At 42.4% G+C, this 137,565-nt stretch overlaps 2 protein-coding genes, 1 long non-coding RNA gene and 2 other non-coding genes across 7 annotated transcripts; 2 read left to right on the top strand and 3 right to left on the bottom strand.

The window, feature by feature from the left end:
- Positions 1–5,055: 5,055 nt before the first annotated feature.
- On the bottom strand, positions 5,056–5,129 carry trnat-agu. The gene has a single exon. It is a non-coding gene; the product is annotated as a tRNA-Thr (tRNA).
- Positions 5,130–5,853: 724 nt separating this feature from the next.
- On the bottom strand, positions 5,854–5,927 carry trnat-ugu. Its single transcript has one exon. It is a non-coding gene; the product is annotated as a tRNA-Thr (tRNA).
- Positions 5,928–19,284: 13,357 nt separating this feature from the next.
- LOC119499430 (zinc finger protein 660-like) lies at positions 19,285–24,232 on the top strand. 3 transcript variants are annotated; one of them, XM_037788744.1, is made up of 5 exons: positions 19,285–19,414; positions 19,743–20,129; positions 21,279–21,402; positions 23,220–23,652; positions 24,044–24,232. In XM_037788744.1, exons 2-5 carry the CDS (start codon positions 19,840–19,842, stop codon positions 24,103–24,105), a joined length of 909 nt encoding a protein of 302 aa, XP_037644672.1. In that variant the 5' UTR covers positions 19,285–19,414; positions 19,743–19,839; the 3' UTR covers positions 24,106–24,232. The 3 variants fall into 3 exon arrangements, with proteins under 3 accessions (XP_037644672.1, XP_037644670.1, XP_037644671.1); XM_037788742.1 differs by having other exon boundaries at positions 23,220–24,232; XM_037788743.1 differs by having other exon boundaries at positions 19,315–19,419; positions 23,220–24,232.
- Positions 24,233–35,973: 11,741 nt separating this feature from the next.
- LOC119498935 lies at positions 35,974–36,459 on the bottom strand. The gene is made up of 2 exons (XR_005209218.1): positions 36,146–36,459; positions 35,974–36,101 (listed from the first exon to the last, which is right to left on the bottom strand). It is a non-coding gene; the product is annotated as an uncharacterized LOC119498935 (long non-coding RNA).
- Positions 36,460–71,820: 35,361 nt separating this feature from the next.
- Positions 71,821–128,384, top strand: cdh12a (cadherin 12, type 2a (N-cadherin 2)). Its single transcript, XM_037788593.1, has 13 exons — positions 71,821–71,968; positions 75,760–76,486; positions 80,849–80,973; positions 86,945–87,114; positions 98,092–98,211; positions 104,711–104,878; positions 106,740–106,927; positions 114,353–114,606; positions 116,564–116,700; positions 120,205–120,326; positions 120,763–120,877; positions 126,243–126,494; positions 127,508–128,384. Exons 2-13 carry the CDS (start codon positions 76,181–76,183, stop codon positions 128,119–128,121), a joined length of 2,571 nt encoding a protein of 856 aa, XP_037644521.1. The 5' UTR covers positions 71,821–71,968; positions 75,760–76,180; the 3' UTR covers positions 128,122–128,384.
- Positions 128,385–137,565: the final 9,181 nt, after the last annotated feature.

The raw sequence follows: 137,565 nt of genomic DNA, 5'->3' as shown, positions 1-137,565 counted from the left end.
CAGATCGGCAGACTATCACAGGGTGGACACTAGAGACAGACAACCAATCACACTCACATTCACACCTACGGGCTCATTCCATATCTCTGTATATTCCCTGTATACACTGGAACAGCGCCACCTGTCCATTGACGTGCCAAAAACAGGGATGAAGCAGTCCTCGTTAGTATAGTGGACAGTAGCTCTGCTTGTCACGCGGAAGACCGGGGTTCGATTCCCCGACGGGGAGGTTAGCGTCTTCTACCAGCTGCTTATTATTCACCAAGAAAGACAAAAGTTGTAAAGCAACAGCAGTTGTTAATTCACAGCAGAATGGAGAATTCACAATTAGTCCATGAAATGTGATATTCATACCATATGTTGATTTCCACGAGGCTACGGAGAAGGACTTTCCTTTGGCATCGTGGAAGTTCTGGCAAACTGTTAGACGACTCAGGAAGGGAGAGCAGGGTTTGGCTCAGGCTGCGTTCAGCAGGGGAGGAGAACTGCTGACCCTGACTGAGGATATTGTCATGCGGCGGAAAGGGGAGCGGAACATCAGGTAGAAATTTGTGCAGTGCGAACTAGCTATAAGGAGAACTGAAAAGATCAAGCACTGATAGCGCAAAGCAAAGAATGCACCAACTATCACAAAGGCAAGAAAAGCAAGTGGACGTTTAACTGAACAAGTTCAAGTTGTTCTTCTCAGCAATTGGGAAAGTTCAGAACATTTTTGCAAATTGGTATTTACTGTTGTTTTACAGGTTGTCGTGGCCGTACCCTTCAGCGATCGGCCTGCTAACTCAAGTCCTAACAACTCCTAACACTTCCTACCCCACCCACTCCAGCAAGTCCTAAACAAGTCCTAACAAATCCTAACAGGTTCCTAACAATTCCTAACAAGTCCTAACAGGTTCCTAACAATTCCTAACAAGTCCTAACCATAGGTCCTAACATTTAACGACCAAGTCCTAAGAGCCTATGGGGAAAATGGGGCAAAAGGGACTAACAGCCAATAGCACAGCAGTGGTATGTCACGTGACAAGGACAGCGACGACGATGGATACGCCCCCTTCTCCATCTCTGACAGCGGCGAATGGAGCGACAGAAGAAGAACAAGCAGAACGCTAACGTTATTTACAAGGAAATTATTTTATGCTAACAACCTCCACCACCATCACGACAACAACCCGCCATTTCCACCACCACAACCACAACAACCTCCTCCTCCATCTCCATGTTGTCATCCTGAGGCCGCCGGAGGTAAATTGGGTGAGTCTTCTCCACAAACAGTTCATGCGGGTCATCAAACCAGCCGACCGGGAGTGGATTGCCCAGTGTCTTTACGACCCCGCAGGACAGCTGAAGCAACAGCTCCAAAAAAAGTTATCCATCCACCCAATCCACCAAAACCAGCAACAACACTACCTGATCCCATGACATACTTCAGGCAGTGGATGTTTCTGTGGGCACCAATGCGAATGTGGGGTATTCCACTGAAGTGCCATCAGTGCAACACTAAGATGAACCATTCCGGGATCTACACGAAGGTACGGGAAGTCATCGACATTGACTCCAGGTACTACTTGGTCAGCGGAGATTATCCTCGGTGCAGTAAGTGCATGATCCCTGTCTGTCCTTGGAGTACTGAGATGTTGAGTCAGTTGGATCCTGCCCACAGAAACAGGTTCCCTGCTGTTCTCACCACACAGCAGGCTCTGGACAGGAAGTGTGTGACCATGTTGAAACCACGAACTGCAGGGAACAGCTCCAGTTACATGCAGCAAGCACTGGAGGAAGTTCACAGCGAGGAGTGGGCAAGACGCACTATTGAATACCTGTCCGACTGTGAGCTACACAAAAGGAGGAGTGCCATAACTCATTGTGAGGAAGCAGCAGTCTATCTGCAGCCACCACCCTTTCGTCCCCTACCTCTCGCACAGTGGTTTGAGACGGTCCATGCTAACGAGATCCTGGGTCATCTGGATGAGATGAAGGGTGTGATCACCTCAACATATGGCAGAGTTTTAAAGCTGGACTCCACAAAAAAGGTACAAGAAAATATTTTTTAAACCTTTTACAAAATCTTGTTTTCATTGATGGTCATTGATTATACTTGATTATATTGTTTATTTTTGTTATAGATCACAAAGAAACTGGCTGGTGATATTGCAGACACAGCTACATGGATGACCAACGTCAGCAATGAAAGTGGCCAGGTTCTAAACTGCGTGCTGACCACTGGTGAGGGTTCTGGCCTTGATGAATTATGTCAAGGCATCGTCAAGCGCTACAAGGATGCTGGGGAGCCAGAGCCAGAGGTCCTTTATGTTGACAGGGATTGCTGCAGCGACATAGGTGTGTGACCTTCAGAATGTTTACTTAGTAAAGTATTATTTGTTACAGACACAAAAGTTAACTTTTACAAACATGTTTAACTTAATGTATTTTTTTTAAAACAATATCTTTATTGGATTTTACATATAAACATACATACATATATACACACACAGACAGACTAACAATATTAATAATTAAATTATATAATGAAATGTTTAGTCAGAATTTCCACAGTAATCAAAGAGAGACATGACATTTCATGTATTTCACATATCTAACTTAATGTACTTTTAATCATTTTTTGATTTAAAATGTATTTAACCAGGAAAAGCCTCATTGAGATTAAAAATCTCCTTTACAAGGGTGTCCTGGCCAAGACAGGCAGCAGGACATTGAACAATGTTTCAGACATACAACATATAGCAGTTACAGACAGGCAGTTAATGTATTGCACTCTTTATATATGTACTCTTCTCAATGTGTATTGCAACTGCTAGATTTTATTTAATCTTATCTGATGTCCTAGTGAAACAAAATTCATGTTGTTACAACAACATGACTATAGGTCTATAGTTTTTTTTTTCATACCTTGGAGACTTAGATGACATTCCGACTTACTGAAAACTATTAATTGCGATTCCCTACCTGTCCACCAGATGCCCTCATAATCTTTCACTAGACTCCCTCATTCACCTGCTCAACTGTTCTCATTTCCCTCATCAGTCACTCACTACAAATGCCAGCCCAGAGCCTTTGTTCTGCATTTCTGTTGACCAATATCAACACCTGCTTGTAAGCTCTCAATAATGGTGAAAATTGAATTATAACAATATGATTATGACTTATCATTGAGTAACAGGTGCACCCCCAGTTCTTATTTGGTTTCGACCGTGGAAGACCCAGGTGAGACTGGATATCTTTCACTTCATGAGGCAATTCACCTGTGGTCTCATGACAGAGCACCACCCTCTGTATGACATTTTCTGCTCGAAATTGTCCAGTTGCATTTTTGAGTGGGACCAGGACGACATCGGCCGCCTCAAAGAAGCCAAAAGGTCAGAACTGAAAGAAAAGCATGCTGGTCATGCTCCCACAGAAGTGCAAGTTCTGGCCAACATCAGCTCTAGTGAACTGGCCAGGCATTGCAGAAGGAGAACTCTTGGGGTTGAGAAAATTCGTGGTCTGATTGAAGGATTGCTGAAGTCCATGTGGGAGCTGACAGACTCCTCAGGTTTACGCCTGATTAACCCTGAGAGTATGGCACATGTGTGGGAGGTGCAACCGAAACATTTGCCATGCATCCAAGATCCACCCGGTGTTGAACTCTACACCAAACTTATTCATTCTGATAGAAAACAATGCAATCAAACTGATTCTGTCACTGACGCTGGCTCGCGTTAAATAAAGATATTCCACGTCGTCTTTCACCTCCAGAAGCCAGGCTGTTGTTTGTCTTGGACTCTTCTTCTATAGTTTTCTGCCAGCAGCGTTAGACTGTAGTTCCGTCAGCTCATGTGAGGTAATGTCGCCCCCTCCTGGTAGAGCTAGTAAATGCACCTCTAACTTACAGATTGTTTCTACAGATCTGCCGCGGTACCAATTGGACAAAATTCCGTAAACAAACAGGAGGGAAGTTGCAAATGTCATGTGGCCCACAAATGCACAGGAAGCGATCTGCAAATGCGCTAATAGCATTCCATGTGTAGAAATAGATGCACAAATGCGTGTTTATCACTTTACATGTAAACCTTAAAATACGTATTTACAGAGTAAGTTATGTGCATTTGCAAATTGCCCTGTATTTTAGTGGGTGTGACTTTACACAACACAAATAAAAAAAAAAACATGTTTGTGGATAGTGAAATATTTGCAGATCATGGTACACATTTGTGGAATGTCTTTTGTGGGTTACAACTAATAAAGTCCAATAAAAACTTCCATAGACCTGCTGCGTTCTGTTTGTCAGAAAGGAGAGGTACCATTTTAAGGTGAAAAGATTTACACTCATCTCCCTCATCTTTCCCATGAGCAAGTGCGGCTGCACGGTGTTGAAGGCTGAGCTAAAGTCAACAAACAACCCAAGTGCATAAGCATTTGGATCCTCAAGGTGTTTACTTACCAAATGAGTGATACAATTAATAGCATCATCTGTGCTGCGGCCTCGCTTATAGGCAAACTGAAAAGGATCTAAATGCACCTCCACCTCCTTCCTGAGCAGTGTCACCATAATCCTCTCAAAACACTTCATGACAATGGATGTCATAGCCACCGGCCTGAAGTCATTGTTGACCTTTGGGCACGTTTTCTTAGGGACCGGTGTAATTATTGATTTCTTCCAGAGGGTGGGGATGGTGTGAGAGTCCACAGATTTTTGGAAGATGTGGCACCATGCTGTCGTTAGCTCCTCTGCACATGTTTTAAGAAGAAAAGCAGATATCCCATCTGACCCTGTGGCCTTCTTAGTACAGAGTTGTTTAAAAAGTGGTTTTATTTTGTGAGGTTCCATCACCAACCTAGTATCCTGCTCAGAGACAGAGATTGAATCAGAAACCTCTTTACATTCAGGAGAAAACCATAACTTCCAGACTATAGTACTACCACACCTCCTCTTGTTGGTGTTCATTCTGTTCTTTCTTCCATTGTTTCCAAATGAGACAATGTTTTTCCATAAAAATGTCACATTATGTCCTGAATAACTCTTCTACTTTTAAAGTCTACAGACTGCTGTCCTGTGTGAGGTACTGTTGGGATTTGAACCCAGGATCTCCTGTTTACTAGACAGGCACTTTAACCAACTAAGCCACAGCACCTCCTCCAGTTGTTGCTCCCTATTGCACAAACACAACAAACTAGTAACAATGGATGTAAACTATCCTGGATTTTAAACACATAAAAACTCAGCTTTGCAAATGTATTTTTTTTTTTTTGAGGAAGGTAATGGAGCTAAGTAGTGAACAGTTGGCTAGTTAGCTAGCTTGCTAATTCTGCCATGCTTTAATTCTACAACGGTTACAGAAACAGAAAACTGGTGGCCAGTGGCAGCGCTGGGTCGGTCCCTCTGCCTCACTTCCTGCCACTCGGAAAAGATCAAGCTACCTCTACTAAATAGCCAGCCATCGGTGACCGTCTCCGGAGCTGTGTTTGCTCTCTTCCCAGCGATCTGCGACAACACCTTACTGTCCAACTGACGCACTGACGTGTGTTGTCACCATAACAATTAACAAAAATCAACATTTTCTTTTGCACTGGTTGAATGACCACGGAAAACAGTTTGATGTGCATTCTACTCCTATTCTATTTCTATGATGTAAACATGAACTTTGTTTGTTCACAAGAAAACTAAATGGGGCACCTTTAACTTCTCACCATGCTGCAGTGATGTACAGGTGTACTCCGAGACCCTGTGACATCACCGTTGGGTGTGGTTTCAGGTTCATGCGATGCTGACTGTGGTCAGAGGTAAAACAAACTGGTATTGGGTAGTTCATCTGAAATGCATTTAGTCCAAAGACAGAGACAATCTCTGCAACCAAAAGGCACTGCTGGGATTTGAACCCAGGATCTCCTGTTTACAAGACAGGCACTTTAACCAACTAAGCCACAGCGCCTCCTACTGCTGCAGCTCCCAGTTGCAAGAAGACAACAAGCTAGTAAACAGTACTGGATTTAAAACACTTAAAAACTCACTGATAGCTTCTTCCATTCTGTGTTTCTTCACTCCAACAGTCAACATTTAACCAGAATTAAAGTCTTTCTCTAAACTTAACTATGTCGTTTTCCTGCCTAGACTAAACCCTTGATATAGAGCTGGCAGAGATAAACATCCATCCATCCATTATTTGTATCCGCTTATCCTATTCAGGGCCGCGTTGGGGCTGGAGCAGACCCCAGCTGACATTAGATGAAGGCGGGGTACACCCTGGATAGGTCACCAGACTATAGTACTACACCACCTCCTCTTGTTGGTGTTCATTCCGTTCTTTCTTTCATTGTTTCCTTTCATTTCCACACAAATGAGACAATGTTTTTCCAGGACAATGTCAAATCATGTCTTGAATCTCTTCAAGAATGTCCTGTTGCAGTACACATAGGCCCTGTTCAGACCTGGTATTAACATGTGTCCTCAGTGATCGGATCACAAGTGGACAGCTTTAAGTACTTCTGTTCACACCTGGCATTAGAATGCGTCTCCACATGCGTCTTCAGTGACCACTTGTGATCTGATCTCACTTCCCCGCTCTATATGCAAATAAACACGTAGTAAACACACGGCTAATACAGCAGCCGTTGTGACGTAATATTACATGAATGTCAGTAGTAATATCCTACATATTCGTGAAATCTGGTACATTTTATTAATATCAAAATAAAAGGACTGACAGGCGGACCGTCGGGTGTCAGCTCCGCGCAGAGCTGCGGAACAAAATCACCGACACATCTCCGACAGTATGATAATAATGCACTTCCTGTCTGTAGTCTGATAGTCTGTAGATATGTAGCCTATAAACAAGATCTATTTTAATAAAATAAAGTTGTACCGACAGGATACAGTAGAACAGTAGGCCGTTTCCATGCTGAGAAGCGCCTGTGTCCGCCTGTTTATTCACCGGAGGAGCGCGGTGATCCCGCGGATCCCAGCTGGACATCAGATGAATAGGCGGTCTTTAATGTTGCCAGGAAGCATTCACTACACACTGCTAAAAGAATGTGGTCATATGTGGCCCAGACCACCTCTGAATGTGGTCTGAAAGATCTGATCTCTTCAATGTGTTCACATCAGAAGCCTGTACTACGAAGCCAGTTCAACATACCCAGGGTATCTTCTTGTTATCTGGCTTCACTAACCCTAACAACCGAGATCACGCTAAACGATCCTACGATGCTGGTTATCAACTCAGTAAATCAATCCAGGGTTTCTCTATCTGGCTGTGAGCGCGTTCACATGAACGAGGAGGTGTTTGCAGCATGTGACCAATCACAGACATGGACAAGACTTCTGACTGCAGACAGACAGGCAGAGAGACACATTTAACAAAGGAAGAGTAAACTATATTAGACAAATACAACGATGGAAGCAGCTACATCGACAACTTAAATCAAGCACGGCTAGCAAATAAAGAGTAAAATTAATCATTTTGCATTTAATAATTTGCTAGTAAAGCTAATATTAATAGCGGGGAAAATGGCGCCTGCGCCGTCTGACAAGAGTAGTTAGATATAAACAAAAAAACTATGGAAGCAGGTATGTTGACAATTTTAATCAAGCACAGCTAGCAAATAAAGAGTATTTATAAAAATAAAATAAAGAGTAATTCGAAAATTAATCATTTTACACACATTCATTTGCTTGTAAATAACATTACCGTTCTGCTTCTTCTTCGTTCACCGCTGTCAGAGATGGAGAAGGGGGCGTATCCGTTGTCGCCGCTGTCCTTGTCACGTTACATGCCACTGCTGCACTATTGGCTGTTAGTCCCTTTTGCCCCATCTTCCCTATTGGCTGTTAGGACTTGGTCGTAAAATGTTAGGACCTATGTTTAGGACTTGCTGGAGGCGGGGGTAGGAAGTGTTAGGAGTTGTTAGGACTTGAGTTAGCAGGCCGATCGCTGAAGGGTAACCTGTAAAACAACCGGAAACACCAATTTTCAAAAATGTTCTGAACTTTCCCAATTGCTGAGAAGAACAGGGCATATCAAGGTAACGTACTTGTTCAATTAAACGTGCACTTGGTTTTCTTGCCTTTGTGATAGCTGGTGCATTCTTTGCTTTGCGCTATCAGTGCTTGATTTTTTCAGTTCTCCTTATAGCTAGTTCACACTGCACAAATTTCTACCTGATTTTCCGCTCCCCTTTCCGCCGCTCGACAATATCCTCAGTCAGGGTCAGCAGTTCTCCTCCCCTGCTGAACGCAGCCTGAGCCAAACCCTGCTCTCCCTTCCTGAGTCGTCTAACAGTTTGCCAGAACTTCCACGGTGCCAAAGGAAAGTCCTTCTCCGTAGCCTCCCGGAAATCAACATATGGTATGAATATGACATTTCATGGACAAAAATGTTCCTATTATGAGATGCTGCTAATTGTGAATTCTCCATTCTTCTGTGAAATAACAGCTTCTGCTGCTTTACAACTTTTGTCTTTCTGGGTGAATAATAAGGAGCTGGTAGAAAATCCTACCTGTCGGGGAATCGAACCCCTGCCCGCACGGCACCCAGGGATTCTTTAGCTAAAATACATTTCCATAAATTTCCTATGGTAGTGCTGAACCACTATGGATGCAATATATCTTTGGCCACTACTGTTCGTTTGTCGCAGTTTTTCCGAGGAGAGGAGTTGTTGCTTCCGGCGTCTCTGTCAGTGACAGTCTGGATGATTGACAGTTCACATCAACTTGAGCTGCGCTGTGTGGACATTACGCTGAACGGTAAGTTATATTAAGATAAATAAAAGATTAACAACATGTAATTATAATATATCCTGGCGCTGTCTGACGTTTCCTTGTTTGTGTGAACGCTATAAAGTTAACGTTAGTCGTGTTTCTTCGGTTTATTGTGTCACCGCGGTATATTCGGATGAATTACATGCTAACGTAACTTAACATTAAGTCCTTAAACAGTTTATGTGAGTTCCTTAAGTTGAAAGCATCACTTTGTTAGTTAACATTAACATTAACGTTAACTACCGTATATCAGCAGCTTATATCAGCTGTAGGGTTAGATATAACGTTACTCTGGACACACTAACGTTACTTTACATACACGCATTGCCAGAATGATAAATGAACAAGCTTCATATGAATCATAAAGTCGTTGTGTTTGAACTTAACGTTACGTCGACCGCTTTCAGTCTCCGTTGTATAACGTTACTGTTGTCAACACGGCTTGTACTTTTATTTCAGGTTTTGAATGCAGGACTTTTACCTATAGCAGAGTATTTCTACACTGTGGTATCAGTACTTTAACTGAAGTACAAGATCAGAGTACTTCTTCCACCTCTGTTAAGATGAGAGAACACCAGAATATTGTTTATTAATATAGAACCAATGTCTCTGAGGGTTTTTCAAACTTTGTCATGTTGTGTACAACGTACTATGTATTCTGCCTCAACAAACAGAGCTCATTGTTAAGACGTACAGAAAGGCAGGCACTTAATCGAGGTACTATAAAAGGTAGAAGAGGTAATATTAAAGTAAAGGTATTTGGTAGATCAATGTGCGTTTCTTCATTACAGAAAAAAATGCCGAGCTACCGCTGTACCTGCAGAAGAAGCTGCCCTCCCCCTCTGACTCCTCTCTGGTGACACATACCTCACAGGCCCCCGCTGAAGCCATGGCTGGGTCTTGTTTTCCATTTGTTTTGACATAAAAATGTGCATGCTGTCATGGTATCCAGTGTATTTTAGCAATCCAAAGGGAGTAAACTTACATTATTTCAGTCGTGATTTTATTCATACTATCCTAAGACATATTTTTAGGACATTCTAATTCTTGTCTGTTTGCTTCACAGTGATGGATGAAGATGAAGAGCTGGAGAGAGTGACCTACCGCTTCCTGGACATCATCCGACCCATGGCTGTTCCAAACCAATCACATCTCTTTACCATTGACAAAGACAGCTTATAGACAAACATTCAGACAGAATCAGGACTTCAAGCAGTAACATCCCTTTTCCAAAATCACCCCAACAGCAATAGACCGTACAAAGAAATTATTCAATTATTAAATATCTGCTTGAATAACAATGATTTTACCTTCAACAACCGCCACTTCCTCCAGGTCCACGGAACAGCCATGGGTCAGCGATTCGCCCACTCCTATGCCAACATTTACATGAACGAGTGGGAGCGAGAAGCCCTGGCCAAGTGCACCCATAAACCCTCACTATACCTCTGCTACCTTGATGATATTTTCAGCATTTGGACCCACAGTTTAGCACTCCCAGCCTTCATCCACACCCTGAACAACCACCATCCATCCATCACAGTTAAGTACACAATAGACACACAACAGGTCAACTTTCTAGATACAACAGCTTTTTTCCAGCCACATAATTCAACACACAAACACATACGCACCAAAGTCTTCTTCAAAGCCACCGATACCCAGGCACTACTCCATAAATCCAGCTACCACCCCAAGGCATCATTAAATCCCAAATTATCCGTTTCCACCGCATTTCCTCCCTACCCTCAGACTTCAAACACTCCACCACCACACTCTTCAATAGTCTTAGGCAAAGAGGTTCTCCAAACGATTCTTACGTACAGTCAAAAACAGCACCTTGGCATCTCTCGCTCCTACCCGCTCCACCAACCCCCATGCTCCACCCCAGGTCCCGATACAAGCCGACAGTCACTCACCAGACCAACAGGACCCCCACCCCCCGCCCCCCGACCTCCGAACCCCCACATATCACACCCTTCGTTTCCACCTTCTCCCACAGGATTATCACTCTCCACTACACCATCAAACCCAACTTTACTGACTTCCAGACACACCATCCAGCATTTCAACATCACAGTACCATATCAGCATACCGCAAAAATAAAAGCTTACAGGACATCTTAATCCAGCCATTCTCACCGGTGGGCCTCAGAGTGCCATCTAGTGGGCCGCGGAGGCAGTGGTACTAGATTATTTTTTTATTATTATTTAGCAAAGTGAACAGGTAAAACCTAAAGGAGGTGAGATGCCAGCTGCCGTAAAACCAAAGCCTATTGAAGGAGGCTGAGACACGGGCGGACACGGGTCTTGTATTGGGTATAACACATGCGCAGTGTAACTGGAGCTGCGGTCGTGCGTTGCGATCGGCTCAATTTTGGCGAGTGCAGAGCAGATATTACTGCGCATGTGTGACCCAACCTCCTTCAATAGGCCTTGTGTAAAAACACCAAACATCATCAGGTAGAGACAAACGTGTTTGCCACTGTTAGCTAGCTAACGTTCTCGGATGCAGTGAGACAAAATGGATCGGTTTTTAAAGCGAAAAAGTGATGTGGGAGAAAACCCTGCGCCAGTAAAAGCTCCGAAGCGTGTGGTGAGGAAATATGAGAAGTGCACACATTTCTGGAAGAGCAGCACTCCCCTCTTGCTGAGCATTACACTGATGGTAACTTTTGTGCAAAACTGGCCTACTTATCAGATATATTTGACCAGTTAAATCAGCTCAATATATCAATGCAAGGCAGAAACAGCACAGTGTTTTTGGTTTCAGACAAAATTGAGGGCTTCAAGAAAAAACTTATTCTGTGTAACAGAAGAGTCAAGGAGGGACGATTTGACGTGTTTTCACTCCTAAGTGAAACTTTGGAAGCCACTCCTCATGTCAACATATCCAGTGTTATAACCCAGCATTTGACTCAGTTGTCGGGAAAGTTTACAGACTACTTCCCAGAAGATGCACGAGATGGAAACCTTTGGATTTTGGACCCTTTCTCTGTGGATCCTGCTTCAGAAGACATAGCTCTCTCCACTGTGTTGGAAAATGAACTGATGGAACTATCAGCAGACAGCAGCCTGAAGCTTCAGCTCACACAAGTAGACCTTGCTTCATTCTGGATACTGGCTGCCAGTCAATATCCCTCTCTGTCAAAATGGGCAATCAAATTTCTGTTGCCTTTCACCACCATCTATTTATGTGAGTCAGGGTTTTCCATTGTGACTGTCACAAAATCAAAGGCAAGGAACAAACTGAAAGCAACTTTGAATGCTACTCTGCGTGTCAGCCTCTCACCCATCCCACCACGACTTGATCTCATTATTTCCCAGAGGCAAGCCCAAGTGTCTCACTGAGGGTAAGCAGAATATGTATTTTGGTCATTACAGCTGACAGTGGCATAACACATATCTACAGCCCAGTTTATTATTTGTTGTATAAACATGTTAGGTTTTTTACTCATTTATTTGGGAAGGTGGGCCTTCAGTTGCAAAAGGTTGAGAACCCCTGTCTTAATCAGATCCAAATAAAAACAATAGACCCTCACTCCACACACTTTAAACACAGAAAGTACATCCATAACCCCCACAGTGGAGCGGCCTATCCCCCCCTCGGCTCATTTTCCCTCAGTACCACCAATGCCATATACATCATCACATGCACCCTCTACCATAAACTCTATATCGGTGAAACAAAACACACCATACTCACCAGACTGAAACAGCACCTGTACAACATTGGGGAAGGTAAGCTTACCACACCTCTGGTTCAACACTTCCAACACCACCCAATCAATAACCTCATTGTTTCCGGCCTCGAAGCGAACGACCGCTGGACCAGTGGGCAGAGAAAAAGAGCAGAAAAAATCTGGATCGACAAAACTCATCACCACCACACCCAAAGGCCTCAATGCCGAATAACCTCACCCTCTCTCCACAGTTTTATCCCCCCCCCCCTCTTCCCCTGACCCTTACCCCCTCTCCTCTCTTTCACCGGGGGGGAGTGATAAAGGGAGGGGGGGGCCTCCCTTTATCACTAGCCCCTACACCCCCTCCCCCATTTAACCCTGACCCCAACCCTAACCCTAACCCTAACCCTTGTCTCCACTCTCCACCCCCCTCTAACCCTGACCCCAACCCCTTAACCATAACCCTAATCCCAACCCCTTGTCTCTACTCTCCACCCCCTTCTAACCCTGACCCCTGGACCACTACCCCAGGACAATAGATTCCCTGGGACACCTCTGGAGAAAGGACAGTACCACAATAAAAAGTTTCCTTAAAGTTTCCTTATCATACGTGTCTTTTTATTCTCCATTCGCTGCTCCTTTATCCCCAACTTCAGCTGAATCTCAGAATGGGCTCATTCCAATAAAACACAATGTTGCAATACACTGCGCAGGTCCTGCTTTTTAATGTCTTTTAATCTTTTATTCTTTTACTTTTTATTCCTTTTATCTTTTTATTTATATCTGCATATTGTTGCCTGTTATCCTGCACTTGTTTACATTTATTCCTTTCCCATAAATAATTATTTCTAATATACTTCCTTACATTATTTGTTATGTGTATTTATTCTTTCTCATATATATGTGTCTGCATGCAAAACCTTTTAAGCATTTATCTTTTATCTTTTAGCATGTTCTTACCTCGCTAAATTAAATATTTTGTACTTATTTATACTTAAGGTTTGCTACTGTTCCCTATGCATGCAGGAATTTGAATAATTATAAAATATATTGCACGCCTCCTTACAATCTTCTTATACCTATCCCTTTTTATCAATATTATTTTATCCAGAGTTTTTAAATATCTATCCTTATGTCTATTTTATTCATGTTATATATATTTCCTTCTCATTCTATGTCAGTACTTCTTTTCCTTTTAGTCCCTTTTATCCTTGGGGACCTGTGCTTTTGTGCGCACACATTAGATTAGATTAGATTTCCTTTATTGTCATTGTACAGGTACAACGAGATTGAGTTTGCAACTCCCCATCACATACATGATGAACATCGGATTGGGGAGAGCAAAGCCGCTGCGTTTGTACGCGCCGCCATCTTGCCATCTTGTCATACATGAGGGAGCACACACGTGACCATCAATTTTATGCAGGATTACCAACAGTTTTTAGTACTTTTATATGTAGCACTTATGCATGCCTTTTTCATTTTTTGATTGTTATTTTTGTATGACACTCTTTTATATCATGCACAAATTGGATTTTACCTTCTATAGATGTCTGGTGTTGTCACGGTGGTGCTCCCTCCGTGGTGTGCCTAAACACAGGCCCCCTCTTGTCTTGTTTTTATTGGGACTCACTTTTATCAGGACCTGTGCAACACCCTGCCACAAACAAAAAGGCTCCTCCCAGGTAGCAGCTTGCCTGCCCACTGGTCGTCCTTGCTTCGGGACCACATCCTGGTCCTTCTTCATCGCCCTAGGGTCGACCGAGCTGGGATCCGGACCTGGACCTCCTGGGCAGGGAGCTGTCCTCTACCTCTCACCCATCATTCCATACAGAAATAAAACACAACATACAGAAATATCGCTCACACTCATACATTCCTTAACAGATCAGTAGGCCAGTGCAATAAAACCAAAAAACAGGATTACCCAACCCCAATCCAAACCTAAACCTAAACCTCTACCTCCCTCCTAACCCTAACCCCCACCCTCCCTGTCCTAACCCTAACCTCCTTCCCTCCACTAACCCTAACCTTCCACCCCCCCATTTAAACCTCTACCTCTCTCCTAACCCTAACCCCCACCCTCCCTGTCCTAACCCTAACCTCTCTCCCTCCCTTTCCAACCCTAATCCCCATTCTCCCTCCCTAACCACCACCAACCCACATTACCTCCTTCTTGCTCGTTTACCGATGGGGAGCCCGGCCCGACGGCTGCGGTGGATCTCTCCTGGGGATCATCGTCCAACATCCTAAACTTGACCACTTTGTTTCAACCAGATGCTGCCCAGGTGTGCCTGCTGGAGAGGGGACTCACATTTATTCCAAATCCAAATACTTTTGATAAGTGGGAGCTGCGTGGGGACCTATATCAGTATCACAGACAAATTCAATTATTAGACTATTTTCAAAATGATAATTCGGGTGGGGTGCCCTTTACCCTCCCGTCCAACTGGGAGCTCCCTTGGGAGCTGTTGGACGGCAGGGTGAAGCCGTTAATTCTTATGGAACTCTTCCAGAAAGAGTGGATCCTCTCTACCTGGAGGATAAAAAATCCATCCAGAAATTACAAGAAAATCCAAATATAGTCATCAAACCGGCAGATAAGGGGTCAAAAATAGTCATTATGGATAAACAACAATATACCATGGAAGCCAACAGGCAACTTAATAACCCTAAGTATTATAAACCCATCCAGGGGAGTACACAAACACAAACATGTGTACGTGTTATTATACAACAACTTTACCATAAGAAATTTCTGACGGCTAAAAAGCGTGATTTTCTATTTGGACCCAACGACCCACGCGATAGACTGTTTTACCTCCTCCCTAAAATCCATAAAGATCCACATACCTGGAAGGTTCCCCACGTGGATCCCCCTGGTAGACCTATAGTCTCTGATTGTAGCAGCGCCACTTACAATATTGCACTTTACATAGGCTCCTTTCTTGGTGACCTCTCCTGCAGGCACCCCAGCTATCTAAAGGACACGTATAATTTTTTAGATATCATCCGTCCTGTGGTACTGCCGGCCCACGCGCTCCTCTTCACCATAGATATTGATAGTTTGTGGACTAATATCAATACAGAGATGGGACTTCAGGCTGTTAACAATATCTTTCGCAGGTATCCTGACACAACTAGGCCGGACGCCGAGATTCTGCAACTGCTGGAAATATGTCTCATATGCAATGACTTTGATTTTGACAGTAAACACTATTTGCAGATTGAAGGCAAGGCGATGAGACACAGATATGCCCCGTCCTATGCTAATATCTATATGAGTGAGTGGGAGCGGGAGGTGCTAGCAAAGCGCTCATTAAAACCTACCTTTTATCTCCGGTTCCTTGATGACATCATCGGAGTCTGGCCACATGGAGAGAATAGTTTTAGGGATAAAACTAGGATCCATACTTTAAACAACCACTACCCTTCAATTAAAGTTAAACACATTTTAGACCTGAGTGAGGTTAACCTTTTAGACACAACAGTCTTTTTTGAGAACGCCAATGCTGACAATTAGAGACTACTCACCCGGGTCTATTTCAAGCCGACAGATGCCCATGTGCTGCTTCACAAGATTAGTTACCATCCGAAGCATACATTTAAGGGCATAGTCAAGTCGCAAATCATTCATTTCCATAGACTCTCCTCATGTGAAGCCGACTTATATAGCTGTATTTCCACTCTATTCCACAGTCTTAAACAGAGGGGGTATTCCCAGTGATTCCTCAGATCCACTAAACAAAGCAAGCTGGCATCTCTCGCTCCCGCTGGCTCTGTGGTCCCTTCTCCTGTTGAGGCTGTTGGGCAGCGACCCCTTGTGGGGAATAATGGTACAGACCCAGCTGATTTTGTCCCTTTAGGCACAACCTACTCCAGGCCATATCTGCAACTACAGAGTCAGTTTAAGAATGATTTTCAACAAACAATGACTAACCACAAATTCAATAAATTCAGGGTAATTTCAGCATTTAGAAAGAACAAAAAACTCAGAGACATGCTGTTTAAAGCCAAACTCAACAGACAGATCAGTAGTAATGAGAGGGACAGACACTGGGCTTTTACATCCCTGAAGTTTCTGTTTAACCCACATGAGGGAGCTGGAGCTTCAATAATAAATAAATGCAGCCTTCACAGCCACAACCTGGTTTATTGTATTATATGCCAGGTCTGTAAGCTGTTATATGTTGGAGAGACAGGAAATACTTTATTAATAAGGCTAAAACAATATATTTACAGCATTAGGGAGAACAGACTGACCACCCCATTGGTACAGCACTTTCAGATTCATCCCATTCAATATTTTAAGATCCTTGGTCTACAGACATGTGCCACGTGGACCGGAGGACAGCGTAAACAACAGGAAAAGATATGGATAGAGAAACTTAAGACCAAAGCCCCACTCGGGCTCAATGTCTAATAACCTACCAGAATAGTAGAGGGTGACGGGGGAATCTTGAATAAGAGAAATAAAAGGTTTAATCAGAACTGGTGTGTAAATGTGTGCTCTGTAATACCTACTGTAATTATTTTTAATGGTAATTATGCCTACTCTTCCTCACAAAACTTACCTGATCACACTTGTCTTGAAGTACCAAAGCTGCAGAGTGAGGACTAACACGATCCAACTTCTCTTGAATCCACCCTCCCCTGGACAGAAACCAGCTCTTGACCTTTTGACCTCTGCCTTGCTGGAACCCAATTGACTCCATATATATTTAAAGAAAAAAAATTGGGGATGTGAGAAGAGTTATGTTTACCAGCTTTAATAATTACCCAACTCCTTGCTGGCATTTGGTCTTTTTGTGATTATTATTGTCCTTCTGTTGTTCTCTCAGGCCGGTGGCGGTCTGGGCCCGGGAGCTGCCTTTGCACTTATTGTTTATTAAGGTTCAAGCCCCGAAGGGGCAGAACCCTAATAAGTTTGTGCCTATTTGTTATTTAAATTCAAATTCAAATAAGCTTTATTGGCATGAATGTTCAGGTTACATTATTGCCAAAGCAAAATTACATATTAATGAATAATAACATTTCACAAGAAATAAACACGATCACAATATACCAAATACATTTTAAATATACATTTGTTTAAAGATGTAGTTAATCAGAAACATGTTCGGAGCTTGTAGCACCTCTTATTGTATGGCAACAGAGCTTCAGGACTAGCTGGCAGAGAGGACTCTTCTTTGTTCAACTCTTGGCACTGCAGGGCCCTGTACTGGTAGGAGTGGGGGTCGCTAGATCGGAGGTGTTTATAAAATTTGATGGCTCGTTTTTGAATTTTAATTATTAGGGGGTATTGACCAAGTTCTGCCCTGCATGTGTTACTGGCTGTGTGTCTGTGGACTCTAAGTATGTTTTTGCACAATTCTGTATGTAGGGTTTCTAGTGGATGGGGGGTGGTCTCGGTTCGCTTCCAAACGAACTGCGGTACGGTTCGCTTCTGGTGAGAACATGATCCGACCTCGATCCGGCCCACCTGGAGAAAGCATTGCGCCTTTTCGGACTAAACCAGCTCTGGTAGCAGGCTGCGCTGTGCATTATGGGTAGTATTGTAAGCCTTTCGTCTCTACAACATGCACATGCAGCAAGATTAATAATCGTGGACAGACGTGGACTCGTGGGGAGGTGCAGTGCCTCATAGGGATTTGGTCAGATGATTATATAAGCTCACAACTTTCGACAAAACACAAGAACACGGAAACCTACTCACTCTTTAGCAAACGGCTCCGGGAAATGGGGTTTCTGAGGTCGGCTGCACAGTGCCGCATTAAGGCAAAAAAAAAAACTCGCCAGGAGTACATCAAAGTGCGCGATGCGCTTAATAAAACAGGAAGTTCTGGTAAGGAGAAAGACAAATTTCCTTGGTTCGACGAGCTGGACAAAATATTGGGGACAAAACCGGTCGTTGATCCAGCGGATGTTGTGGAGTCCCATGAGAGTTCAACACTATTGCCTGCTTCCAATGATGCTAGTACAGCTGATCTGGCTCCCGCATCCGACACGGATGTTGATGGTGAGTTTATTCAACTTTTCGCAGTTGCCAATACCAACCACTTAAAGTTACAGAAGTTATCCCGTACAGCTGTGTCTGTAGTGGAGACCGTAGAGCCAGTCGCTAGGGCAACCAGGGTCAGAGATGCCAGAGGAACGGAGTAAGTCAAAACATGATAAGGGGTAAGACACTGAGCACCAGGGAGGAAGGGCAGAGTTGTGAGGCCTTCACGCAGAGAGCACCTCAATGTGGAGACCTGACAATTGCTCCTTGATCAAGCTTCAATAAACCTTCTTTGTAAGACATCATCAGCTCCGGGACCTCTTCCTTCCTTAAGTTAACTTGTGTATCAAATATTCCATCACAAATACTAACAGGAGAATACACTGTTTACCATTGGCAGAGCATTTTGGCAAATTTTTCTTGGGCGCTACCCACATAATCAGCTGTGCTGCTCATCCCACAAATGCATGATCCTTACAAGTTGGACATCATTGTGAGGGTAAATAAATAGGCTTTCCAACCATGTCAAATACAATGACAATTAGCATTGTAACAACAGAGAAATAATACACCAAACACAAGTTTCCAAACTTTTTTTCCCCAGTTTATATACATATCTTTAGGAGCACCGGAGGACACAGAGGAACATGATTTCATTCAGATTACCTGTCTCATGAACTACTGTCAGGATATAGTGACCGTTTTATAAAAATAACTGTTTTAATCATATTTGCTCCATTTCTACCCACTACAGCTTTAACCACCATCAGTTTCTACTACAGGATATGTACCTGTTGTTTCCCTCCTGACCTCCAGGTGGCGACTTTCTTTCCCTTTAAAGTAAAAAAAAAAACAGACCGGAAGTACTTTGAACCGGAAGTGTGGTTGTCTGGTTGTGATCTCGGGCCGGCGGCGGGATAGTTGTTCCGTAAAAGCTGACGAACAGATTAGATCCGTTTCGAGGCGGAAGAGCTGCAGGTGAAGTAAACACTTTAATAACGTTTCTTTGAGCCGGAAGTCAAAGTGAATATAGCGTTAGCACGCTGGGCTAGCTCTATGCTAACAGCTAGTTAGCTTCGGCCTGCTGCTGTGTGGGTAACTGCTAGGGTTAGCCTTAGCGTTAGCTCACTTTAATGTGTGCTCCTGTTCTCTGGTTGTGTTTTAGTCCAGTTTGAGAGGAGTTTCTCAGTTTGTCTCAGTTGCTTTGCTTCGTTTCTACAATCATCCTCAACATGTGTCAAACAGGAAGTGCGTTTCTCCAAACAGCTGGTCCAAACCTGTCTCTGTGAACTGTCTCTTTAACCAGATCACACGCATTCAGGCTGCAGCTGTGTGACCTTTGATAGTTTCCATGGAAACCAGAGCATCCCTCAGAGAAGAGCTGCAGGTGTTTCCAGGCTAACATGGACCATGTTATCAGCACTACGTGGATGGGAGTCAAACCGGAGGAGACAGCAGGACCTGAACATCTCTGTGTGACTCCAGGACAACAGAGTCCAGCAGTCAGAGTGGAGACCTGCTGGATCTCAGAGACCAGGACCAGGAGCCCGTTTCAGAAAGCAGCTTTAACAAACTCTGAGATGGAAAAGTTTTCGGTTCCAGAACAGCTGATCAGAGTTTGTTCGATCAAATGTGAAGATGAAAACAGCCATCATCAATGGAGCTCCGATACTACGATTCACCATGGCAACAGGTAAATAAGAGGCAGAGCCTCCATCTGAATCCAGTCCACCTAGAGATATTAATGAATGGATACGCTGACTGTGCACATGTCTCTTTAAAAAGTGTCAATAAGACAATAAAGTTGAATTCAGTGTTGTCCATGAACTCATACTGACATTTCCTTAATGGATGATGAAGTGGTGAATGTGACTGTGTTACACTGTAGTCTACATTACATTAAATAGAGTTATTCAGCTTTAATGTGACTGTATTAGACTGTAGTCTACATTACATTAAATAGAGTTATTCAGCTTTAATGTGACTGTATTAGACTGTAGTCTACATTACATTAAATAGAGTTATTCAGCTTTAATGTGACTGTATTAGACTGTAGTCTACATTACATTAAATAGATTTATTCAGCTTTAATGTGACGGGACAAAACACAGGAGCAGCAACTGAAGATGAAAAACATCAAATTTATCCATCAGAGACAGAGAGACTTGACTGTGAGCTCCCAGTCGGATCCAGTTATAATGGGTTTGGTGATTTAAAGGTTCAATAGAGTAGATGTTAAATAGTAGAAAATCTATTTGGATCTCGGCTCAACAGCATTCAGTGACTTTATTTCAGCTACTTCAACAGATGGAGTCAATTTAAACACAGTCAGTGAAATGCTGTTAAAACCCGCTCAGACTATACGCAGACTATTTAAAGAACTCTCTAACTCCATTCTGCAGCTGCACCACCATCCTGCTCACTCACAAATATTAACAGATCATCTACAATATTAGAGGAATTCTGTTCCATCAGTGGGACCAGATAGAGATCATATTCATTGATCCTATGTGTCTGAGCTTCATGCTGATCTTTACTGTTTAAACTGAGATTACACATTATGAGCAATAAACATGTTAGTGGAGCTGCTCTAACAGACTGACAGCTGTCTGTGTTCAGAGTCACAGTGTTATAAAGAAGAAGGACATGCAGAGGTTTGATTCTGAGCTGAGGGAGACTTGATGCCGTGTGATATTTGAATGTTCAAAGAAATGACTGACAACACATAAAAGAGTCACTTTAGACAGTCCAGAGTAACAAACTAATGTCTGACACACAGTAAACCTTCGATACGGACTGAATGACTGAGGAACTATAACACTAATCACACTTTCTGAAACAGAGACCAGGACCAGGAGCACTACAAGAGCGAAACGGAGGAGGACCAGCAGAACCCGGACCAGCGGAGCAACATGGTCCCCAGAAGACCAGCAGCAGGCTCGTCCTCTGATCCCACCGATGTTCAGGTCAGTGTTCATGACTTCATGGCTTCATAACGACACTAAGGACAAGAGGAAGAGTCAATAACTGAATAACTGTTTAAATTACTGTTTAAACGACACAAAACTGATGTTTTTACCCACAAAACTGAAAACTGTGATGAAAAATGACACATGCGTAGGTAGGAGGAAGTTACCACTTTTATTGTGTAGTCTGAGTAACTTGACGTCATAGAAAGCAGAAAGCGGTGGAGGGTCCGCGGGGATACGACCTGCAGCTGAATGTTTTATATGAGAGGAGAAGGCTCCGTCTTATCTCTTTAGAAACTAACATTATATTATTTTGCGCTGCAGACGCTTCATATCCAGGTCAATTCACACACCTGTGAGTAAGGCATATAAACAAGAATCTTTGCACTTACCTGATGTCAGCACAACGATTATAAAAACAAGCACCGGGTAGATGTCTATGTACAATGAAGCAAGCAATGCTGATCACGGATTCAGGATTATCATTCGCTGAAGGGAAAAAAAGTCCTGCAACTTCACCTGAGTGTCGCACAGTAACATTACAGACAGCAAACTGTAGGGCTATTAATCAACAGGGAATAGTTTGAGTTTGGGCAGCGAGCGTGACCGCCGTAACTGGAGCAGCACTTAAACTCTGGGTTAGTAGGTTGCACGGACTCGTGTCATTAAAGCTGCACATTTCCTCTGTCATCAGAGGCTTCCCCCACTAGGGGTAGGCGATATGGCAAAAATATCATCATATCATGATTTTTTTCAGGCAGGATCACGATCCACGATGATTTCACAATTCTTTTTTCATGCTGGTTTTAAAGACACTTTTGCAAATTACTGAACATTACAACCAAACTAATTTCCCCATTTTAAAAAATCCAGCCCTATAAGCTAATAAAACATAAGGAAAAAGAATAACAGATCATTAAGGCCTAACAGATTTTAATCAAGTGTGCATTTCTGCGAAGTATGAACATTCAACAAGAACTTTGACTTGGTTTAGACTTTTGCATTGATCCCATCCCAAATTGAACATTGGTTTCAGAAGGTAAACAACAACACTCAAGTAAAGTGCACTCTTGCTACATAACATTAAAGAAACTGAATTTGGAATTGTAAATCAGGTAGCTGATTAGACACAGATCCACAGGTGGAATATAGGCAGCCGTAATAATTACTACTGTCAGCTCTCTGGGCAGATAGAAGGGTCGACACATCACTGACAGAACCTCTAAATCGGGAACAGTGACTGTCAGTGATTCGGCTGTTTGTACACCAGCCATTATAGCCATAGTTGAGTATTTAGCAGCTACAGAGAGATATTTCCCTTTTTAGTTGGTAGGGACCAAAAACAGAGCTAAAAGAGAGAGAATAGCAATAACAATAAACATAGTAGGAGAAATAAAAAAAAAAGGAGAGCAAAAGTCAATACACATAAAATAGAAAAAAACAATAAGGACATACAAAAAACGTCGGTTTTAAAATGAAAGAACTTAACAGTTTGTGTATGAATGTGCAATCTGCAGAGTTAACAACAACACTCCATCTTACATTCCCCATCATCAACTAGATAATGGGGGTGTTGACCGATAATTAAGAAATGTCAAAGGGGGGTATATGGTGATCAATCAAATGTCTACAGAGGGACACGGCCCTGCAGTTGGTTGTCACAGGTGGTAGTGCATTAGTCAAACAGGAACATTGTGGGTTGTGTTCCACTGACATGCTCTAAATGTTCTTTATGGTTCTAGATAGGTCGCTCCACCATGGCATCTCACTGACTCTCTCTCTCTCTCACTCTGTCTGTATGTCTGTTGCTATAGAAACGGAGAGGAAGAAAGGGACTGATTCATCAGAGAGTTCATACTGGAGAGAAACTACACAGCTGTGACCAGTGTGGGAAAACTTTCACTTTGGGGGGTAACCTCAAAGTCCACCAGCGCATTCACACTGGCGACAAACCCTACAGCTGTGATGAATGTGGGGTAGCATTCACTCAATCAGGTTACCTAAAATCACATCAACGCATTCACACTGAAGAGAAACCCTACAGCTGTGATGACTGTGGGGCAGCTTTCACTCAATCAGGCCCCCTAAAAACACATCAACGCATTCACACTGGAGAGAAACCCTACAGCTGTGATGAATGTGGGGCAGCGTTCACTACATCAGGTGCCCTAAAAACACATCAACGCATTCACACTGGAGAGAAACCCTACAGCTGTGGTGACTGTGGGGCAGCTTTCACTACATCAGGTAACCTAAAAACACATCAACGCATTCACACCGGAGAGAAACCATACTGGTGTGACCAATGTGGGAAAACATTTTCTCGGGCTAGTACCCTTAAAGACCACCAACGCATTCACAGTGGAGAGAAACCGTACTGGTGTGACCAGTGTGGTAAATCTTTTACTGATGGTAGTTCCCTTAAAACCCACCAACGCATTCACACAGGATTGAAACCGTACTGGTGCGACCAATGTGGTAAAACTTTTTCACGGTCTGGTCAACTTAAATCCCACCATCGCATTCACACTGGAGAGAAACCTTATAGGTGTGACCAATGTGGTAAAACTTTTTCTCAGAGTAGTAGCCTTAAATTCCACCAACGCATTCACACTGCATCGTTTTGAACGTTTCTCAGAGCCCAGCTTGGTGTTTCCTCCTGCCTCGTCCCCATGCCCTGATAGCTGTGTTATATTCTGAGCACGCTGGCTGACCTGCAACGAATCCTGGTTGAGGAATGGAACGCCATCCCACAGCAACGTGTGACCAGGTTGGGGACCAGCATGAGGAGGAGTTGCCAGGCTGTTGTGGCTGCGTATGGATCTTCCACCCGCTACTGAGGCTCCTGACGGTGTATTAAATGAATAAAGTGTAAAATAGCCAATATGTCTTGTTTGTTCCTTGTTACTGATAGAGAGTTCAATCATCCAATCCACCAAACAACTCAAAACAAGAGTCAATACCAACAGGAGAATACACTGTTTAGCATCTGCAGAGAATTTTGGCAAATTTTACAAGGGCGCTACCCAAATAATGAGCTGTGCTCCTCATCCAATGCATGATCCTTACAAGTTGGACATCATTGTGAAGGTAAATAAACAGGCTTTCCAACGATGTAAAATACAATGCCAATTAGCATTGTAACAACAGAGAAATAATCCATCAAACACAAGTTTCCAAACTTTTTTTTCTGAGTTTATATATGCATATTGTAGGTTGAAGAAATGGCAAAGGGCCCCGCTGCCCCAGAGAGAGAGAGATGGAGACGGAGGGAAACTATTCATGCCAAGTCGCACCGAGGGAACGTGTCCGCCGACAACATCCAGCAATGTCAGAGAAATGGAGACGGACAGAAACGACTCAAGCCGAGTTCACCCCGTGGGATCCAACAGACCCAGAATGCAGAGGTCCAGACAGAACCTGTTACCACTCCTGGGGCCTCAAGTGCAAACGTTGCGCACGTACTAAAATGTTGCGTACGCTGTGTTTCACGCTCACGCCGGGATGTATAAAAATCAACGTGACGTGAGAATGTGCGGTCTGTGCCGCAAACTCTAGACCAGTCATGAGAATGTGCGGGCCGTCCTCCAATCTCTGTCATTTGGCAGTGTCAAACTATAAAGTACTGAAACTCACCAAATGTGTAAAGATAATTTGTCCACTCAAATTACTGAGCTTTGTTTATGAAGTGGGGGAAAAAAAACATATTTCTTCACTAGTTTGCGCATAATGTTTAACATCAGAAAGGCACAACAAAAACACATTTAAACTTATTTCCCAGAGACGACAAGCCTTAACCACTGTGCCAAAACCAAGATCGTGTGCTGCACAATGTGGCAGACCAACATGGTGTGCCTGTGCTCCAGGAGCTACAGATGGATGAACCGGACCCTGGCCCACCTAACAATGAGCCAAATGCAGCAGCTATACAGCGCCGTTTGGATGTGATACACAGAATGTAAAGCAACGAGGTAAGTTGAGACAAATATTTATTTTTTAACAAGGTTTTTTAATATGTGACTTATCTCACCAAGAACGTCATTCATTATTTTTAATTCGTTGCATATATCCTTCATTGTATTAGTCTCTCTCTGTGACTCCAGCACAGCGTTAGTGAGGCGCCGCAGACCGGTTTCCCTCAGCAGTCGATGCCCGAAGGCGTAGCTGACCGTGCGCTCCCGAGGCGCGTGAGACGCGCGTCTCATGCGGGCAGTGTGTCCACTCTAACCTGTTAACATGGACGCCGAAATAAAAAACAACACGCCACGCAGCCGGCACGCGAGCCTCATGCGGGCAGTGTGTCCACCACTTAAGAGTTCCTGTAACACTGACCCCGACGGGAAAGCAAAGATTTTACCTCTGATGCCGTATTATTTGACTTCATTAACCACTATCAGTCCAAGAATTCAAGTTTATAGAAAATCAACTACATATATATTCTTTAGTAGTCTGGGTTATGACAAATTGGTAATTATATAATAAATATATGTATAAATTGGTCATAATATATCATTGGGTGAACCTGGGACGTCGGGAAACACTGTTGAACCCTCTGGAGGTCACGGGCCTATCAGCGAAACAGCGAGGAAAGAGGGCACGCACTTGATAACCCAGAAGATGCCATCACTCACTTGACCACTGTTACGGCCTCTCAAACAATAACAACAACATTTCCTATGAGAATAAATGTAACTTTGTGCAGTTTGTATCTGATAGAATGTTCAGAACTTTGCATTGGATTCAGTTATTGGGGCCGTTTTAAATAACTTTCTAAGCAGCAGAAACACAAAATAATACAAAAACTCAAAAAACTTTCCTGAGAAATTAATTCTCTATCCATTATTTTACGTTTTCCCACTCTTACCTCATTGTCCATATAAACATGTTCCAACTGATGAGGCCCCTACTCAGTATAAACATGTTCTAACTGATGAGGCCCCTACTCAGTATAAACATGTTCCAACTGATGAGGCCCCTACTCAGTAGCAGCGGGTTATCTTCCGGCTGATATGTGAAAATGATGTTACCTTTTTTATAAAGGCATGAAACTTGTTACACTTGAACAGTTTGGAGCCCTGAACATTTTCAGATATGGAGCCATCGCAAAAACACCTCGTGGCAGCCCTGGCGCCCATTTTACTTTCCACCATAACCAAATTATGTATTTTGCATTATATCTCCTGAACCAAACATGATAACACAGAAAAGATGATGTCTACCCCTATGTTTTGATGGCCAACGTTTCCAATGATACCATTCACAACATCATAAACTGTTCAGGTGAATAGAAAGTTGCGTTTATTCTGATAAGAAATGTTGTTATTGTTGTTATTCATATAATATATCATTTTAAAGCTCTTTTTGTGCTCTTTATGTTGGAACTATCCATGGGCACCTCAGTGTCATGAAAATGTGACTGATGGATAGAATATAGTCTAATCTTTACAACGATGTATGACTTCATCATATTGTGTTGGTTACCCTCTTTTATACTGGATCTATGTGTAAAATGGCAAAAAAAGATGGAAACACGTGTCCGCGTGCAAGCGGCGCCGCGCTCCTAGTAGTTTCAGCAGGTAGATCAGCTGTTCCAGCAGCAGAAACAAAATAAAACTCCCCAAAACCGTCTTGGTTTGTCTTTCCACAGGCCTCTTCCACTGTTCCAACAATATGGTTGAAAAAAACCTCTTAATCCACAGCGTTAGATGGGAAAATGTGCCGATGCTTCATGTCGTTTCCCCCCGTGTCTGTCTCTCCCCGCAGAGCAGCTGCTGCGGGAAAGGGGGGGTGGTATTATTCGAATAATAATTGAATAATTCCCACTGATTTTCGAATCGTATTTTTGCTTGGAATGCACATCCCTACCGTGTATTGTGAGAAGGCATCAGGAGCCACGAATGCATAGATCTCTTTTGCACGAGGAGTTAGCGGCACCTGCCAGTATCCTTTCAACAGGTCAAGTTTTGTTACACACTCTGCACCACCAACATGATTGACACAGTCCTCAACTCGGGAGAAGAGGAAAACAGTCTGGTTTTGTGACCACATTCACCTTACAACAAATAGTAGAACAAAACGAAAGAGCCATAACTCAACTACATGTTGGCAGCTCGGAGATAAAGGTTAAATGAACAGTTTGTAATATGCCTATGAGGTTGCAGTTAAGTCTATCAGTGTGTTCCCATCCGTGTACATCCGTACTTACACTTACAAATTTGAGTGCATAAGTGAGTTCACACTGAAGTATGGTAAAATGCAGTGCACTCGAAGTACCCGGATGTTGTACTCAAAAAGATCAAATCGTTGAGTGCGGAACGCTGGACCCTTTTCACACTCAATAGTCACCATCTTGGCTACGTAGCAGAAGGGGCGGGACCGGGACCACTATTCAAACGTGAAAATGGCGGCAGATGATGCAGGAGCTTTTGCGGTGCTGAACAACGTACCTTATGGATGTCAATGGGCTACGTAGATAACAGAATAAAACAATAAGTAAACATACCGGTGCATTTTCAGCCAACAGGAGGACACATCGCAGGCGACGACGTTGGAAACGTAATTTCCACTTTGCTTTCGTTTTCTGTGTATTCTTGATCAACAAAGCAGGCAGATATTTTGGTGGGTAGTGGACGGGTAAAACCTGAAGGAGGCAGCAATGCAACACAAAGCATGCCAGCTGCCGTAAAACCCCGAAGAAGAAGAAGATATTTTGGCGGGTAGCGAGCCGCGGTGAAATGCTGTGATCGTCATTTCCGGTAAGTGCGCCACAGAGTATTCGATTTGAGACGACCCTACCCCGTTGAAATTCACGCACTACCCAAGTAAGTACAGAGTGCACTACATTAGAGTGTACTTCAGGAAGTAGGTGAATTGGAACACACTGTATGTGTCAAATAGCTGCAAAAGGCCTTCTTGTCATGTGAATAGCGAGGGCAAGCGTAGGCTCTTTTGTAGTAATGTTCTCTGGTGTCTGGTGTTGATGTGCACAACGCTACTCGCTACCGGAGCTGGTTTAATCCAAAAAGGTGCAATGCTTTCACCAGTTGGGCTGAATCGAGGTCGGATCATGTTCTCACCACAAACGAAGCGTACCGAACCGTACCGCAGTTCGTTTGGAAGCGAACCGAGACCTCCTTGAAGGGCTGGTCTCGGTTTGCTTGTTTTGGTGCCTACCCGAGTGTGATTGCTGTGTTCACACCTGCCCAAACAACCCGCACCAAGAGGGTAAACGCTCCAGGGTTCCATTTAACCCAACTAAACAAGGCAGGTGTGAATACGCCCTAATATTAGTAAACGGTTGATAAAGATGTTAATTAACAGGTATGTCATGAAGTTCACAGCTAAGCCATAAAACTGTTTGTTTTTGTAATAGTTTATTTAAGGTTTATGATTGTCCACTTACTTGTCCATGCTCCAATTCATGACAAATTATGGCACAGGTTGAGATCAGTGGACACACTCCACGGTCTTCATGTAGAGGTTTGCTTGTTCCTTTCTCTTCATGTAGACGTTCCTTAACATATAGTCTAACCTTCAAATTATTGTGCACGTTATGTAAGCATTACTTAACCATATATGTGAAAACATGGGTCCCTTATCATAACAGGGTGCAGTCCAATGATCGAGATTTTGCCCTTAAAGTTAGAATCATTTATAAAATCATTAAAGCTGCACACCACTCCAAAAGCACCTCCACTAGAGAGGCACCTCCTACCATCAATAAAATGATGGTGAACCTATCCTTCTTCATTAAATCTGCCAGCCCATCCTCCACCACACAGCTCTTGATTGAGGGAAATGCAAAGAATTGAGCTTATAGCATGCTCCTGATATTTAAGCTGAAGTAGGCGAGATTGGAGAAAATATGATTTAAAAAAAGTTATTTTTATAAAACGTGTCCTCCGGTGCTCCTAACGAAATCTACAAGATTTCACAGACCGGAGGAAAACAAGCAGTCAGAGCTGATCTGAGGTCTGCTGTCCATCTGCCGTCTATGAGAGCCGGCTGTCAATCACTCGCAAACTCCGACCAAACGGTCAAACTAGACAGCGCTGATCAAATATGAATCAATATTCTGTTACTGTAATGTTTATTTCTCTCCTCACATGTTTTCAGAATCATCTTGTAGTGCACGGTTTAGCTGTAAAATGAGAAAGCTTGTGACGCCGCCGCCGCCATTGTGAAATCTGTTGAAGGAACGCCAAGGTCCGGTCACATGACCGGAGCACAGCCAATAGGAACACTCTCTCTCTGAAATGACCTGTGATTGGCCAAAGTCTCCCGTCACGGGCTAGATGTTCTAAAGCCTGAAAACAGAGCCATGAGGAGGAGCAGAAGTCTAGTTATCTCTCAGAACACTTGAATTACAATATGCTGAAAGGTTATTATGGGGTTTTTGCCCAATGATGCCAAAAATATACTGCCTACTGTAGCTTTAAGAGAACATTATCAGAACATCATTGATAACGAAGTGGAGAGGCTGCTTTCTTTCTCTGTCCAGGACTGGAAGGGACCATTTGAGGTGGCATCAATCTGTGCCAAAAGGAACCAGGGACGCAGACTGCTCTCAGACACAGTGGAGCACACGGAGGCCATGATTGTGGCAATACTCGCCGATCTGAGGCCACAGACGCCAGTCCCACTGGCGACAGCGACCACAGGGGCCCCACCTGCACCAGTTCCTGCAGGCCCGCAGACCACGTGGCTCAGGTCCACACTACCCAGGCCGGGGGAACCGGACAGGTAGGGGGACCCCCTCCACCCCAGCCCAAGTCCTGCCTCCTCCACAACCAGAGGTGGCGGTAACACAGCCGGCCACTACAACCCCCACAACCACTGAAGATGCCACTGCAGGCGACTGGTTACCACAATTGGACCTAGAGGAGAGGGATGATGACCCTCCCACTCCACTTCCACCTTCACCTCCACCTCTTCTACCACAACAACCCCCCAGACCTCAAAGACTTCGGTGGAGCTCCACTAGAAGACCAGACAACACTTCCTCTGCTGCTGCTCCACCTCAACCCGCTCCTCCACCCACTAATGGGGCGGTGTCTTCAGGAGGTGATGAAATAGTGGACTTGACAGAGAACAATCTGGACACACTGTTGAGCCTGGCCAGAGAGGGGACTCAAAGAAGAATTCGTCCCACCCTACTGACTGACCGGTGGCCCACCCTACTGACTGACTTGTTAACCCCAATCAGATCCACGGGCATACAGAGGGCTGTCCAGACCCGAGTCCCCCTGTCCCAAACAGCCACAACCCCTGTGCCACCACCCACATCAACTGAGTGCAGACCCACCAGGCACCTTAACACAAGCCATAAGCTGCAGAACTGGACCCTCACCATGCTGAAAAAATGGCTCATTATCGGTGACTCTAATGTGGCCAGGTTCCCACCCTGTGATGTGCCAGACCTTCAGATAGATGCCTACCCAGGTGCCACCTTTAGGCACGCTGAGGCCATTTTGAACAATGCCATGGTCACTACCACTGTGGAAAAGGTTATCCTGTCGTTTGGCATCAACAACTGAAGTCAAAAGGCCAAACCGACTGCTGCCAAACAGCTACAGAGGGCACTCAGAGTGGCCACTGCCAAATTCCCTCAGGCTTTGGTCGTCGTTCCTGAGATCGACTTCTCTCCCTATCTGCCACTGTGGGAACGAAGCAACCTCAAGGCCCTAAACACACAGATCACAGGTCACTGTGAGTGTCACGGGTGAGCCCGTGCCCTATGAAGTAACAGGCACGCACACACACTGCAACGCCACCTCCATCACATATTAAATCAAGCCAGCTTGGAGGTGTTTAGTGTTACTGTAGCAGGATTTCACATCGGCATCAGTACTTCTTAAACGCGGGAGGCCCGCCGACAAAGTAATACTTTTCTTAACGTGGGTCTTAGTGTAACAAATCATAAATGTATTTCTGAATTACACACAGGTACAAGTATTGTTACTGAATATTTCCATTTATTGTAAAATGTATAGTCAGTAAATTGTTTGTCACCCGTTTGTCCTCTGCTGTAGATGCTCTCCTTGGTTTAGACCAGGGGTTCTCAACCTTTTGCAACTGAAGGCCCACTTGTGATTGTCAAAACATTTCCGAGGACCACCTTCCCAAATAAATGAGTAAAAAACTTAACATGTTTATACAACAAATAATAAACTGGGCTGTAGATATGTGTTATGCCACTGTCAGCTGTAATGACCAAAATACATATTCTGCTTACCCTCAGTGAGACACTTAGGCTTGCCTCTGGGAAATAATGAGATCAAGTCGTGGTGGGATGGGTGAGAGGCTGACACGCAGAGTAGCATTCAAAGTTGCTTTCAGTTTGTTCCTTGCCTTTGATTTTGTGACAGTCACAATGGAAAACCCTGACTCACATAAATAGGTGGTGGTGAAAGGCAACAGAAATTTGATTGCCCGTTTTGACAGAGAGGGATATTGACTGGCAGCCAGTATCCAGAATGAAGCAAGGTCTACTTGTGTGAGCTGAAGCTTCAGGCTGCTGTCTGCTGATAGTTCCATCAGTTCATTTTCCAACACAGTGGAGAGAGCTATGTCTTCTGAAGCAGGATCCACAGAGAAAGGGTCCAAAATCCAAAGGTTTCCATCTCGTGCATCTTCTGGGAAGTAGTCTGTAAACTTTCCCGACAACTGAGTCAAATGCTGGGTTATAACACTGGATATGTTGACATGAGGAGTGGCTTCCAAAGTTTCACTTAGGAGTGAAAACACGTCAAATCGTCCCTCCTTGACTCCTCTGTTACACAGAATAAGTTTTTTCTTGAAGCCCTCAATTTTGTCTGAAACCAAAAACACTGCTGTTTCTGCCTTGCATTGATATATTGAGCTGATTTAACTGGTCAGATATATCTGATAAGTAGGCCAGTTTTGCACAAAAGTTACCATCAGTGTAATGCTCAGCAAGAGGGGAGTGCTGCTCTTCCAGAAATGTGTGCACTTCTTCTCTCAGTTCAAAAAGGCGATTAAGCACACGTCCCCTTGAAAGCCACCTTACTTCACTGTGGTACAACAGCTGCAAATGATCTGCATCAAGTCTTCCACACAAAGCAGCAAAACACCTTGAGTTGAGTGCATTTTTCTTAATATAGTTAACAGTTCATGACTTCATGCAGTTCTGGTGACATCTGCTTTGTAGCTAGACTTTCCCGATGTAAGAAACAGTGCGTCCACTTGGCGTCTGGCGCCCTCTCCTGGATCTGTTTTACAACACCACGATGTCTTCCCGTCATTGATGCAGCGCTGTCTGTGCAAACACCTGTACAGTATTTCCAATCAAGACCTTTTTCGGTGAAGTAATCATCAAGGCAGCGCATTACATTATCTGCCGTTGTTCTTGTTGGAAGCTCCTTGCAAAACAATAGATCCTCGTGAAGATTACTGTCCTTGCAGTATCTTACAAAAACTAACAATAAAGCGGCATTGCTAACGTCAGTCGACTCGTCCAGCTGTATGGCAAAGTATGGGCTTGCCTTTATTCCTTACAGAAGTTGGCATTCGATGTCATCACTCATGTCAATAATTCTTCTGCTCACGGTGTCATTGGAGAGTGGTATTGACTGAATTTTGGTTGCAGCGGCTTCCCCCAGTAACTCTCGGCACATATCCACAGCGCTTGGCAAAATAAGCTCCTCTGCAATCGTAAAGGGTTTCTTGCTACGAGCTACACGAGCAGCAACCATGTAGCTAGCTTTCAAAGTGGCTTTTGACTGAGTTGTTAATGTTGTGATGACTTTCTGTTGTGCCTGGAGCCCGTCCCTTTTCCTTAGGAAATATTCTTTTGGCTTCTCGACACATCCTGGGTGCTTTGTGTTTAAGTGTCTCTGGAGCTTCGATGGTTTTAGCGCCTCATTTGACAAGATTTCTCCACATTCAACACATTGTGCCTTGGGCTCAGCATCACCGCCTGCTATTACGAATCCAAATTTAATGTATTCAGGGTCATATTTCCTCACCACACGCTTCGGAGCTTTTACTGGCGCAGGGTTGTCTCCCACATCACTTTTTCGCTTTAAAAACGGTCCATTTTGTCTCACTGCATCCGAGAACGTTAACTAGCTAACAGTGGCAAACACGTTTGTCTCTACCTGATGATGTTTGGTGTTTTTACACAAGGCCTATTGAAGGAGGTTGGGTCACACTTAATCAACGCGCCTTCGGGGTACCGCACATGCGCAGTAATATCTGCTCTGCACTCGCCGAAATTGAGCCGATCGCAACGCACGACCGCAGCTCCAGTTACACTGCGCATGTGTTATACCCAATACAAGACCCGTGTCCGCCCGTGTCTCAGCCTCCTTCAATAGGCTTTGGTTTTACGGCAGCTGGCATCTTACCTCCTTTGGGTTTTACCTGTTCACTTTGCTAAATAATAATAAAAAAATAATCTAGTCTTTATAATTTAACTGTAAATGTCGTCCTATTTTTTGGACCAGATATTATTCTCCTGTTCGGTGATTGATCACTAATTATTATCAATGTGCCTTAGTAGGATCCAGTTTAATAAAGGAGGAGGCTGGAATACCTGGAGGTAGTTCAATGGAGATCGGACCTCAATGAGAGACAAGCCAGACTGGAGAGCTGCAAGGGCCCAACATTAAAGGGGCATTGCCTATGCTGCATCTTTGTAGAGTTTTGTCATTTTGCTAATTATTTTTCATTATTTTTGAAAAACCTGTTTTCTTAAATGCCAGGCCATGCTCAAATGATGGATCTCACCAAAGGAAAGAAGCATCTCGCTCAAAAGCTCTCAAAAGTGGGAGCAGAGGCTTTTCAAATACGCCAACAATGAGAACGAGAACCTCTATCAGAACCTCAGTGAGACCATCCTTGAGCTGAAAAACAAAGAGGCTGAACTCCTGCAGTGCGACAGTTCTTGGCAAGAAAGATACACGGCTCTGGAGTACAAGCGGGCGGCTGTGGCTCAGAGGGTAGCGCAGGTTGTCCACCAATCGCAAGGTTGGTGGTTCGATCCCTGGCTACTCCTTGAGCAAGACACTTAAAATTTGCACCTTAGCAGCCTCTGCCATGAATGGGTGAATGCTGACATGTAGTGTACAGCACTTTGAGTGGTTGGAAGACTAGAAAAGCGTCCATTTATTTACCCTTTACCAAGTACACCCAGGCCGTGAACGAACAGGGATCGAAGACTGAAGTCACACCGGGACACACTACCGCAAGGCATGTCGAGGATGAGAAACAGCAACTTGTTAACTACTACAGCAAGTGCGTGCCGAGCAAGAATATAGAGCACTGCAGATGTACAAATACATGGGCAGGGACGTAGTGAGATTCAGTCAGATGCTCTCTGAGGCCAACAACCAGCTGAACAAAGCTGAACTGCCGTAGAGTGACACTCTTTGCCATGAAAAGTACAACGCTCAAATTCAACTGATGGAGACAAAACTAACACAAATGGAGGGTGAGAAGAAGGAGCTCGAGGACAAGTTTGCTCAAGACCTGGCAGCAAATAACCAGAGCTGGGAGTTAAAAACTTGAACTCATGGAGACAAAAGTCAAACAAGCTGAGGGTGAAAAGATGGCACTTGATAACAGGTTTGCTAAAGAACTTGCAGCAAATGACCAAACCTGGGAGAAGCTGCTGACAAAATACCAGCAGGATTTGTTTCAGTTGGAGGAACAGGTCGACCAGAAGAAAACCGAGGTCCTGAATCTCAGCAAAGAAAAGGAGAGTCTCTGCCAGGAACTCAAAGAGACCACGGGCCAGCTGACCAGCATGGAGGTGACCTGCTACTGACTGAGGCAGCTTGGCAGCTTTCTTTCTTTCATTTATTTTTCTCTCCATTTTGTTTTATCCATATTTCATTTTGTTTTATTTTGTTATGAGGAAAAGGCAGAAGAAGAAGAAAAAAAAAAAATCCTCATCTGGCCGGGCCATGATGCCTCAACATCAACTGGGCTCCTCCTCCATCTCCTCTCTCCTCCCTCCAATGATTCTATGGGTAGAAAAGGGCAGAAGCCCTGAGCTACCAAACCAGGCTCACGAATTTATGAGTTACGAGCTTGACAGAAAAGATTCAACGAGCTGAAGGACAACGAAGAACAACAGCAGATGGAATCCCACAAGCAGGTCAATCGGCTGAAGCAGGAGATCCATCTCAGAGTCTCTGAGATCCTGGATCTCAACAAGAAGAATGACAGCCTTTCTCTTATGCTGACGGAGACAACAAGTCAGCTACGGAGCAAAGAAGCCCAACTGTCACAGTCGGATCGAGCCTGGCAGGACAATAACAACGCTCTTCAGGACAGGGTGACAAGAGCCCTGGCTGAAAGAGACCAGAGCTTGTATTCGCTGACGCTTAAAAACCAGAAGACAATGTCAATGGTGCAGGAGCTCCTGCAGCTCTGCAAAGACAAGGACATGATCTCTCAGAAACTCAGAGAGACTACTGTCCAGATGAGCAGCAGAGGCGACGAACTCCTGGAAAGATACAACGTGCTGGCCGACCAATTAACACTGATGGCGTCGACAAAACAGGAAGAGCAGATGGAAATAAGGAAAAGAAGAACAAGAAGGGTTTCTTTAGCTGGTTTCACAAGAAGAAGATGTGTGCCGGCGACACAAGAGTGGTTGAGGAGGCTGCTTGTTGTTCAGCTCAGGCTGGACAACAGTAGCTCCCTCTTCCTCCACTTCTTCACCCTCCCTCCATGCCCTCCCTGTTTCCACCCCTCCACCATCTCCCTCCACTCCCACCATCTTTTCACCCCTCATCCATCTCCATCACCCCTCCTCCTATCCTCCCTCCCTCCATCCCCCTCTCCACCCTCTCACCCCATTAGTCCCATCCCTTTGTGGGTTTTCTCCTGGTAGTCAGGTTCCCACAATCTCAAATATATGAACTTGAGGCTTATGTGAAATACATTCAAAAGTTCGATCATATAGGGTGTCTCCTGGTGATCAGGTTTCTCCCAAATATATAAATATATATACAGTATATACTTGATTGAAAATTTGGATAGGGTGTCTCCTGGTGATCAGGTTTGTCCCTTAATCCAAGTATGCACATACATACAGTATATACATTATATATATATATGTCATCAATATATATATATATATGTATCAAATAAACAATACATTTTTTTATAATATATGGTTTTCTCCTGATGTTTAGGTTTCTGACACAATCCAAATATATAAATAGAAAATCATTAAAAATCAAATAAACAATCAAATATATGTTGAATGTGTTTGCCTCTCTGAATAAACATATACAGTATGTATACATTATTGTATGATATTTTGGTCACTATAAAGTAAAAGTACTGGTATCTGTTTAAGTAATGATTTAATACTGAAGCTGATCAATAAAACGATCAATGTTATGTAATGAAAGAGGTTCCAAATGGTATTTCAGGCGCTAGTTAACAACAAGAGCTCAATAGAGAGGTTCTATGGATACCCAAGAGTCTCCCCTTTACAGACATGCCCACTTTATAATAATCCCATACAGTTTTATGCATGCATTATAAAATGGGTTATTTTTGCCTGTTGTAAAATGATGTATTTGAATATATCTGACCATTTTTCGTAATTTGACCTCATTGTATAAAATGACCTGTGGTGACCTCTAGGATAATCACAGCCTCATGAAACTTTACAGCCACAAACTAGAGACCTAGAGCATTCAGAGGATGGATGGATCAGACTAGAGACCTAGAGCATTCAGAGGATGGATGGATCAAACTAGAGACCTAGAGCATTCAGAGGATGGATGGATCAGACTAGAGACCTAGAGAATTAAGAGGATGGATGGATCAGACTAGAGACCTAGAGCATTCAGAGGATGGATGGATCAGACTAGAGACCTAGAGCATTCAGAGGATGGATGGATCAAACTAGAGACCTAGAGCATTCAGAGGATGGCGGGCTTTCCTAGCTAGAGTGACAATAAGGGTGTTTCTGAGCAGTTTCCAGAACACAAGTGCTCACCATCCAATCACTGAAAAATGCAATTCTTGCAGAAATCTCCAAATGTCAAAAGTTTTTGATACCAAATCACAGCATGGCTTTTTCTATGGTGTTCCTCAAGGTCTTGGTGTCTTAATGTGGTATTTTGGAGGGATTATTGGTCATTTTGATCAATTCTAGAGTGGTAAAAAATGGTTAAATTTAGCACCAAATCTGTGTAACAAATGGTATCGACCCAAAAACTGCAGCAACAACAGACATAGTAGAGCATGGGAACGACCATCATATACTTCAATCATAATGTTCTAAACCCTTATACACTTTCAAAATTAATTTTAGATAATTAATTAATTAATTCATGCTTATTTCTGATTTATGAAGAACTTGACACACAGTGCTGAGCAGCATCTCAAATCAATCTTCAGGTTCCAGCTTTCAGATGATGTACACCACTTCTATGTGACATCTACTGTTGACCTGCTATCTGCCCCTAAAGACCCCCTGTAGCCCCCTAAAAAAGACTAAAACAGGTCTATTGTGGGTCTCAGAGGGTTAACAGACAGTTGTTAACTACTCAAACATCTTTTCTTTCTGAATGTGAATCACTGGTATATGTGTTGAATACACGAGGTGGACCATCAGAGAGTTTTTCCTTCATTGTCTGAGTTGATCTACTGTATCAGGTCAGCACAATCAGTTTCTGCTGCTTCAGACGTCTTGACGTGAGCTGAGCTGATGAAACTCAGTGACAGTAAACACATCTATGTATAAAAATACTTTTGTGTGATGTGAAACACTGCAGGTTGTTGGGGCTGTAATTCTTACTGTGGTGGAGGGTGAAACATTACAGGTTAGTGCAGGTAACACTGAAATGACTGCACCTCCCTAAGAGAAATACATCCTGTGTGAGTGAGCTCAACGCTGAATACAAATGTCCAGACTTCCTCTTTATGCACACACCTCACAAGTCATACGTTTTATTACACAATTTCTGACCCTTAGGTCAAGTTAAGGACCATTCTTAAGACCGTTATGTTTTTACACATAATGGACCATAATTAACTGTAAGTAAGTGAATCATGTAAAGTCATGCAGCACATATCCTGCATAAATTACCTGAATGTCAATACTATTAAGAACCTTTCAGAGAAATACTTCCAGATGGATCACAGGGTCAGAGGTCACCTCTATAGCTCTGTGAGGAAGCACCAACTCCCTCACTAACTGTTTGGTTAAGCCAAGTTGGGTTGATCACAGTTTTTCTTTGTTTTCTTATGTGTGTAGTTAACCCTTGTGTGGTGTTCATGTTTTTGTTATTCAGCCAATGTTCGTGGGTCTGGTGGACCCACCCCATTATTGGGTTTTTAAATCAATACAGCCATGACAATTTATGTAAATACACTTAACAGATGTTTACTTTATCCCAATTACAAGCAATATAGACAGCATAGATGGTTAATATTTGCCACATGAACAAAAGTGATATTTGTTTTTTGTGATAAAATGTAATAAAAAAGAAAAATCAATTATAATGAAGATATGGGTGGCCATTTTTTTTTATCTTGAACAAATATATGAAACAAGGTTTTTATTGATGTTTATTTCTTTGAACTGAATTAGAAATTCACGTCAGTCTACACAACACCAACCCCATTGAACAGATGCAGTATCCATATCAGTCTACACAACACATCAGCCCCATTGAGCACATAGCCTATTCATGCCAGCTTATACAACACATAAAGGGCAGAGTTTTACTGGGTGTGTGTTGCAGTTTTTGACATCCATATTTCTCCACTTGCTGGCTGCTGAGGGGCTGGTCCTGTGGCTGTCTGCTGAGGGGCTGGTCCTGTGGCTGGCTGCTGAGGGGCTGGTCCTGTGGCTGTCTGCTGACAGGCTCGTTTTTGAGCTGCCTGATGGTCAGTCTCATCCTCTTCTTCATACTCACTGTCAGACTCTGAATTGACAGAAGTGTGATCATCATATTCTGAAAACTCTTCCTCTTCATCTTCCAAAGGTTCTCTCTTCTAAAATCATTTCTAAAGCCCTCTGAGCAGAGAATCTTTTCGCCAATCTTGATCGATTGTGATAAGGAGCCACACAGCCAATTTGCAGCTGGGATATAGTGTGAGAAAATATAGAATAGTTCCCGCAAGACAGAGGGCAAAATGTGCGGGAATGTGGGAGCAGACAGGTGTCGGTGCTTGAAATGTAACAACCTCATGCGGGAACAGCAGGAGCAGAAAGACAAAACTCACACACATAGAAACAAACACAAACAAACAAACCTACACACACACACACACACACGCGCGCACACACAATTGCACACACACACACACACACACACACACACACACGCGCACACACACACACACACACACACACACACACACACACACACACGCACGCACACACACAGACAGACACACACAAACACACTTACAGCAGGCCTAGGTAAGAGGAGGACAGAGTGAAGGTACACAGAACCTACAATTTCCACACATTTATCTCCGTCAGGTCCAGTACCCGAACACCACATATGTAATATAATTGTGTAGGGGGGTGTACAGTGGGCAGTCATTGAAAAATGTGTTCTTTTATATGTTCTTCACAGAAAATGAGCCTAGGCCAATGAGTCTGAGGTTGAAAAAAGAATTAATCGCATCATTTTTCTTGGTTAATAGAAGGATTGTGATTGTTCAGAGTGGCTAGGAATACGTAAAAATCCTCTCTCGAGTGAGTCCACACACCCCAGATGTCGTCCAGAAACCATTCCCAGCTTTGACCACTAGAGGGTACTCCAGGTCTTTCCTTAGAAAGGTCCTTAAAGGTCTCATATTATGCTCATTTCCAGGTTCATAGATGTATTTTAATGTTGTACTAGAACATGTTTACATGCTGTAATGTTCAAAAAACCCTTATTCTTCTCATACTGTCTGCCTCGGTCTGCCTGCATGAAGCCTCATTCACCCTCTGTCTGAAAAACTCTGAATCAGAGCCTGTCTCCTCCCACTCTGCTCTGATTGGTCAGCGTTTCCTGCTGTCTGCTGTCAATCAAACTCCCTCAACACAGCGTCACTTTCTCCCCCTCCGTCCAGCTCGCCCTGAGCTAGAGAGAGAGAGAGAGCAGGCAGCTGCTTATAGTTACGAGGCGGAAGCGAGAGAGCCACTCTGTGGGCGGGGTCACCTAGCTGGAGGTTCTCTAACGTTCCACCAGGAAACCCTTATGTGGCATGAAATTTGTTACCGACGTCACCAAAGTAAGGAAGTGCTGCTCAGCGTTCTTTCAGACCCATTTTCACCCAAAAGAGAGAGGATGGTCTTTTATGATACTAGGGGGGCCTGTAGACACACTGGGGACAGATATTGATGTTTAAAAGACATGGAAAAGTGCATTTTGCATAATAGGTGACCTTTACGATCTTCAAACAAACTAAACCTATTCTTAACACCTCTCAGCTCCCACTGGTTACAACCTTTTCTCCAGCTACTGTTAAACTTGTCAGAGTGGTTAGGAATCATTTCCAAAACTTTATCACAGAACCTGAAGTACTGCAGGATTACAACATATTGCAGCCTTTAAGAAAAACAAAAATGTACTCTTAATCTTCTAGTTAAGGCTAAAATGAAGCCACTTAATGACCCTAAACCCAGAGGTCATACTGAAGTTTTTAGACACAAAGATTGGATATATAACCAACACAACAAAAAGTTATACAAAACTAGAACATAAGGTAATCCATATTCCAGGAACTGTTTACATCTGATCACGTGCAAGAAATGTGGATTACAGTATGTGGGGGAAACCGGCAATTCTATTTTGACCAGATTTACTCAACACAGGTATAATATCCTGAAAAAGAAAAAAACACATCCCCCCTTTGGTCCAGCATTTCTTGGCACATGCATCAGTCCAGGTTACAGTCATTCATAGTAACCCCATGTGGTCTGTATCACAAAGAAAACAAATAGAGAAAAGTTGGATAAGAAAACTAGACAGCGTACATCCTGGGGGTCTTAATGAGAAGTAGGGGTTTCCAACAGTTGATGGACAATGCATTCAAACTCTCTCTCTTCCTAAAGCCTGGAGCACACAGCCCGCTTCATGCTCGCGTGACGGCAACGTCGCGTGTTGTTTCCCGGCGTCCCAGGTTCACCCAATGATATATTATGACCAATTTATACATATATTTATTATATAATTACCAATTTGTCATAACCCAGACTACTAAAGAATATATATGTAGTTGATTTTCTATAAACTTGAATTCTTGGACTGATAGTGGTTAATGAAGTCAAATAATACGGCATCAGAGGTAAAATCTTTGCTTTCCCGTCGGGGTCAGTGTTACAGGAACTCTTAAGTGGTGGACACACTGCCCGCATGAGGCTTGCGTGCCGGCTGCGTGGCGTGTTGTTTTTTATTTCGGCGTCCATGTTAACAGGTTAGAGTGGACACACTGCCCGCATGAGACGCACGTCAGACGCGCGTCTATTTTATAGAATAGAAGGCTCGCGACGCGACGCGACCTCTCGGCTGCGTCTCCCAGCAGCAACAGACAGTGAAGGTGATCTATTGACAGTATATGAACATCATACCAGCAAGATTACTACAGTTTCCATGTCTAGACATCTGTAGAATATGTCACTGACCATCAATATTTTACACTTCCTATCTAGATTTCAAAATAAAAGGCCTCTAGCGTTTTTAGTGCACAGAATCATGCATTCGTTAACACAATGCTTTTATTCTGAAATACTCTAAATAAAGCAGTGGTGTACTTGCAGGTTTCCATCAAGTTAATATAGTACAGGCTTTTAATTTTGTAAACACTAGTAGTCATAGCAGAAACCCTACATATGCTATAAATATAATAGACTGGGTTAATAGGTTATAAGAACATCAGGTGATGGGCAGTATTTTTCCGATGCGCTCTCCCTCTCTCTCTCTCTCTCTCTCTCTCTCTCTCTCAACAAACACCACGTAACTTTATTGTTCTTTCTTTTAGAGGTATTATTTAATTTTTTTTAAGATATTTAATAATAATTTTCGTTTTCTAAAGGTTAACAAATAACGAAACTGTTTATTTTGCTTTGTTTTATAATAATAAAAAAACTCCACTTTACTTATATTTACTGTGGTCTTTATTAATGCAGGTCCATAAATTGAAATAGTTATAATTACCTCAGTGTGACGGCAAGCCGCTGTTTTGGTTCAATGGCAGCCCTGTAAGTTGTTGTCTGCCTGGTCAGGTCAGCTCCAATCAATGAAAGTAAATTGTCCATTTGTTCAGCGCTCATTCTGAAATACTTCAGGTGTTTTTCTCCATCAAGGCGCAGTTTTTTGTATTAATATATAGCCCACAGAAATCCCTCTTCACTGTCAATGAAGAGGGATTTATATATATATATATGTATATATATAGCCCATAGAAATCCCTCTTCACTGTCAATGAAGAGGGATTTATATATATATATATATATATATATATATATATATACAGACGTAGGCAAAGTTGTTGGTAACGTTCCGTTAAAGAGAGAAAAACCCACAATGGTCACTGAAATAACTTGAAACTGACAAAAGTAATAATAAATAAAAATTTACTGAAAATTAACTAATGAAAATCAGCTGTTGCTTTTGAATTGTGGTTCAACAGAATCATTTTAAAAAACAAACTGATGAAACTGGCCTAGACAAAAATGATGGTAGCCCTAGAAAAGATGTAAAATAATTTGACCATAGGGACATATTAAACTAAGGTGTGTCCTGTAAATAGCATCACAGGTGTCTTCAAACGTGTAATCAGTCAGTCTGCCTATTTAAAGGGTGAAAAGTAGTCACTGTGCTGTTTGGTGTCATGGTGTGTACCACACTGAACATGGACCACAGAAAGCTAAGGAGAGAGTTGTCTCAGGAGATCAGAAAGAACATTATAGACCTTCATGTTAAAGGTAAAGGCTATAAGACCATCTCCAAGCAGCTTGACGTTCCTGTGACTACAGCTGCACATATTATTCAGAAGTTTAAGGTCCATAGGACTGTAGCCAACCTCCCTGGACGTGGCCGCAAGAGGAAAATTGATGACATATTGAAGAGACGGATAATACGAATGGTAACCAAAGATCCCAGAACAACTTCCAAAGAGATTAGAGGTGAACTCCAAGGTCAAGGTACATCAGTGTCAGATCGCACCATCCGTCACTGTTTGAGCCAAAGTGGACTTAATGGAAGACGACCGAGGAGGACACCAAATCATAAAAAAGCGAGACTGGAATTTTCCAAAATGCATATTGACAAGCCACAAAGCTTCTGGGAGAATGTCCTTTGGACAGATGAGACAAAACTGGAGCTTTTTGGCAAGTCACATCAGCTCTATGTTCACAGACGAAGAGATGAAGCATCCAAAGAAAAGAACACTGTACCTAATGTGAAACATGGAGGAGGCTCGGTTATGTTATGGGGCTGCTTTGTTGCATCTGGCACAGGGTGTCTTGAATCTGTGCAGGGTGCAATGAAATCTCAAGACTATCAAGGCATTCTGGAGCGAAATGTGCTGCCCAGTGTCAGAAAGCTTGGTCTCAGTTGCAGGTCATGGGTCCTCAAACAGGATAATGACCCAAAACACAGCTAAAAACACCCAAGAATGGCTAAGAACAAAACATTGGACTATTCTGAAGTGGCCTTCTATGAGCCCGGATCTAAATCCTATTGAACATCTGTGGAAGGAGCTGAAACATGCTGTCTGGAGAAGGCACCCTTCAAACCTGAGACAGCTGGAGCAGTTTGCTCACGAGGAGTGGGCCAACATACCTGTCGACAGGTGCAGAAGTCTCATTGAGAGTTACAGAAATCACTTGATTGCAGTGATTGCCTCAAAAGGTTGTGCAACAAAATATTAAGTTAATGTTACCATCATTTTTGTCTAGGCCAGTTTCATTAGTTTGTTTTTTTAAATGATTCTGCTGAACCATAATTCAAAAACAATATCTGATTTTCATTAGTTAATTTTCAGTGAATTTTTATTTATTATTACTTTCGTCAGTTTCAAGTTATTTCAGTGACCATTGTGGGTTTTTCTCTTTAACGGAACGTTACCAACAACTTTGCCTACGTCTGTATATATACATATATATATATATATGTATATATATATATATATGTATATAGCCCATAGAAATCCCTCCTCACTGTCAGTGAAGAGGGATTTATATATATATAAATCCCTCTTCACTGACAGAAAAGAGGGATTTATATGGGCTATATATTAATATTTATGTATGAATTTATTTGCTTGTTTTTAATAATATTTACAAATTACCACACAGTTCTTACCCTTTTTTGTCTTAAATAAATATAAATCACATTTATCATGAAGTTAAATGGCCATTAAAAGGCAAACTCTATGTAGAAAGAAAGGGCTGTCAGCAACAGCAAAAACACAGCTGACGGGTAGCTGAGACGCTCCCGAGACGTGGGTAACTCGCGTCTAGTGTGAACACTCTAGGTGGGCATGACGCGGCCACGACGTGACGCTGCCGTCAGGCGAGCCTGAAGCGCGCTGTGTGGCCCGGGCGTAAAACCTAACCCTTCAATTCACATATCCGCTCCCAACGGCAAACACATTAAGACTAACTAAGGATCTAATCTCATTTTAGCCTAAAATCCCGATCACCACATCTCTTATCCCTTTTTAAATAAAACTAAAGAGATTTACATACAGTATCTCTTAGTTTGGCATGGAAGGGTTTACAGCTGTAGATACAGCACCACTTCTCATCTCTGCCCCTTTTAAGCAACCAATACATTTATTGGGTTTAAGTCCATATGGCCGGGGGACTTTGAGTGACATGCGTAAAAAACAACCCTCCACTGGGTTTCTGCATCATTGGGGATGGCGGTTACCCCTGCCTCTCCAACCCAATGACCCTCATCACACCATAACGCGACAGCGGTATGGTGTGATGAGGCGGCGTCACCGACGGCCTGCCCCCAATTGCCTCATCCATCAAAGAGTACCACTTCCACGATGCGGCAGTGGTCTCACCCCCCTCTGTACTGACCCCAGTTCTGGGGCACTTCAGGTCCTGTGGAGGAAAAACTGCCAAAAACAGAAAAACAAAGGAGAACATTTCCAGATTATATTGAAATAGTAATAGTGGAGAGTCATCACTGTTGAATGCTTCTGTTGGTGTTATGTTTGCACAAGTGAAAAGTAAGTAAGTAAGTAATGTCAAAGAGTCACTGATATATTTAGAAGTTACCTTTTCATCAGCTCAAACAATAATTTACAATTCACATCCATAAAGCTGATTTCTTCACAAGGATAGTGACATGTGAAATATTGAAATAGACAAACTAACCAACCAACCTTATACTTCTGTTTCAGATTCTCCCATTTTTTTTGTAGGAAAACAGGGGTCAACCCCCCTCCAGGCCTTTCTCCACAATGTAGGTCCTGTTTAAAATAAAATAGTAAAACAATACAATGCAGAAAATATTAGATATCTTTATGTGTATCAATAACTTCACACACTTCCTTACCAGTCCACAAGGAGCATTGAGTAGGAACTAATGCAGTTTAATTCAGCAGTCATCAATTCAAACTTCTCTAAGGGTATAGGCCTAACACTCAAAGATTAAATATCAGAAAAAACATAATATGGGATTCATACATTCATGTATAACACACATGCACTTACTCATATCCACTGACGGCTGCATTTGGCCTCCCAGTAAACAGGGAGGCGTTGGCAGCACGCCAGGTGATCAGGGACCTTGTGTCCTCATCCGTCCCTAAGAAGATCAAAATATGTGTTTAACTCAGATTAAAATACACACATGTTGAAATGTGATGCCTGACTACAATTATGTGCTGCTGCTGATTATCATTATTCTTTATTGCATTCCCAGTATTGACTCTGCTTCACTAACACAATGAACATCCTGATGGTCTCTATTGGACGACGGTTTAGTTAGTGAAAAATAAACACGTGGTGCAGGGTGTAGCGTTGTAGCTCCACATCTACATTGATAAGGTAACTTATCGATGCCCATAAACGTGTCACTGATAGTTTAGCGTAACATTATGTTAGCTAACGTTAGCTTGCTTGCATTAGCGTTCACAATCCGACCGACAACGCGTGAAAAACCCAACAAATATTCTTATGGCTCGTGATCGATAACTGTACAAAGGATCATTAAAAAACAACACTTCAATCAGCTACAAGGTGTCGATGTATGACTGGATGTAGTTAAACGTTAACATCTACGTTACCACTGTTGGAAGGCTTGTTAGCATTGTTAGCATTCACGATATCGTTCATGGTTCGTTAACTGTACAAACTCCTAACAGTAATCCAATAAACATACTGATGACTTGTGCTCGACAACAATTAGTGCAAAAAAAAAGCAATTGAGTAGATGTGAAACGTTATAATTTACATTTATAAAGTGCAGTGTTCAGCACCGCAACAGCTCCTGCATCATCTGCCGCCATTTTCACATGTTTGAATAGTGGTCGTGGCTCCGCCCCCTTCCGCTACGTAGCCAAGATGGCAACAATTGAGTGTGGAAAGTGTCCAGCGTTCCACACTCAACGATCTGACCGTTTTGAGTACAACATCCGGGTACTTTGAGTGCACTGCATTTTGCCGTACTTGTCCCAATTGGAACGCACTTATGCACTCAAAGTAGTAAGTGTAAGTACAGAAGTACGCGGATTGGAATACACCGTCTGTCTGTTGTGGAACAGGGCCGCGGCGCGGAGTGGCTGCCTCGGTCCTAGCTCAGAGTCAGTTTTCATGGATAGTGCACTGATTCTGTCTCCGCTTCGCGGTGCCAGAATCCAACCCCCGTATTCCCTAACCCTCCTAACCTCAGTGGGGGAGGGTCAAACGAATATTCACAACTACAAGACTCAAACAGGACTAAATCCCTGAGGAATTCGGACCATTATATTTGTAACTCAAACCAGAGTACAATATAAATTAATTCAGCTCAACACACAGTCCTTATATTCGAAACTCAATACCGAGTACGAAAACAGTCCTGATAAACACAAGTAACTCCAAGCAGGGTACTAAATAATCCTAATTTGTGCACGTAGCTCCATTCAGAGTACAACAAAATAAATGCAACTCTAAACAAGAGTGCAAAGTGGGCATGGCTCAAAAATGAGCATATAAATGGGTCACAGCACATGACCGAGTCAGCCTGCCTTTGCCTGATGAAGGAAAAACAGTTCTGAAACGTTGCAACAGAGGCAAGCATCTAGCCGATCTTAGGCCGGCTCAATCAGCTGATGCATCATCTGACGGATCAGCTGATTCCCCTCTATGCATTCATTGGCAAATTACATACAGGGCGCCTTATTTAAGGTGCTTCAACCTGGCTACCTTTGCTGCTTCCTCTACAAGCCGCTCGCACACATGAGAACAACCAGAATTTCCAAGTACACGCTGCAACTTACCCTGCTACTCATCATGTCGATGTCCGTCCATGATGAGGAACCATGGCTTGACGACGGGGCTATGGAGCCACCACAACAGCAATCGGAGGCAGAGGAAGCCATCGTCGAAGAGAGCCCGGTCCCTATTTGCGGAGCTCGCGTCTGATAAATCGAAATTCAAATCCTGCTCCCAGCATTTCTGAATGGCCAGTGTGCAGGCTCCTGGAAGTTCTGTTCGAAAATCGCATCACGGCGCCAGTCGGTTCTTCTCTTGAAGAGCTGTTCGAAATGTTTTTGGAAAGTGTCCATGGCGAAAATCCACCAGCGGATCTTCCCAAATCCTGCGCTCCCAAGAAGACCGCTGAGAAAAGGAAACACAGTTCCCAATACTCCACTGCAGTCCCAGCTATGGCTGCTGAGCCGCCTTCCAAACGAGCCCGAGCTCCAGCGGTCAGAGCTCCAGCGGTTCGAGTCCCGGTCTGAGCTGCAGCGGTTCGAGTACCGGTCCGAGCTCCAGCGGTTCGTACCCCGGTCCGAGCCCCGGTTCGAGCTCCAGCTGTCCAAGCCCCAGCTGTCCAAGCCCCAGCAGTCCGGGTTCCAGCCCCGGCAGCCGGCTCTGTGGACCAGGAGGGTAACCCTGTCATGACAGCTCTATCCAGCATCCAGTCGTCACTCGCTATTATGAACTCCAGGATCCAAGCCCTGGAGTCCGTGTCGGCATCCCCAGCAAGCCGGGTTTTTCCAAACACGGACGGGCCATCCACCTCTACGGCTGCGGCACCACCAACGTGGTCTGCGTTCGCGCCGCAGATTGATGATGTCATTCAACCGAGCCTCGATGACATCCCAGTCCCGCGGAGATCTCTAGGAAGTGCAGTTCAAATCACCACAGGGGTCCCATTCTTTCCTCCTGCTGCTGCAATCTCTCCCAATCTGAGAGGCCAAATCCTTGCAGGTAATGACATAAATCTGATCAAAATCTTGCTGTGCTCAGAGTTGAGTGATAGGCGCATTGTAGATTGTGGAGATGTGTCTGTGATGCTAAAGGATAGTGACCCCCGGCTCGCAAAAACTTTAACTCTGGCTGAATTCATTGTGGCTTTTGGTGTATTCAGAGATGTCATATGCGAAGTGTATCCATTAGGTAGAGCAGAGCTGGACACTTATCTAGCCATTATTTCTGATCTGGCCATGAGCTATGGAAGAACACTGTTCTACGAATACCACAAATCATTCTCCGCAAAAGCCGGCATGTTCATCCAGAGGTTTAACCAAAGACTGGACTGGTCCGTAGCCGACTTGGCCCTCATAAGCAGACATTTCACGGGGCATCAAGTAATTTCTTGCACAATCTGTGGCTCCTTCTCCCATTCCCCCAATCTGTGCCCCAAGTCTGTGATTGTAAACCAACCACCAAAGCCTTTCCCAAGCACCAAAAAAGAAGAGATCAAGCTATTGTGGGGACGGGCATCCAAAATCTGTGTGCCCGAGGCGAACCTGCCTGGTGAGAAAAGAAAAGAGGAAATAAAGCCATCAACCCCAGTCAACGTCCCTGAGCTGGGGAAGGCTTTAAAAAAGCATCCAAACCGCTGTTTCGTCAATTATTGATTACAGGGTTGATCCAAGGGTTCTTAGCTGGCTTGACTTGGTTTCCAAAAGTGTCTGTTCTTTGCAATAATCTACAGTCTGCACTGAAAGAGCCTGAGACAGTCGATGCACTACTGGAAAAGGAGGTCAAGAAGGGCTTCGTGATCGGTCCATACGATAAATCTCCCTTTCCACCCACGCGCATTAACCCTATAGGTATAGCAACCCGTAAATATTCCGGAAAAAAGCGCCTAATCATTGATTTATCTGCTCCTCACAATGACGAAGGCCAAAGCATTAGTAGCCTCTTGGCATCGTTCTCCCTGTTTTATGCTTCCATTGATGATGCTATCAAGCTTATTAAGAAAGCAGGCAGGGGTGCGTGGCTAGCCAAGGCAGACATCACAGATGCTTTTAAAGTGATGCCATTACATCCCTCTCTGTGGCATTTATTCGGCATTAAATGGAGAAATAAAATATACTTCTCAGTAAGACTCACCTTTGGTTGTCGCAGCAGCCCAAAAATATTCGACACCTTGTCAGAGGCGCTTTGCTGGATTCTCCTTAACAACTGTAAACTGCCTTTTGTGCTCCATCTGTTAGATGATTTTCTGCTGGTGGACTATCCCAATTTAAAGCCAGATCGATGCATCTCTGCTCTCAGGCATACGTTTAAAAAACTGGGTATTCCCCTATCTGAGGAGAAAACGTTAGGCCCGCTTAAAGCTTTAGAATTTCTAGGCATCACCTTAGATAGCAACATGATGCAAGCCTCCCTGCCTCCTGAAAAATGTAATCGCATCAGAGAGGTCATGAGGGAAGTGCAGCAGGCAGCAGCGATTTCAAAAAGAGAGCTGCTTTCATTTCTTGGGCATCTCAATTTTGCAATGCGTGTTATTCCCCAGGGACGCTCCTTTATATCCAGGCTTCTTGACCTCTCATAAACCGTAAAGAATCTTCATGACATGGTGAGCTTAGATGCAGGCTGCAGATCCGAGCTCCGGTTGTAGTCTCTTCTGTGCGAAGAATGGAATGGCATCTCATTCTTTTATAATGAGATCCTAGAAACTTCATTAGCTATTAAGCTATATACAGACGCAGCGCCCTCTGTTGGTTTAGTTTTTTTTTTCAATAATCAGTGGTTCGCAGATGCATGGCCAAAAGAACTGTCATCCTTGCCAGCTAATGTTTCCTCTACTGCTCTAATGGAAATGTACCCAATTGTGATAGTGTGTCTTCTGTGGGGTAAAAAACTGGTCAAGGAAACAAATCATGTTCTTTTGTGACAATGAGGCAACTGTCAATATCATTAACAAAGGACGCTCCTCAGTTCCTTTAATTAATAGATTTGTTAGGCGCCTTACGTGGTCATCTGTGATGGGGAACTTCATTATTCGGGCAGCTCACATTCCAGGTTTGGACAATAAAATTGCTGATTCTTTGTCTCGGTTTGAATTTCAGAAATTCCGCCAACTGTGCCCAGAGGCAGCGCCATCCAGCTTGAACTGCCCCCATTCAGTCAAACCGTGCTATATTAGACACGAATCTGCAAATTGATATGCTCTCCGCTGCTCGCTATATGCGATCCAGATTAGCTAGATCTACATTAAAAACGTATGACTCTGCATATTCTTACTTTCTCTCCTTTTGTGCCACCTTCTCTGTAGTTGCATTGCATGTCAATATTTCTATCATGTGCCTTTATAGTCCACTGTTTTGAATCACAAAAAATGCAGCCATCCTCCATTAAGGGTCTTGTAGCAGGTATCCAATTCCACCTGCGATGTTTGGATCTATCCACCAACAGCCTGCTCGAAAACCCATCTATACGTCTCCTGCTAAATGGCCTTAAAAAAGAGAAACCGCAAGGCAAAGATATTCGTCTCCCTTTCACTCTTTCACTCATTAGAAATGGAATCACACATTTAAGAAACGGGTGCTTTGGTGCTTACACAGACTTGTTATTAGAAACTGTTCTCCTCACAGCTTTTTTTCGGGTTTCTTAAAGGTGGCGAGTTCACTATACGCACTGAATCTTTGATCCTTCACACGACCTCACTATAGCTGACGTAACCATTAACACTCACTAATTCACCATATTTTTTAAAACACTCAAAGACTGATAGAGATAGGAAGGAACATCTGTTTTAATCTCTGAGTCTAATTCCGTTTTTTATCCCCTGATCCCATGATCCTATCTATTTGAGATGCCGACTTCAAGCCAGCCAACGAGAGCCACTCTTTGTCACAGAGGAGGGCAAGCCAATGTCCCGAGCTTGGTTTGCCTCATACATTCGCCTCCTCTGCCAATCATGCGTACTGCCACCAGAACGCACCACTGCGCATTCTCTCCGCATAGGAGCAGCGACAACGGCAGCATTGACAGCTCCTGTCTCTACACTCAAGGCTTTGGGCCGATGGTCATCAACCGCTTATGAACGTTATCTCCGGCCGGAGGCTCAAGAAATCCTCGATGCTCAAAAAGCTATGAGTGCTCTGTAATTGCTGGCTATATAAATATATATATATATATATACATATATATATATATTAAATGTTACGGCATATCTGAATGACTTTCTTATTTAAACTTTCTAAGCATATACCTCACCCTGCAACCGTGAAGAATCAAAAGGTTTCACTGTATATCGTTTTAGTCTAATTAGCTTTCCATTAAGTCGTACTGCTGGCCCCTCCTGCTGGTTCTTCCATGTAGATGCATGGAGGTCCGGGGAGGTTTGCCTGGTGTGGTCATTTTGGGTTCATCCCTGCCTTTAGCTTTCCACGTATGCACATGGAAGGCCAGGGAGGATTGCCTGGTATGGTTGTTTTGGGGGTCTTTGCTGCTGCTCTCCCTGCCTTTGGCTTTCCATGTCTGCACATGGAAGGACAAGGAGGCGTGCTGTCCTTGCCTTATGCTACCACGTAGGCACGTGGATCCACGTATGAGCGTGGTCCCAGAGCCGGGCCATACCGCTAAATATACTGTATATATTACTGCAATGGAAATAAAGTTTCTTTGACTAAAGTGGTCCTGACTGAAATTGAGCGTAGTGTTAGTTCAGGCAGGCCATGAAGTCAAGCGCTACTCATGTGACAGCTGTCAGCTGATGGCAGCCGATCTTAGGCCGGCCCAATCAGCTGATGCATCAGCGGACGGATCAGCTGATTCCCCTCTATGCATTCATTGGCAAATTTCATACAGGGCGCCTTATTTAAGCTGCTTCAACCTGGCTACCTTTGCTGCTTCCTCTACAAGCCGCTCACAACCCACCTCCACCCCACCACCTCCTTTTAATACTGTATCTGACTTAATCAATGTCATTCTGTTGTTATTGATGCCGGCTCTGTTCTACACCCAGGGGGGTCTTTGCTGCTGCTCTCCCTGCCTTTGGCTTTCCATGTATGCACATGGAAGGACAAGGAGGTGTGCTCTCCTTGCCTTATGCTACCACGTAGGCACGTGGATCCACGTATGCGCGTGGATGGGCAGGGAGGTCCCAGAGCAGAGCCATACCGCCAAATATACTGTATATATTACTGCAAATGGAAATAAAGTTTTCTTTGACTAAAGTGGTCCTGACTGAACTTCATATTTTAGGATAATAGAGTCCAATTTTAGGATAATAGAGTCCAATTTTTGGATCTCCGATCCCAACTGGGACGGAATTGTTATTTGTGTATTATGTGTGGTTGTGCTTGTAACCTGGGGTGGCGACGCCCTACAATTGATAAGGGATACTCCATTACTGAGCGGGGCCGTATTGTGGGGAGTGGCTGCTTCGGTCCTAGCTCAGAGTCAGTTTTCATGGACTGTGCATTGATTCTTCGCGGCGCCAGAATCCAAACCCCTGAATTCCCTAACCCTAACCCTACTTGGTCTGTGTGGGGACTTGAACCGGTGGACGGACCAAACACTGTTAACTTCTTCTGCTTTGGCCAGAGTTGATGACGTTACTCGCTCCCGTCACCGCTGCCGCTCTCTCTCTTGCTTCACCACTCACCTCCCACGTACACACACACACACACACTCTAAACACTCTGTTGTAATGAATGATCCACAATTCAAACTGGATAATACAGGAGAGGCTAAAATGCCCCCTAACCCCCCCCCCCCCCCCCCCCCCCCCCCCCCCCCACACACACACACACACACACACACACTCTCAGATTAAGCACACCATGTGTTTTAGGGATTAAGTTGTGCATCTCGGGGCAAGCCATACCATCTGTGCAGGAGCTGACCAAAAAAAGAACACATGCACGCACACACATCCATATATCTGCACTCATAATCACTTGATCGTAGATCACCATAATTGACTTTACAGAGAAGGCAATATAACAATAGCATGCATGGTTTGGTCATGATTGCATGCTAAATGCTCAACATCTACATTACTGTACAAGTGCACATGTTGTGAAAAGTGCTAATACACACATATTAACACAAAGCAGCAGGGACTATGTAGCATGGCTGTGTGTGCCTGCTAATACACACATACTCACACACAGCAGCAGGGACTATGTAGCATGGCTGTGTGTGCCTGCTAATACACACATACTCACACACAGCAGCAGGGACTATGTAGCATGGCTGTGTGTGCGGTGTGATCTAAAGGCTGCTTCTAATTCATTGTGCTGATGAAGGAGGTGCATTTGATTTACTAATGCCTTTCTGAAATATATGTTAACTCTGCCAGCACTGAGAATCAGCTGCACCATAGCATGCATTAATATATACTGTAAATGACGGATGACTTGTTGCTGTGCTTGACTGTGTGTGTGTCTGTATATTAATTTGGCTGTGTTTTAATAAGAAGCCAGTATATTATTCTTTAACAACTACTGTATATATTAGCACATTTCCCACTGAGTTTGTACCTTATAATTAAGAGGAAGGATTCCTCTCTAAACATGAAACAGACTGACAGCTAGACAATATACTAAGAAAACACAGACTTTTTAAATCCTACCTCTGATCTCCCCACATATTCATTCACTGTGTGAGTGTGAGTGTTGATGTGTCCTCCATCACCCTCTCCCAAATGTACAACGCAGTGTCTTATTCTGTTCTTCAAGCCAGCATTCTGTGTCTCTGTTGATTTCGTTTGAAGGACAGTTTTACAGGAACTTTCTTTTTTTTTCAAAGTGAGGACCTTTACCTACATTTTGACCGTGAGAACATCATTCATGTCTTAGTTCCTGCCACCCCAAACATTTCTGCTGAAATATTGCTGAAATATTGAAACATGCTGTGTAGCCTACAGCTTTTATTCAGACTGCCTGCAAGCCAGCACCTGTTGGCTATATCAGGCGTCAGCAACCTTTACTATCAAAAGAGCCGCTTTAGGCAAAATAAAAGGAAGAAAAAGAAAATCTGTCTGGAGCCGCAAAACATGTGATCATTGTGATGAAGGAAACACAGTTTATAGTCTAAGTATATAGTATATAAGTCTAATGCAGTGAGGGCCAAAGAGACAATGTACTACAGAGTATTAGGGCCACAATGAGGGAAAAAACATCTGAGATTTACAGAATAAAGTCATAACTTTACGAGAAAAAAAGAAAATAACACGTAAAATGACTACTTTACAATATTATGACTTTATTCTCATAATATTACGACTTTATTTTCTTATAAACTTCTGACTTTATTCTCGTAATATTATGACTTTATTCTCTAAATCTCAGATTTCTTTTTTCCTCAATGTGGTCCTAATCCTCCGTCGTACCATCGTACCATAGACCTACAACAATGATAAATAAAAATTAAAATGTAAACAAAAAAACAGTTATTCATTTCCATTTAAAAAAATCCACAGAGAGCCACTGGAGAGGAGCTAAAGAGCCACATGTGGCTCCGGAGCCGCAGGTTGCTGACCCCTGCCCCAGTCCCTCCATGTTGACTACATACATTATAAATGTACATTTTTGAAAGTAAAAACCTCACTTTAATGTTTAAATATAAGAAATGGAACTATATATTAAAGGGACTATTTGTAACTTTCAGAAATGCTTCTTAACAGCGACACCTGTGGCCGTGAAATCAACGAAAGTCAGCGTCGGGCTCGTGCTTGTGCTCACTCTACATGGACATGAAGGAGCATCGCTCAAAACAGTGAGGAGACACATGTCAGCTAAAAGCACAATATCACTCTATATTTCAGCTGCTTGGCAGTAATGTTAGCTGACCAGACGAAGGTCTCTCCATGAATCAATGCTGATACTGTTTTTGCTTCGCCTGCCTCAGCGCAGGCTTCAGCAGCGGGGCTCCCCAGCGAGAAACTCGTCCCTCTCCGCCCATAGCCGGAGAGAGCAGGAAGACACCGGCAACCGGTCAGTAACGAGACGGTAACGTTTCTCTCTGCGGAGCCCCGTTACTTCCCAAGACACGGGAAACCTCTGTTGGTCTGGAGGAGCTGCAGCATTTATTTCTGAACAAACGTCCACTGAACATTCACTAGATATTCTCAGAGCTAAACTAACTCTTCTGCAGTGTGGAGTGAGCGCGCGTTCACGTCTAGAGGTGGAGTGAGTATGCGAGAACATGCGCGCTGTCTGAGTGAAGGAGAGCAGGCAGAGGAGACGAGACAGCGGCCACACGCGAGCGGCATATGCGAGCGCGCATGTGTGCCGACCTGCTACATTTATACGCTTAGAAAGTTACAAACAGTCCCTTTAAGACAATAACTTCAGCAAAAATAATAAGGCTAGTAAAACGGTAAGACTGTGCTCCAAATTTAATGTTTATTTAATTTATTTATTTATGTAATTAATTAATTAATTAATTAATTAATTTATCCCCTCATTTTCTTTATATGTATCAGTTTAATTATTGTATTGTTAACAGATTTAAAATAAAGATTATTTTAAAAACCACAACAACACAAAGTAAGCTTAACTGGGCTAAAAATTAGTCGGTAGATGACTAAAATAATGAATGTTTTAATATAAGAAATGGAACTATATATGAAGACAATAAAAAAATAAAAAGGATAGTAAAACGGTAAGACTGTGCTCCCAATTTAATATTTTTTACTTACAATTTTCTTATCTAATTAATTAATTTATTAATTAGTTTTACTTTATCGCATTTCATTTTATATTTGTTTGTTTTTATTTATTTATTTATTTTTATCCCCTCATTTTCTTTATATGTATCTACATATGTATCGGTTTAATTATTGTATTGTTAACAGATTTAAAATAAAGATTATTTTGAAAACAACAATATACCAAGATAAAATAATTTGAGTCATGAAACAGCAATCCAAATATTTTGTTTTTATAGGCTACACAAAAAAAGGAAGAAAAGGACAAAGAAATAAGAGGATCCTTAGCATGTTAGATAGTGGTAGGTAACACCTAGGTTTACGGTTGTTAACGCGTTGTTAACGTGTTGTTAACGTGTTGTTAACGTGTTGTTAACATTTTGTTAAAGTGTTTTTGAACTGCTGGGCCTTCCATATACTAAGATGAGGTGAGAGCCGTGTTATTCCATTACGCACGTTCTCTGAGCTCTCCACTGTTGGCACACAGCAGCACGGCCTCGTTTTCCTCAACAGACCCGACCCACTTGAGTGAATGAATGAAAGACTTTATTTCGAACATAAAATAAATAAAAACAGATACAAAATAATAACAAACAAAACAAGTAATAGTGTCTGAAAAGGAATAGGTAGAAGTAAGACTTATATTTCCCTACCCCTTTCTCACTTCTCCTCTAATAACTCATATATCATATAATGATAATATAATATAATATATAAACTATCCCAGATTTATTTACATCCCAAATTAAATATATGAACAGCATCCCAAGTTTATTTACAACCCACAAATACATCCGGAGTTAAAAAGTATATAACCAACCTTTAACACAACCCTTATCACAACCCTTATCACAACTCTTCCTCAACCATATACCTCCCAAAAATATATTTTTTGTATAGCTTTTTAAATTGATTTAAATTTGTGCTTCCCTTCAACCCATCACCCAACCCATTCCACAAATCCCCCCCACAGACTGAAATACACATACTCTTCTTTGTTGTACGAACACAATGCTTTTTAAAATTCATTTTTCCTCTTAAATTATAACCCCCCTCCCTGTCTCAAAACATTTTTTGAATATTGCCCGGAAGTGAATTATGTCTTGCTTTGAACATAATTATTGTGGTTTTAAATTTGACCAAATCCATGAATTTCAATGCATGTGACTTTAAAAACAGTGTGTTTGTGTGTTCCCTATAGCCCACATTATTTACTATCCTGATTGCTCTCTTTTGTAGTATGCATAATGGTTGTAAGTTGCTTTTATAAGTGTTACCCCAAACTTCCACACAGTAATTCAGATATGGTGATACAAGTGAAGAATACAGAATTTGCAGTGATTTATGCTCCAGTATGTGTCCTGTTTTCCCTAAGACTGCTACGCTCTTTGCCAGCTTTGTTCTTACATCATTTATCTGAGGTTTCCAGCAGATTTTGTGGACCAGTATTACACCCAGAAATGTATTTACATATACTCTTTCAATATTCACATCATCTATTATCATTTGTACTTGTGTGTCTATTTTTTGGTTTCCAAATAACATAAATTTAGTTTTGTCCAAATTGAATGACAATTTATTTCTGTCAAACCACCGTTGCAATTTTCTGATTTCTGTTGTAGCCACCTCCAAAAGCTGCTGCAGATTTTCCCCAGAACAAAAATATTCATGTCATCCGCACATAAAACTAAATTCAGTGTCCTTGATACCCTACCTATGTCATTTATATACAAAATAAACAGTTTTGGACCCAATACTGACCCCTGTGGGACCCCACAAGTAATACCTGAGCATGTTGATTTGTAATCACCTGTTTGCACGTACTGCTGCCTGTTTCCTATATAACTTCTCAACCAGTTCAGCACTACGCCTCTTATACCATACCTTTCCATTTTATTGAATAATATATCATAATGGTGTCAAATGCTTTTTTAAAATCTATAAATACTCCTACCGCATACTTCTTGTGATCAATACAACTGGTTATTTCTTCTGTTAGCTGCATTAATGCCATTGCTGTTGATCTGTTTGCTCTGAACCCGTATTGACTGTCTGTCAGTAAATCGTGCTTTTCAATGAAGTTATCTAATCTTCCAATGAACAGTTTCTCCAATATTTTAGAGAACTGGCAAAGTAAAGATACAGGCCTGTAATTAGTGAAATTATGTTTGTCCCCAGCTTTATATAGTGGAATAACTTTAGCAGTTTTCATTTTATGTGGAAATGTGCCAGTTGTGAATGATAAGTTACAAATGTAGGTTAGTGGGTTTGCAATACTGTCAATGACTTTCTTGACTAGCGTCATATCGATTTCACTCCAGTCAGTATATGTTTTATTCTTGCACTTGTTAACTATGTCTATGATTTCTTTTCTGTCTACAGCTTTGAGATAAATTGAGTTTGAATTTCTTGCAGTGTAGCTTTCAACAACCTCCCCATCCTTTAGAGGCGTGTCATTGATCTTTCCTGCCAACTTTGGTCCCACATTTACAAAAAATTCCTTAAACCCATTAACCACATCATTCATATCATTTAAAGACCTATCGTTATCAATCAAATATTCAGGGTAACTTGAGCTAGTCGAACGGTTTCTAATAATACTGTTTAATATATTCCATATGCCTTTGATATTGTTTTTGTTATTTTCTAATAATTTGGTATAATATTCCTTGTTGCATATCCTCATAATATTAGTTAATTTATTTTTGTATTTCTTATATTTATGTTCTGCCTCTTTAGTTTTACATTTTATGAATTGTCTATATAGAGTATTCTTTTTTTTTACAGGCATTTTGCAGTCCCTTTGTGATCCATGGTCTGTTTGTATTATTTTGCCTAGTGTTATCTTGTTTTATTGGACAGTTTTTGTCATATAATGACTTAAATATATTTAGAAATGTTTCATATGCTGTGTCAACATCATTTTCTTCATAGAGGGTTTTCCGGTTTTGTGATAGCAATTCAGTTCTGAATGCATTTATGGATTCTTCTGTTCTCAATCTCCTATATTTGAAATGTATGGTCCTCCTTCTCTTTTCCACAATCACAGTCATGGATCACAAAAACTGGCAAATGGTCACTGATGTCATTCATCAGCAGCCCGCTCACTAAGCTACTTTCCATGTAATTTGTAAATGTATTGTCGATTAGAGTGGCATAGTGTGCTGTTATCCTGCTTGGTATGGTGATCAGTGGATATAAACTCATACTATACATTGTGTTAATAAATTCGTCTGTCATTTTGTGTTTGTTAGGATTTAGCAGGTCTATATTGAAGTCCCCACAAATGAATGTAACCTTCTGATTAGTTTTTGCAAATATTCTCTCCATACTGTCTTTAAAAGTTTCAATGCAGGCTCCTGGTGCTCTGTATACACAACTGACAATTACATTTCTTTGGTTTTCCATGCAGATCTCTACAGCGATGCATTCCATCACATCATCAAGAGTGGTTGACATGTTTTCTAAAATCTTATATTTCAGACTATTTTTCACATACAGGGCCACACCCCCTACTTTTTTGCTCTTCCTGTTCATGTAAATTAATTAATATCCTTTCAACTCGAAATCTGCTTCCTTCTCAGAATTGAGCCAGGTTTCAGATATTGCAATGACATTGAATGGTTTTGTGAATTGACCTAAGTATTCTCTGATGGTTCGGTAATTAGCATATAAGCATCTACTGTTGAAGTGAATAATTGACATTCCTTGAGCTGACTCCACATTGCTGTTATACTGTTCATCGGTGTAGTAGCAACATGTGTTGTTTATATGGTTAAAAAATGTTTTGTCAGGATCAATATCTTCCAGTTCCAGTTCATGCATATTGTGTTCAGATAATAATAATAATAATAATAAATTAAACTTATTTAGCGCTTTTAAGGATCTCAAAGACGCTTAAAGATAGTGTTCAGTGAATGTTATGTAATTCCACAAGAACCCATTTTCCACAGACAGTTATGATTACCTTGTTGTGTTGTTCTGGTGTCACTGGTATTTGTCCAATTCTTCAATTTCTCTGATAACCAGCACTCTGGCCTCCTCTGGTGACCCGTTCAGTTTGATGATCACTTTACAGTTTGCAGTCCACGTTGATTGAATTTCCCTCTGCTTTCTTAGAAAGCGTGCCTTTCTGGCAATGTCTGCATTTTTCTTTGTAAGATGTTCATTCACATAAACGTCGGACCCCTTCAGCTTCCTTCCTTGTCTAAGCAGCGTATTTTTGTGCTTTCTGTTGGTAAACCGGATTATTATTATTATTGTTAGCTAACAGCTAACAGCTAACGACAACAACAACAACTGCTTTCAACACAGATAACTGGATAAATACTCACAGAAGACTTTCATTGTTGGATTTATTACTTTTAAGAAGTCTCTGAAAAAAAAATAAATATATAAACTGGAAAAACAAAGTTCGGAAACTTGTGTTTGGTGGATTATTTCTCTGTTGTTACAATGCTAATGGTCATTATATTTTACATCGTTGGAAAGCCTGTTTATTTAGCTTCGCAATGATGCCCAACTTGTAAGGATCATGCATTTGTGGGATGAGCAGCACAGCTGATTATGTGGGGAGTGCCCAAGAAAAATTTGCCAAAATGCTCCGTCAATGGTAAACAGTGTATTCTTCTGTTGGTATTGACTTTTGTTTTGAGTTGTTTGGTGGATTGGATGATTGAACTCTCTATCAGTAACAAGGAACAAACAAGACATATTGGCTATTTTACACTTTATTCATTTAATACACCATCAGGAGCCTCAGTAGTGGTGGAAGGTCCATACGCAGCCACACCAGCCTGGCACCTCCTCCTCATGCTGGTCACCAACCTGGTCACACGTTGCTGTGGGATGGCGTTCCATTCCTCAACCAGGATTCGTTGCAGGTCAGCCAGCATGGTTGTGTTGGTCACTCTAACACGTACAGCACGCCCAAGCTGATCCCACAAGTGTTGAATCGGGTTGAGGTCTGGACCCTTGGCAGGCCATTCCATTCTCTCTACTCCCACATTGTGGAGGTAGTCTGTGATAACCCTGGCTCTGTGGAGGTGAGCGTTGTCATCTTGGAGGATGAAGTTAGGTCCCAGATTGTGGAGATATGGGATCGCCACTGGCTGCAGAATCTCATCCCGATATCTCACTGCATTGAGATGGCCTTCAATGATGACAAGCCTTGTTTTGCCAGTGAGGGAGATGCCCCCCCCCCCACACCATGACACTGCCCCCACCAAAAGCTGTTACTCCATCGGTTCAACAATCAGCATAGCGTTCTCCGCATCCTCTCCATATTTTGACCCTGCCATCCAACTTTGGCAGACAGAACCTGGACTCATCACTGAACATGACATTCCCCCACATGTTCAGGTTCCATTGTCTGTGTTGTCGACACCAACGCAAATGGGCCTGACGGTGAAGGGCAGTCATTGCAGGCTTCCTGGTAGCCTTATGAGAATACACTGTTTACCATTGACAGAGCATTTTGGCAAATTTTTCTTGGACGCTACCCACATAATCAGCTGTGCTGCTCATCCCACAAATGCATGATCCTTACAAGTTGGACATAATTGCGAAGGTAAATAAACAGGTTTTCCAACGATGTAAAATACAATGCCTATTAGCATTGTAACAACAGAGAAACAATCCACCAAACACAAGTTTCCAAACTTTGTTTTTCCAGTTTATATATATTTATTACATGGCTGTGTTGAATACTTGATTCTGATTGGTCAATCATGGTGTTCTGCGGTCTGTAATTACTCCATGCTATGTATAACAGACCGTTGCTATGTAAAACAGACCGTTGCTATGTGTAACAGACCGTTGCTATGTAAAACAGACCGTTGCTATGTAAAACAGACCGTTGCTATGTATAACAGACCGTTGCTATGTAAAACAGACCATTGCTATGTAAAACAGACCGTTGCTATGTATAGCTACTAAACCCAACCCAGTAGTTTTTTTTTTGCATAAATCTAACCACGTAGTGTTGTTGATTTTTTAGTTTTGTTTTCTTTGAACATTAACCACATGTTTAAAACTGTTTCAAAATGTTTCAAAATCAGACCGTAATCCGTGAGAAAATAGGTTTCCCAAAGAAATTTAATTGAGAATGCAGTTTAATTGTATGGGAATGTAATTTTGTAGGACACAGGGTTACCTTCTGATAGTACATACTGTTTATCCTGGAACCATTTGCAAAATTCTTTCAGGGAAGCTCTTTTGGATATAAATTGACATAATTCTAAAACACATCATGCAGTTGGAACAAGATTTAGATTCTTCACATGCACATTTCTGAGCAATCCTACACAATCTGAAAGCATGAACAACCAACCCATTCTCATTCCCAACTTGTCAAATGCTTGGTCAGGAACCCTTGGCGTCATTTTTAATGCACTGGTTAACATTGTGAATTCAAACACAACTGCTTGATTATGATTAGGCAACAAAAAAAAACTTGGTTACGTTTAGGAAAACATTGTAGTTTGGGTTCAAATAAGTATCTTTCCTACGTAAGATAAGTTACGTAAGCTAAGCAAGATAAGTAGTCAAGGTAAAAAAAGTCAACGTTGACTTTTGGTTTCACACGGGACAGGAAAAGTGGTCTCTTGGAAGTCCTGTGTTTGTTTGACCCATCATCCATCCACGTCCTCCTCCCTACGGTGACTTTGTCGCTCTTTACGTCACCTGACTTGCCGAGCACTTGCTGTGAGCATGTAATATTGCTATAACAAACTCAGTGGTCATGAGTTCGACTCTTCTTTGTACAAGCTACAAATATTTCCATAAATCTGCGTGACTGTCTATTACAATGTTTATTTCATTGCAGATCTAGATCCAGATGGAGATTAGAAACTAAACACTTTTTAAATAACATCATTACATGATTATATAGTATTGAAGGTATGATCTTTCTGACTGCTTTCTAGTTGTTGTTTTTTTTAAAGTAAGTTGAAAAACAAAACAGTTAATGGCTAAAAAATAGTGTCTTGCCTTTCTGACATTTTCAGTCTCTATTTACCCCCTTCATGTCTCCTTTCCAACAACTTTTAAACATCACATTACAGATTGTTGTCCTGTTGCATAAAACCCACTCTAAAGAAACCTTCCTGTCCATCGATGAGCCCAATTCGGCAAGATGGATTACGTTCACCGACATATTTTTCAAATTTCCGCTTTTTGCAATATCTGCACATGGCAGATAAAGTATGGTTGAGGTAAGGGAAAGATAATGATTGTGGCAAATACATACATACAGCAATTTCTGATTCTTACAAATAGTCCCTTTAAAGGGACTGTTTGTAACTTTCAGAAATGCTTGTTAACAGCGACACCTGTGGCCTTTAAGTCAACCAAAGTCAGCGTCGGGCTCACGCTTGCTCGCCCTAAATAGAAATGAACGAGCATCGCTCAACACAGTGAGGCGACACACGTCAGCTAAAAGCACAATATCACTCTATATTTCAGCTGCTTGGCAGTAATGTTAGCTGACCAGACGAAGGTCTCTCCATGAATCAATGCTGATCCTAGTGCTTTTCCTGCTTCAGCCTCTAGGGCTGAAACAGGAAGAGAAACGTTATCGTCTCCGACCACAGCCGGAGGAAGACAACGGCACCCGGTCAGAGACGATAACGTTTCTCTCTGCAGAGCCCCGTCACTTCACAAGACACGGGAAACCTCTGTTGGTCTGGAGGAGCTGCAGCAGTTATTTCTGCACAAACGTCCACTGAACATTCACTAGATATTCTCAGAGCTAAACTAACTCTTCTGCAGTGTGGAGTGAGCGCATGCACGTGTAGAGGTGGAGCGAGACAGCGAGAACGCCGCGGTGTGTGAGTGAAGGCAAGCAGGCAGAGGAGCAGAGGAGCAGAGACTCCGGCCACACGCGAGCATGGGAAACCGAACCGGTAGATTTTATACGTGTAAAAAGTTACAAACAGTCCCTTTAAGGTTATGAAAATACAAAATGTAAACAATTAATTTGTATTCGTTTCTGGGCATTTTAATAGATAGATGAAAGTAGAAAGATGATGGGAAAATAGAGAGAGATGGGGAGTTGCGTGAAACAAAGGTCCCCAGTCAGGCACAAACTGGGCATGGTGTGGTTCATGATCGTTGCCTTACCCTAGGCCACCAGGACGCCCTGAACTCTGGTCTCCAGCATGAAAGCCAGACGTGCTCCACACCCATCCACCAGCCCAACCTCCACATCATTTCACCTTGGCTACTTGGACATGCCTCTGTCAAAAATCAGCTGTATCAGTGATGTAATGGAGAACGCCAATATTGTGTTGTTTTTCAGTCCGTCTTTGAGTAAATATACTGCTCTTTAAATCCAAGGTTTTACGCCAGATTGAAGGGTAGTCCCAAAGGAAGCGTGCAGCTTCTTGGATGCAGGGGAATGACCCGCAGCTCAGGAACACCTGGCCAGCTACTAACGTTGATCGATCACTTTGCAAAAGAAAGCTGCTGAAGCTGATTAGGCGGTCAACAAGGTGATTTCAATAGGCTCGACTTAATTCGCATGGAGGGATTTTCTCCTTTATATCCAGCGGCAAGACTAGTTTAGATGATCACTGGAACCTGCTCCTGTAAGCTTCAATACAATGAAGAGAATTCGATCATGCAGAGCTTCTCTCCATGCCCCTTTTTATCAGTCATGAAGCCCCTGAAGATTTCCAAACCCAGACAACAATGGACTGATGGCTAGTTCAGGCAGAGCCAATTTGGTGCGTTTCAAATTTCATTGTCAAGAAATTGTGGCTCTTATAGGTGAAACAGAGAAAAACAGAGTAGTGCTGCTGCGTCCCATGTAGTCAAGCATGGTTTGTCTATACCACTGTTTCTCAACTGGGGGTCAGTGGACCTTTAGTGGTCCCTGCTGGGATTGCAGGGCGTCTGTGAAGCTTTCTGAAATACATGTGTGTATCGATTAATTTTTTTCTTCATTAAAATCAAACATGTACTCATGTAAACACACACTGACTTTACCAATTTTGTTGTTACTATACAAAGAATCCACATATTTTACCATTTTGTACTAAAATAAAATGATGTAATAAGCGTACCAACAGATATCAATGATATTGTGACTTAAAAAAAGGAAGCAAAACGTTTTTGGATATATTAAAATGTTAAATTTTTTTGGTCAAAGATAGTTGTCCTGTGAATTTCCAATTTGTCCAGTTTATGACCAAATACCTGCAGAAGCATGCAGACTAAAGCCTCGGACACACCAGGAACGTCAGGAGCGCGTGGCGGCTGCGTGGCATGGTGGCTGCGTGAGTCGGGCGTTCACACCAGCTGCATTTCAGCTGAGTGTCTGCTGCGTTTCTGCTGCTGCTGTCAGCCCTTTCTTTTTACATAGAGTTTGCCTTTTAATGGCCATTTCATTTCATTATAAATGTCATTTATATTTATTTTAGACAGAGAAAGGTTAAGAAACGTGTGGTAATTTATAAATAATAGTAATAATCCACAATTAAAACTCCGTACTATATTCATTCATGAAGCTCTCCAAGTCACTGCATTTTCTAGAACACTGTCCAGCACATATTTCAGAATAAAAGCCTCGTGTTAACAAATGAAGGAATTCTGTCCATAGAAAAAAACGCTTTAGGGCTTTTATTTTGAAACGAAAGCAGGAAGTGTTGATTTAAAAATAAGTCTTTACTTTTTTTCATCTCCATAACATATTCTACAGATAGACATTGTAATGTAGCTGATATGATGTCAATATACAGTTGCTGCTGTGAGACCCGCGCGGCACGCGTCAAAAATAGGCGAGACCTCTATTCTCTAGAAGAGACGCAGCTGAGACGCGCGTCTCACGCGGGTAGTGTGGCTGCTCTAACCTGTTAACACGGACGCCGAAATAAAAAACAACAGGTAACACAGCCGCCACGAGCTCCTGACGTTCCTGGTGTGTCCAAGCTGTTAGATGGTAACAATGGTAAACATTATACCTGCTAAACATTAGCATGTCATTGCATGCATGTTATCATCAGTTAGCATTCAGCGTGGCTGTTAGTCTTGCTTGAGGTATTCAATTGTGACATTTTCAAAGTTTGAACACATCACATACTCAAAACCTGCCTAGCATTAGTTGTGACACATTTGGGACACAACTCTAGCTTTAGAAGACGTGTGAACAGTCAATACTGATCATTGATTGCAGAAATAGACCACACACAATTTCAAGGTCTATGATAATTCTTGGAATTATAAATTCATCAAATTCTCAATCCTTAGAATGTATATCTTCCTCTCTCACCTGTTTTTCTTATACACGTTCTCATCCCAACTGATCATACTGTATATGGACGATTTGTCAGACCCTTTGGCGTCATTGTTCAGTCGCAGTAAACACCTGCTTAATGTTGTGAAGTAAACAAAAACACTTGCTTAGGTTCAGGCAGTAAAACCACTTAGTTAGGTTTAGGAAAAAAACAACGTAATCGGGCTTAAAACTACTACATTTGTACGGTGAAAATGACACTGAATGTTGTGAACACAGGAGACCAATGGGCTGATTGTAACTTGAAAGTGAAACTACGGGACACAAGCAGCGGTTCTCCTGGATGAAAGTCTTGTGTTCGTTAGGCCCATCCTCCCGCAAACCCAGAGTGTGTCTTTCGCTCTTTAAACTACGCCGCCACAGCACTTTCCCTGAGCGTTTAATATCGACGCAGATGGGTTTACGTTGTAGTTAATGGAAAGCCCGGTGCGTTTCAAAAAAGCGATAAGCAAGTGAGATAAGAGAGAGAAAAAGTGTTGGTAACATGGGCAGAGAGGGAGGGGTGTTTGTATATGGGTCAGTCAGCAGTGAGGGACGTTCATCCATAAAGGCACCATCAAAAATGCAACAGCTGCAGCTTTTCTGATTAGCAGTCAAATTAAAGACACATTTAGAACAGCTCTGATCATCTGTCAAACTACTCAGCCTGGGTGACCAAGCAGCATGCTGTTAAGTAATGAGACTGTGTGTGATTTGCCGCAGTACACACACATTTACCAAAATGTATTAGCTGTGAACACACACATGCACCAACACAGCATCACAGGTTAAGTCTCTAATTGGTTAGGATGGGAGCTTGATTAGGGTATTTGTAACACCAGAGTCCCCTGTAGTGTCAAGCTTTAAGACGGGGGGGGGGGGGGGGGGGGGGGGGGGGGGGGGGGTGATGCTAATCCAGAGTTTGGTCTTTGTGTGTGTGTGTTTGTTTGTGTTCACTTGCTGCATGTGTGGCTGTGAATGCATATCACGTCAGTGGTGTCTTTTCAATGTCTGCATGCATGTCATACATATCAAATGATTGGGTTATTTGTTTATGTGTGTGTGTGTATGTGCATGCGTGCATGTGCACACATGCCATCTTTTGTTTTCATTCACAACCACACTTGCGGGCAAAGTCATCCTGTTAAGTGCTGGGAGAATGCCCTGCTGGAGAAGCTCAGGGGAGATGTAGTGAGATAGCGTCTTTGCTCCAATACAGAGAAAACAGCCGGCAGAGAAACAGACCGTTTGCCTGGAATCTTCATGACTGATACTGTCGACTACTCTGAGGTGGGGGGGGGGAGAGATGAATATCAGTTTAGTGCCATTTTCAACAACAGACTATGCTGAATGAGAAACAGCAACACACAGAGGGAAAGCATTACATAAAAGTGTAACGTCATATTATTTTATTTATTTTATTTGTGTTTGTTTTTTTCTTCAATCATAGAATACAATTCAGTAATGTTCATAACATGTTTTTGTATTTTCCAAAAGTGAGATGAAAAGACCAATATCAGTGTTATGTGTGTGTGCTAAGTACAAAGCTGGAGTCAGCACATGGTTAGCCTAGCTTAGGATGAGGACTGGAGGCAGTGCGACACAGCTAGCTCGAACCAAAGGCTTTTGCACAGCTTAAGGCCTTCACACACCGGGGGGGTCATAGTGTCATAGCTACAATACAGCAAAACAGCCGGCAGAGGAGCTCCAACATGTCACTTCACTTACGCCTGACACTTGTCCTGGAATATAAGCCGTTGACGAGGAACCTCCAGAGTTCTCCGTCATTTGCTTTCTTTTCTATCTGACCAACACATTCTCACTTCCAACTCGTCAAATACCATCACTTGGTCAGTGCCCCTCGGTATCGGAGACCGACGCAGGGGGTACCCCTCTTGCGTTACTTTTGGACGTGTCAGGGACGGCGTGTCAATATACGCTCATTACATGCATAGTGTCCTTTCAAAATAAACTTTAGTTTTCACAGGAAGTTAGGTTTACGCAACACAACCACTAACAGCCCGGACACACCAGGAACGTCATGAGCGCGTGGCGGCTGCGTTACCTGTAGTTTTTTATCTCGGCGACCCTGTTAACAGGTTAGAACAGCCACACTGCCCGCGTGAGACGCTGCGTCTCTTCTAGAGAATAGAGGTCTCGCCTATTTTTGACGTGTGCCACGCGCGTCTCACAGCAGCAACAGACAGTGAAGGTGATCTATTGACTGTATATTAACATCATATCAGCTACATTAATACAGTTTCAAGGTTTATCTGTAGAATATGTTACGAAGACTTATTTTTAAATCAACTCTTTCTGCTTTCATTTCAAAATAAAAGCCCTCAAGCATTTTTTCTATAGACAGAATTCCGTCATTTGTTAACACAAGGCTTTTATTTTGAAATATGAGGAGTCAGTACTGTGGAACTTGCAGTGACTTGGAGAGCTCCATGAATTTATAAAATATGGGGTTTAAATCAACACTTCCTGCTTTCATTTCGAAATAAAAGCCCTCAAGCATTTTTTCTGTGGACAGAATTCCTTCATTTGTTAACACAAGGTTTTTATTCTGAAATATGTGTCGGACAGTTTTCTAGAACATAGAGTGACTTGTAGAGCTCCATGAATGAATATAGTACAGAGTTTTAATTGTGGATTATTACTATAATTTACAAATTATCACATGTTTCTTAACCTTTCTCTGTCTAAAATAAATAGATATTTTATTTATAATGAAATGAGGTGACCATTAAAAAGCAAACTTTATGTAGAAAGAAAGGGCTGACAGCTGTAGCAGCAGAAACGCAGCAGACACGCAGCTGAAATGCAGCTGGTGTGAACGCCCGACGCATGTATCACGCAGCCACCACGCACTCCTGATGTTCCTGGTGTGTCCGTGGTCTTAGGTAGGGTTAGGAAACGGTCGGGGTTGACGTTGACTTCACTGACTAAAGACTCACATTACTGACGAGTCACATGACTCACGGGACTGACGAGTCACGTGACTAAAGACTGACATGATAAAATAAGTCAACGTTACTTTTAGTTTCACACGGGACACCAACAGCGGCCTCCTGGTTGAAAGTCTGGTGTTTATTTGACCCGTCCGGGATTATGATTGTAAGTCGTGCACTACTAGAATGTAACTATGACATTGTTTAATGTATTTTCTTTTCCTTTTTAGTATTAAAGCATGCCGCTGGTTTGAGTGTAATCTAGGTGACTTAAAGGTACGGCATAAAATGAATGTAGTCTGTTTATTTTCATAGGACTGTCAACTTCAAGTGCAATATTTACGGTCACTGTTTATTTCCCATGTTAGGAGTTTAGTTTGAGTAAGGGGCCTTTTGTATGTTTTTTGGTATTGTTATTGGGCATAATGCCATATTGTTGATGGGCGCTGCAGTCTTTAAGCTGTAGGGTAATTAATTAGGAGTTATAGGCTCCATATAATTTTAGAGACCCCCGCTTGTCTGCTCATAGTATATTGTTGGTTACAGTGTTAATCCAACTATTATTTCCTGTGTGCAACATAAGAGTTGTGATTCTAAACATGTATGTGCAGTGGTATTTTGCCCTATTGGATCTTACGTTGTGCTTCACCGTGTGTGTTGGGGCCTATATTATTAGTAGCCTTAACTGCTCCCTGTGTGTCTTTGCTATTTAAAGTATATCAAGTCATTGCGTCAGTGTCATACACTCTTAAAATTGCACTGTGTAGCTCATTCGATTGCCCTCCTGTTTTTAATATTTTTAACGTACAAACTGTGTTTGAGCTTTCAGCCTCTTGTCCTGTTTATTCTGCGCCAAGGATGTGTCCTCTCTCCTCTCCTGTACATTATGTACACCAATGACTGTCGTAGTGAGTTTGATGACCAGCACATTGTTAAGTTTGCTGATGACACAGTTATTGTGAGCCTGCTGAACATTGATGAAGTGTCTCATGGTCCTGGTTCAATTATTTTTTAAACTGGTGTAATGACGCCTTTTTAGAATTGAATGTGACATGTGCATTGATTTCAGATGTCAACAACAAACTCCTGCAAATACTACAATAAATGGACTAGATGTTGAGATTGTTGAATTTTACAAGTATTTGGGCATCATATTTGACAATAAGTTGACCTTTGAGAGGAACACAGATATGCTGTGTAAGAAAAGCCAGCAGCGTCTCTTTTGTTTGAGGAAGCTAGCCAAGTTCCAGGTTGAGAAATCCCTGATGACACTGTATTATAAATCTTTTATTGAGTCAGTTTACACTTTTGCTTTTATTTGCTGGTATGCATCCCTCAACCTCAAACAGAAAAACTCATTAACAAGTGTGATAAAAATCAGCAGCAAAATCATCGGCACTCAGCAGACATGTCTGTCTAAACTGTCCAACAAACAGCTGATAAAGAAAGCAGAATCCCCCCCACACACCCCCTGCATTCAGAATTGAAGTTTCTGCCCTCTGGTTCCTGCCTCAGACAACCATCAGTCAAAACTAACCGATATAAATTCTCTTTCATACCCTTGGCCATTTCACTGCTGAACTCTGTAAACTATAGGTAATGTCAGCACATCCACCCATGACTGTTCTTCTGTTCTGGTCATTATCTTAATATTATAACTCTTTTAATATTTTTGGTACTTTAAGGTTTCACTTTTTTTCCCTGTTTTAGTATGTGGGGATGTACAGTAAATGTATATTGTCTTATTGTGATGAGATGTTGATGTTGTTGTTCGCTACTGCGGCAAAACCAATCGCCCCTCGGGGACAAATTAAGGTCTTGAACTTGAACTTGAACATACCTGTGTATGAGGTAAACCAGATTGGAAATTAATAATTACAGCCCTTAATACAATTTCCATCACTAAACGTTATATAACACAGTACTTAATTATGTTCCTGCCAATAAAATACATTAGAATCTTAGAGAAAAACCTAGAGAGTGAACAAGAAGAACATAGAATCAGGAGAGGATTGGATGAAAGTACTGCGAGGGAGGGGGGGGGGTCAATGGCTGTATGAGAGAGGGAGGGACTTAGAGGGAAAAAGATAAAGAGAGCTGAGAGGATACACAGAAAAGAGAACTGAAGAGAGGGAACAGGGCAAATAGAGCGTGCTTTTTGTTCAACAGGGTGAAGTAACAGAGACGGAGCAACGGCCATGGAGAGAGTTACAGGAAATCTATGGACTTAGTCTACTTAGCAGCAGATCGAAGGGACACTGAGAGGCTTGTGTGAGGTAACCGCTCTGCTTTTCTCTCCTACTAGTGCTTGTTGATGAGAAAATGAACACAAGAGCACTGACTCTACACCAGAGATGTCAAATGAAGTCTCTGAGTCTCTCCGTCCGTTTCTTAATGGTTTATATTTCATGTGTTGCCGAGTATCAAGTTAAGTATTTAAGTATTAGTAGCGAGAGGTGGAACAGTAAGCCGGAGGGGGTTGGGGAGCCTCTAGGCTCTCTTAAATCAATTAAAGAAGTGACAGCTAAAGAAGAGGAGCTGCAATCAGGACATGTTGTGCATTCCTAAGCAGGAGAGCCTCTGTGGACGAACACGCCTGTGGTTCGAGCCCTTTGATCAGTTTATGATTATGTGAAGCTAGATTGCAGTTTTTGAAGTTCAGGATTCATTTAGCTGGCTGTAGGGCTTGCTAAGGGGGTTAGTGGATAGGAGAAGTTAGAATCTTGTGTGGCAGATTGGTTGGTAAACACATAAATATGAAGCATCTCAAGATGCATTACATATTTTGTTATATTGGCCCCTTAAAGGGACTGTTTGTAAGAATCAGAAATGCTTGTTATCAGCGACACCTGTTAAGTCAACGAAAGTCAATGTCGGGTTCGCGCTTGTGCTCGCTCTACATAGACATGAACGAGCATTGCTAAAAAAGGGGGGGCGACTCACGTCAGCTAAAAGCACAATATCACTCTATATTTCAGCTGCTTGGCAGTAATGTTAGCTGACCAGACGAAGGTCTCTCCATGAATCAATGCTGATCCTAGTGTTGGCTATTGGCCGGAGGGAACAGGGGAGACACCGGAGTTTTGGTCGGAGACGATAACGTTTCTCTCTGCGGAGACATTTCTGCCATAGAATGAGAGAACTAAGTGATGCAGTTCTAGTCTTTGATGAGATATAGATGGGTGTAGAAGAGAGAAACTGATCTTTTTTTCTGTATGGATCCCACTGACATTAGAATCTTCAAAACGAGACGTAGGTATCGGTAGTATTGATATTTTCAGATCGATCCACTCACCCCTAATATCTTGAGGTCAGAGGTCAAGGGACCCCTTTGAAAATTGAGCATGACAAAGTTGCTATCGATGGATTCATCAGGGTTTCTAGTTTCATATGATGCCAGTATCTTCACTCTAGCTGTAAAACTGAACCTGAAAGTGTTAGGGGTTTAAGATGCTACAAAGATACAACGATATAAAGATCTTCTGCGAGAACGTTCAAGAGACATTTGATATTTTGAGTATTGTCATAATACAAAGCTGAGACATCCATCATTTTGGTGTAGCCGGTAGTACATGTTTGTAAGTTCTAGGGCATAGAGATCTGCTGGTAGTTTATCCACTCTGAACCACGACTCCACTTGCATTTTCCTTTAAAAATGATTTTAATACTCTAGGTCAGGGGTCAGCAACCTGCGGCTCCGGAGCCACATACGTCTCTTTAGCCCCTCTCCAGTGGCTCCCTGTGTATTTTTTAAAATGGAAATACATTTTTTTGTGTATTAGGGCCACATTGAGGAAAAAAATTAATCTGAGAATTCGAGAATAAAGTCATTCGTTTACGAGAAAAAAAGTTATAGTATTATAAGAATAAAGTCGTAATATTATAAAGTAGTAATTTTACGTGTTACTTTCTTTTTTCTCGTAAAGTTAAGAGTTTATTATTGTAATATTACGACTTTTTTTCTCGTAAAATTATGACTTTATTCTGTAAATCTCAGATGTTTTTTCCCTCAATGTGGCCCTAATACTCCGTAGTACATTTGCTCTTTTGCCCTCACTACATTAGATTTATATACTATATACTTAGACTATAAACTGTGTTACCTTCGTCACATTGATCAGATGTTTTGCGGCTCCAGACAGATTGTTTTTTTTACTTTGACTAAAATGGTTCTTTTGATAGTAAAGGTTTCTGACCTCTGTTCTAGGGCAGAGAGATCTGCTGGTAGGTTATCCACTTTGAACCGCTACTCCACTTGCATTTTCCTTTAAAAATTATTTTAATACTCTAGGTTATGTGCCCGACTAGACTAAAGGCTCTCTGGTGAACACACACACACACACACACACACATACACACATTCACCATTCACTACATCCAAGAACTCCGTAGCAACCCTGAGATTATGAGACTCAATTGATTATTATCAAATTTTGAAGTTTTTCCTGTTTTTTCCAAAATTGGGTGGCGTCTTAAATTGAATAATGCATTGAATATAAAGTTGAATTATGACATTGAAACTAATTGTGTATGATAGCTGAAGCTAAGTGCCATCACTCTCCTTCGCATTTTACGACAATGCATGGGTTTTTCATTCATAATTTTGAGTTATTAATTAATGATTGATTATTAATCTGCTCTGCAATAATGCTACAATATAGTGACAGTGGACATCAGTTTCTGTTAATTATATGACTGTTTAGCATTAGTGAGAGATGTAAGCAGATCTGCTTCGGGTCTAAAAAAACAGCCGCTTTGCACCTACAGTATTTCAGCGACATTTTACAGGTGACACACCTCACTCTATTCTAAATATCACAGGGAACCAGCAGGTTCCTTTCTTTAAAAACAGAGCTATTCAGCTGTGAAACAAACACATATTTATAAATATTAATTGAAATGAATATTGGATCTCTAAATGTTTTTTGACATCCATGAATGAAAGTCAGGCTCCTTATCATATCTTGAATCTAATTAAAACTAGGATAATGTGCCATGTGCATGTCTAGCCCAGGGTATCAAAATGTCCACAAACAGGAAGGTGGCCATCATTCTGTATTCCAGATATCAAAAGGAGCAAGCAAAGCTCTCTTGTGAGATTACAGTTCATGAAGTCAAACAGATGTTTCTGGTGATAAAAAATTGCAACTCCTTCTTATCCCAACTCACATACCGCCCCTTGGCTTGGAGTCACGCCCCTTGGCTTGGCGTCACGCCCCTTGGCTTGGCATCACGCTAGGTTTAGACAACAAAACCACTATAGTTAGGTTTAGGAAAAAACAACATGGTTGGGCTTAAATGAACACGGGACACAAAGGAACAGCTGATTTACTCTTTAAACAACGTCACCACACTCCCGGCGCACTCTCTCAAAGCATTTACTGTTGCCGTGGATAGGTTTACATTGTAGTTAATAGAAGGCCCGGTGCATCTCATACCGGCGCTAAGGGCTGCCTTGTGCAGCGGTACTGAACACTGATGGCCATGACAAAGCCTCGGTATTTGATACCCTGGGACTGTCAATGGGGTGTCATGTGATACAGGTGGTAGTATATGGCAACTACACTACACAAAAAAAATCCACGTTGGCTCGTCACTCAGACATCAACGCTTGAGCTCCATGTGAGAACTGTTCTGATGCATCGCAGACACATTCCAGATATCTAGCAGGCTAAATAGCTGGACCTGTCGGGGAGCTACAACCAATGAGAGAGCAAGACACGGGTTGAGGAGAAACCTGGTGGAGGGGTCGCCTGTACCTGTCTGCTATGTGTTGCATTTGCAACACGGACCACCTCGGGTGTTGGAGGTTTGCATGAATAAACATAACACAACACAGTGACTGATGTACATAGGGGAAATGGTATAGATGTGTGGAAACAGGCTATTATGTGAACACGTGTGTCAGCGTCAACATCAACAAGCATGACTACGCACACAGATTACAAGACAGCAAGTTGTGTAGTGTAAACAGTCCAGCAATCAATCTGCTAGAACATTTCTACTGTTTCCGAGGTCAAGAATGAACTTTCATGCTCAACATTGTTATCTTCACTTTTTCCTCCAGGTGACAAAGCTGAGAGTGAAGAAAAGTGAAGAGAAGACAAGGTGGTCATCTTGGTTCCTCTGCAGTCAAACTCCAAATATGACCTGGATGTCACAAAAACGGACCAAAGACGTTTAACTCTAAACACAAGCTCTTTGATGGAACCTCAGACAACATCAAACCAAAGTGTTCACTGACTGTTCCTTTAGCCGACATTACGATCTTCAGTAACTCTCACACCTCTGCAAGGGCACTGCATTGACAGACTCCTCTCATCACTTTGGATCATATTGGAATTTAAACACTTTGTCCAATGCATATCTTCAGGGCAAATCCAGTTTTGGATGCATGTCCATTTCCAACCTGGAAATAGACAGCTTTTTCACTTATCACTAGTTTTTTTTTTTTTTTTAGTTTTTTTTTTTAACAGCGATACTCCCTGATGATCACAAGGGAATATGCCACTCTGTTTCTGGTGGGCTCCTGTTTCCTGTTGGACTACAGCTCCCAAATCCCCCTGCAGGCTCTGCTCAAAAGCAGAACTAAGGCTGGACTGATGTCAGCCAGGGAAGGGACTGGAGGAAAGACTGTGAGAGTCGCTTCGGGGGAAGTGACATCATTAGAGGGCAGGACGAGGCTAGGGAGACATGGGAGGTCGAGGGTCCAGCGTATTAAAAGAGGATGGGTGTGGAACCAGTTCTTTGTCCTGGAGGAGTACATGGGATCTGAACCACAGTATGTCGGAAAGGTAAGTAAATATTGTTTACATCTGATCTGTAAGTTTTGAAATGTGTCAGCTTTTCTACCAGCTTCCATTTTAGTGCAACTTTAAAACTCAAGGGCCCATTTAATAAGTCAATAGAAGGAATACAGATATTCAGTAATTAACATGACAAATGGCCAAAACCAAGATGGCGACGGCCAAAATGTCGAACTCGAGGCTTCCAAACGGCAGTTCACAAACCAATGGGTGACGTCATGGTGACCACGTCCACTTCTTATATACAGTTTATGATTGTGACCAGGATAGTTTTTCAGATAGGAAGAGGTGGAGTAGTTAAGTAGTAAATACAGTGGGATCATAAATTGAAATTTGACAGTGACATACAGAAAAGCCCATATTCAGGAGTTGCTGTTGCAAGTCAGTGTCAGCAAACCCTCTCTGGGCAGTACTCCTTGGCCTCTCCCTTCTGCATGTAAGCCGATGGCAGTCGGTCAGCTTCCACCATCTTGGTTTTGCTGTATTTGGTTGTCTTTAGTTTAATTTATATTTTAGTAAATACACATATATTTAGTTACAACTTATACGTGGTCTCCCGTCCTTTTAGCCAGGATGTGACTAATTGGGGGCTCATCAGGGATCAAATTAAGCATTTTGGTAAAATGAAATTTGGCGCTTGTGGTAACTGGGCCAGGTTTGATTTCTGTAGTTACTACCTCCTGTGACAATGGTGGTTTGTTCACTCTTTTGTAGATATTTAGTGTCTTGGTATGTTTTCAAAATTCTAGGGGTAAGATTGTAACTTTGAGTTGCAACTAAAAACAGATTATCTGTCCTAAATAAAAGAGAAAAGAACTAAAACAACAACATAGCCGGCCGGCCGGCCGCTCATGCTTTTAGTGCATGTCAGCGTGCCCCACTGACTAGCACCGATGGCGTCACCATGGAAGAGTAGCACCCACCCTCCGGTTCCCCCTCAGGTTAACACTGTTCTCTCTGTTCTCTCACTGTTTGCACTGTTCATAGCCGCCATGTTGAGAGCCATTTGGAGGCACTAGATATGCTCTGAATATCGTATTCAACACCTTTAAACCATGACCTCAATCCTCACCTAACCTTGACCGAGTGGTTGTTATTGTAACCATGACGACGAAGTTCCCTATCCTCAACAAATTAGTAATTTTAACTCAAACCATGATCACTCCCTAATCCTAACCATTACTTAAACCTAACCAAACTTTAACTGTCGCAGAGCAGAACATGGCTTTATTTATGAAACAGTGATTTCTAAAATATTTTGAAGGCACCCTGCTGATGGGGGCTCCAGATCAGAAAAACACGTCTGTGTGTTGTTCTAAAGGGCAATTGCATACAATGTATTTTGGAATTTAATTTGGAGGATTTGTTTGATAGTACGGTACCTCAACAACAAATATAATTCTTTTAAAATCATAATAGTATGAAAATAATGAGGACATTATATATTTTTCAAACTGTTTTGAGTTACAGCTAGGCAGCTGGAATCTAGAAGGATCAGTGAAGTGAGAAGGAATAAAGAGTGGTGAAGGAGTGAAGAAGGCTATGAGGAATATAAAGGCACAGAGAACCTATACAGGAATGCCTACAAGACTCTGGGCAGCACAGATTCACTGCACTACACACACACACACACACACACACACACACACACACACACACACACACACACACACACTAAGTACAGGTTGAGGTGGAAACTCCCTGGATTTCTCTCTTCACTGGTCATGACAAAAAAAGGTTGTAGGACCATGTGTGAGTGTGCGAGTGTGTATAACTATGTTCTCCTGCCCTTAAGTATACTCTTCACCTTGTCAAGTTACTGTTGGTGACAAGATTAGGCACATTTCTGCACTCCTGAGAAAGTTTAAAGTAAATGTGTGCGTGTCTGTGTTGTTATGTTTGTGGCATCAATCAATGCCGGATTGTCACATATTGATTATTTATCGGGACATCTACATACTTGATTGAATCAATCATTGAATCGTTAGGTTAAGTGTTGTGTGTATAGATAACCAACCTGTTATTAGCAGGAATAACTTGTAACAGAGTATTTTTATACTGTAAGTAGTATTGCTACTTTTATTCAAGTAAAAGATGTGAATACTTCTTCCACCACTGCTGATTTTCCATTTCATGTTAAAGGTCACATATTATGCTCCTCTTCAGGTCCATACATGTATTTTAATTTTCTTTTTTTCTTTTAATTTGCATGCTGAAATGTTAAAAAACGTTTACTTCTCATACTGTCTGCCTGCATAAAGCTTCTTTCACCCTCTGTCTGAAAAGCCCTGGTTCAGCGTCTGTCTCTTTAAGACCCCTCCTCATAAATCCTAGTCTGCTCTGATTGGTCAGCATTTGCAGGTCTGTGCTGTCAATCAATCACCGTCTACACTGCGTCACTGAAGCCCAGAGGATGAGTCTGTGTGACTACGAAATAGAGTTTGGCAGCAGTTATCCCACATAAAACATTTTTTTATACATTTTTAATTTTTAATTTTATAAACCACTTCACTCAGCACACGTTCCAGCAGGAATCTGATCTGAAATCAGGGAGAAATTAACAACTTCTGCAGCAAAGATGACTTTCAATAGTTTAATCTATTAAAATACAATTTTTATACAGTGTTATTCCTGAAGTGATAATTCACAGAAAAGGAGAAAAGTCTATCTCATCATTGAGGTCGAGGTATTTTGTTGCTTTTAGTTGTACAATCCAAAAGGTCTCTGGTTGGAGTCGTCTTCTCAGGCGGTCGCCTCCTCTGATGTCCTTTTCAACAACTTCCAACACTATGACTTTCAGTGTGTTAGGGTTGCCATGTCCTGTTTGCTCATAATGTAATGCCATAGCATAATCAGCATTCTTTGTACGGATGGCATTTTTATGTTCCGCAACTCTGTCTTTTAGTCTTCTTTTTGTTCGTCCTACATAGAAACAACCACGGGGGCACTCCGATCTGTAGACAACACATGTGGTGTTGCAGTTAGCAAAATGTCTCATTTGATATGTGCGACATGTGTTCACATCCTGAAAGTGATTGATTTTCATGATATTATCACAATGATTGCAATTCCCACATTTAAAAGTTCCACAGGGCTTTTGTAGCCAGGTTGTTCATGTGGAAGGTGGAAGATAGCTCCGTACCACCTTGTCTTTCAGTGTTGGTGCACGTCTGTATGAGAACATGGGTGGTTCTGCAAACAGTGGTTGGAGAGATGCGTCGCTCTGAAGAATGTTCCAATTGCGTTTTTTTGATGTTTCTTATTTGAAACGCTTGCTCGCTATATTGCGTCACAAAATACATTTTTGAAGACTGGTGTGGTTTCTTCTTGGTTTGAAGTAACTGTTTTCTGTTTTCTATTTGTAGACTTTGCTCTTTGAAGTGATATTTAGTGATATTTCTGAAACATATTTTTGGTTCAGAAACATCAACATTCAAAACACGGGAGAAGTAGAAAATGATTTTCTACTGACTGGACTATACAACTGTTACCCAGACTGAGTAGTACTATATAACCAGTAAACTGATCTTCATGTGTGAAAATGGCTGGAGTTCCCATTATCTTTGGTGTTGTAGAGGCTCATTTTCATCAGTTAGCTGTTTCTTTATTTAAAGGTACAATGTATAACAACTGGAAAATGCATTTCCTGCAGAAAATCCGTGGGAATGCTGACAGCTGAAATGAATTGTAAAGCATTGCTGAAAATATGGAATCTTAAAGGACTGTACTCCTGAAAAATGTAATTGTAAAACTGGCAGAGTTGAAAAATGTAAGAGCTGAAATACACTGCTAGAAAAGCAGGAATCTAAACCGTAATACTGTCAAAGGTGGAAGTTGAAATGAATTAACTTGTTAGACAGAAAGTAGTATTTAGGTGGAACAAACCTTTAAAACTATCAGTGATTGGACACAAAGTAGTATTTGGGCAGAATGGGCCTTACTTTAAGGTTTGCCAAGTTGCTTGTCGGATGTTCAAAGGTCCATCTCTGGAGTATGTAACCAGAGAGGAAGAGCAAAAAAACTGAAAAAACAGACAAAAACAGAAAAAGTACAAGAGTGCCTCACCGAGGCCGCCACTCATGGCATCACCTTGGATATCATTCATCTCTTGTTTATATGATCAGCATATAAATCTCTTTTGTCTTGCTTTGCTGTGGTTTGGAGATGTTTCCTAAGTGGGACTTCTTTTTCCATCTCTGTGATGTTTTAATGGGAAAAGAATATGAAAGCTTGTGTTCTGTTTTACACATTATCAATTATGACATTGAACTGGGCCATAATGTGACCGATTGCTGCTGTAGTTGGAGCATTCAGGAGATGCACGATGTAATGTTCCGTTTCTTCCTGCAGCTCCACACAGACATGGACCATGGAGACAATGCAGTCAAGTATACTCTGTCAGGAGAAGGAGCTGGGTCCATCTTCACCATTGATCAAATTACAGGAGATATACATGCACTGGTGGGGCTCGACAGGTCAGTACTGATCAATAATGATAACAATACTGTAATGATGTCTAAAGAGCTTCTAATAGAGAATTATTGGCATCTAATAAGCACAGATTGATCTACATTACAGAGAAGGAATTAGCATTAATAATGTGTCCTTGTTTATTACATTGTAATCATTGCAAAAATAATATGCATAACAGAACACGATGCTGTTTTACTCTCCCAATTAGAGTACAACTACAGTGCTAACTTTCCAAAGTTAAAGTTATGATATAGTGTGCAGTGTTTTGGCAAACAAAATGCCTTTAAATCCGTTGATCCGTTACTCAAAGCGGGATCACATGACATGGTAAATGGATGGACGGACTTGCATTTATATAGCGCTTTTCTAGTCTTCCAACCACTCAAAGCGCTTTACACTACATGTCAGCATTCACCCATTCACACACAATGATCATTTGAACGTTAAAGAAATGTTCATAGTGTGTGAGAAAAGAATAATTTATAAAGCGCACATTAAGTTTAATACTTAAATACTAAATGTGACAACACTTTCACTCATACACAGCCACTTGCATTTTATTTTCGCTCTGAACATGGTAACCACTGAAGCAACTTTAAATCACATCTAAAATGATCACAGTGACCGAGGAGACCATATTTAAAGCATCATCAATGCTATGCAATTTTTTTCTTCATGTTTCAGCATTAAATATGCCAAATAACAGAGGACTATAGTAGCTTCCCATCTGTTTGTGTCTTTTTATCAAAGGTAATACAAGTAAAGCTAACCTTACCAGCCTTGCATATTGAAATCATTTAGCCGTTATAATAAAGATAACATCAGCTAGTTATGCACGTTAATGGAGGGTTATTACTGTGGACAGCTGCTGTGTCATTTACAGATTAACAATAGGCTAAAACAGTTAGCTAATGGGAAACAGGTGAAGGCGATTGTCATGGCAAGTTTGCAAATTTCACTTTGACAAAATAGGAACGAGCCAAAATTCTCTTACAGTATTGTTACACTTTATCAATGCTCAAAGCACAGTACACAAAACAGTGGCTGGTTCGTAACGTGCACGCCCAAAAGAAGCTGTTCACCTCTTTCATACACTGGAGCGGTCCCATCTCTATAACTAGCAGACCCTTTGCTAGTTCTCACACAAGGTCACGGCTTGACCCATGTATGCTGTTTCAGGAGATGAGGCTGCTTCCCTTGGTTGCAAGTATCTAGTCTCAATTTACTGTTACTGCTGACAAGCTGTTGATGCGTTCTAAAGCCTGGAACGCACCAGGAACGTCAGGAGCGCATGGCGGCTGCGTAACGTGGTGGTTGCGAGTCAGCTGCTTGCCTGTTGCTGCAGCTGCTGCTGTCAGCCCTTTCTTTCTACATAGAGTTCGGCTTTTAATGGCTATTTCATTTTATTAGAAATATCATTTATATTTATTTTAGACAGAGAAAGGTTAGAAACGTGTGGTAATTTGTAAATAATAGTAATAATCCACAATTAAAACTCTGTACTATATTCATTCACGGAGCTCTGCAAGTCACTGCATGTTCTAGAACACTGTCCGCCACATATTTCAGAATAAAAGCCTTGTGTTAACAAATGAAGGAATTCTGTCTACAGAAAAAAACCGCTTGAGGGCTTTTATTTTGAAATGAAAGCAGGAAGTGTTGATTTAAAAATAAGTCTTTACTTTTTTTTCATCTCCGTAACATATTCTACAGATGGACATCGCAAATGTAGTAATCTTGCTGGTATGATGTCAATATAAAGTCAATAGATCACCTTCACTGTCCGTGACATATTCTACAGATGTCTAGACATTGAAACTGTAGTAATGTAGCTGGTATGATGTTAATATACAGTCAGCAGATCGCTTTCACTGTCTGTTTGCTGTGAAACGCGCGCGGCACGCAACAAAAATAGGCGAGACCTCTATTCTCTAGAAGAGACGCAGCTGAGATGTACGTGTGACGTGCGTGAGATGATCGTCTCACGCACGTCTAACCTGTTAACACGGACGCCGAAATAAAAAACAATAGGTGCCGCTAAGCGCTGCTGACGTTCCCTGTGTGCGCCAGGCCTACAGACCGGCTCCCTTACATCTGTAGCACTGTAGGGAACAATCAGGCAAGCTTGCTCAGGCACAGAGAAGAGTTTGTGCGGGTTAAAGATTATATGTTACTGATTCAGAATGATCAAACATACATTTTCATTAAAGTCGGAAACTTTGAACATTTTTAAGTCTGCTGCTGATACCAGTACAGGCATTATCATAGGCCTTTGTGACGATGCAGGTAAAATGATGACAGATCCTTGCCTTGGTCCAGACCTTAATCCACCCACTCCACCGAGTTCAATGATTCACCGTGCATCGTGACATAGGACAGCGGTTTCTCAGCTAAAAACGATAGAGCCAATGAGAAGCGCGGGGAGTCTAACGGTTAGACAATCAGCACCACAGACGAGACTAATGTCACTGTCAAGCATTGTCAAGCTGTGCACCATGGACAACATGTCTTCTCAGTATCACCCAACACCGGAGGTTGTTTTTACTTTACTCCACTCCACTGTTGAAACCCCTGCAAAACCAGTATTTTGGCATGGCATTGGCATTTTGGCTACACGACAGTTCAGTTCAGACAACTTTATTTATCCCCAAAGGGGCAATTCATTAGTAGCATTCCCAGTCCATACATCCATACATCCATACATACAACAGACAACCAATAATTAGTTAAGTCAAAGGAAACATATTAAAGGTATGGGGCAGTTGGAGGGACAAGTTACAATAAGAACCATATAAATACATAGGACTATAGCAATAAAAGCCAACAAATAAGAAACAATAAATAAGAACAACATATCTTAAAATTCCTCTAAATAACAGTCTTTTAAAATGGGTATGGTCTGTGTTCAGCAGCGTAACAGCAGAAGGGATAAAGGACTTGGAGTAAGGATTTGTTCTCCTTAAGGGCACATTATAACGTCGGTCTGAAGGCATCAGAGAGAATTCAGTCTAAACAATGTGATCTGGTGGCTGATCATTGATTTTGCTTTCTCAGCCACCTGTTTCTCCCAAATTGTGCCTGAGTCCTTCTGCTGAACTCCAATAATCTTGAAGCACACTTTGACTATACTATTAAGACCGTTCTTGTCCTTCACAGACAACCCGTCAAACCAGCAGGTAAAAGAAAAGGTTAAAAGGCTTTCAATAAAAGAATGGTAAAAGTTACATAAGATCTTATCAGAGACATTAAAAGAATTCAGCTTCCGAATTAAATAACTCCTTTGTTGACCCTGTTTGACTATCAGTTCAGTGTTAACATCACATTTAAGCTGTGAGTCAAACATATTGCCAAGAGTCAACAATTTCAACATTCATATTATGAATGATGCTTGCTTTTGGTATGTCATTATTCTGCTTAAAATCAATGATTACCTCCTTGGTTTTTGATACGTTAAGATCCAAGAAATTATCATCGCACCATTTTACAAAAACAGGTAAGACCTGACCGTGGTCTGAGTCTTGGCCCCGAAGAAGACTCAGGAGGGCAGTGTCATCAGAGAACTTTACGATATGACTGCCTTCCTGTGACGTTCTGCAGCTGTCTGCGTACATTATAAAGAGTAAAGGTGACAGGACACCACTCTGGGGTGAGCCTGTACTTGAAAGCATGGTGCCAGACATGTGTCCCCTTAGTGTCCCCTTAAAAGGGTGTAGTTATTATATACTTAATTATGTAATCCCATCCATTCTTGTGATGTGTGTTCATGTGAGGGTAGTATGTGTGTGGGACAGAGCCAGTGATTTTTTCTATTATTTCAAGTGGCCAAATCTGACATTTGTTTTTGTTTGTTGGTATTTATGCTCATTCATCAAGGTATGACTGATCAGAACACATATGAAAAAAAATAATATTTGTAAAACCCACAGTGTTGGCACTAGCACAAGCTGACATATAAACTTGGAAAAAAAAGTTTGTAAACTTGTGTTTGTTTGATTATTTCTCTGTTGTTACAATGCTAATGGTCATTGTATTTTACATCGTTGGAAAGCCTGTTTATTTACCTTCACAATGATGTCCAACTTGTAAGGATCATGCATTTGTGGGATGAGCAGCACAGCTGATTATGTGGGTAACGCCCAAGAAAAATGTTCCAAAATGCTCTGCCAACGGTAAACAGTGTATTCTCATAAGGCTACCAGGAAGCCTGCAATGACTGCCCTTCACCGTCAGGCCCGTTTGCGCTGGTGTCGACAACACAGACAATGGAACCTGAACATGTGGGGGAATGTCATGTTCAATGATGAGTCCAGGTTCTGTCTGCAAAGTTGGATGGCAGGGTCAAAGTATGGAGACGACGCGGAGAACGCTATGCTGATTGTTGCACCGATGGAGTAACAGCTTTTGGTGGGGGCAGTGTCATGGTGTGGGGCGGCATCTCCCATAACTGGCAAAACAAGGCTTGTCATCATTGAAGGCCATCTCAATGCAGTGAGCTATCGGGATGAGATTCTGCAGCCAGTGGCGATCCCATATCTCCACAATCTGGGACCTAACTTCATCCTCCAAGATGACAACGCTCGCCCCCACAGAGCCAGGGTTATCACAGACTACCTCCACAATGTGGGAATAGAGAGAATGGAACGGCCTGCCAAGAGTCCAGACCTCAACCCTCAACACTTGTGGGATCAGCTTGTACGTGTTAGAGTGACCAACACAACCACGCCTGACGGTGTATCAAATGAAAAAAGTGTAAAATAGCCAACATGTCTTGTTTGTTCCTTGTTACTGATAGAGAGATCAATCATCCAATCCACCAAACAACTCAAAACAAGAGTCAATACCAACAGGAGAATACTCTGTTTACCATTGGCAGAGCATTTTTCTTGAGTGCTACCCACATAATCAGCTGTGCTGCTCATCCCACAAATGCATGATCCTTACAAGTTGGACATCATTGCGAAGGTAAATAAACAGGCTTTCCAACGATGTAAAATACAATGCCAATTAGCATTGTAACAACAGAGAAATAATCCACCAAACACAAGTTTCTGAAAAAAAATTCCCAGTTTATATACCACTTGGACACACCGAGCTTGAAGCGGAAAAAAATAAGTGCCGGTACTCCCCTTATTCACATGTTGGTGTGTGTATCGGCCGGTATCCGCAATCTCTTGCGCCTTGTTCCTTTTTATTCATTATTTCTTTAAGCATGTTAAACTGTGTCAGCTGTGATTTATTGTTATATTATTATATCTGGGCTATGCATATTCTACTGTAGGCCTATAATACTCCAATAATATTCCATCTGGAACATTATAGGGTTAAGGTGTGTTTGTACAGAGGGTTAATAATTAAAGTGCTTTCATGTGTTATTTGTAGCCTACAGCATCACTCTATAATATATTATGGGATGTCTATAGTCTGGAATAAACAGCAGCCAAATAGACAGGCAGGTATACATGCAGAGCTGAGATGTGTGATCTCTTCATTCAGGGTTTAGGAGCAGAGTCCCAGTCAGGATGCTCCTACATATTATACACAGACACATTGTGAATATCTACAGTGAATAAAAGATACTATGAGATATTGGGTTTGGGGCTCCTACTCCAAGAAAATTTGAAGGTTTTTTAATTAAAACTACGCATTTTACATCATTTTGGACCATTATTATTACTAGTTAGATGGTTATTTTTTATTATTTATCACAGACTTAAGTCTGCACATTTAATTCTTCTGGAAATGTTTGTCCTGTAAAATCATATTCTATAAATCAGAGGAGCAGATTCAGAAAACTTTTTAATAATGTTTCGTTAATGATATTTGTTCGTAAAAAGTACTGACGAACAGTTCACTAATTACTTTATAAAAAGGGCATGAACACTGTATTGATAAATTAAAGCACCCTTGTTTATATATTGTGTTTTTGTGTATTTATGTATTTATTTATATTATGTAATATGCAATATTTTACAGGGAGGAAAAGTCCTACTACACACTGAAGGCCCAGGCTGTTGACATCTACACAGGCCTCCCTCTGGAGCCACAGTCTGAGTTCATCATCAAGGTGCAGGACATCAACGACAATGAGCCACGATTTCCTGACGGTCCCTACAGCGCCAGTGTCCCCGAGATGTCTCCAACAGGTAGGACAGCAAGAGGTTGAGACAAGAGGACAAGAGCTCTCACTAAGTGTACATGAAGCCACTAACCCTTTCACGCATAGTGGTCATTACAGTGGACACTAATGCATCATCCCATACACTGCCACCCACTGGCCAGCCATTGTTAAGTGCAACACGAATTTCTGAAAATCAAGATGGGTGCCGGAGGGCCAGAAACACTGAGCAGCTCAGGGATATCTTGCCAGTCCTTCTATAGCAAGAGACCCCTGCAGGTGAATAAAATTTGGTAACATCAAGTAAAAACTGAGGAGTAAGACAGTTGTTAAAATCTCCAAGTATTGATTTTATATTCGGAGAAAATGACGATTAATCATCTGTCCACTAAATTGGACATCATGCATCGCTGGCTGTATTTCAAATACAATTAATACTATCACTGGGAGTTTGTTTTTGAAAATACTTCATCTCCAGTAACTTTTTTGACTTTATTGTTGTAATATTTTCACAATATTTTTCATGAATATATAAATAAATAAAGCTCAATTAAAAGTCAGACTAAAAAGAAGGTTTTGAATTTGCGTTTAAAAATATCAACATACTGTGCTGTTCCAGAGGCTTGGACCATAGTAATAAAATGATGCCTCACCGTGGATTTTTGTTCGGAATAATTAAAAGGGCCACTACTGGAAGATCTGAGGGTTTGAGAGGGCTCATAGGCTAAAAGCAAATCTGATAAATAGATAGGACCAAGACCATTAACAGCTTTATAAACCAGTATTAGAATTCTGAAGCAAACAGGTAGATAGTGCAGAGACTTTAAAATTGGTGTACTGTGCTCTCTTTCTGGTCCGAGTCCATACGCGTGTAGCAGAGTTTTGCAGTAATTGTAATTGAGCTGTTCTTTTTAGGGAGACCAGAAAGTAGTGCATTGCAATAGTCAATCCTGCAGGTAATAAAGGTGTTCATTAATGTCTCTGTATTGGCTCGAGAGAGAGAAACGGTCACACTCTGGCAATGTTCTTCAGATGATAAAAGGCATTCTCACATTCTTCTAATGTGAGGTTTTAAATGAAGCTCTGAATCAAAGATAACTCCTAGATTTTTTTTGTGCTTGTTAGCAGGTGTTTTAATGGCAGTGCTCGCAGTTTCTGATTGAGTTTGTCTCTCTGAGCTTCAGAACCATAAACCAAGACTTCAGTTTTGTCCTGGTTGAGCAGTAGGAAATTCTCTACCATCCATATCTTGATATCTGAAATGCAGTTAAAAGGGCATCTACTGGCCCTGAGTCATCAGGAGACACAGCCATGTAAAGATGTGTGTCATCAGCATAACTATGAAAATTAATGCAATACCTCTTGATGACATCTCCAAGTGGCAGCATATAAAGATTAAAAAGTGCAGGACCTAAAATTGAACCTTGAGGAACACCACAAGTCATTTTATAGCTTTTAGATGAACATTCCTCTATGCTTACAAATAATTCTCTTTCGGTAAGATAGAATTTGAACCAATTAAAACCAGTACCAGAGAGGCCAATCAGATGGTGAAGTTTACCTAAAAGAATCCAGTGATACACTCTATCAAACGCTGGGGTTAAGTCAGGTAGTACCAATACAGAAAGTGTTTTTTCATATATCCATATAAGACCTGAGGTCATCTATAACCTTGGCTAGTGCTGTCTCAGTGCTATGATTGGACCTAAATCCAGATTGGTATTTTTCAAAAAATATTATGTGAGCTCATGAAATCATTTAGTGGATTTAAAACAAGCCTGAGTCTATGATATCAGCATTAATATATATCAACATCAACTATTGTCTATATAAAGATATAGAGGAGTAATGTCTACCTGAGTCTATGATATCAGCATTAATATATATCATCATCAACTATTGTCTATGTAAAGATATAGAGGGGTTATGCCTACCTGAGCAGAGAATGAAGTTGCTCTCCCTCTGTGTGTGTGTTGTGTTGGGGATGCAGGTTGAAGCTGGACTGGTTATCAGCACATATTAAAGGTTTGTGCCAGTATTTATTATGTTTGATTAACGCTAACGGGCAACGGTGTTTATAAACTGCAGCTCAGAAAAGATCACGTGTGTCATGCCTTCATGTGCACGTTCATATGCGCGTGCAGAAAATGAAACTTCGAGCAACAGCTTCTGTGCAGACCAATCCCCACAATATACTGGTGTGATAAGATAAGATAAGATGAACCTTTATTAAGGTGTGGAAAGGGGGCACTGGTGTTGGTGAGTGGGGGACCCAGGCTGTCCTGCTGAGCTCATGGGGGTTGGTTGGTCAAACCTGTTGAAAAACAGTTTTAGCTCATTTGCATGTTCCCGGGTCCCCTCAACACCAGGGCTTGTCTGTTTGTAGCCAGTTATCTTCCTGAACGCCCCCCCACACACACACACACACACCTCCCTGGAGCTGTCGGCCTGTAATCTCCCCTCCAGTCTGTCTTTGTAGCTGTCCTTTGCCGCCCTCAGCTCCTTCTTCAGCTCCTTCTGGACAACCTTGGCCCCCTCAATGTCCCCGGCAATGAAAACCCTCTTCTTCCTGTTCAACAGGGCTTTAATGTCCCCATTGATCTGGTTTGTTGTTGGGAAAGCAGCGTACATTTTTGGTGGGTACGATGCTCTCCTCACAGAACCTGATGTAGTCCGTGATGCAATGGGATAGTCCATCGATGTCCTCACCGTGGACCCTCTCAAACAAATCCCAGTCTGTTGACCTGTAACACTCCCTCAGCTCCTCCTCAACTTCCACTGACCACTGTTGAACAGTCCTGTTGGCGGCGGGCTGCCTCCTGACAACAGGCTTGTATGTTGGTACAAGCCTTATGAGGTTGTGGTGTGATACGCCAAGGGGGTGGGGGGGGGGAGAACAGCGGCGCTGTATGCCTCCTTAATGTTGGCATACAGCAGGTCCAGGGTCTTATTGTGTCTTGTGTTACAGGTCACATACTGGTTGAAGTTAGACAAACTTCAAAATATCCGTTGACGACGATGAATGCGCTGGGGTGCCTTGTCTGTAATCCCGCGACGGTGGAGTGGATGACGTCACTCGCTTGCGCCGCCACAGCACTCGATGGGATGTAAACAGTAACTGCAATGGCGTGTGAGAACTCTCGAGGGATATAATACGGCCTCAAACTCACAGCCAGCAGCTCCATGTCCAGGGTACAGATGCGCTCCTTTACAGTGATGTGTCTGGGATTACACCATCTGGAGTTTACAAAGACAGCAAGAGCTCAGCCTTTCTTCTACCGGTCTGTTTGTCTCTGTCAGCTCGCACCACCGTGAAGCCCTCCGGTTCCATTAAGCAGTCTGGTATAATCGCATTTAGGCATGTCTCCGTAAAGCACAACATACTGGACTCTAGGTATTCCCGTTGGTCTTTCACCAGGGCTGATAGCTCGTCCGTCTTGTTGGCCAGTGATCTCACATTCCCAATGATTACTGAACGCAGGACGGGTTTAAATCTCCTCCTTTCCCTCGAGATTGCGCCGGCTCTCATTCCCCGTCTGTGTGGCCGTAACTCGGCAGGTAAATCCTTCGGTGGGTCTACTACTCGGTCCCAATGGGCGAGGAGCGCTTCAAGCGAATACACTGTCCGTTGGCCGCCGATCATGCCCGCTGGTCTGGCTAACTAAATAAGACGGCTGTGAAAAAGGAAACTATTTACACATAGTGTGCAGTATACTATCACTGACAAAAACTAAGCGCAGTAGAAAGTTATAAGTCACGAAAAAGTAGCAAAAAAAAGACAAAGAAAGTAGAAACACGGAGAGCTGCTAAGACAGGCTGCCACTCGCAGCAGCGACTAGCAACCAATGGCGCTCCTCGTAGGCGCACATCGTTTTAAAACAAGACGATGATATAGTCTCTCAGTCAAGGTTTAGTTACGACTCCGGACTAAAGCGAGATGGAAAACAATGGATTGACATGGACTACTGATTAAGTATTGAATTCATTAGCTGGGTATACTGGGCAATATGGATGCTCATCTCAAAGTAAATAATAACCATCAAGAATGGGCCTGATGCTGCTGATAAAATTCATAATAGTATCATTATCTATAATTTACAGGTGCTTCAGTTTGTCAGGAGATGCTGGATCATCAGCCAGTACAAGCACAGACTTTGCACAATATTATTAGTTATTTGTAATCAATGGAAGTTCTTCACCATATGGTTGCCTTGTGCATCATATCTTTTTGGTTGTCATATCCCTATCTACATTCGGACATCTTACACATGAAGATAAGTGAGATTCAACTCCAATGAGAACATGACACTAAAATATGCATCAAAGTTAGGGCCCCCAAACGTCTAGGGCCGGCCCTGCCAGAGGGTCGCAAAAGCATTAAGCCTGGGACACACCAGGAACGTGATTCACGTGTCGGGTGTTCACACCAGCTGTGTTTTAGCTACGTGTCTGCTGCTGCTGCTGTCAGCCCTTTCTTTCTAAATAGAGTTTGCCTTCTAATGACCATTTCATTTCATTATAAATATAATTTATATTTATTTTAGACAGAGAAAGGTTCAGAAACGTGTTGAAATTTGTAAATAATAGTAATAATCCACAATTAAAACTCCGTACTATATTCATTCATGGAGCTCTGCAAGTCACTGCATGTTCTAGAACACTGTCGCCACATATTTCAGAATAAAAGCCTTGTGTTAAAAAATGAAGGAATTCTGTCTACAGAAAAAACACTTGAGGGCTTTTATTTTGAAATGAAAAACTGTAGTAATGTTGCTGGTATAATGTCAATATACAGTCAATAGATCACCTTCACTGTCCGTGACATATTCTACAGATAGAGACATTGAAACTGTAGTAATGTAGCTGATATGATGTTAATATACTGTCAATAGATTACTTTCACTCTCTGTTGTTGCTGTGAGACCTCTATTCTCTAGAAGAGACACAGCTGAGACACGTGTCTCACGCAGGCAGTGTGGCTGCTCTAACCTGTTAACACGGATGCCAAAATAAAAAACAACAGGTAACGCAGCCGCCACGCACTGCTCACGTTCCTGGTGTGTCCCAGGCTTTAGGATCCATCCTCAGGGGACCTTGAATACAATAAATGTCGGTATTGGTTGAGATATCCTACTTTGGCATGTGTTGGATGGACTGAGGAGATGACATCATCGTCCTTGGGGATCAACACTAGAGGGAAAAGTTCATTTGTTGTTGTTATTGTATTTTTTAATTTATTTATTTTTTATATCAAGAGGATTATATATGTGTTTATGTGAGAAACATTAAGTTCATTATTTAAGTTATAGAAACCATATGTGTTTACTTCTGCAAAAGTGAACAATGAAAAAACAAATTCAAAAATTGAAGTGCACAAAATTTGGAAACCAGATCATTAATTTGTACATTTTGAAATGTTTAAAGAAATGTTTGCCTGTAACCAACTGTCCTCCTTGGGAGTGTTTCAAAGTGGAAGGAGCTGAAATGATTTTGGTTCATTGGAGGAAACTAAACAACTGATATTCATATTCAGAATTTTATTTTCTAAGGTTTTTGGTTCAGCTTGGACATATTATGTTGTATCTGCTGCACACACACACACACACACACACACACACACTAAACCAGAATCACTGGCCCATCTGTCAGCTAAATGCCATTACTGAGAGGTAATTTAACAGTCAAGGTCTTTAGGCTTTAAGCTCTTAATGCTTCAGCTGAGGCCTAAAGTGCTCTAAGAGAACACAAGTGTGACCCCAGTATGTCTCTGTTGCAGTGAAATACAGCAGCAAACATATAGAAGATTAGCTATGGTAGCAAATAGCACAAGTATCCATATGATAAAAACATAATCCTATCTATGAGGAACGGACTGCTAAGAATAGCCATGTTTTCTCTTTTCTTTTTTTTTAATTCTCTTTTTATTGAGATAGACGAAAAAAATATTTTATCATCTCCTATACATTTCTTTTCTTTTTCAAAATAACCTTAATAGTTAACAATGAGGAATATAAAATAAAATAACTGATTTCAAGATGCTATTCCTGAATCACATATACATACCCATCCGTATGTATGCTGCTCTCCATATTTACCTTTTTATATACAAATATATCTAGACATATATTTTCCTATATTTTCATATTCACATATGCATATACACATATATATACTTACACGCACCTACCCATATACTTCAACATACATACCTGCACATACCTATCTTTATCCTTCCACACATTTTCAATCAGCCTTTTAAATGAACTAAAGAAAAAGGAAAACACAAAGAAAGAAAATGAAAAAGTAGAATAGAAATTCTACAAATGTTTCCAGTATAACAAGTAAAAGGACATTACAATATCTGTAGCGGTGAACCAAGGGGTTCTCACATTTGCATACACTGTTATATAAAGTCTAATCTGATTGGCGATATAAACTGGGAAAAAAAAGTTAGTAAACTTGTGTTTGGTCGATTATTTCTCTGTTGTTACAATGCTAATGGGCATTGTATTTTACATTGTTGGAAAGCCTGTTTATTTACCTTCACAATGATGCATTTGTGGGATGAGCAGCACAGTTGATTATGTGGGTAGCGCCCAAGAAAAATGTTCCAAAATGCTCTGCCAATGGTAAACAGTGTATTCTCATAAGGCTACCAGGAAGCCTGCAATGACTGCCCTTCACCGTCAGGCCCATTTGCGCTGGTGTCGACAACACAGACAATGGAACCTGAACATGTGGGGGAATGTCATGTTCAGTGATGAGTCCAGGTTCTGTCTGCCAAAGTTGGATGGCAGGGGTCAAAGTATGGAGACGACGCGGAGAACGCTATGCTGATTGTTGCACCGATGGAGTAACAGCTTTTGGTGGGGGCAGTGTCATGGTGTGGGGGGGCGGCATCTCCCTCACTGGCAAAACAAGGCTTGTCATCATTGAAGGCCATCTCAATGCAGTGAGATATCGGGATGAGATTCTGCAGCCAGTGGCGATCCCATATCTCCACAATCTGGAACCTAACTTCATCCTCCAAGATGACAACGCTCGCCCCCACAGAGCCAGGGTTATCACAGACTACCTTCACAATGTGGGAGTAGAGAGAATGGAACGGCCAGACCTCAACCCAATTCAACACTTGTGGGATCAGCTTGGGCGTGCTGTACGTGTTAGAGTGACCAACACAACCACGCTGGCTGACCTGCAACCAATCCTGGTTGAGGAATGGAACGCCATCCCACTGCAACGTGTGACCAGGTTGGTGACCAGCATGAGGAGGAGGTGCCAGGCTGTTGTGGCTGCGTATGGATCTTCCACCGCTACTGAGGCTCCTAACAGTGTATTAAATGAATAAAGTGTAGCCAATATGTCTTGTTTGTTCCTTGTTACTGACAGAGAGTTCAATCATCCAATCCACCAAACAACTCAAAACAAGAGTCAATACCAACAGGAGAATACACTGTTTACCATTGGCAGTGCATTTTGGCAATTTTTTCTTGGGCGCTACCCACATAATCAGCTGTGCTGCTCATCCCACAAATGCATCACTGTGAAGGTAAATGGCCCGCTAGATATTTTAGAAATGCTACTGTGTTGACCTTACAGGCCTCTTTTGTTAGTGAGAAAATCATTAAATCATCAACGGGTGGCTGTGGCTCAGAGGGTAGAGCAGGTCGTCCACCAATCGGAAGGTTGGTGGTTCGATCCCCTGATGTCGATGTGTCCTTGAGCAAGACACTTAACCCCAAGCTGAGGTGGTTCGGGCAGATGCCTGAACCACCTCAGCTGGCTCCTTTCAACACAAAGGAGCAGCGGCTCTACTCCGAGTCCCTCACGGATGACTGAGCTTCTCACCCTATCTCTAAGGGAGATGCCAGCCACCCTCCTGAAAAAAAACATTTCTTCCGTTTGTACCTGCGATGTAGTTCTTTGGGTCATGACCCAGCCCTCATGACCATAGGTGAGAGTAGGAACGAAGATTGACCGGTAGATCTAGTTCTTTGGCTCATGACCCAGCCCTCATGACCATAGGTGAGAGTAGGAACGAAGATTGACTGGTAGATCGAGAGAGCAATACTGCCCCCCCCGCTGCTCCGATTCTCCAGCCAATCTCACGTTCCATTGTCCCCTCACTCGCCAACAAGACACCGAGGTACTTGAACTCCTTCACTTGGGGTAAGGACTCATTCCCTACCCGGAGTAGGCAAAAAAAAAGTCTTACACTCAAATGTGAACGCAAACCAATACTGAGAGTCTGGGTCTACTAGGACACTGCGAAATGCATTGGCCAAATCATCACAAGTTTCCTGCTGGAACTTGTGAGAGTATGGTGTGTGGGTTCAGCACTATGGGTGCTTGTGCATGTACTGCTGCAGATCTTGGTTGATTTTCTGGCCTTATCGTTTCAACGGGAAAGATAGGGCATCTTACTGGTGAGAGTGCACATGGGATGATGACTCCTGCCTTTATTAAATACTGGTGTTATCCCTGCTACTGCCTCTGCTTTGAGAGGATATTGTGCCTGACATGGACGATACGTGCTTTTAGGTGTCACATGGAGAGGTTCAGCCCCTTTAACTAATTATCGTTAGCCTTTGCGGCACTTCCCAGAACTCTGGCAAATCAATGGTTAACTGAGAAAAATTTGCCCAATCCTTATGTTTAAATGAATCAACTTGTGCTAAAAGCACGATCCGTTTTCCCACCAAAGTGCTCTGAAATGGACATGTCTATGTGAATATTTACTTCCTTCTCCCTGATCCTCCCATGTACAATCCTGTGAACACTGAGTCCCAAATCTCTCCATTGTACATAATGTGTTCTGGCTAGAGATACATGTGCTGATGAATTATGTACCTTAAAGAATTTGGTTACCGAGGGGGTCGGCACAACCGTCAATGCCCACATTTTATTATCCAATGCACCCAGTCGTTAGTTATGAAATCATTTACTTTCCCTTCCTTTAAATTCTGTGTCTGCTCCCTCAATAACTGTGGCTCATCCTCTGTGTAGGATCTGTTACAGTCTCTTGCCCAGTGGTCAGGGTCTCCTCCTCCATCTCCAGCATCCGTCCTCCCAAGGGCCTGCACTGCGTGATCCTGTGCTCGAAGGGGGTTGGGGGGACCACCGCGTCCTCTGCCTCCCTCCGTTTGTTCCATTCAGAGCTTGGAGCAGTGCCATCTGGAGCCTGTCATTCAGTTGAGTTTTAGCTTGCTATGTCTTTTTCTCTGAGACTCTCAGATTTTGTTCAGCGTGGATGGCGTGATCTTCCTCTATCCCAGCCTGCACAATGTTTGCATAACTGCTGGCTGATTTGCTCATCCATACTTTCCAGGAAACAGTTCGTTAGTAGTTGTTCATATGGGGAGTCAGTCTGAATGAATGGTCTGCCACCATTTCACCAGGCTGCTGTTTGGAGTCGTTTATCTCTCCCCATCTCATGGGAGCAGGAAAAGTTGTTTTAATTCCCTCATAGAGGTTCTCTACCTGTCCGCGATATCCAGCACCAGCTGCACCCCAGTTATAACGCATGTCTTCCTCCAGGCCAGTCTCCTTGTACTCTCCTCCCTTTCAGTTTCATGCTCTGAAGTATAAGATTGGGTATAGTACGTCTCCTGGAGCTGCCGCATGCTTCCCCGGGAATGTGGTACACTGAAGTTCTGATCGGATCTTGCACATTATGCCTTTAAAGCCAAATTTAGCGAGATATAAACCTGATGATGATGTCATCAGTTCATGCAACAGAAATCCAGCAGTCCCCCTGTGCTCTGTGCACAATGGTGCATGATATCATATGGAATTACAATGAGCCACACAGTAACCAAATTTGCAGTTCTAAACAACGCTGCAGTAGGCGACAATAAATACTACAGGAATGGAGTCAATAGAGTTGTTACATTCAGCTGTGTATACATTGAGCAAGTGACAAGGCTACTGCCAAGAGCCTTGGCAGAAGGAAACATCTTTCAAAGCTGTGCAAGGCCTTTTTAACTCATCTATGAAAGTAGATCATTTTTTACAAACATGATACATTTTTACCAATATGTTTATGATTGTGTCAGTCATGATTAGTCATGATTCTACTCTTTCATGTCAATATGGTTAAGGCACGTCTACCTATAAAATGGTTCAAAGGCTTCAGGTGCTACTTTTGCCAGAAAAGTTGGAGAGAACTTCTTTCACTCCTTGTACTAACTGTGCTAGACCAGGGGTCAGCAACCTGCGGCTCTGGAGCCACATGAAGCTCTTTAACCCCTCTCCAGTGGCTCCCTGTGGATTTAAAAAAAAAAATAAAAAGAATTAGTGGAAAGGAAAAGTAACTGTTTTTTGTTTACATTTTCATTTTTTTTATCATTGTTGTAGGTCTATGGTACAAGGGTACAATGGAGTATTAGGGCCACATTGAGGAAAAAAATAGATCTGAGATTTCGAGAATCAAGTCATAATATTTCTAAAATAAAGGATAAAGTCATAATATTATAAAGTAGTAATTTTACGTGTTATTTTATTTTTTTCTCGTAAAGTTAAGACTTTATTCTCGTAACATTACGACTTTTTTCTCATTATATTCTGACTTTATTCTGTAAATCTCAGATGTTTTTTCCCTCAATGTGGCCCTAATACTCCGTCGTACATTTGCTCTTTGGCCCTCACTGCATTAGACTTATATACTATATACTTACACTATAAACTGTGTCACCTTCATCACAATGATCAGATGTGTTCGTAAAACACGGTATTATTACACGCTCTGCCAAGCCGACAGCAGCTGTGCATGTGAACATGATGAAAAGCAGAGTCTGAATCTCATATTTCAAAACAGCAATAATCTTAGATGGAAGAAAATAACCTTCGGTTTTCTCATGAAAACAACATATTCATTTTGTTATCTCGAAAAAAAGTTTCTTGTGATCTTGATTTTTAATACAAAGACAAAGATGTAGTGTTCTGTTGAGAAGGGAAACACATGATGACATAACCTGTGTATATGTGTGTGTGTGTGTTTGTTCAGGAACCTATGTGACACAGGTGACTGCCACAGATGCCGATGACCCCACATATGGCAACAGCGCACGTATCATCTACAGCATCCTTCATGGCCAGCCATACTTCTCTGTGGACCCCAAGACAGGTGAGATGACATTTATGTTGTCACCATTACAACTATATATATATATATAGACCATGGATGTATTAAGAGACCAATGTTATGTGTCCTGCTCAGAGGACGCCTTGTTGTGATTAAAATGAGCTTGTAGCTCGCTGTCTACCTCACTACGATAAGAAAGATCCCTCGTTGGTGTTTTAACAACATTTCGTTTATGAGTTATTGATCCGGGAAGTTCAAATCTGTCAATATTTCTCCAACTTTAGTGAACTAATTTAGTTCAGTTCTGCATAACTCTTCCACGATGAAAAAGTGAATAAACTCTTCATCTGTAGAACGGTGTTGAACATGTTTACCAGTATTATTTTGGCCCGTGGTACACACATTCACCAGGGTGTTAATTATCTCCTCATTAGGATTGCTGATACTAGATTTCGTGCTGACTCGCTCATAGTGACACACACGTCTAGCAGCACCAAGATCTGTACGGATAATGACCTAAAACACAAGACGGCAGCAGCGCCGTGATGATGTCAGATTTCATTCCATATTCTCAGAGTTTCATTCCATATATTCATGATTTCATTCCATATATTCAGGATATCATTCCATATTCTCACATTTCACATTATATATATAATAATTTCCTGAACGGCATGCCATTATATATATACTGTATATATATATATATATATATATATATATATATTAGGGATGGAACGGTTCACGTAAAAACTCTGAACCATTCGGTTTAATAGTCATGGTTCTGGTCGTGTATGAATTGTTCGTTTCATTTGAAATAGGTTATGAGGCCGATTGTGTATTTTTTCATGTAGAGTTAGGCTTCTGTTTATTGTCACACTACAAATGGGGAACAGCCTCACAGTTTTCAGTCAAAAGGGCATGCGCAGAAAAAAAGACTTCAAATAAAATTATTGGGGGAAAAAAAATCCTCAGTTGGCACGGATAAAGCGACGAGTGCGGCTGTCAGTCAGTTTTGGAAATGGCGAGTGGACACGATAAAGTCCAGTTAGAGGATCCACCAGCGTCGTTTCTCTCTGCTGTATGGGAGCATTACGGATTTAGTGTTACCATGAAAATGACGGAAAGAAAGTGTTGGATAAAACGGCGACTGTGTGTAAGCACTGTGCAACACGTGTGGTGATGCTAGCGGCAACACTACAAATATGATGAATCATTTACAAAGACATCACCCCGGCTTGTCTGTCGTTAGCACAAGGAGGAGAGAGTCGGGTAGGAAAGAGCAACTGCTTCTCCCCGCAGCATTTAAACAGCCTCTACATGCAGACTCAGACAGGGCAAAAAACACAACTACATCATCGGGGAGGTTTATAGTGAACGATATGCAGCCTTATGCAGTCGTGGAGGACGCTGGATTTCAGCATATGATTAACGTACTTGAGCCCCGCTATAATATTCCCTTCCGCCGACACTTAAGCAACACAGTAATTCCCGAACTTTATGTACAGACACGACTAGGAATTGAGAAAGAATTGTCCAACACAGCCTACGTAGCTCTTACTACAGACGGATGGACATCCAGGGCGACTAAAAGTTACTTAACTGTGACTGCCCACCACATCACTTCAGAGTGGGAAATAGAAAAATCATGTTTTACAGACGCTCCCCTTTATGGGAGCCACACAAGTGAGCATCTCTCTGATGCACTGACACAAGCAGTGACATATTGGAAACTAGAGAGGGACAACAGCACAATCCCTGTCATCAAAGACAATGCAAGAAACATTGTGAATGCAGTCAATGAAACAACTGGATTGGGGCCACAGATTGGGTGCTTTGCACATACTGTTAATCTTGCAGCCAAGAAGGCAGTTTCACTAAACCAGGTATCCCGTCTCCTGGGGGAGGGTGAGGAAGGTGGTAACCCTTTTCCATCGCAGCACAACGGCCGCTCATGCCCTGAAAACCAAGCAGGAGATGCTGGAATTGCCAGTTCACAAACTACAACATGATGTAACAACGCATTGGAACACCATCTATGACATGTTGGAGCTTTATGTGGAACAGCAGGCTGCCATCTATACTGCCCTGATGGACAAGAATGTCAAGAAGAATGCCAAGGACATTACCGTCTTGACTGACGGTGAGGTAAAACTGGCAGAGAACCTCCTTAAGATTCTTAAACCTCTGAAGACTGCGATGACCCTCATGAGCACAGAGACATCCCCCTCTGTGTCAATGATCATCCCTCTGCAGAAAATGATATTGAAATCCATGGCATCTGATGAGGACAGCTCCACCATCAAAGATGTAAAGGCAGCCATAACTAAAAACTTGGAAGGCAGATACACATACCCTAATCTCCAGGTTCAAGTCCCTGCCTTACCTGGAGGAAGCCTCTCATCTGAAAATATACAGTGATCTCACCAAAGAGATGATGGAAATTGAAAAGCAGGTATTGTTTTATTTATTGTGATTTCTTTTTTTTTTTTTTTACAGAAGTAAATTTGATATAATCTTAATCATCACTGTTCTCTTTATCAAAGACAGCATATTTGCTTTATGCTTTATCAAAGACAGCATATTTGTGCCTTTGCATTCTCATTTTTCCCACTGCCCTGTAGAGATTAGTATATGTTTTGTTTCTTTACTGCCATGAATGTTTTTTTGTTTTAATATTATATTTGTGATTTATTCTGCAGGGTCAGCCCAGTGAAGCCCAGGTGGCCACTTCATCCTCAGCAGACCAAGAGGCATCAGAGACATCACCTCCTCCCCAGAAACAATCTGCCATGGCAGAGCTATTTGGAGAGCTTTTTACAACAGAGGAGACCACCACACCTCTGTCCAGCATCATACAGGAGGAAATGGCCACATACAAGGCCACAGGCTGCATTCCTGTGGATGCAGATCCACTTGCCTGGTGGAAAAACAATGAGCATAAGTATCCTCATGTTGCCAAGCTGGCACCACGTTACCTTGCTGTCCCGGGTACATCTGTGCCAAGTGAGGGAGTTTTCTCTACAGCAGGAGACATTAGTCACTGCGAGTAGATCTCGTCTTGCAGCTGAGAATGTGGACAAACTCATCTTCTTGCACAAGAACATGAAAATAGAATGAACAGAGCAGTGTTGATTAAAAAAAGGTATAGTGCTGGCTGACCTATGCTGCACTTTATGTTGATGGCCTTATCCTCTGTGTTTTTTTAATTATGTTTGAAATATCAGGGAATAGAAAGACATATGTTACTGTTATCTAAAAAAAGGTCTAGTGCTGGCTCACCTATGCTGCACTTTATGTTGATGGTCTGAGCCTACAATTTTTTTTTTAATTCTTATTTCTTTTTAATTAACACGGTGGCACTTTTTTTTTGATAAGAGGTCCAGCCTTAAGATTTGACAATGAAGAAGTGTTTTGTTCCTTATGTTAGCATACTTTTGTTAAGGCAAACCTTTGTTGACTTATTTTGCCAAATAAATGAAAAGCATGTTGAAATTGGAAATTGACCTCCTTGCTGTACCATAAATGTACCGAACCAAACCGAAAACCATGTGAACTGTGATATGAACCGAACCGTGGATTTTATGAACCGTTCCACCCCTAATATATATATATATATATATACAGTATATCTGTTACTCTGTGAACCCCACAGCTCACACTCCCAGCTGTCTAGAAAGCATGATATTCAACCGGTCATGACACAGTGAGTGGATCTGCACCTGAACACTAAAACAAGCCCTGAAAGGGACATAAAGATTTTCAGTTTGTTTTACAGAGATCTCCACCGAGCTATAATTACTCTGAACATAGAGAATCATGTTCCATTTTCACCCTGCGGAGCAGCATGCGTCACCCTCCTGCCCCCTTATAAGTACATACTGCATCAAAGATTAAAGGTGTAAGAACAGGCCAGGTTACAGTTAGGAGGTTAAAGTGTTGACATTATATCACAGACGTCTATATATTGTAGGGATGCACGATACAACTTTTTCAGTCCCAATACCGTTAGCGATACCTGGGCTTTGGGTATCGGCCGATACCGAGTACCGGTCCGCGCTGGGGTTTGTCCCGGCTGAATTTGTGATCATACAAGTTGTTTTCTCGTTTCTGCCACTTTGGATTTAATCCAATAAATAATCCAAACGTACACCAGCCGTACAGGTTAGGTTCCCCGGTTAGTGGTAGTAAACACAATATAGACTAACACCACACGTGAAGATTATAAGATAGCAGTGTTATTTTGACCAGCTCTCAGAGTTTAAGCAGTTTGGTTGATTTGTCGTATTCTTGCCCTGCTGCTTCTTTGGAGCATGTGGCTACATCTTACTAATTGCGCCTTTTAAGACATGAAACAAAGTTGGTTTTACTGGTGAAAATTGCAGAAGAATGTTGGAAGCCATCAGTAACTGTGACAAGTTTCATTTTTCAGTGATGAAAATATCAGTGCACTTGGACAATGCCATGTTGACCGAGTCTTAATAGGCGGGCAGAGAGTGGCTAGAATGAAACATTTGCAGGAATCCAAATAAAAAGAGTGGAAAAGAAGGCATCCCAAAAAGGTCAGCAGGAAGCCATTCTGGGAAGGAAGAAGTGATTTTTTTTATATGCTCAATTTGTGCACAAATCCACGCAGAAAGAGTCAATTGGAAGAGAAAAGGGCTTGAACTAGCAGCTAGAATGAGTTCCAAGCTTCTCTGCACTGACCTGTTCCCTTCCTTTTTACTGTCCTAATCAAACATTTGACACCGAACTTGCAGTGTGTGCTGTTGGGTTACCAGTGAAATACCCCATCCTGTAACTGTCTTCAGATCACCTCAGAACAACTAACTAACAAATCAAATTGACATAGACAAGGTAGAAACATCACTGTGCCTCAGAAAAATGTCACCAGAGGTGGGTCGAGCAGCCAAAAAGTATCCTCAAGTGAAAGTACTGTTGCTTTGTAAAAACAAGTACTCAAGTAGAAATACAAGTAAAATACCCACTTGAGTTAGAGTACAAAAGTGTTTACTGCAAAACAACTTGAGTCGGGAGTAACTTCAGTAAAAGAACAAATGCTGTCTCTTTCTCACTCCTTTTATTTGATTCGGATACGACCGCCATCATTTCAGTCACAGATGGTCTTCCTCAGGTAAAGAAGTGAACATATCATCTCCTGCTTAGATAATCTGCTACACCAGGACAATATTTCCCAGTCTATATCTATACTTTATTAATGAATTAATGCATCCCAGGAAGTTAGGTTTAAGCAACACAAGCACTTAGTTAGGATTGGGAAACGGTCGTGGTTGACGTTAATGTCAATGACTACCGACTCACGTTACTCATGGGGCTGATGATACCAACGAGTCACGTTACTCATGGGGTTGATTGTTTCACCCCTCCCTCTCGCCCTGCCAGACTTTCTATTAATACGTCACTTGCTCAGATTGTCCAATAACGCCACGGGTGGGTTTACATTAGAGTTAGTTGAAAGCCCAGTTCATCGCATACTGTCGCCTCTGTGCGTCGGTTTCCGATGCCGGGGGCGCTGCCCAATCTGCAGTATTTGACGAGTCGGAGTGAGACCGGGTTGTCTAATACCTCCACTGGCTCCTTTCAACTCAGAGCTCCTCACACTGGCTCTAAGGTTGAGCACAGCCACCCTGACTTCAAAATTATATTTTACTAATGAAAATGTAATTTCATACTGGGAGCCAGGTCTGAGAAACTAATTTATTTGAGTGAACCTGACATAAATGCGAATAGATTTAAGTTCAATACACTAAAAGTCAAATTATTTTAATAATATTTTATTAAAATCTTCTGTAAGATCTTTTTTTTGCCCTACCATTCAACCCAGCATTTTAAGTTACAATGACTTAATATTCCAGTTTAATTTTAAGCTCTTTCTCATTCATTTAAAGGTACAGTGTGTAGGATTTGGCGTCATCTAGTGGTGTGGTTGCATATTGCAACCAACTGAGTACCCCTCCGATCACTCCTCCCTTTCCAAGACAGTTTAACTGTGGGTGTGGTTTAATCGATTGACAGTGGCCGGCAACACAAGCAAACAACCCCACAAGTCATCAGATATCTCCTGGCTGGTACACAGAAATACATGACATTACCTTTTCCCAACTTAGTCGCGCCTACTTCAAACCACTGAGAAGAGCACAGACAAAACCAAATATACAGAAAATCTTTCATGTGAAATAATGAAATTTGTTCTAACTTTGGCAGAAAAAAAGTGTTTTCATGTTCAACCTCATTGCTCTTAGCAAGAAGCTGATTGGAAAAAAAGTTTTCAGGGCCTTTAAGCTCACCGTAGCAAATGGTGTGGAAAAACACCCAGCTGGGTTCCTGCTGTAACAATGTGCAGGTAAATACTGATAAGAGGGCAGTAATATGTTCAGGCCATTGTCATGGTGCCACACCAGAATGAATGAAATCCATGTAAACATTCCAGTCTACTGTATGTCTGTCAATCTCTCTATATGGAAGGCTAAATCATCATTATCATCATCATGAGTACTCTTTTCAACCCCTCCTCCTCTAGGAGTGATCAGGACAGCTCTAGCCAACATGGACCGTGAGGTGAAAGGGGAGTACCAGGTTCTTCTCCAGGCCAAGGACATGGGAGGTCAGCTGGGGGGTCTGGCCTCCACCACCACCATCAACATAACCCTCAGCGATGTCAACGACAACCCACCGCGCTTCACTAAGAGTAAGAAAGACTCAACAAGGATGTGTGATTGGTTGATTGTTTGGATGGATGAATGAGTCATTGATTTGTTTGATTTTAAGACAAATGAAAAAAAATAAGTCTCCATGCACTCACTCATCTTCAACCTCTTATCCGGGGTCGGGTCACGGGGGCAACAGCTCCAGCAGGGGACCCCAATCTTCCCTTTCCAAGGCCACATTAACCAGCTCTGACTGGGGGATCCCGAGGCGTTCCCAGGCCAGTGTGGAGATATAATCTCTCCACCTAGTCCTGGGTCTTCCCCATGGCCTCCTCCCAGCTGGTCGTGCCTGGAACACCTCCCTAGGGAGGCGCCCAGAGTGCATCCTTACTAGATGCCCGAAACACCTCAGCCGGCTCCTTTCAACGCAAAGGAGAAGCGGCTCTACTCCGAGTCCCTCATGGATGACTGAGCTTCTCACCCTATCTCTAAGGGAGACGCCAGCCACCCTCCTGAAGGCGTATGACCGGGTCCCACGGAAGATACTGTGGGGGGGTGCTGCAGGAGTATGGGGTGAGGGGGGCACTTCTTAGGGTCATCCAATCTCTGTACGCCCAAAGCGAGAGCTGTGTTCTGGTTTTTGGCAGTATGTCGGACTCGTTTCCGGTGGGGGTTGGCATCCGCCAGGTCTGCGCTTTGTCACCAATCCTGTTCGTGATATTCATGGACAGGATATCGAGGCGTAGTCGGGGGGAGGAGGGTTTGCAGTTTGGTGTGCTGAGGATCTCATCGCTGCTTTTTGCAGATGATGTGGTCCTGTTGGTATCATCGGTCTGTGACCTCCAGCACTCATTGGATCGGTTCGCAGCCGAGTGTGAAACCGGTGGATGCCTACTCCGGGTAGGGAATGAGTCCTTACCCCAAGTGAAGGAGTTCAAGTACCTCGGGGTCTTGTTCGTGAGTGAGGGGACTATGGAACGTGAGATTGGCCGGAGAATCGGAGCAGCGGGGGGGCGGTATTGCATTCGCTTTACCGCATCGTTGTGACGAAACGAGAGCTGAGCCGGAAGGCAAAGCTCTCAATCTACCGGTCAATCTTCGTTCCTACTCTCACCTATGGTCATGGTCATGGTCAGTCTACATTTTCTGTCTTAAATTGCACTTAAAGGGACTATTTGTAACTTTTTTAAGCGTATAAATGTAGCAGGTCGCCACACATGCGCATATTCGCATATGCGCGCTCGCGTGTGGCTGGAGCCTCGTCTCCGCTGCCTGCTCTCCTTCACTCAGAATGCGCGCGCGTCCTTGCTGTCTCGCTCCACCTCTAGACGTGAACGCGCGCTCACTCCACACTGCAGAAGAGTTAGTTTAACTCTGAGAATATCTAGTGAATGCACAGGAGACGTTTGTGCAGAAATAACTGCTGCAGCTCCTCCAGACCAACAGAGGTTTCCCGCGTCTTGTGAAGTGACGGAGCTCTTCAGAGAGTTACGTTACCCTCTCGTTACCGACCGGGTGCCGGTGTCTCCTCTGCTCTCTCCGGCTGCGGGCGGAGAGAGCAGGGAGACACGCTGCAGAGCCCCGCTGCCTCAGCCTGCACTTAGGCAGGAAAAGCCAACACTAGGATCAGATCTAAATCATGTTCATGGAGAGACCTTCGTCTGGTCAGCTAACATTACTGCCAAGCTGCTGAAATATAGAGTGATATTGTGCTTTTAGCTGACGTGTGTCGCCTCACTGTTTTGAGCGATGCTCGTTCAGGTATATTTAGAGCGAGCAAGCGCGAGCCCGACGCTGACTTTCGTAGATTTCATGGCCACAGGTGTCGCTGAAGCAGAAGCATTTCTGAAAGTTACAAATAGTCCCTTTAATTCGCTTACCTCTCCTCTGTCATCCTCTCAGGTATTTTCCATCTGCGGGTGCCAGAGTCAGCGTCCGTTGGCTCTGCAGTGGGTCGGATTCGAGCCCATGATCTGGATGCTGGCAGCAATGCAGATGTGAATTATGCCATTGTTCCAGGAGATGAGGGCAAAATGTTTGACATCATCTCTGATGGCCAAAGTCAAGAGGGAGTTGTAGTCTTGAAAAAGGTATTCACTCGTCATCAGCTGCACATTAGCTGCTTTTGAAACAAAGACATACTCTATACTGTACTGCACTAGCTTGATATGGCTGGCGTGAACTAATTGAGGTTCATGCCAGCAGACATGGGCGGTCTTAGGGTGTAATAATCTGAACCATAATGTGTAAATTCAGCATAACGTAGATAATTTGTCAGTTTGAATAAGTGCGTCTTCAGCTGTTTTTTAAAGGGGTCAACAGAGGCCACAGATTGATTGTCTACAGGAAGAGCATTCCACAGTGTCAGAGCCACAATTTCAAAGGCAATGTCACCTTTAGTTTTCAGTTGAGCTCTAGGGACAACCAGTAAGCCTTGGTCAGAAGACCTAAATGACCATTACCTAACCATGCAAAACTCTACATGTGGTCTACTCTACATGATATAAAGGCCTGAATTATCATCTCTGGCTCAAGATGTGAAACAGCAGATTTGAGTTTAGCAATATGTCTTAGATGGAATACATGTACGGGTCAGCGATTTGAAATGTTGATCAAAGTGCATAGACTGGTCTAATATAACTTTTCAAGATAAGACTGTACAGCGGAGAAGAGGGGCCCAATACACTGAGTAACCTTGGAAGCTATGCTGTCTGAAGCAATGATAAGGACCTGAGTCTTATCAGGGTTTAGCTGCAAAAAGTTGTTAGCCATCCAGTCCTTAATGGCAGTTAAACAATGTGCAAAACAGTCAGTTTGTCAGTCTCATCAGTCTTAAAAGAGACATACAGCTTGATATCATCAGCGTAACAGTGATACAAGATACCTTTAAATTTGCTAATAATATGACATAATGGAAGAATATACAAAGCAAATAATATAGGACCCAAGACAGAACCCTGAGACACAACGCAGGAAAAAGCATCATTTTCAGACACGTAGAGCCCGGGACACACCAGGAACATCAGGAGCGCGTGGCAACTGTGTTATCTTTTGCGCGTCTCAGCAGCGTCTCTTCTAGAGAATAGAGGTCTCACCTATGTTTGCCGCTTGCCGCGTGTCTCACAGCAATAACAGACAGTGAAAGTGATCTATTGACAGTATATTGACATCATATAAGCTACATTACTACAGTTTCGAAAAAATATAAATGATATTCATAATGAAATTTAATGGCCATTAAAAGGCAAACTCTATGTGGAAAGAAAGTGCCGAAAGCAGCAGCTGCAGCAGCAGAAACGCAGCTGACATGCAGCTGGTGTGAACACCCAATGCGTGTATCACGCAGCCGCCACGCGCTCCTGACGTTCCCTGTGTGTCCCAAGCGTAAGGACCAAGCGACACAGAAAAACTCCTCTCTGAGAGATAGGAGGGGAACCACTCCAGCGTGCTCCCAGAGACACCCACCCATCGCTTAAGCCTTTCAGTCAGAATGCTGTGGTCTACAGTATCATTGTGTCTGCTGTGTCATGGAATTTGAAGAAAATACGTTTCCTTCCAAACGTAATTGAAAATGCAGTTTAGTTGTATGGGAATGAAAATTTAGGAGACAGCGCTGCACTGCGCTAAACATGTCCAGCCTTGTCGCACAGCAGTTCCTGAAATAGTCACAACATTTAATGTTTTGTGTACAAGACACAAATTTCACATTTTTGTTATGATCAGCACAAAATCAATTCTTATGTAATACATGTAATTGTGAACCAGGGAGTATAAAGAGCGGCGAACGCCGCATAGGGATACATTTGTGTCTATGTACACAAATCAAATAGATTACATTTTGTGACTATTTCACGAACTGAACTGTGTTGTCACCAAATGTCTGCAGAGCTATTGCTTAAAGGACCAGCGTGTAACAATTAGGGTGATCTATTGGGAGAAATTGAGTATAATATACATTTTTCTTTAGTGTGTAATCGTTGTGTTTTCGTTACCTTAGAATGAGCAGTTTATATCTCCATTGGGAGCAGGTCCTTTTTTCACGGAGCCGGCTGCCATGTTTCTACAGTAGCCCAGAATGACTTGGGCTGGAGTCGTTAACGTTACTCGCTCTGGAGTTAACAACCATCACTTCACTCAGCCGCCGGGACACAATACAAGAAAAACACAGGAAACATTTGTTGGTCTGGAGGAGCTGCAGCATTTATTTCCACTGAACATTCACTGATATTCTCAGAGCTTAACTAACTGTCTTCTGTTCCGCTGCTCATATCCCCTGACTGACCTTGCTTCACCACTCACTTCCCATGTACACACGCTCTACACACTTACTCTGCTATTCTCCAAATGACCTACGCTACCTACTTACAACTGCTGGCTCTGGAAAGGGCCATTCACGTTTTTGCGTCCACCACAGTAGTTGTGCTACACGCTCCTCTGGCACACAGAGGAGGTTGCAATCGGTTGCAATCTGCAACCTCACCACGACATGTCAAGGTACCCTACACACTGTTCCTTTAAAGGGTAATTCTGACTGCAAAATAGCAAGTTTCTGTAAAAAAAAATATTATTTTAATTCCTACAGATCAGATACATGTTAACTAACTATATTATTCCATGATCTTTGATCTTTGATGATGAAGTTTGAAGCCAAGGCAAATTTTGCAAACACTAGCATCTTGCTAGTGATCTAAGAGTGGGAGGAATGTACTGATTTAGCTGGGATCCCAATCATTCTTCCTCTTAACCTTCCATTAAAGCAAGCTGTTCGATTAGATAATGCCTTGTACACTGGTGCATGCAAAACACACTCTCATGCACAGCCACTGGATTCCCCTGGTGATATAAGATCGGTGGTATATTGGAAGAATGGGGAAAGAAGAAATGAAGGTGTAGAGGGAAGCAGAAGGAACGAAAGAGAAAAGGGTGGAGACAGAGAAAAGAATTAATTTTAAGTCATACTAATGTGATAATATTTTTATTAACTTAATTGGGATTTCTTTTTTTTTTCAAGCATAAACTTGAACATGTCTTGCTCCTGGAGGACCACAACATCTAGTTTCACTGATTTTAACGCTTCAGAACAGGAAATCAGTTCTCAGAATATACAGCTCTTCCAAAAGGAGTCATCTGAGCTTTGACCACCTCCACACTCACATTCACACACACACACACACACACACATAGGAAAACCCAGTGGAACACGCAGCGCACATGTCACATCCCATCAAGCAGTTTAACATCAGAGGGCTGTGGAGGCTTTTATTTCAGACTGTCCTCTAAATCAGAACAGACCCGACAGCTACTTTCTGAGCACGCTACTTTTACAGCTACGTCTCTTATTTTTGAAATGAGAAGCCATAAATCTCCGTCTCTCCGTGCTGACATCCCCAGAGTGGGAAACTGAGTACAAGTGTTTAAAGATAGTGTTTTGTCTGAATGCAGGATACCGTGAGAGGTCTGACTAGGTTCAGGGATGAGCAAGGGTAAAAAGGTAGGTTGCGGTTATTGTGAAAAGTGGGGAAAAAAATCTATATTGTCAATAAATGTATACTTTATGCATATTTTTCAATAAAATGTTATTTATAAAATAGGCATACATAGTACCTGTAGAAAATACTGCAGTAATAGACAAGAATATGCATATATTGAATCAATATAATATAATAGCTGAAAGAAATGTATTAGCTATGTGTCTAATGTGATCATTTTTTAAAATTTTGTGGAAGTACAATTTCAAGCTGATTAATGGTAAATGGACTCTAGTCCTCCGACCACTCAAAGCGCTTTACACTACATGTCAGCATTCACCCATTCACACACACATTCACACACTGATGGCTGAGGCTGCCATGCAAGGAGCCAACATGCCCATCAGGATCTAATCTAAATACTCATTCACACACCGATGGCTCAGCCTTCAGGAGCTGTTTGGGGTTCAGTGTCTTGCTCAAGGACACTTTGACATGTGGACTGGAGGACGTATTACAGATCCTCTAAAAACGTGCACACTGGAGGGTGTACTAATACTACTTGTATACATTGCAATATGCCATGTGGATTCCATACAAGATGTCCGATGTGTGTTTCTACCTGTTCTGGGTGGAAGTCTAACAGCCCAGACACACCAGGAACGTCAGGAGTGCGTGGCGGCTGCGTTACCTGTTGTTTTTTATTTCGGCGTCCGTGTTAACAGGTTAGAGCAGCCACACTGCCCGCGTGAGACGCGCGTCTCAGCTGCCTCTTTTTTAGAGAATAGAGGTCTCGCCTATTTTTGACGCGTGCCACACGCGTCTCACAGCAACAACAGACAGTGAAAGTGATCTATTGACTCTATTAACATCATATCTGCTACATTAGTACAGTTTACATGTCTCTATCTGTAGAATATGTTACGGAGATGAAAAAAAGTAAAGACTTATTTTTAAATCAACACTTCCTGCTTTCAATTCAAAATAAAAGCCCTCAAGCGTTTTTTCTGTGGACAGAATTCCTTCATTTGTTAACACAAAGCTTTAATTCTGAAATATGTGCCGGACAGTATTCTAGAACATGCATTGACTTGGAGAGCTCCATGAATGAATATGGTACGGAGTTTTAATTGTGGATTATTACTATTATTTACAAATTACCACACGTTTCTTAACCTTTCTTGGTCTAAAATAAATATAAATTATATTTATAATGAAATGAAATGGCCATTAAAAGGCAAACTCTATGTAGAAAGAAAGGGCTGACAGCAGCAGCTGCAGCAGCAGAAACGCAGCTGACACACAGCTGAAACGCAGCTGAAATGCAGCTGGTGTGAACACCCGACGCATGTATCACGCAGCTACCACGCCACGCAGCCGCCAAGCGCTCCTGAAGTTCCTGGTGTATCCGGGCTGTTAGTGCTGTTGTATTTGTGTGTCTCAGGCGGCAGGAATTGACAGATATATATATATATATATATATATTTTTATTGATTCATGAATTTGTTTAATTGAATTTGTGCTCATTCAAAGACAATGTAATGAAATGCTTTAAAACTGCTCAGTCATCCTTTTTTATAATGAAGAGGTCTTTGTTTCCCCGGCACAACAGAGTCATAACAGCAAAAAGACAATAAACAAAAACATAGGTATCAGAAAATTGTTATGTTAAACATCGGTATGGTATTGGCCCAGGCGATGCATCCCTATTAAGATCAATGTCATTGTGTAATACAGTGCTCAGTGACCTAATGACACAAAGGACAAGTGAATGAAATCAGGTAGTGTTCTCAAATGGTAATGATTGATATCCATTCACTTTTTGTCATAATTAATAGAAAACCACTCGTAATTGTGAGATACAGATCTTGCAATTACAAAGATCTTATAATTAGTAGATTCAAATTACAAATAATCTTTTAATTATTACCTCCGCCAAGGCCAAAGGTCTAGCAAGGAGGTAATGTTTTCACCGGCGTTGGTTTGTTGGTTTGTTTGTTTGTTGCTAGGTTTGTTGGTAAGTTGGTTTGTTGGTTGGTTGGTTTGTTGGTTTGTTGGTTGGTTGGTTTGTTGGTTGGTTTATTGGTTGGTTGGTTTGTTGGTTTGTTGGTTGGTTGGATTTTTGGTTTGTTGGTTGGATTGTTGGATTGTTGGTTTGTTGGTTGATTTGTTTGTTTGTTGGTTGGTTGGTTTGTTTGTTTGTTGGTTTGTTGGTTGGTTTGTTTGTTTGTTGGTAGGTTTGTCGGTTTGTCCGTTTGGACGATAACTCAAAAAGTCTGTGATGGATTTGAATTAAACTTTTTTGTTAGACAATAAGTCTCAATTATGTCCGAATGTTTTATACTGTTTTTATTTTTATATTGTAAAATAGGCGTTGGTGTAATGGATACCAAACTTGTGACCTTAGTGATGCTGAGTGAATAAACCCTTAGATGATGGTTCTATGAATGTCATTTACAATCTCCACAGGTTGTCCGGTAAGAACCTGAATATGATGACGATGTATCAATTAGTCCAGGTCACACACACTCTCTTTGAGATACCACTCATTTATTGATTGAAGATGGTTTTTAAATCCTTTTGTGAATATTGTGGATAGTGGTTACTAAATACAGAAAATAAAATAGAAAACATGAGCAGGTATTAGTAACATGAAGTAATAATAAACAAACAGTATTGAATGAAATACAATGCAAGCTAAACAGTTTAAACGGGAGTAAAAGGAGGAGAACACAGCCTTCTCAACTATAAGGGAGCGTCAACAAATAACAGACTCAGGCTCTCATGCAGTACTATGAGCAGAGTGCACACAGAGGGTGATATGATGATTTGTGCGACGGTCCCTTAATGACGGCCGCGTATGCCCGTTCACTGCGCTGTTCTAACTTAAATGGTTGTTGACACAGAAACACACAACTTATCATTCAAACTATTATAGAACACGAGCATGAGCATTATAACATGATACAGGTGACTTTAGAATTATTATAACGATGCAGTTACTAAACAATAGACAACTATAACAAATACTCACTTTCTCATGGACGCACAGGAAAGACCATATCAATAATAAATAGAAAAGAGTCCAGAAAGGTGCAACACTGATACTGAGCTGAGTTGGAGGACAAATGAGGCTTACGATCTGCGCAGAAGGTGATTGGAATAACAGCACTCTCTGATCATGTGAAGACCATGCGCCAAGCCACAGGCTATTGGTCCGTGCATGTGATTAATGCATGGGCTGGTGAGGGGATGCTTTTGGGTTAAACTGCTGCACCTTCTGAACATATATAATCAAGTTTATTTTGCTTGCTTTATATTTTCTTGTTTCCATAAAAATCAGTTTGTGAAGTGAAGTGAACAGGTTTAAATAACCTTTCTGAGCTGCCAGATATTAACAAATAAGAAATAACAGAAATACATTGATAATAAGATGGAATGTGTAAAATGATTCCATATGTATAATATTGCTCTATTTAAGAAAATGACTTCTTCTTCTATTCTTTGTCAAATGGTGAAGTCATGGAAACCGACATTATACTGAATATGCAGATGAACATTTGCCTGAGATCTAACACAAAATTATGTAACAAAATAAGGTTAAAATAGATTTCCCTACATCATGTAGTTTACATCGTGTCTACACAGAAGATGTGGTGTGAGCAGCACATCAGCAGGATGGCAGCAGCAGCTTCAGTCCTCCATTTGCATCTACACAGGATGCTTTCAGTCACAGTAGTTACTGTAGGTCATCCGTGTTTTTATCAGCTCTCAGAGCCCAATGGAAGAAAATAAACTTGAAGCGTAAAAATATGCAAATAGCGTGGTTAAAACACAAGCCATTGTGTAGACAGCTGGATCTGTAGAAGCATATCTGTTCCATCAGACATGTGAGAGAGATGACTGAAAAGCGCGGCTGAAACGGCTTCTGTATAGATCCGCTGTTAAGAGTTCTCACATGCTAAAATACCAATTGGAGATATCATTATTTTTTTTCTCTTTCATCCCTCCATGTCTCTCCATTCCTTTATTCATGTGTTTCTGCAGACTCTTGACTATGAGACCAAGAAAACATACACCTTCAAGGTTGAGGCGTCCAACGCACAGCCGGACCCCCGTTTCCTCCACCTGGGGCCCTTCAAAGACTCAGCGACAGTAAGGGTGAATGTCATGGACATGGATGAGCCTCCTGTATTCACCAAGCCCTCCTACTCTATGGATGTGTACGAGGACACTCCTCCAGGAGCCATCATTGGCTCTGTGACAGCTCAAGACCTGGATGCCAGCAGGAGTGCTGTCAGGTAAAAGCACCCTGAACCACACTGTCAAAGTACACAAGGAAACTTCAGTAAGATGTATGATTTAGATTTAGTATTATTTAATTTCCGGTCCTGGAGCCAGCTCCACCAGCACTTCCAAAATTCACACTTAGCCTTGTTATAGCGTAAGTGTTTATTAAGTGGAGATTTAAGCATCACTTAATTAAAACAGGTTGCTCCACACAAACAGTTCTTACGTAGTGTTACTAGCTAAATACTGTGTACACTAACCAACAACATCAACCAATCACATTTTAGGGAGCAGTCATATTCTACACTACATTGTACGACAAGACAGCAAACTTTAATACTCCTTTCAACCTTGACAAAGGCAGCACAGACCAGATCTACTCCTACCGTTCTTACCTTTCACAATATAAGCCCCAGACCTATACACTGCTTACCTGTTTACCAGAGGGAACTCAAATTCACTTGGAGCATTTCACGAAAAAGGAACTAAAGTAGCTTACACTGGTTGAGCCTCAGACAGACTGCCAGACACTGCACTGGGTCGATAGGATCCCAGTAGTTGGTAGACCAACCACTACAATTGAAAATGTCCAATTTCCATTTGCCACATGCATACAGTCTTTTCCGTCTTCACAGGAAACAACTTGGTTAGGTTTAGGCAACAAAACTACTTGGTTAGGTTTATGAAAAGATTGTGGTTTTGGTTAAAATAACTATGGAAATTACATGACAAATCAATAAACGTTGACTTCTGGTTTCACACGGGGCACCAACATCGGTCTCCTGGCTAAAAGTCCAGTATTTTGGACCCACCCATCCAATCTGACCTCTTCCCTACGTGAAGTTTGTTGCTCTTTATACTTCCTGGTTCACAGTTAAGTGGATTACATATGAATTGATTTTGTGGGATATATACGAATTACAGTACATTACTTTTTGAGGGTTTGCTATGAACAGTGTGTGAGAACGGCCTGGATTATTACACAGGAGGCCAGCCTTGTCTATTACTACTTATTTGTTTAATTACATTTTGAAATGAAACGTAGTTGCTGATTGGCTTATGTTCGTTGCCAATATATTTTCTTTCTCTTTCTATCTATATGTACCACCCTAAATGTATAAGGATGTGGTCAGGGTGAATGGTGGGCACACAAAGCACAGGGCGTTGACACTGTAAACCCGGATTCACATCCTGAGTGCATGCGTAGTTCAGTTATCTTTGGTTAAGGGTAGGGATAGCTTGTGGTTATGTTAACGTGTTAATAAATAAACTCCTCTCACTTTTGACTGTTTCAGTATTTAACCAAAACCGAGATCTTTGTCTTATCTTAACCAAGAGTTAAGATAAGACAACTATTATGAATTTTAATTATGCTTTAGTTTCATTTTGGGACTTGGCAAATACGTTAAAAACAACACAACGTAATCTAGGTGTAGCATTATATTTTTTTCAAAATGTATAATTTCTAGGAGACAGGGTTGAGGAGACTAAAGGTCATGTCCTTCTTGTACCAACAATCAATATTGATTTCCTATAGCTGATTTCCTATTCCTAGAGCTGTGAGTTTTACTTGCCTAAACCTAACCAGACCTTAACCATAGAGGTGTAATTTCAGAAAACATCCATATGATCCATGATCCATACATCCATATGGTATTTTTGAAGGCATGGCAGAAACATTATGTACACCAAGTCTGCATTGAAGCTTTAACAATGTTACATATGTCATTGTTTAAAAATAAATACAGCTCTACAATTGAGTGAGTCATAGTTATGGGAGTCCAAAACTGACCTGCAAAACCTGCACTTTGCTGATTTTATTGGGCTCTCCTGTGGCAAAAGTTGTCTTTACAGTGCCCCACTGTGGGAGTGAGAGCAGTTCTCAAAGCTGGGCCCTCTGATGACCGAGCACTCAGCCCATCACTGTAACTTGTTTCCCTCTCATGTGGACTGCTCTCATCTCTACAGGTATTCCTTGGAATGGCAGACAGAGTCTGACAGCTGTTTGGACATTGACACTGTTGAAGGAACCATTTCCACTAATGAATACTTGGACAGAGAGACAGCTGTTCAGCACAATATCACTGTAGTGGCAACCAAAGTCAGTAAGTATTCCACACTGCATCTGAAACAAAGCATACATACACAGCCCAGAGCTGATCATCCAAACAGAAAACAATGTGTTCTGTGACATCACATTATGAACTTTTTTGCATAAGCCATTCAATGTATTGACATTCTCTAGTTACCTCTCCACATAATAGTATTCATTTAGGTTTCTGACTTTCCTGCATGCGAAATCGTATACCAATGCACAATCTGTCCAGAATTTATCTTAAAGGTCCCATATTGTAAAAAGTGAAATTGTCATGTCTTTTTTTATTATAAAGCAAGTTTAAGTCCTATATAAATACTGTGAAAGTTTTGAAACGCTCAATCCATGGAGAAATACACACAACCCATTTCCGGTTGCAGAGTATGTGAATGACATCAGCTGGCAGGAAGTAATAATGGACCTAAACTGTTACCTAAAGTGCATTTCAACGGCACTGCGTTGCTGTTAGACAGTATGAGGAAAATAAAGTTGTTGTTTTTTACATTACAGCATGTAAATATGTTCTAGTAGAAACAAAACATACAAGTATGAACCTGATAATGAGCAATATGGGATCTTTGAATTGGACTAATAGGGCCCGAGCACCGACCATGTCAGTCCTGTGAGGACCTATTGAAACTGAAAGAATTGTTATTATTTATCTCTCAAATAAATCACATTTTTGAGGGCCTTAAGGTGCTCAAAAACTCACTAAAGTTGGCATATGTATTAGAACTGGCAAACATTTTGATATTTTAGGGGTTTTCGTGCTTGGGTGTTGCAAAATGTCTCGATAGCGCCCACTACAAAGTTGGAAAAATTGAGCCCCTCATTCAGGTTTCACCAACATGTATGAAATTTGGAAGGCAGATGTAACATGTGGAGGCGCACAACAAAGCCTCTTGAAGGTATACCCAAAACCCAAACGGAAGTCGGCCATTTTGAATTCAATGTGCCATTTTCGACGATTTTTAGCTTCTTACAGGCCGTGTAAAATAACAAACTCCTCCTCGAGAATTCATCTGATTGACTTGGGTCAGGATCATCCAAAGACCTTAACGATGAAAAATTATAAAAATCCAGAGTTTTCTTTCTTTTTCACAACCTTGTCGTGGTGTGGCGGCCATTTTACGCCATTCACCATGAAAGGAGGAAGTTGTTGTAACTCCAATGTACATGGTCCAATCCGACCCAAATTTCCCAGGCATGATAGTCTAATCAGAGACCAATCCGCGGGACAGATATTAGTAACAGGTACAAGTCTGAAGTAATCAAAGAATAAGCAACCAACTGAAAGTTAAGGTGAGAAGATTAGTTTTAAGTTTGGATTTAAAGGCCTCAACAGAGTCACTGTCTGGTGTCAGCAGGGAGGTTATTCCAGAGGAATGGGGCCCAATAGAAAAAGGCCCTTTGGTGTGCTGACTTCTTATTAACTCTGGGGACAGACAGGAGCCCTGAGAGCAGAGAGCACAGGATGGAATATAAGGTTTAAGGAGATTAGACCTATAGAAGCACCTTAAAGTCTGATCTAACAAAGATATGAAGTCTATGTCTATGACGTCTATGAACGGAAGCTAAAATTAAGCAAGCATCCAATCACTCCACTTTGTTCACTCCAGCAGAAAATGTTTTCCTTTTGGAAGAATCCAACAGTTACAAGGACATTTTACTAGCAAAATTTAGCAAAGAGTGTGACAACACATTAAACTTAGTATAAAAGCACAGGGCAGTACAGCCCTGTGGCAGAGCTGAGCTGCTGAGGGATCAGTACATTTGCTAAGTCATCAATCGGACTCGGGAAAGGATTTTTTGGTCAAATAAAAACAACTGACAAAGACCTCACCTCTGTATAATTTCATTAGGTTACTGTAAACTCTTTCCCCTCTTATTGCTCATTTCACAACATTATTTGCAAACCACAAGTTATGAGCCATGTTTTCTTCCTTTTTTGTCTTGTTGGTGCCACGGCACATCTGTCACAGACTGGGGCGGACTGACTTCAGTGCGCCCCAACCGTGTCGTGCCGCAGCCCATGTTAAAGGCGCCAGAGGTCTGCGGCGATGTCGGCAACCCACCCGACCCATCTTGAAACACGGACCTAGGAGTCTAACGCACGCACGAGTCAGAGGGTGCAAACAAAACCCCGTGGCGCGATGAAAGTGAGGGCCGCCGTGCGCCGGCTGAGGTGGGATCCTGGCCCAGCGGGGTAGGGCGCACCACCGGCCTGTCTCGCACGCACCGTCGGGGAGGTGGAGCGTGAGGATCCGAAAGATGGTGACGAGGGTTAACACCGCGCTGCTGTACAGTGGTATCGGAGCCGTTTTACGAGTACTAGTACATGAGCACAGTATCGAACCCGATACCCGATACTGGTATCGATATCGGTACATCCCTATTTGAAACCATTGGCAGGAATACGTATTGTGTCAGCCACATGCGCATACATGTGTCCGTATTCTCGTAACAATTTGCAATAGCACTTTTTTAGGAAATTTTACTGCAGTGACATCAAGTACAACTCACTTATCAGTATCAAGTAAAATGTACTTGCCACTAAACGTAACATTTCTGAAGATATTAAGTAAATCTTACTTAGTTATGGTTAAGTGTATATAAATTATATTTATTTTAACGTAAAGTCTATTTAATTTTTTCATAGACAGGAACGTCTCCATCACCATCAAAAAAGTAAATCTTATATATCTGCAATATTTACCTTTATGAAGTAAATAAGTATATTTTATTATACTTTGTTCTGTTTGACATTGTCAGTTACTTAGTTGTATGAAGTTCTATTACTCACTATAATTATGTAAATGTTGCTAATTTTCTTTTGATAAATGTTATGAATTTAATATAATTTTATCACAAATCTCACAAATAAAACACAATGCAATTTAAATGTTTATTTTGTCAACATGAAACATTAATGAATCACTAATGTTCGCATCACCAGTAAAGTCTGAAACTAAGTGCTTGTATGGCCTTGGCTCAGAGGTAGAGCGGGTCGTCCACCGATCGGAAGGTCGCCGATTCAATCCCCAGCTCTCCCGGGTCACATGTCGAAGTGTCCTTGAGTAAGATACTGAACCCCAAACTGCTCCTGAAGGCTGAGCCATCGGTGTGTGAATGAGTATTTAAATCAGATCCTGATGGGCAGGTTGGCACATTGCACGGCAGCCTCTGTCAAATGTGTGTGTGAATGGGTGAACGTTGACATGTAGTGTGAAGCGCTTCGAGTGGTCAGAGGACTATAAATGTCCTATAAAAGTGAAATTCCATTTACCAGTTACCATTTATGTCTAAAGTCCTTGCAAGATCTTTCTTAAAACCCACTCCACTGTCAAGCTTGACATTCCCTAAATGCCACTGATTCAGATATAAAATATAACCATTTGTTTAACATTCCAAGGGGCGGCTCACCTGGGTTAGGTAAGATCTGTATGTTGGATTAACACATCAGACTGTGTCACTGAGTGTATAGTTATATATGACTTCATGTTGACCCTTACAGACGACCCACTGCTGTCTACTAAAGTGTCGGTGACAGTCAACGTCCTGGATGTGAACGAGTTCCCTCCTGAGCTGGTGGTTCCTTCAGATACCTTCGTCTGTGAAAACACCAGAGTGGGACAGGTAAACTGAACTGTATCTGCTTAAAATGATTTCTTGATTGTGTATGGAGAAAATGAGAAACACATACAAAATGGTTTGGAACATGCTTAACACATAAATGAGATGTATGATTCTGAGATCCGGGTTACCTCATGTTATAGTCGTACATTCTCCTATGAAATTGTTTGAATGTCCTTATTCAGATAAAAAAAAAAAAAAAAAATATGTGTAAAAAGTGGGTTTTGCATATAATTGAATTGTATATTAAAATGGAATATGTACCTCCAGACTAAAGGGAGAGGAGGAAGTTTAATTTAATTTAATTTTCCTCCCTGATGTTTCCCCTACCAGCCAAGAGACTTCAACTAGCAATTTTTAATTCACAAACCACCAACTTTTCTCCTGACTTTTCTCTGATGTGCCAAGCACATTTTCTCTTTGTTCGTTCCCTAACCAGGTGATCCAGATGTTTAGCGCTGTGGACAAGGACCTTCCTCCTGTTGGCCAGAGGTTCTTCTTTAAGTCCCCCAAAGAGCTTCGCAACAGGAACTTCACTGTTCGAGATTTTGGAAGTAAGTTCCTCTCGTGTGCAGGTAATTTGAGCGTGCTGCCTGGCTTGACGAATGTTCTAAGTGTAGACATTGCTGTTTCTGGGGTGCGGTTTGCTGCTACCCTACATCTCTCCAGGACCTCGACCAGATTGGCCTGGACTTGGTCATGACGCCACTTGAAGCGTCCCTCGGTCAGCGTCCCTCGGTCAGCGCCACCTTGCATCCTGACGAGCTTAGAGAAGAGGACCAAAGGTTGCTGGTTCAAATCCCTGGCCAGATGGCTCAAAAATCTGGCAAAATGAAAGCTGGCAACAGGAGGGCTTTCAGAGTCAAGTTCAGTAGCAAGCTCCTGTCACTGGGCGCTCAGGTGTTTGCGTATCGGGTGTTTGGATGGGTTAAATGCAGAGGATTAACAGCAACCTGAAAATACATATGTACAGCATATCATTCATACAGTAGCAATGCTTGATGAGGGTAAATAAGCAGTGCTTGTTGAGGGTAGATAAGCACTACCTACTACCTAATAACTTATCAACTTTGTCGGCAAAGTTATCACTGAAATGGTTTGCAATGTCCTTTGCTTTTATTAAGAACATGCCATTAACATCAATGATTGAAAGTGCATTATTCTCGGCTCTACTCATCATTTCATTTAAGGTTTTCCAAAGTTTATCACCATCATTCTTCCTCTCCTGGATTTTGTTTTGATAATATGCTTTTCTCTTCTTTCTGTTTAACTTTGTAACTTTATTTCTCATTGCATGTGCCACTTTTCAGTTCCTTTAGACTCTATTGCAGCCTTCTTTAGCTCATCTCTTTTACGCATACACTCCCTAGGTTCATCATCTATCTATGATGCCTCATTAGATTTTACTGTATATTTTCTCAATGGGACATGTTGATCAGCCACAGAGAGACATAGTACAGTAAATACCTTGAGGGCTTTTTCCACATCATTTACTGACAACAATTGGTTCCATTCAATATTCTCTATATCTCTTACAAAATCATTTTCACAAAATCTTTTATAGGACCTGTCATACAATACTTTAGGCCCAGTGTTGGGAGTTATGGTTTTTCTTACTGTAGCAACGATGTTATGGTCACTAAACCCCACAGGAACAGATAATGCATTGGAACATCATTTGATGTTATTAGTAAATATGTGGTCAATACAAGTTGCAGATGTTTGCTCAGCATAATTGCAATAAACTCTAGTCGGCTTGTTCACATTCTGAGTTAAATTACAGATGAGTGCAGCGTTGTTCAACTTTTTTCTCAATGGGCATTAATTGGACAGCCAATCAATATTTAAGTCGTCAACATTTCTTTACCAATATCTGTTGCCTTTATCAACACAGAACATAATTCATCAACATATTGCACGGTTGCACTTGGGGGCCAATAGACACAGCCAACAATAAATGTTTTACAGTGAGCAAGATGAACTTCCAACCAAAGAGACTCAATACTAGGCACCATCAGGTCCAGTCTAACCTTGGTGAGAATATGGCTTTGATTATATATAGATCAACGCCTCCCCCCAAAAATATTCCTATCATTTCTAAAAATATTATAACCTGGTATGGCTACCCCCATGTCTGTTATTGAGTGGTCTAAATGTGTCTCAGAGACAGCAAGTACATTTCAGTCAGGACCACTTTAGTCAAAGAAACTTATTTCCATGCAGTAATGTATACAGTATATTTGGCGGTATGGCTCTGCTCTGGGACCTCCCTGCCCATCCACGCACATACGCGGATCCACGTGCCTACGTGTTAGCATAAGGCAAGGAGAGCACACCTCCTTGCCCTTCCATGTGGATAAATGGAAAGCCAAAGGCAGGGAAAGCAGCAGCAAAGACCCCCAAAATAGAGTATGCGCAGTGTTGCGTTCTGGTGGCAGTACGCATGATTTGCAGAGGAGGCGAATGTGTGAGGCAAACCAAGCTCGGGACATGGGCTTACCCTCTTCTGTGACAAAGAGTGGCTCTCGTTGGCTGGCTTGAAGTCGGCATCTCAGATAGTGGATCATGGAAGACGGGACAAAAAGCGGAATTAGACTCAGAGATTAAAACAGATGTTCCTTCCTATCTCTATCAGTCTTGAGTGTTTTAAAAATACCGTGATATAGTGAGTGGTAATGGTTACGTCAGCTATAGTGAGATCATGCAAAGGATCGAAAGATTTAGTGCGTGTAGTGAACTTGCCACCTCTAAGAAACCTGAAAAATGCCGTGAGGAAAACAGTTTCTAACAACAGGCCTGTGTAAGCATCAAAGCACCCTTTATGGAGGACGGCTGCAAGGGTTTGGCTTCTCAGATTGTGAGAGATTGCAGCAGCAGGAGGAAAGAATGGGATCCCAGTGGAGATTTGGACTGCACTTCCCAGAGATCTCCGCGGGACTGTGATGTCATCGAAGCTCGATGGGATGACGTCATCAATCTGCGGCGCGAACGCAGACCACATTGGTAATGCCGCAGCTGTAGAGGTGGATGGCCCGTCCGTGTTTGGAAGAGCCCGGCTTGCTGGAGATGCCGACACGGACTCCAGTTCTGTAGCTTGGACAGCTGGGGCTTTGACAGCTGGAGCTCGGATCAGGGCTCGAATTGGGGCTCGGACTGCTGGAGCTCGGACCGGGGCTCGGACCGCTGGAGCTCGGACCGCTGGAGCTCGCGCTCTTTTGGAAGGCAGCTCAGCAGTGGAGTTGCAGTGGAGTTTCGGAAACTGTGTATCCCCTTTCTCAGCGGCTTTCCTGGGAGCGCAGGATTTGGAAAGATCTGCTGGTGGGGTTTCACCATGGCCGCTTTCCAAAAACATTTCAAAAAGCTCTTCAAGAGAAGAACCGACAGGAGCCCTGATGTGGTTTTCGAACAGGACTTCTAGGAGCCTGGACACTGGCCATTCGGAAATGCTGGGAGCAGAACTTGAATGTCTACATATCAGACGCGAGCTCTGGCAGATAGGGACTGGGCTCTCTTTGCCGATGGCTTCCTCTGCCTCGGTTTGCTGTTGTTGTGACTCCATAGCCCAGTCGTCCAGCCATGGGACCTCATCATGGACGGAAATCGACTTGACGAGCAGCAGGTTAAGTTGAAGCTTATATGTGGAAAATCTGGTTGCTCTCATGTGTGCGAGCGGCTTGTAGAGGAAGCAGCAAAGGTAGGCAGGCTGAAGCAGCTTAATTAAGGCGCCCTGTAGGAAATTTGCCAATGAATGCATAGAGGGGAATCAGCTGATGCATCAGCTGATTGGGCTGGCTTAAGATCGGCTGCTATCAGCTGATAGCTGTCATATGAGCAGAGCTTGACATCATGGCCTGCCTGAACTAACGCTACGCTCGATTTATATTTTCACTATTAATTAAACCAGAAATTTCACTTATCTTCATCTTCAACCTCTTATCAGGGGTCGGGTCGCGGGGGCAACAGCTCCAGCAGGGGACCCCAAACTTCCCTTTACATACAATACAATGCCATTTATATCATATCATTATATGATCTGGGTGGCTTCTCTCTGCTCAGGCACTGCTCCTTGGCTTCACAATTAGGCGGTCGTAGCTGATGATGGCATACTCTCCTCTAATAGCTCAGCTTTTCTCTTCCTCACTTGTTCAGAGAAGTCCTCACTGATGTAAATTGAGGTGTTCTTCAGGTTGGATCTTGCGATGGCCTTGCTTAGCTGTTTGTCCTTGAAAGGCAACAGCTTGATCACCACTGATCTTGGCTTTTCACTTCCACCTCTGAATTTCCCATTCTTCTGAGCTCTCTCAATTTCCACAGAGGCATCCAGCTGAAGTTTTGTGGTGAACAGTTCTTGTACTTTGGACTCTGTTTCAGCCCAGGTTTCATCAGCTTTATCAGGTCCAAGTCCACGGATCACTGATCACGGGATTATTTCTCCTACACTGATTCTCTCATGTCCCTTCACAGTTTGTCCTGAATTCAGTTCATCAATCTGTCGGGATATGTCCTTAGCCTCACTCTGTTGGGCTTTTTGGTGCCTAGTAGACGGAGTATGTTAGCAGGTTTGCAGAGGTTGGCACCAGTGGAATATAGGGTGGAGGATTTGCTTGGAAGCGAGGACGCGGTGGAGGGGAGAAAGGTGATTTTTAGGTTTCTGATCAACACTAGATTAATTAAGAGACTGTAGTAGAGTAGGGGTTGTGGACGGATAAATCCAGAAGGAAGCAGCAATGCAACACAAAGGATGCCAGCTGCTGTAAAACCCCAAATAATAAGAAGAAGTAAACAGTGTTGGCCGCGGTCGGAGGACGCGGGGGAGACCGTAGCTTTGGTCTCCAGGACCGGAGTCTCTGCTGTACTCTGCTCCTCTGCTCCTCTGCCTGCCTTCACTCACACACCGCGCTCGTTCTCGCTGTCTCGCTCCACTCTCACGTGCATGCTGCTCACTCCACACTGCAGAAGAGTTAGTTTAGCTCTGAGAATATCTAGAGAATGTACAGTGGACGTTTGTGCAGAAATAACTGCTGCAGCTCCTCCAGACCAACAGAGGTTTCCCGTGTCTTGTGAAGTGACGGGGCTCCGCAGAGAGAAACGTTATCGTCTCCGATCAAAACTCCGGTGTCTCCCCTGTTCCCTCCGGCCGCGGTCGGGAGGCTGAGGCAGGAAAAACCAACACTAGGATCAGCATTGATTCATGGAGAGACCTTCGTCTGGTCAGCTAACATTACTGCCAAGCAGCTGAAATATAGAGTGATATTGTGCTTTTAGCTGATGTGTGTCGCCTCACTGTTTTGATCAATGCTCGTTCATGTCTATGTAGAGCGAGCACAAGCGCCAGCAACAGGACGCTGACTTGAGCCCGTCTGAGGACGACCCAATGATATCAATTCTGATAGTTGTATTATCATTCTTTTACATCCACTACTATTGGTTTTGTGTTATTAGTCCTACTTGTATTAGTTATTACAGCTGCTGGGCTATTATTGTGGCTGCTTCTCTCTCTCTCTCTCTCTCTCTCTCCCCCCAACCGGTCTCGGCAGATGGCCGCCCGCCCTGCGCCCAGTTGTGCTCCAGGTTTCTTTCTAGTAATCGGGGAGTTTTTCCTGGCCACAGCGCGCTTGGTGGATCTTGTTGGGTCTCTAAACTATGGTGTACGGTCTAAGACCTGCTCTATATATAAAGCGTCTTGAGATAACTTCTGTTGTGATTTGACGCTATACACAAATAAATTGAATTGAATTGAATTGAATTGACTTTCGTTAACTTAACAGCCACAAGTGTTGCTGTTAACAAGACATTTCTAATTCTTACAAACAGTCCTTTTAAGCATTGATCAGATTTTTCTCAGAGTGTGTGACAATGAAAATAATGACTATGTGGGAGCTTGTTAGTGATGTAACATCACCCTCTGTTGGTTTCCAGACAACACCGCTGGCATTGTGACTCGACGCACAGGTTTCCAGCAACACCTGCAGAATGTCTACGTTCTTCCAGTTGTGGTTGAAGACAGCGGTTATCCTGCCCAGAGCAGCACAGCCACCCTCACAATCCGAGTGTGTTCCTGCGAGGCGGGAGGTTCCCTACTGGCCTGCTCAGCTGAGGCCATCTTCCTGCCCGTGGGCCTCAGCACTGGAGCTCTGATGGCTATTCTGCTATGTGTAGCTCTGCTGATTGGTAAGCTCATCGTTCTGCTATCACATAACTACAACATAATGATAGACACTGTTCATAGGACTAAAACCAACATAGTATATCATACATTTGGCAATTTTTGGCAAGGTATCCTGGCCAAGATAGGCAGCAGCACAGCTACATGGTCAAAGACATAAAACAAACAATTGAAAACGAAGACAAAGAGCAAACTACAGAATTATAAGGTATCAAAAAACATTCATCAACATTCAAAACATCCGCAGCCAGATGTGCTTGTTTCCAAGTCATTTAGAAGCACTTTAAAGACATTCAGTCAGACCAGCTCTCCAAGTTTCAATTCGTTTTGTAGCTGTTTCCAAGAAGAGGGAGCACCCGACTGGAACGCCTTTTTTTCCCAGTTCAGCACGAATTTGGGGACAGTTAATAGGATTAATGGAATATCCTAGCTATGGCTCATTAGTACAAATAACACTGCTGGTTTAAATGTGTATGATAAAGTGGAAGTAACGTGTGATATGAAGTGAAGTTAAACGTGAAAAAAAGTTAATTTTAATTTCTACAATCTGGCTCCAATTCACCACCTTACCATCTACGTCGGCAATTTCCCGCCCCCATAATGTGCGTATGCATGGGTCAGAGTTTCCCTAAGTGTGCATTCTCCCGTCAAGTTTGTTTTTATAGATCACAACTTTTGCGTAGTAAGTGGCGTACGCAACGGTTATAAATGAGACCCCAGATAACTGAACGCGCATCAAAAGTAGAAAAAAAATCAAAGGAAGCTCTATGATTTGTGGAAAAAAGGACAAAATAATACTGATGCAGTGGTGTATGTGATGTTTTTTCCTCAGAAAGTGTGGATACATTTATGTGAAGGAGATTATTATTATAGTTTATTCTGTATATCCCTTGTCTCCAAGATTACAGATACAGAAAATACACTGCAAAATAAAGAAAGAACGAAACTGGGCCAAATGTACAAGCATATATAGATATTTTTCCCCTAACCCATCATGCATTTGCTTTGTGTCTTGCAGGCATGGCGGGATTATACATGGGCCAGAGGCGCCGCAAAGAGAAAGAGACTCTGATGACATCAAAAGAGGACATCCGTGATAATGTCATTCACTATGACGACGAGGGCGGCGGCGAGGCGGACACTCGTGCTTTCAACATGGGCACTCTGCGCAACACACACTCACAGCACACCAGCACTCGCAGCAGAACCTCCAAGAATGAGAAAAATGGCTACGGAGACGGGGTTCTGTTGCATCTCATCAGCCGCTGCGACGACGTCAGGTCACCTGACATCCATCGTCAAACGGCCAGCGTCATCGCTGCCGTGAACAACGAGGCCACGCTCTCCTCCCGTGGCAGAGCGACGGAGGGCAATGCTGAAATAATCAGGGAGTTCATCGCACAGCGGCTGGAGGAGAGTCAGCAGGGTTACGCCGCTCCACCCTATGATTCACTGGCGACGTACGCCTACGAGGGTGACGGTTCGGTGGCTGGTTCGCTCAGCTCCATAGAGGAGTCGTGGGTCATTGACAATTCAGGGGATTTTAGCTCCCTTGGTGACTGGGGACAGCCATTCAAATCACTGGCTTTTAACCTGGACAGACAGCCGCCTATTCTGACTGAGGAGAGCTGAGAAGAAGCTGGACAGCAGAGAGACTTTGGGAGGTCATGTGGGAATTAGCTTACTTTTCTAGACATGATTTTTTACTGGGACAGGCACTGGCTAGAACAATGTGAGGACTTTTTAGAAAACTGTTGATGTGAAGTAGAGTTGTGGACTGGTTAGCTCGAGAGCAGATAAACTAGCTACAGTTGCTCCTCAAAGTGCCTGAGGCACTACTGTATATGTTTACATGTTTTTTTAATTCATGTTACTTAATAAAATGATCTTCATGTGATATCATGATTTCATCATCAAAATATTTTCCGAACAGTTATTTAATCAGAAAATCAAATGTGGTTTTCTTTGCAATGTCGGTCAGTCGGTTCCTGACTTTGGTGATGCCCTAACCTTTCTTCTAGCACCTCCATGAGGTGACACTGTGAAGCTACTGCTTCTTGGTACAGACATTCATGATGAATTCTTCATTTTTCTTCAAACTTTATATTTGTGTGTAATTTTTTGTTTTATGACCAAATATTTGCAGAACTAATGACATTTCCTTTAGTGCTAATTGGCTAATGTTAGCATGCTAATATGTTAAACTAATGTGGTAACCTCAGCATGTTAGCATTGTCATTGTAACAATGTTACAATGTTACCTACAACCTCGCAGAGAGAGCAGAGTCTTGTTTCTTATTTTATACCATGTGTAGATTGTCCCATTGTCCCATTGTTTTTACACTTTATTTGCTCAGCAGCTGCCAAGCCAATATTTTGAAATGGCAACCACCAGACAAAGCTTGACAAAACCAAATTACTTGACATCCATTTGATAAATTAATTTGTCATCAGTGTGGTCTGAACCACTGGAAAAGCGGGTTATTTATGACGATAGTTTGACACCGGGTGCTGCTGCGCCGTGTTCCGGCTGCGATGTGGCCGCTGGAGCTCATCAATTTGGTCCCTGTAGCAACTCATAATGTAATAACTGCACATAATGCGATAACTTAAATGTAATAAAAGCTCATAATGTAATAAAACCCTGAGCGCATAACGTAATAACAGTTTTGTTCATAATGTAATAAGTTATTACACTATGAAAACATTATTAAATTATAAACTTAGCAAAATAAAAAGGTGAATAATTGAATAAAATCAGCACATAATGTAATAATTTAAAAAAAGAGTACTCTCCTTGTCTTCTTAGAGCAGATGAACCCTCAAGTTTTATATGACACACGTGGAGGAGTTAATTTAAAGCAAGTGGACTTTGCCTGTTCGGTCAAGAGGACATTTTCATCAATCAGTTCCATATTGATGAATCCTCTTGGATGTGAGACTACAAGATATCCAGCGACCTGGACCAATGAGAACCTTTACAGAGATGATGCTGAATTGAATATACTGATGATTCTCATATAATTGTTCAATACATAATTATTCCAGTTCTTCAGTATTTTTTTTGGAGTATAGGAGCCCTTCTTACATTACATTAAATACATGATGCAAGAGGCATATTTACTATTAACCCAATGTTTACTTTGTAACATGTACATCAACATTTTACAACTAGAAACACAACAACAGTCCATTCTGGGCGACTGTAGAAACATGGCGGCCAGCTCCGTGAAGAGGACCCGCTCCGTATGGAGATAAACCAGGCTCATTGTAAGGTAACGGAAACACAGAGATTCTTAGTTTCAGGTGATTAAACACTAAAGACTAGAATGGCACTCGGAGAGCGCAGACCTCCGCCATGCTGCCCGAGAACGATAGCCCCCCCTCTCCGTTCAGCTTGCGCCATCATCCACATGTGCATCCATCCATCTATCTTCAACCGCTTATCCAGGGTTGGGTCGCGGGGGTAACAGCTCCAGCAGGGGACCCCAAACTTCCCTTTTACGGGGCACATTAACCAGCTCTGACTGGAGGATCCCGAGGCGTTCCCAGGCCAGTGTGGAGATATAATCTCTCCACCTAGTCCACGGTCTTCCCCGTGGTCTCCTCCCAGCTGGTCGTGCCTGGAACACCTCCCTAAGGAGGCACCCAGAGGGCATCCTTACCAGATGCCCGAACCACCTCAGCTGGCTCCTTTCAACGCAAAGGAGCAGTGGCTCTACTCTGAGTCCCTCACGGATGACTGAGCATCTCAAACTATTTCTAAGGGAGAACTATGAACTGGCTGAATCACATGACTAAAACAACCAATGAAAACAATAGTAGGCCATAAACAACATAATAATGAATGACCACTAAAGGGAGACAAATACTAAAAGATAGATGCTAAGTTTTTATATACTCTACTTCTATCATAATGTTCGAAGCCCTTACGTATACACTTTAACAATATATTTTAATTCATTAATTAATGAATTATTAACTATTGACCAATTTAGATCCGATGTTAGGTCAGGGCTGGACTGATGTGGTGTGGTGTGGTGGCGGCTCGTCTGAGAATAGAGCCCTCTGTACCCTGACCAGTAATCTGGACTGGTTCTGGGCTCTGTGGGGGATCAGACAGGTTTTATGTACATTGAGGGAAGATGGATCACTCCTTCTTATCTTTGAATTTATTATGGCCCTCCCTCTCTCTCTCTCTCTGCCACTATGGATTTCTTGTTGGGTCTCTAAATTATAGAGTACGATCCAGATCAGAGGTCTGCACTACGAAGCAGGATTTCAGGGTTTTCCGTCCTACGAAGGTGGATCACTTCTTACCGGGGTAGATCACCATGGTAACTGATGCTGAACAGCTAACCTGCTCCGGAGCAGGTTATGTTCCAGATAAGAGATCAACTTGTATAAAGGCACCTCCTACTGACCAATCAGAGCTCAGTGTGCAGATCATATGGTAATATTACACAAATATGAGTGAGTTACAGTCATAATTCAGTCTAAAAACAGCACAGTTTAAACGGACAGATGCAGGAAGGACAGCTGGATTTATGCTGTTGGTGTTTACTGCTTTGAATTATGTTTTTATATTTACTTTATTTGACCTGCTCTTGAGTCCGTTTCACACCGCCTGAGACGGAGACGCAGCTGAAAGGTTGAAATAGTCATACACGCCACATCTTTCTTAATGGGCATAATGAGGTGTAATCCATTCATCCTTTACATGTCGTAAAGCTATTTATATCTCGACGACTATATCTGACTTTTGAGTCTTCCGTTAAATTAATAACGCATTCACACATCGGTAGTTTTTTCTTTTGCCAGCTGTCCTTCCTGCTTTTGGCAGCTTCAGCTGTGTTACTGTTAGTCTGGATTATGTGTTTAATTTCTTCGTATTTGTCTAATACCCCTTTCACACTGAGGACTCAACCAGGGTTGAACCAGGTTTGGTTGTGTATATGAAAGGGTTAACCCGCGTTGATCGACCCACCTTTGCAACCCAGGTCGAGAAGTGGGTCAGACCAGGGTTGAACCAGGGTCGATTTCGATGTGAATTGTGCATTGACCAGGGTCGCTAACAACGGGGCGGGACCAATCATGTCATTGGTTGGAAATGAGGGCGCACAGTCGTGACGCAATTGTCATAGGTCGCCGTGGCTCATGAACAAACAGAGCGACGGCAGTGGGAATGTTTTCAGCTACGTTACACTGGAAGAGAACAACTAACGGTTATATTATGGATATATGGCAAGATTTTGAAGTGCAGGAGCTCCTGGCCGTCCGCGGAGAGGAAGAAATGAAGCGGTAGATGACCGGTACGGTGAGGGACGGCGTAGTGTACGTGAATATAGCAAGGCTGCTTAACGAGAGAGGCATCTCTCGTACACAAAAACAGGTCACCAACAATTGAAGGCTCTGAAGAAACATTACACCAAAGTGCATGACCACAACAAAAACAAGAGTGGTGTTGGGTGAGTGGACTGGCAGTATTACGATCTATGCAACCGCATTTTCGGACACACTGCTCTTGCCAGTCCGGCACAGCTCTCCTCTAGCTCTGGACACACAACCGAAGAATCGCCATTGCCATCGCCATCGCCACCGCCCTTCGCCATCGCCACCGCCTTCAACCTCTTCATTTAATGAGGGAGAGAGAGATGAGACGTTGGACATGGCTACAGAGGAGTCAGAGCTGGAAAACACCAGACCACGGACTCCATGTCCCTCACAGTCAAGTGGTAAGTTGAAATATGCATTCAGACAGTTCTATACTACCACAGTGTAGAAATTCAAATAAAGTAAAGTAGTATAGGTGGAGCTGTAGTGGAGTACAAGTATAAAGTAGAAGGAAAATACTCAAGTAAAGTACAAGTACCTCAAAATTGTACTACTAAAGTATTTGAGTAAATGCACTTAGTTACAGTCCATCACTGTGCAATACAAATGTTTATGTCTCAGTTTCCCTACTTCTACCTATTGCAACAAATTACCTAATTACTCTTCCTGTTTTGTGTTGCTAGGCTACACGGCACCTTCTCGTAAGCAGAAGAGAACGAAGATGGAGCAAGTGGCCGAAGCCTGGACCAAAACAATGACGGAGAAGCTGCGGGAGATGGATGGAAATATGCAGATAAAGGAGGACGAGAGGCAGCAGAAATTTCTGGAGCAGCACGCCCGGGCCACACAGCGCGCTTCAGGCTCGCCTGACGGCAGCGTCACGTCGTGGCCGCGTCATGCCCACCTAGGGTGTTCACACTAGACGCGAGTTACCCACGTCTCGGGAGCGTCTCAGCTACCTGTCAGCTGTGTTTTTGCTGTTGCTGACAGCCCTTTCTTTCTACACAGAGTTTGCCTTTTAATGGCCATTTAACTTCATGATAAATGTGATTTATATTTATTTAAGACAAAAAAGGGTAAGAACTGTGTGGTAATTTGTAAATATTATTAAAAACAAGCAAATAAATTCATACATAAATATTAATATATAGCCCATATAAATCCCTCTTTTCTGTCAGTGAAGAGGGATTTCTATGGGCTATATATTAATATAAAAAACTGCGCCTTGATGGAGAAAAACACCTGAAGTATTTCAGAATGAGCGCTGAACAAATGGACAATTTACTTTCATTGATTGGAGCTGACCTGACCAGGCAGACAACAACTTACAGGGCTGCTATTGAACCAAAACAGCGGCCAGGTAATTATAACTATTTCAATTTATGGACCTGCATTAATAAAGACCAGAGTAAATATAAGTAAAGTGGGTTTTTTTATTATTATAAAACAAAGCAAAATAAAAAGTTTCGTTATTTGTTAACCTTTAGAAAACGAAAATTATTATTAAATATCTTAAAAAAAATTAAATAACACCTCTAAAAGAAAGAACAATAAGGTTATGTGGTGTTTGTTGAGAGAGAGAGAGAGAGAGAGAGAGAGAGAGAGAGAGAGAGAGTGCATCAGAAAAATACTGCCCATCACCTGATGTTCTTATAACCTATTAACCCAGTCTATTATATTTATAGCATATGTAGGGTTTCTGCTATGACTACTACAGTGTTTACAAAATTAAAAGCCTGTACTATATTAACTTGATGGAAACCTGCAAGTACACCACTGCTTTATTTAGAGTATTTCAGAATAAAAGCATTATGTTAACGAATGCATGATTCTGTGCACTAAAAACGCTAGAGGCCTTTTATTTTGAAATCTAGATAGGAAGTATAAAATATTGATGGTCAGTGACATATTCTACAGATGTCTAGACATGGAAACTGTAGTAATCTTGCTGGTATGATGTTCATATACTGTCAATAGATCACCTTCACTCTCTGTTGCTGCTGGGACACGCAGCCGAGAGGTAAGCGGCTCGCGTGTAAAATAGGCGAGCCTTCTATTCTATAAAATAGACGCGCGTCTGACGTGCGTCTCATGCGGGCAGTGTGTCCACTCTAACCTGTTAACATGGACGGCGAAATAAAAAACAACACGCGACGTTGCCGTCACGTGAGCATGAAGCGGGCTGTGTGCTCCAGGCTTTAGAGGGAGCTGCAGAATACATTCATCTCTAAGCTAACATAGATAAATCAGCAGAACCGAGAGCATCAGACTTTCGTCCTTGACCGTTTGTTGGAGAGATTCCCCACCACCTCACCATCACCGTCCAACAGCAGGTACCGGAGCTACGAGGATTTTCCAAGCTACCAGCAAACAACGGAGGAGACAAGCTATTTTGGGCCAGCCAGTGTTAGCACACCGTGCAGGCCAAACTCACGCTACAGCCAGCTGTGATTGCATCTGTTTGCATAAAAAAAAACATTTGCACATTTCTACCTGTACCTGTACTTTTTAACTTTTTAATTTTTCAAATAAACATACATAAATATCCATCTGTTGCCTGTTTAATCTGTTCCAAAGAAACAAACCCAGCTCATATTGAAATGTTTTGACATTATTGAGCAATTAGCAAACTTCATGAAATATAAACCCATTTTATTACATCTGGACAAGCTCTTACATTATCCAACAGTTGCCACATGCCCAGCTGAAAAACTTCTATATTTAGTTTTACTTATTACTATAAGTAAAGTACTTTATATACTACTATTATTACTTATTTTACTTACTATACTTATTTAGTTTTACTGGAAGAACATTTTGATGCTAATACTTTAGTACTTTTTCTTTAGTACATTTTTATAGATAAATGGGTACTGTATATGGGAGAAAAGGTTTGCCGGTGTAGACTTATAAAGAATCTTTATTGCACTCACTGGAAAAAAATGTTTTGCAGACATTACAGCTCCACATAACACAGTACAACGTAGTTGAACATTTTACAAGGTTTAAGTTTTGCATTTGTGCTCAGAATAACAATTACTTCACATTTGTTACATACAAATTGTCAACACATTATTCACTGGACCATTGTTGTGAGGTTTCCTGCTATAGTGTCACGGATGAGGTTGGGAGAGCTGTCTATCTTTCCATCATAGGCGGGCGCACTCGGTTGCATGAAGTTGTTTGCAGCTTCAGTGTTCCAGTCAGGCAAGAAATTGTCTTTCTGAATTCTTAATATACATTATGCAGTATACAACAAGCTGCAATTACATCTGGTATCACACAAAGGTCAATGTCATTCCTCTTCATCAAACAATGCCACCGTCCTTTCAGGCACCCAAAGGCATTCTCAACCACCATCCTAACTGAACTGAGGGTGTGGGTATTTTGAAACTGTGTAGCTGAGAGTTGATGATGCTGGGTGTACCCTTTCATAAGCCATGGCTTGATGGGGTATGCTGCATCACCGATTATTTGGACAGGGACTTCCACGCCATCAACGACCGTGGATTTCTGGAAAAGAAGGAATGAAATAAGGTTATTCATATGCTATTGTGTTTCACTCTGCAGCTCAAAGTTGTAGATGGCCACTGAACCTAGCTCATTCATATGCTATTGTGTTGTACTGTGCTGCTCAAAGCTGTAGATGGCCACTTCTACTACACTACAATCCAGATGCAAATATTGTACTATTTACTTCACTACATCAACTTGTTTTCACACTGTGGTATTACTACTTTTATCTGCGTGAGTGCCTGGACCGCACGGACTGGGAGATGTTTAAGACCGCCACTGACAGTCTTGACGAATACACAGATGCTGTGACGTCGTATATCAGCTTCTGTGAGGACAGCTGTACCGACACGCACCAGGGTTTGCTACAACAACGAGAAGCCCTGGTTCACAGCCAAGCTCAAACAGCTTCGTTTGGTTAAGGAAGAGGCATTTAGGAATGGTGACAGAGAGGGCTTTAAAGAGGCTAAAACACGTTTGGAAAGGCGGTGAGGGAGGCCAAACGGCAGTATTCTGAAAAATTAGAAAAACAATTCTCAGCCAATGACTCTGCCTCAGTCTGAATAGGGCTGAGGCAGATCACAAACTACAAGCCCAAACAGTCACACTCCACAAATGACCTCCGACTTGCAAATGAGCTGAATGAGTTTTACTGTAGATTTGACGGACGAAGTACCAGCAGCCCAGACTGCATCTCCTCTCCCCCCAGCCATCAGCCATCAGCAGTTAACACCGTTAACACCAGCACCCCCCAACTTTCTCCACAAGCACCCAGCCAGCACCCAGCCTGTGCACACCCCTCCCCCCCCTTCACACCTCTTTCCATCCAGGAGGGGGAGGTCAACAAGCTCTTCAAAAGACAAAACCCCTGCAAGGCAGCCGGCCCAGACGCTGTCTCACCTGCAACCCTGAAACACTGTGCAGACCAGTTGTCTCCAGTGTTTACAGGGATCTTCAACACATCACTGGAAACCTGCAGGGTGCCTGCCTGCCTGCTTCAAAGCCTCCACCATCATCCCGGTCCCCAAGAAGCCAAGGATCACAGGTCTTCAGGATTACAGACCTGTCGCTCTGACCTCTGTGATAATGAAGACCTTTGAACGCCTTGTGCTCCACCACCTAAAGACTATCACCAACCCCCTGCTGGACCCACTGCAGTTTGCCTACAGAGCCAACAGATCTGTAGATGACGCAGTAAACATAGCCCTCCACTACATTCTCCAGCACCTGGACTCCCCTGGCTCCTATGCCAGGATCCTGTTTGTGGACTTCAGCTCCGCATTCAACACCATCAGCCCAGCTCTGCTACAGGACAAACTTTCCCTGCTGAGCGTGCCTGACTCCACCTGCAGGTGGATCACAGACTTTCTAACTGACAGGAGTCAGCACGTAAGGCTGGGGAAGCAAGTCTCCGACACCCAGACCATCAGCACCGGTGCCCCCCAAGGCTGCGTTCTCTCCCCACTGCTCTTCTCCCTGTACACCAACGGCTGCACCTCCAGACACCAATCTGTCAAGCTCCTTAAGTTTGCAGACGACACCACCCTCATCGGCCTCATCTCCGAGGGTGACGAGTCCGCTTACAGATGGGAGGTTGACCATCTGGCATCCTGGTGCAGCCAGAACCACATGGAGCTCAACGCTCTGAAGACAATGGAGATGGCAGTGGACTTCAGGAGAAACTCAGCCCTGCTCCCCCCCCCCTCATCCTGCGCGGCTCCCCAGTCAACACGGTGGAGTCGTTCCGTTTCCTGGACACGACCATCGCCCAGGACCTCAAGTGGGAGCTAAACATCAGCTCCCTCATCAGTAAGGCCCAGCAGAGGATGTACTTCCGGCGGCAGCTGAAGAAATTCAACCTGCCACAGACCATGATGGTGCACTTCTACTCGGCCATCATCGAGTCCATCCTCACCTCCTCCATCACCGTCTGGTTCGCCGCTGCCACCACCAGGGACGAGGCCAGGCTGCAGCAGGTCATCCGTGCTGCAGAGAAGGCGATCGTCTGCAACCTTCCCTCCCTCCAGGAGCTGTACACCTCCGGGACCTTGAGGAGGGCAGGAAAGATTGTGGCCGACCCCTCCCATCCAGGACACCATCTATTCCAGACTCTGCCATCTGGCAGGAGGTTAAGGTCCATCAGGACCAAAACCTCACGCCAATAAAACAGTTTTTTCCCCATGGCAGTGGGGCTCTCCAACAGCCCCTCCACCCCCCCACTATCTCTCT

The sequence above is a fragment of the Sebastes umbrosus genome, chromosome 12 (genome assembly GCF_015220745.1).
Source record: "Sebastes umbrosus isolate fSebUmb1 chromosome 12, fSebUmb1.pri, whole genome shotgun sequence".
Classification (NCBI taxonomy): domain Eukaryota; kingdom Metazoa; phylum Chordata; class Actinopteri; order Perciformes; family Sebastidae; genus Sebastes; species Sebastes umbrosus.
Note: the sequence above shows the minus strand (reverse complement) of the source record. Positions and strands in the feature narration are given on the sequence as shown.

Excerpts from the sequence above, each read along its gene's own strand:
- LOC119499430 (XM_037788742.1), top strand. The coding sequence starts at position 19,840 with ATGGACCATGTTATCAGCACTACGTGGATGGGAGTCAAACCGGAGGAG. Across the intron at positions 20,130-21,278 it reads ACGATTCACCATGGCAACAG|AGACCAGGACCAGGAGCACT; the intron begins GTAAATAAGAGG and ends TTTCTGAAACAG. Across the intron at positions 21,403-23,219 it reads CTGATCCCACCGATGTTCAG|AAACGGAGAGGAAGAAAGGG; the intron begins GTCAGTGTTCAT and ends CTGTTGCTATAG.
- cdh12a (XM_037788593.1), top strand. The coding sequence starts at position 76,181 with ATGATCACAAGGGAATATGCCACTCTGTTTCTGGTGGGCTCCTGTTTC. Across the intron at positions 76,487-80,848 it reads AACCACAGTATGTCGGAAAG|CTCCACACAGACATGGACCA; the intron begins GTAAGTAAATAT and ends TTCTTCCTGCAG. Across the intron at positions 120,327-120,762 it reads AAAACACCAGAGTGGGACAG|GTGATCCAGATGTTTAGCGC; the intron begins GTAAACTGAACT and ends TTCCCTAACCAG.